The sequence below is a fragment of the Rhinopithecus roxellana genome, chromosome 5, assembly GCF_007565055.1.
Source record: "Rhinopithecus roxellana isolate Shanxi Qingling chromosome 5, ASM756505v1, whole genome shotgun sequence".
NCBI classification, from domain to species: Eukaryota; Metazoa; Chordata; class Mammalia; order Primates; family Cercopithecidae; genus Rhinopithecus; species Rhinopithecus roxellana.
In genome coordinates, this window is record NC_044553.1 from 168706346 (window position 1) to 168848169 (window position 141824).

General features: G+C 49.6%; 2 protein-coding genes and 1 long non-coding RNA gene across 21 annotated transcripts; all 3 read left to right on the plus strand.

The window, feature by feature from the left end:
- Nucleotides 1-5467: 5467 nt before the first annotated feature.
- LOC104662615 lies at nucleotides 5468-6854 on the plus strand. Its single transcript, XR_748017.2, has 3 exons — nucleotides 5468-5705; nucleotides 5793-6025; nucleotides 6356-6854. It is a non-coding gene; the product is annotated as an uncharacterized LOC104662615 (long non-coding RNA).
- Nucleotides 6855-8760: 1906 nt separating this feature from the next.
- On the plus strand, nucleotides 8761-59040 carry TLE3 (TLE family member 3, transcriptional corepressor). Of its 18 annotated transcripts, none has more exons than XM_030929794.1 (21): nucleotides 9399-9901; nucleotides 10417-10517; nucleotides 11037-11100; nucleotides 12110-12154; nucleotides 30491-30553; nucleotides 32023-32127; nucleotides 40676-40880; nucleotides 42407-42423; nucleotides 46238-46357; nucleotides 46615-46731; nucleotides 47415-47465; nucleotides 48063-48215; nucleotides 48588-48729; nucleotides 49227-49426; nucleotides 50527-50603; nucleotides 51597-51846; nucleotides 52209-52456; nucleotides 53482-53629; nucleotides 54337-54487; nucleotides 55391-55467; nucleotides 56662-59040. In XM_030929794.1, exons 1-21 carry the CDS (start codon nucleotides 9878-9880, stop codon nucleotides 56767-56769), a joined length of 2466 nt encoding a protein of 821 aa, XP_030785654.1. In that variant the 5' UTR covers nucleotides 9399-9877; the 3' UTR covers nucleotides 56770-59040. The 18 variants fall into 18 exon arrangements, with proteins under 18 accessions (XP_010361952.1, XP_010361956.1, XP_010361955.1 ...); XM_030929796.1 differs by having other exon boundaries at nucleotides 48588-48720; XM_030929797.1 differs by having other exon boundaries at nucleotides 48588-48720; nucleotides 49227-49411.
- Nucleotides 59041-78435: 19395 nt separating this feature from the next.
- On the plus strand, nucleotides 78436-99998 carry LOC115897404. Of its 2 annotated transcripts, XM_030929768.1 has the most exons (4): nucleotides 78436-78544; nucleotides 80445-81744; nucleotides 82250-82384; nucleotides 99392-99998. In XM_030929768.1, the coding sequence occupies exons 2-4, from the start codon at nucleotides 81562-81564 to the stop codon at nucleotides 99851-99853; spliced, it is 780 nt and encodes a 259-aa protein (XP_030785628.1). In that variant the 5' UTR covers nucleotides 78436-78544; nucleotides 80445-81561; the 3' UTR covers nucleotides 99854-99998. The 2 variants fall into 2 exon arrangements, 1 of the variants encoding a protein (XP_030785628.1); XR_004057191.1 differs by lacking the exon at nucleotides 78436-78544 and adding an exon at nucleotides 98996-99262 and having other exon boundaries at nucleotides 79520-82384.
- The last annotated feature ends 41826 nt before the right edge of the window (nucleotides 99999-141824 follow it).

A 141824-nucleotide genomic window follows, 5' to 3' on the forward strand; every position in this document is an offset into this window, starting at 1 on the left:
GGCCCACCATGCATGAGCCGTATGACTTGGCTAGGTTACTCCACCTCTCCGGGTCTTCCTTTCCTTCCCTGTAAAAGGGTGGGAGGCTGCCCCCAGAATAATCTGTAGCCTGTCCCTTCTGAGCTGCTCAGCCCTTCCACACAGCAAGGCCTGAATTTGAGTCTACTTTCCCTACCAGTGAGGCTCTGGGGGTATGAATGGGGCTTCCCAGAGTCTCCCTTTTCTAGTAGGCCATTTCAAGGAGCAAATGAGATGCAAAATTAGAGCTAAAAGACTCCCAAAGCGCGAGGAGACACAAGGTCCTCTGAATGAGGCATCACCAGGACACCTAAACTATAAAACAGGTAAAAATTGGGGCTGTTCTGATTGAGGTGGGGGAAGTGATCCCTGTGACCACTCTCTTTACTTCCTTATCTTCTTGGTACCCCCATCAACTTCTGAGGATCCCAGGACCTCCTTAGAGCACAATTTGAAAGTTTGACTGGTTTATAGAAAGAATCAATTCCAGTGCCAGAAAGCCTAAGTTTGGTCAGAACTCACCATCGTCAACTGTGTGGTGGTGGACAAACTACCTAACTTTCCCTGGCCCTCAGCTTCTTCATCTGCCATGGGCATCATTTTCCTCGCTCTCCATGTTGCGTCTTAACTAGGAACCCACAGACACGACAATGCTTTAAGCAGAAAACACAAGACAAAAGTAAGATGGCATTGGTTTTGTTTGTACCTTGTCTCATCTTATAGATTTTTTATGGTAGGTTAGTGGTCAAATAATAAGTTGGAACTCCAGGCCCTCAAAATTGAGTCTTTTTTTTTTTTTTCAATTCCACTCCAACATCAAAATCTATAGTCTTCTATGTGCCTTTCTTGCAAGTGAAGCCGCTTTACCCCCTTTTTTGCCCCTATCTCTCTCTATTTCCAGAACTCCAAGGTCCACCTGCAGCTTGGACTTTCAGAGTCCCCATCAGTCTCCTGTGTTTGTGCCCCAACCTTGTTTCAACCCATCCCTCTCTGGTTGCCCCTATCTCCCTCCTGCAGAATCTCAACTTCAGGAAGGGCACTCCCCAAAAAGGCAAAGAATACCCCATCACTAGGCCACACCTCCCTGCCAAACTCCATACAATCTAATTCCATTTAGCCTTCCACCCTGACATCTTTCAGGGATGTGCCAATGGTAACTTTTGTGACTATTTTCCAATGTTACACAGGCACCTAATGACCTAGGACTGTTGTCCCCACTTGGAGGAGATGCCAGAGGATCCCAGGACTTCTCTAGCATTAGCTCTTCATAAAGTGACTTTATCTGAATGACTAGATATTTGCTAACTTGTAGGGCAATCTTTAAAATGGCTCAAATGCGGCACAAGGTAGGAACCTAGAACTGGGGGGATTTGAATTACTTTCTAGTAGAGAGGGCACTGAAAGGAGAGGAGAGAGGGTAGGCTTTGGAGACAGAGGGGACTGGGCTCACCAATCAGCTTCTTCCCTTCCTGCACATGTGACACTTTGCTTCCTGTATCTCAGTTTACTCACCTGCAAAATAGGGACATAGAGAACGGCCCTATTTGTTAAGATTACATGAGATAGTATATGTCAGGGTCTCTCAACTTCAGGACTATTGGCATTTGGGGCTGGATAATTCTTTGTTGAGGAGGGTGTTCTGTGCATTGCAGGATATTTAGAGGCATCTCTGTTTTGTACCCAAAGGCACTGCTACCCTGAGCTGTGAAAACCAAAAATGTCTCCAGATATTGTCCAAATTCCCCTTGGAAGCAAAATCACCCTCAGTTAAGAGCCACTGGTGTATGAGAACACACTTGATACCCAATCAGACTCTCACTATTGCTGGATGTATGTGACAAACTCACAGTTATAAATTCATTTATTAAAAAGATACAAAGCTGGTAACAGATCTGGGAGTGAAAATCAAATCTGTCAGGCAAATACTCTCTCATCTCTCATTCCCTCCTCATTCCCCGCCCCATCTCAGAACCTCCATCAAAGACCAGGTGTGCCTGGCGCGAGTTCTGCCTAAATGATCCAGACTGACCCCAGAACTCCCCTCCACTGGCCTGGATAATTCTTACAGTGTGGGCCTCCACCCTTGTGAAGTTGAATGCATTAATACCAGCAAAATATTTCTTAATCTCCTAAGCCTCAGCTTTGAATCCTTAAAAAGGAAAGAAAGAAATAGCACAAATCTCTTAATTAGAACGCCCAATCACTTCGATAAATATTTACCCGCTTCCGGCATGAGGCATGGAAACCCTGCGCCATTAGTCAATAGAGGTCAGCAAAGTGCACCTTGGGAACAGCGGGATGCAGTTCAGCTTGGCTTTGGAGCGGGTGTGGGGGAGAATGTTTCCAGTCTTATTCTTCTGCTAAAGACAGGTGAACAAACACATTCCATGCCTACCCTGCACACCTGCCCCTCACAAAGTCTCAGGTGGGCATGAGGGCCTCATTGTAAATCATCGCCTGGTAGTCTGGCTTCCAAAGCTTTCTGGAGAGAGGCAGTGTCCTCTTCCGCTAGTTGGGCCATGGAGCAAACCAAACCATTCCCCAGTGAGTGTTCTCTGGAGTGTCCTGGCTGGGCACCTTTGCTCCTATCTGGAACTCTCTTCCTTCCTTCCCACTGAGCCACAGCAAGGTCCACCCTCTACAGGCAGCTTCCCTAATGGTCCTGGTCCCCCCACCCCCACCCCCACCCTTCTACCCAGTACTATTTCCCTGCACAGGTTCTATTTAGCTCTGAGGGCCTAGATACAGCCTGGAATACAACCTAGAATTGGGGACAGTCTCGCCTTGTGTATGTTTTCGAAGGCAAGGGATTTCCTTAGATTTTGGAGGTAAGCTTTCCATAAATTCTTGCCAGGTAAGAAATTAGGTGCCGTTATTCTCATTTTTCAGAGGTAAAAATGGAGACCCCAGGAGTTTGGGGGTCTTGCCCAAGATCTTGCAGATCTTCAGGCCTCCTAAAGCCCAGGTTGGTGCTGCCACACAGTCCAGATGAGTGGATCCCTCTCTCCTGGCTGTAGTAACCTTCAGAGGCATCCTCACTGGAGCCTGAAATGGGAGTGGGGATGGGAGCAGGGTCTTAGAAAAGCAAGCTCTTAGCTCTGTTCCCCAGGGAGCAAAAACAGCTTGTCAGCTGGCAAAACTAAGAAAAGACACAAGGAAGCAGAAACCACTCAGGTGCTGGGGAAGGGGGAAGGGAAGGGTTTTGTTAGAAATATTTATTCATCCTGCCCCCTCTGCCCACCGCAACTTCTGCCCATCCTTTTGAGCTGAGCTCAAGCGCCACCCTTCCAGGAAGCCCTTCCAGAACCACTCTTCTCACAACTGTTCTTCCCTACTTCACACTTTATAGGCTTATTTCTTGTGGCTTTTCTTCTCAGAAATGCTATGAATTCCACTGTGGTGGCAGACAGATCTCTCTCTGCCTCTATCCTCTCCCACCTCACCCAGGGTTAGCTCTGAATTGCTCCTCCCCATTCCTTCCTTCCCGCCTCCTGAACGCTCCAAGGGTCCTTGGGCTGCAGGGATGCCCAAGGTCATCTGAGGACCCTGATAAAGAATGGGATTCCCAGAGAGGGAGAGGAAGGCCCGGTGACCTCAGGAGGGCCTTCTTGAGAGCCCAGAGGAGAGGAGCTGGGTATTCCCACCTGGGCGTGGCTGTGCCTATGCAGAACAAGGTTAGGGCTGCTGCCTGGCTTGCTCCCCCCAGGGCTTCCTAGCCTCTCTAGGCACGCAGAAAATATTGGAGGAGTTGAATCACCCAGATAGTTGTGTGTTATCATCATGGCCACCACAGCTAACTGTTATCGATCACTTAATATGCCAGGTTCTGTACTAAGTACATCACATGCATTATCTCCATTGATTCTCAGGACAATCCTCTCAGGTACTGGATTGTTATCTCCACTTTACAGATGAGGAAATGGAGGCTTAGCAAGATTAAATAAGTCCCCCAAGGTCACATAGCTTGAATCAGTCAGAGAATGGGAAGACAGAGTTGGGAGACCCTGGAAAGTTCTCTCCCTCCACTAGCCTCTGGCGCCTTCCCTGAGATGAGGTGGCTGCAGGATGAGCTCCCTCTGGGACCCTCTGGGGCCCTCCAGGTTCCTGTGGTCCCTCTCGCAGTCCTGGCCTGCATTCTCAGGAAAGCCAAGCTTGTAGATACAGCAGGGCATAGTAGTTAAGGGTAGGGACACTGATGCCCAAATGCCTGGGTCCATCGGTCACTGATGTGATCTTGGGCACATCATTGTACCTCTGTATATCCATTTCGCCATCTCTAAAATGGGGGTGATACTCATGGCACCCACTTCATTTCTTGTGTGAGTATTAAATGTGTTCATATTTGTCAAGTGCTTAGAACAGCACTGCACACAGCTTGAGCACTATGTAAGAGTTTGTTAAATAAATAAACATTTCCCTTCCTTTTGCTCTGTGTCGAGGTCCTTGCTTGTGGAGGAAGGTCTGCAATGCCTGGTGAGTGGAGGGGTGGGGGTAGGGGGGACAGAATTACTCTAGTGATGAAGACAAAGCCCAAGAATCAGAGGAGACTTATAGAATCAACCGAGGGGGCGGGGCATGGTGAGGGAGATTTCTGTCCTCTCCGAGCAGTTCCAACAAGAGGCTTCCAAAAATCAAAGCCAGTGGAAGGGATGACAGGGAAAGGTTTGCAACCCCACACATGGCACTGTGATCAGTTCCTCAAATAGGTGACCACAGCCTGGTGGCTGGCCTGAGCCATACCCTTCAATTCCTAAAAAAAAAAAAGGGGTAAAGCATATATTAACTCAGCTAAAGTGCTTGACGAATATTTTAAAATAATCAGAGAAGTGGCTCCTCGGACTGGCAGACAGTCGCACACCAACCACCTTGCACCCCAAATGAAGGGCTGGGGGCTGGGGAGCCGCTGCTCTGCAAATCCAGGCCAGGCTTTCTGTCTCACCCGGGTGACTTTTTTTTTTTTTTTTTTTTTTTTTTGATGTGCCAGGAATTCCTCTCCCACGTGGGGTGGACTCCGAGGTACTCAATTAAGCAGCCAATGAAAAGTCAGCTCTCCGGTAGCAAATGACCCTGACACTTCTTGTAACATAAACAGTTGAAACGTTTCCAATTAGAACTGGAGACAGAGACGTTTGAACTCTTTCTCTCGACTCCCCTCCTTCTTTAAAATAATTGTCAAGCCTTTGGACGGGGTGTTGTATACATGTTTTTTATTTTCTTTTCTCTTTCTCCAGCATAAAAGACATGCATTTTTCTCCTTGTTTTTCCTAATTTGTGGGGTGGCATGTGGGGGGGGGGGCGGGGAGATATTGGTGGTAAGCTTAAAGGGATGTTGGCCTGGTTCCTTACCTCCCTGCCCCCTTCCTGCTCAGGGTTCAGGCAGCCGGTGAGAGCGGGGAGCGACGCTGGGTGAGGAGTGAGTGGGAGCTACAGGCAGGAGAGGCCTGTTCTACCAAAACCAGGCTCTCAGTAAGGGCTGGGAATGAATGAATGAATGAATGTCTTTTCTTCAGCAAAAACTCGCACGTATCCAGCTTGCGCAAGCAAAGGGGTCGCTGAGGTTGACAATTAAAATGGATTCGAATCCTGACCCTCTGCCCAGCTCCGGGCAAATGACTGAGCTTTCTCAGCCTCTCTTTTTTGCTCTATAAAATGGGGTCCCCAGCCAAACTGCTTCCGTCGAGAGTGAGGTAAGGGAGAGGAGAGCGCTGCCAGGGTAGCAGTGCCCTGCCTTGTACCCAGTGAGTGCTCAAGCGCTGTTCTTCCTGACTGCGTAGAGTGGTTCTACCGCCCGGCTCTGCGGAGGAGGCGGCGCTCTGCAAAACCGCGTCGGGGACACGTAGCCGCGAACTCCTTCGGCGTGCCGGGCTCGGCGCTGGCGCTGGGGCTCACAGGTGAACTCGACGTGGGTCTGCCCTGCGGGAGCGTTCTGGCTTGTGTGGTCACCGGGGACGTGGACGTCGGGGCAGGAGGGACACCCGGGCCAGAGACAGAGCTGCTGTGCTTTTCTGTATGTACACAGTCCTCGTAAGACCCACTTGGGTCCCCGGGGCTTCTCGGCCCCCTGCGGGCGGGTGCCGTCGGAGCCAGTCCAGAGCGAGACTGAGAGGGAGGCCCGGCGAGGCGCCGCGTCCCTGGCATCTTAAAGGCATTGTGTTTAATAAATACAAGCGAGACGCACACCCGCTCTCATCCCCCTCTCCTCTCGGCTCCCAAATCGAGACTTGCTCTAGGACCCCCACTTTACAGGGTCTTAAAAACCCCTCTACTTTGAGTGGCAGCTTCAAAGAGCTCCCTTTAAAGTTCACCCCATCCCCCGCCCCCACGTCCCCTTTTACAGGCCACCCCTCCTCCACCACTCCTTCTAGACTTCTGGAGGACGACGACAACAAAACACTAAATGCAAGTTTAGAGGAGGGGGAAGTCTTCAGGCTTCCTCCAGAACGTGGGCTGTAGAAGTGACCTGTTACAGGCGTGCGCAGGAGTCGCAACAAGGTGGAATTTGGGTTTTCTTTTTCTTTCTTTTTTTCCCCTCTTTTCTTTTCCTTCTTTTTTTCTTTTTTTGTTTGTGTGTGTGTTTTTACCTTTTATTATTTAAATTGATACGTTTCATTACTAGGGAGAAAAATAAAATATTCCTTTGATACACAAAATCAAATTGATATTTAGCCTCTGCTTACTTTTTTATGCATGGCTCCTTTATACCACATGGTAGTGACAGATTGTTTGAGCTGGAAGGAAAAGCCATTCAAAGCTAATTAAGCAGCCATTCCAAGCACTATTTGCAAGCGGGAGGCTCAGAAGCCTCGGCATTTGTCAGCGCTCCCCCACCCCGCGTGGTTTTGACTGACAGCTCTGGCCGCGGACTGACAAGGCCCAGCAATTCCGCCAATCAGCAACGAAGAGCCCCTTCGGCGGTCCGTGATTGGTGATGTGCACCTTGCTCGGAGGCGTGGTCGGCGTCCCCCACGTGGGGCTGGAGCGAGAAAGGGGCGGAGCGGGTAAGAAGCGGGTGCGCCCACCCGTGACGTAAGGGGGAGGGCAGAGAAGGGGGAGGGGGAAAGGAAGCTCCAAAGAGGAGCCATTTTGTGTCTAATGAATGCTGCAGCCAGATGCTCGCATCTGTCGAGCCGTGCTTCTCCCTCCTTCGTCTTCGGTGCGCGCCGAAACACGATTTATGTTTTTATTTAGGAGAATAAATAAATGAAGAAGGGAGCGCAGTTCGGGGCTGGCGGCCGGAGCGGGCGCGGGGAGGTTCAGTTCTGAGGCGGGTGCTCACGTGTAACCCCCCGCGCTCCGGCCTCCGAGCGCCCGCTAGCTCTCAGCTCCTCATTAAGATGCAAAAGCTAACCTCCGGCTCCTAATGAGGGGAGAATATAGATCCAGGGGCGCGCGGTCGGCTCGCGCGCGCCCGCCGCGGGCCCCGGGGTGCGTGCGGGCTCGCGGACTTGCCGGGGAGGGCCCCGGGGGTCCCGCCTTGGCAGCCCACCGGGCGGTGCGCGCTTCGAGGGCCACTCCCTGCTTGCTAGTCTGCCAGGCCGTAACCCCGAGCGCGGGAGGGCGAGGCCATCGGTTTGCGGGCAAGCTGGCCCGGGAGTCGAGTGGCCTGTGCGACCAAGCGGGGAGTCCGGGGAGCGCGGGGCAGGGGTGGGCGAGGCGCGAGTGGGGGAGCGTCCGCGCCCCCCGGGGTGCCCAGGCTGGCGACCGAGACACCTACAGGCTTCTGCCAACGCCGTGACACTGCCGGGAGCAGGCTGAGCAAACCAGGTGGGAACTCGGAGTTCCCGGGCCTCGGCCGAGCAGGGTCCCGACCCCATCTCCAACCCCCTCAGCCTGGGGATGCAGTGAGGAGCCCGAGCGGCGAGGCTGCGGCGAGGGTAAAGTTGTCCCCACGGGGAAGGCGCCCCGAATGGGGCCAGCCGTGGCTGAGCCTGTTGTCCACGGGCAGCCAGGCCCTTCCATCTGCGCTGCCCGCCAAGCCAGAGTCCCTCAGACTTCTCGCAGGCAGCCGCCGCACATCAAAGGAGCTGTTTATTTGGCTTTCTGAAAAGAAGGGCGAGTGAACAAAGGAGAGCTGGGGGCTATGGGGGGGAGGCGGGCAGAAGAAGGGGTGAAGAAAAGGGGACATCCTCAGTTATGAGCAAATTTTTAAAGGTCGGAGGCAACTTTAGGAGCCACCATTTTATCAGTACTAAATCTTTTGAAGTGAAAACATTAAAGTGACAAAGTGATTCTGTTTGTTTTATAGTATCTAATTGGGCTGCTTTGCAGACCTAATGAGATTAGAGGGAGGAATCGTTCGCCGCCGCTGCAGAATAAACTGATACATTACTACCAGCCACAGGTTTTGAAGATTGTACAGCCTGTCTTATTTTCTTTTGTTGTTATTCCTCTGTCTTCCCTCTTTCCTCCTCCCGCCAAATAATTATTTGCTAGTAGATCGTGGGAAAAAAAAGAGGAGGAAAAAAACTCTAGCAGCCCAGGACTATAATATATATCTATTTATTATATGTCTTTCGGTTAATTCCTGATCTGAGGAGCGCTGTTTTTCACTCCCATGCGAAAGTCACCAGCGGGTAGGGCCTGATTGCTACTTTTCATGCATAGTTTTAGACACAAGAGGGCATTGTGACGTCGCGCCCAGCGGCACCCAGTCGTAGGCCGAGTCCCGCAGCCCCACGTGGGGGCCCCGCGCTCCCATTGGCCAGCGCCGGACGAAGCTGCCACATTATTTTGTTACTTTTCAGTCCCTATTTGGAACTGCTCTCGCGGCAGTTCAGACCTCGTGCTCGTCCCCCTCGCCTGTCTGTGTGTGGTATCCGTAGGTCCGGGGCACTTTTTTTTGGTGTGTGTGTGTGCGCGCGCGTGTGTGTGTTGGGTGTGTGTGTTTTGGGGGTTTGCCGGGGCGCGGAGAGGAGAGCCGGGCAGAGGGGAAGGAAGGAAGCCGCAGAGCTCCCCGGTCTCGGGCTGCGTCTCCTTTCCAGCGCTCTCCTGCTTGTGCGCTCCGAGGCGGCAGCGGCGGTGGCGCCGAGCGCTCCTCGCTGGGGACGCGGCGCTCGAGCTGGGAGCAGCGAGAACCCTTTGCGGAGGCTTCCCGTACCCGCTGGAGTTAGGATGCCAGGGCGTTTGATTTGCACCTACTGAGCCCGGAGTTCCTCCCCGGCCCTGGGAAGGGCTTGCAGCAGCGGCGGCGGCGGCGGCGGCGGCAGCGTCAGTAGCAGACGGAACAGCAGGCTCTCCTCTCCGAGGGGGGGCGTCGAAGCGCCCGCGCCGGGCTCCCGCCCTCACCCTCCGGCGCTCCTGCGGCCCCAAGCCACCACCTCGTAGCCCGCCTCCTTCCTCTTCTCGCAGCGAGCCCCAGGCCCGGCCGCCTCTAGGATCTGACCCGCGCGTCTCGGATGCTTGGGGCTGCCCCGGCGCGCCCCCCTACAGGCGCGACGCGCTGAGTGACCCAGAGGGGGCCCGAGCTCGCCCCAGGAGGGGCCCCTGGCCTCGGGACCCCGCGCCGGACCTGCCGGGGTGCCGACGATGTCCGCGCAGTCCCAGGCACTGACGCGCTCGACGCAGCCCAGGGAGGGCGGCCGGCCGCTGCCCGCCGACCCCTAGGCGCACAAAGCCCGCGCCCGCCGCCCGGCCCCGGCGCCCGCCGACGACTTTGCCGCCTGCTCCGCGGCTCTTTGTCTCCACTTGGGGCGGGCGCCCGACTCTGGGATTTCGCTGCGAGAACGAGCTGGGGGGGCCGGGGGCGAGCTCTCGGTTTCCCGGCCGCTCCCCGCTCGGGCTCGGCTCCCCCCTCCCCCGCACCTCCCCGGCCCGGGCTCTCGGCGCTTCCACGCTCTTGGAATCACGACCCCTCCCTGCCATGTATCCGCAGGGCAGACATCCGGTGAGTAATTGCAACTCGGTTTATTTAAGCATCTATCATGGCAGGGTAAACGAGGCAGTTTATCTGGCACCTCCATTTTGCTTGTTGCTACCTTTATGGTGTGTGTTTGTGCGTGTGCTCTCACACAAAGGGGATGCGGCCGGGGGGCGCCGTTGAGAGAGGAGGTTAATTCCGCGCGAGTGGCGCGGGGGGCTGCCTGTGTTCCAGGGGGAGCTGTTCACGCGGTCCCCGGCCCAGCTCTTAAGTCTCCCAACTCACCCGGCTTGTCTCCCGCCCCCGCCTTACTGGGGAGAGGGAGGCCCTTGGTGAAAGGCATGGGAGCCCCGCTGCCGACGGGGAGAGATGGGGCGCCCCCCCTCCTCCCTGTCGGAGAGCTGAGAAACTTGCTGGGAAGGTTCTGGGCTGAGGGTGGCCTCTCTGGTTGGGCGCCGTCGGGGAGGGGCCGGGGCCGCGGCCGCTCTGAGAGCCGTCTCATGCCCCCGCCCCCTCCCCTGTCTTGTCTTCGCGGGCTCCAGGCTCCCCATCAACCCGGGCAGCCGGGATTTAAATTCACGGTGGCTGAGTCTTGTGACAGGATCAAAGACGAATTCCAGTTCCTGCAAGCTCAGTATCACAGGTAAGGCCGGTGGGGGCCGCCCCGGGGCTGGCGGGGAGGGGCGGCCCCTGTGCGGCTCCTGCCATCCCCCGCGGGGACGGAGGGGGCTCCTGACCCAGGGGCGGCGGGGCAGCCCGGGCCTCCGCCTTTTGTTTCCCCTTTCCGAGCGCGCCGCCTTAACCCTTTATTGCAAGCAGCCGCCCGGTTCCCAGCGCCGCCTGTGGGGTCCCCGAATGAGGGTCTAGGTCGCCGCGAGCGGATTCACTCCGGGTTCTGGGTGTGGGAAGCCAGCGTCAGGGTCCTGCTCCCCTGGGGCGGTGATAAGTCCTCTGACTGGGCCGCGGGAAGTTTCGAATTGTTTCACATCCCCCTCCCCACGGCGGGGACCCAAATCCCCTCGCGTCCCCTGGCTGTGGGATAAGAGGGCGCCCCCGGGGGGTGTCAGGGAAGTGGAAAAGTGGCTCCGGAGGCCCTTGGGTCGGGGCCTCAGAGGAGGCTGCCCAGGCGCCAGGCCTGAGCCGGCTTCTTCTGCCCTCGCAGCCTCAAAGTGGAGTACGACAAGCTGGCAAACGAGAAGACGGAGATGCAGCGCCATTACGTGATGGTGAGATGCGGCAGTGGGCCTGGGGGGCAGTGGGGGCGCCGACCCCGGCCGGGGGCGCGGCGTGTATCTGGGGAGATGAGCGCCAGGTCCCCACCACCCCCAGCCGCAGGGCGGCCTTAGTAGAGGGCATAATCTGGTCTTGCCCTCCCCTTCCCCAGCTTCCATTGCCGGGGCCACTTGGAGGAGGGTGAGTGAGGGGAGGGACAGAAAGAGAAACCCCGATTCCAGGCCGGCGACTTCTGTATTATCTTTGTGTGCCTTTAATTTGTGTTTTGAAAGTTGCCCAAGGGCCGATTGCCATTGCCCTATCTTGACTAGTAAGATAGGATTGGATCAGCCCATGTGAAATTAGGGTTGCTAAAAATCTCTCTTAGTGACCTCCTGGAAGTGTTTAGAAACTTTTCTGCTTTGCAGCTGGGATCTAGCCAGAGTGGGACAGAAGCTCTCCTTCCCCAGGATGTTGTGAGGAGTGGAGAGGCCTTATAAAGCCCTCTGCTTTCACTCCCCTCCTCAGGGATCCCCCAGCTGGGTATCTTGTCCGTGCTGGGGCAGTAGGCAGACTGTCTTCCTTTTGCCCAGTGTCCGTTTCAGCAAGTTTTAATCTTCATTTGTGAGAGGGCACGGCTGCCTGCACTGCTTTCCACATAAGAGGCCTTCGACACAGTGCTAAATAACTCTCAGAGGACAAGAGGGTCCCAGTGTACACACGATTCCCTGTTGAACCTGAACCTTGTATAAACAGGATATAGGGCACATGTGGTGCTTGTGGGAGGGAGGACCCAGCTCCCCTTACTACCACGTATATAACGTTCTGTTGAGATGAGAGGAACACTCGCCCTTGTCAGCTCTTAAACCGCTCTGTAAGCTGGCTTTGGGGTTTGATTTAAACTTCTTTAGCAAATGTATCGTAAAAGTATGACTTGGCCAAAACCTTTCCAAGAAAAAACTGATTTTCAAAAATGATCACATTTCTGTGTTGTCTGTTAATAGCCATTCTTTTTACTTTTAGTACTATGAGATGTCCTATGGCTTGAACATTGAAATGCACAAGCAGGTAAGTGCTCTTCTCTTCTGAAAAATATATTTCATTTTTTAAAAACTTACATATGTGGATGTCTTATGTTCTATCTTGTTTGAAAATGAGCCTAGTTCTTTTATTCCTCCCCCTTCTCCTTGAAGAGTAAATGGATCAAGTCCTTGAAATGCAAGGTCTGAGGCTTTGCTGATTTTTTTTTAGACAGGTTGAGCTTTTAGCATTCGAGCTTGTGAAATTAGTCCTGGTCTTGGATCCTGGTGGAGGATAAAGGACCAAAGGGAAAGTTGTACCTCCAGGATCTGCCTTACAAACTCCTGAAAGCCCAGAGGTGGCTGGCTGCTTTTATCTGTTTTAATGTAGAATTCTCAAGAGGAAATACAGGAGGATTTTTTTTTCTTTCTCTCTCTTTTTTTTTCTTTTTGCAAAAATGTGATGTTCTGCGTTGATAAGATTAAACTTCAAGAGCCTTAAAAGCCAGGCTGAGCTGTCGAAATTTAAGGGAATGAAGCTGCTAACTGCTTAAAAATATAAAGCCATAATGAAATATAACTTTAATGCCTTGCATTGACAAGGTGGCTTTTTCATCTCTGTCTTGATTTGAAGGCAGCTGAATTCCCATTTTACAGAGAAGCAAGCTGAAGCTCCTGGATGAAGTAACTTGCCCAGGGGCAGCCTAGCCAGGACTTTTGAGATGGCTGGGGGTTGAGCTCAGCTTTGAAATCCTGAAGTCAAACCAGTTTAGCTAGTGTGGTGTCGTTTGATGGATATGTAAACTACCTGGTATTGTCACTCTTCTAATAACAGTATACCTCAAACCGAGCAAATACAAACACCCTTTATCTCAGCGCATATCAGTAACTAGTCCCGGTGCTAGGCTGGGCTGTGGGAGAGGCCTGTTTGTGTATTTGTGTTCTGAGGAAAGGCTGCCTATAATTTGGCTTGGCCAGCGATTAGAGTTGACTTGGCATGTATAAATGGAGCAGGCAGGCCGGTTGTTCTTTTTAACAATTGGTGTTCATGAAATCTCAGAAGACTGTTGACTCATTCTAGCCTTTGGTGACCGTGACTTGAATGGATTTTCTGCTGTAAATTAACAGTCGTTTACAAGGTTTCAATTTTGTTCTTTAAGGAGGCAGGACCCAGGGCAGGTGAGAAGGGCAGGTGACTCTGGAAAGTGGGCAGATTCCTACCCACTCGAGTGGCTTCCTGTAGAGCCTTTGGGATCTGTAGTTTCCTTTCCCCTCCTGGAGGGAACCCCAGTGTTGAGTGAAGGGAAGCCAGAAAGGGGCCTGAGTTTATTGAGCAATGTGTGGGAAGCCAACTTGTGGCTTCCTGAGGGATTAGTTAGTCCCTTAGGAAGGCACATGAAGGCTACCATGTTTTTACTTCTTGACACACAGAAATAATAAACAGACAGGGCTTTATATGTAAAGATACTTCTCCTCGGGAAAATAGAATCAAGACAGGTTCTGCGACTGGAACGGGCCGGGTCCCGGAAGAATGCTTGAAATGGAACTGGGGTCCCAGGTGTTTCAAGGACCTTGGGGTGTATGCAGGGTGCCACTTCCTCCCTTTGTCTACCCCCCTCTTTTTTTTTTCTCAACGCTTAGTATCTTGGGTGTGTTTAAAGAAGGTAATTGCGCCCAGGTTTAAAATTTATAGCAGCAGTTATTGTAAGAGCTTGGTAATTAAGGTGTAATGTCTCGTTGCATGTTGAGGTCTGCATGGGTGGTGTTCCGCATGTCTGTGAATGGATGGTGCTTTGGCACTAAGAATCCACCTTGGCTCGCAGCAGATCTGTTCTGTGAGTCCTGGGGATGCTGTGAACGCAGGAAGAGTTAAATATCTTAACGCATTTGGTGGTGGGGTTTATATAAAGAGCAGCTGTGTACATCTGGGATTTCTGGCCATTCCCCAAACAAGGTTCTTAAGGGGAGAATGCCTGGGGTTTGGCTACGTTGTCTCATTTAATCCTCTCAACTGCCAGTGGTGGATAGAGGGATTCTTTGCCCTCTTTTTATAGGTGAGGAAACTGAGGCTTCAGGGAGGCCAGGAAGTCAGAGCTGGGACTCAAATCCAGCCGTCTGGCTTTCCCACTGGGCACTTTACCTTGCTTGCCACTCACCTTTGCCCTCTAGCCTGAGTTCCCAGCCCGAACATGTGTGCTCTGAATGCAGTGGCTTCTCAAGCTTATGGCAGTCTCTGAGTTGGGTGAAATCACCCTGTGGCTGTGGAGGAACAAAGAGGCAAGGAGGTGAAGAAACCTGTGCCATGAAATGCAACCCTAACCTAATGGAGTTGGCCACTCCCTAGGTTTGCAAGGGTTCTGGAGAAGAAAGCCCTGCCACTAATTGTAGTGTGGGTCTTGGGTGCATTTGGCGAATGGTGGTTAGGCCTGAGCAAACAAGTTTATCAGCTGACCTGTTTAGCGGTTGACTGGTGTTTTATCTGCACACACAATCAAGTGACTGGAGTGCTTGAATTATTCATGCAGTGTCCTGCCCTCTAGACTTGACTGTTCGTGTGATTACGTCTGCCTGGAACAAACAGGCTGGATTCTTCATCTGTAAGCTGGGGTGGGGGTGGGGACTGTCTGTACTTTTATATAATAGATGATCTACAGAGCTAGCACCTTGGGAAGTGTGGCCGTCCTCAGCCTGCGCACGCATACGCTCACACGCACTCCACCATCACCACCACATATTTTTTTTTTAAAACTCTCCTTTGCTGGCTCTATGGGAAATGCCAATTAGCTGGGAACCTCGAGTCCTGCCAGATGGGCCTGGGTATTGACAGAGGGCAGCTGATGAGGTGCGTCCAGCCCATTTTTATTTTACTGAGAGGTTAAACTCACTGTGGCTGGCTCCTTCTCTGGCTGTTTCTCTGTCTCTCTCTTTTTCCAAGCTGTCAAAATCCCAGAGAAGTAATAAATGGTTTCTCCTCCTACTCTTCTGCCTCCCTCCCTAATTACGGTAAAGCAAAGATTACAGAATCACAGGCCTGGCCCGGGACTTGAAGAGGTCACCCACCTCCACCAAGCCCCCTGCTTCCAGGCCAAATGTCGAGGGTGGTTCAGAGAGGCTGGGGAGGCAGTGATGACTGACTGGCTCATCAGTTGCCATCTTGTTTGTGCAGAGGCTTTCCAGTGTCAGCCACAAATAACAAAGCCAGCTTAGAACCAGGGGCCCCAGAGCGACTGCCATGTGTTGGATTTGAGGCACTGACGCTCTGAGAAGCTGGGTCAGGCAGCCTTTTCACCCACTGTTGGTGAGCACCTGATGTTTTTGAAAGTGGACTTGAGCCATTTTGATTTTGGGGCAGTGTTGTGCCAACACGATACAGTCACCTATTTTTTCTGTAAACTGAACAACCTTTCCTGTAAGTTTCTCTTTGAATCCTGGAACTGGAAGAGCCCTTTGGGTTCTCATGCAAACTTTTCAAGTTACAGATAAGGAAACGGAGGCCCAGAGAAGGGAAGCTGATGTATCCAGTCATACAGTCCCACGTTAGTGGTAAAGCTGCTACTGCTGCTTCCCTTCCAGCCTGAGACTCTTTTCTGTCAGACTCAAGAAATGAAGAGTGCTCCTTTTCTAATGTACTCTGTCTTTAATTACTATTGCTTCTTTCTGCGTTATTATCCAAATAGGCTAAGGCTACAAACCTGGCCCCACCAGAGTCCAAAGTGCCCCATTTCGGGTTGTATAATCATATCGCCGAACCCTTATTGTCCACAGTCCTGTTTTGAATTGCCAGCTATTTGCACAACTAATGATTTGATGTGTGTAATAATAATACATAATGCATAACTAGCAATCCCAGAGGAAAGATTCATTGACGGAGAAGGGAGGTACAACCTGTGAACTTTTTACCCTAGCCATGGGCTGCCATAAACACAGAGCTGAGGTGGGAAATGGAAAATCCCCATTTGTCACTCCCCTCCCCTCCCCTTCCCGCTCTGGATCTTCTCATCTAAAGGATAAGGGGCTCGGCTGGAGGATCTTGAGGCACACAGAAGTTCTGTGACCACGGTGAAGGTGCAAGGTACAGGTGGCCAGAGGGAGCTACCAGGCAATGAGGTTACCAAAGACTCTGCCAAGGAGTTGAGCCTGTCTTGGTAGGAGAATGTGGGACCACTTGCAAAGTAGAAGGCGTCAAAGGTCCTTAGACTAGGGAAATGCCTATTTGTGTGGCATCTGAGTTGAACTGTGAATTTTTTTTTTCTTTTTTGCCAGAGTGCTAGCATCCAAGAACCTCCCTATGCCCTGGTATCCATCTGACTTTTCCTGCCATACTGATCTTCCCTGGAACAGACTGTAATCACGAGTCCTCTCACTGAGGGGGTGCCTGCCTCGCTCAGCTTTGGGGTCTGGGGGCTCCAAGCTCCCTGCACGCTGTCTAGCTAGAGGGAGGCTGCCCAACCCCTCAAGACTGCCTTTGGACCCCTTTTCTCTAGTTGCCAGTGGGAGTGGTAGAGTGGGGGTTTCAGTGCTTTTGGGGTCTTTTCCTTCTTGTGCATCTGTCATTGAAATGACCCTGGGAGATGAGCAAATGGTCCCTTGTCCTTACTTTACAAATCAAGGGGTGGGAACCTGGCTCCTAATTCAGGACTCATTCTCTGAACTCTTTTGGACCAGGAGCCCATGGCAGACGGCAGAGTTCTTCCTTTGCTTGAACTCCTCCTTCCCACCTTGCGGAGGAAGGCTCTAGGCTGTTTGTTTCCATTTTGTGGAAGGAGGAGTCCCTCAAGGAATAAATCTCCCTTTGCTTTCTCAGTGGGAGAAAGTCCTTCTATCTCATTGTACAAAATACTGGGACACCAGGGGCAAAAAGGTGACAAAGACCTAACCTCGGCAGTGTTTTCCCCTGTGATCTGGCACTCATTCCTCATCTCGTTTTTGTAGGTATGGAAGAAGCCCCTCTGCTGAGGTCTCTATAGCACTTAGTATGTAATAGGTGCTCAGTAGACATCTTGGTTTTTCTTCAAAATTTACTCAGGTTATCTGAGAATAGAGTTGCGATTCCCTGAACCCTGAGTAGGAAGTGGGGATTTTAGTTGTGGGCTGGCCGCCCGCTCTGCAGGCTTCCTCCTATGGCCCGGCATCCAGTTTCTTCATCAGTGAAATGAGGGGGTTGGATTCATTCCCAAAGCGGTTATTAGGGGCCTGGGATGTGCTGGGTGTGGGCAGAGGTTGGTTACACAGCCGAATAAGACACCATTCCCTCTGCGGGGGAGTTGGATGTCTAAATAAGTAATTGCAATGCAGTGAGGTAAGTGCTAGTGTGGCCCGAGTGTCACAGGAGGAGCACCTAGCACAGAACAGCTTATTCTTCCTGGGAGGGGAGAGTGGGGTGAGAGCGGACTTCACGGAGGGCTTTACTTGAGGCGAGTCTTAAAGGGAGGGTTTATGAGGCAGAAGTCGGCAGCGGAGGCCCCTCCAGGGTGGCAACAGCTCGTGGCAAGGCAGTGAGATATGTTCTGGAAGCTACACGTCTTTGGAATGATGTGGGGCGGGGACTGCACTTGGGAAGTGAGGTGAGGTGGTGACATTTTGCAGCAGAGTGATCTCCAAGGCCCCTCTGCCCTTGCAGTCGCGGCTCCCAACTCCGTGGCTCCCTCCATCCCTGCATGACTGGCTCTCCAGGGCTGGCCTGAGTCCATCTGCCACGGGGTGGGGGCGGGGGCCCGCTCTGGGCCATCTGTGGCCTGCCCTGCCTGCTTTGCTACCGTAATGCGCTGCTTTGAACTTTATTCCCCAAAGTGGCATTGTCTCCTTTCTCATATTGGTAATTCTGTAATGACTGGTTATGACCCGCCCCCTCCCCCATATTTAATTCTCATCAGCCCAGCTCTCCACTTTGCTATTAATGATAGCAGCCAGCAAAATAGCTTTCAACATGCCATTGACAGTCTGGTTTAAGAGAGCACTTGAAGTAGTGCTAGACAGCTGAAAGCACCCATAATTGTGTACCAGAGTGAGAACTGCGTGCTCAAGGGCCTTGTTTTTATATGCTTAAAGGGACAATATCTTGTTTTCAACAAATGCTCTCTGAGACGCACAGCCAAGATACTTTCTTCCTTTTTTTCCTTTTTTCTTTTGACTTTCTCTTCTCTTTCAAAATACATAGTTTAAAAAAATTCTTCATAAAATAATTGTTCCCTTCAAGTTGGGGTTAAGGAGAAACTTAAGGAAGGGGGAAATGTCCTGCCACCATGTAAGCGGGGAATATTTGGTGGGTTTGTTGTTTTGAAGCATCATCCTTTGCAGGCAGCAAACTATGGGTCAGCCTTGCCCTACTGAGAGTCCTTAGGACCTTGCGTTTCTCGAGGTAATGGGGGAGTCTGAATTCGCATCAGCATTGATTTTGAATTCTTTTGTTTGCTAAGGATGTTGCACAATCAGTGGGCTGTGGAGCTGTCACTGTGAATGTTTAGGCAGAGGCCACCTTCTGGGGGAGGGCTGGAGGAGAGGGGTCACCTTGTTGGAGAGTCAGGGCAGGACTGTTAAGGAATTAGATTCTAGGAGGCTGTTAACTGCAGAGTTGGCGGCCCAAGAGGCCCATCTGGAAATCAACAGGGTGGGTAGGACAAGGACTTGTATTCTTAAGTAGAGGTTTGTACCAGGCTTGGAGGGTTAACCAAGGGGCCTGTCTAGTCCACCCCGAAGATTTTATCTGAGAACAAATACCTTTCTCCCCTTCACACCAGCCAACTTCATTATTGCTTTGAAGATGCAGTCCTTTGGAAGAGGTTTCCTTTGCCTCTCTGTCGCCAAAGCCTCCCATTGCCAATGTGTCCTGTGAAGGGAGAAGAGAGAAGCAAGTTCCCATCTGTGGGGACTGAGAGGCCAGAGAAACCCTGTTGGGGCCTGGAGTCCATGTCGTCCTGTTCTCTCTCAGGCTGGCTGCTGTTGGTAAAGGGTAGGAGCATGGATGGGCTTGGCTGGTGTGTCTTAGGTGGTTCCTTCCATCACCGTGTGAATGATAGGATCCAGTGTTCTGGCTCCTGCCACCACCAAACAATCCCAGGGGAAGTACTTTCCTGAGTACAAACTGTTTGAAAAATTTGATCTTCCAGGTATTATAGATTATAATGATGTGGCCCCTTAGAATTTCTGTAGCACTTGATTGCAAAGCAGATTCGGCATTTTCATCTTAGCAGCTAAAATAATGGGTATTTGGGTCCAGGACAGACAGACATAGAATAAAAGCATCAGAGCATACCCTGAAAGCTTGGAGTGTGAAGATGACCTGTGTACTAGAGGGCTATGTTGTCAAATTGGGGTGGGGGAGGTGAGGCCTGTGCTGTGACAGGACTGTGAGTTCCATGAGGGACAGGACCATTTTGTATTTTTCACTAAGAGCCTTGAACCCTGAGCAGTGCTTGGCCCATACTGGATATACAGTGTGCATTTTGTGGGGACTTGAGGAGGGAAGGTAATATTCCAGCTCAGGGTTCTCTCTTACCCTGAAGAGTGTTATGGACTATTTGGGAAGGACAGAAGCTTTCTTAGTTTTCTGACAGAGGCCTGTGGGCTGCAAACGTTGTGATTATAGAAAGAGTTGTAAAGGTGTTGTGATTCTTTATTTAAACGTGTCTTTAATGTATCTTAGGCATCTTTTTCTTTTCGTCTCACACTATGAACAGTTTAAGTGCAAAAGGGGAAGAAGGCAGGGTGGGGTGGGAAGAGATCACTGGGAGGGAGAGATGACAAAGCAGAGATGGGGAAGAGACAAGTGCTGAGTGGGTGAATTGGTAAACTCGGCTTGCCATGCCTTGGCTGTTTGGGCATGGAGTTCCAAGTGTTGTGTGTGGCCTGATCTCATGAGCCTTTTAAGTCTGACTATTGTTCACAGCTCTTCTACTGCTACTTTTGTTTGTTAATTTTGAATGAAAACTACCGCAGGCCAATAGAAGTTGCTTTTTCGTTTGCACTGAAGGCTGACGCTTTCTTCAAATGGAGACTCAAATGCAGAAGAGCTCTTCCCACTAGTGTTTTAGCACTGAGTACCAAATGCAATTTGGGTACAGGAGAGGGCTCTCTCTTCCTGGTCAGCCATGAAGACTTGAGGTTTAGACTCCTACATCACCCAGCCAGCTATATGAACAAAAGGTTGGAGGAGGCGTCCCTTCACCCACTCCCCAAATCTTTCCCTTGGGCTAGCCTTCGACAGGTCTTTGCTGAGTTTGGATCTGAAACTGATTAATTCTGATAATACTGGCAGGGGCATGCTTTGGAACCAGTGATGCTTTGCGATTTCTGCTGGGGAAAATGAGAAGAGGAAGGCAGTTCAGTGCGGACTACTGGACAAGGGATGGGAGTCTGTTCTAGCTCTCTGGTGGCGGTGGGGTACAAGAACTTCTATTAACCTTCCTGGCCTCTGTCCAGGGAGAAGTAGGACACTCAGAGGGCTCAGAAGCAGCAGGTGATGCCAGATGGTGTGGAATGAGGGTCTTACTGGTTGGGTGGGATAGAGGAAGGAGGAGCAAGGGAGATAGAGGAAGTGAGCCTGTTGGTACTGATTGGTCAATAGGTCTTTAGCTCATCCTTAAACCCTTACCTGCCTATTTTCCTAGAAGGAGGCCCCTTCCTCTGATCTCCGTCTCCAGTGAAGAAAGCTAAAGTCCAGTTCTTATTTTGCTTTGCCTAACAGCAGAAGCCCTGGGGAAAGACGGGAAGAATTTCCCATCTGCCATCCCTCAATCCCTGGGATCTCATACTTTATCCCAGAGAAACGGGGGATCTCCATGAAGCCAGACTTGAAATGGGGGAGAAGCAGCCTGGTTTAGAGCTTGAAAGACCTGCCGCTCCCCCACAGGGCCTTTCCGCTGTTGGCCTGGTTTCAGCCTCCATGTCACCCAGTCCTTGTGTGTGGCACCCACAGGCCCGGCCTGCAGGAACTTGAGAAGTGTCTAGATACCCCTTTCTCTTTGCGTCTTGGGTTTTCTCACTGTTCTGTTACCTAGTTTTTCACCTTACTTCTCAAGAGACCCCTACCCAGCTCTTCCTCACTATCCATTTGCCCAGAGATTTTGGGCAAACTCCCTTCTTAAACTCCCAGGACGCTGAATGCCCATTGGGCATTTTCCAGGCCTACTGGGTGATGGGTGGGGTTTTTCTTGGCCAGTGAATTCCGTTTCTCCCTCAGAAGATCACAGGTTCTTGCTGGGTGATCCTGGAGAGTTACGTGTAGAGCACCAGAAGCTGGGAGATTTGTCTTTACTGGCTAAGAGGTTGACTTTGGAGTCAGACAGATGTGGGTTTGAGTCCCAGATCAATTCCTGTTGGTGTGTGACTTTGAGCAGACTGACCTCTGTGATCTTCAGTTTGCAGTGGAGATAATAATAACACCTGCCTGTTGGGGCAGTGCTGCCCAGTAGAACTTTCTTCAGTGATGGAAATGCTGTGTGTCTGCACTCTTCAGTAAGGCACCCACCAGCCACGTGTGGCTCGTAAGCACTTGAAATATGGCTACTGTGACTGAGGAACTGAGTTTGACATTTAATTTTAATTAAATTTAGCTAGCCAGAGGTGGCTGGTGGCTTCATAAATTGTATAGTTACAGTTCTAGGGAGTGCCATGAAGGATGCATATAGCCTGCTTAGCACAATACCTTGCACATGGAAAAGCCGAAGCAAGGCATTCTCACAAAGGGACAGAGTCCCCAAATTGTCAAGACCTCAGACATAGAGGACAAGATCCTTGGTGTTGCATATGTTGTAAGATTTCTCAGAGCCCTTTCCCATATGTGACTTGTTGGCTCTACAATCCTGCAGCATAGGCACCGTGGGCGCCACGCATCAGATAGCAGCACTGACGGTTAAAGAGGTTGAGTAACTTGCTCATTGTTGCACAGCCGACCAGCGGCCAGCTCAGAACTGGAAACCAGGCCTGCTTCCCTCGTGGACCTCAGTGATCTTTATCCACAGACCATATCAAGATGAGGTCTTCTATGATCTTCCCACGTGTCCACCCCCAGACCACCATACTATAGGCATCAATTCCAGTGCTAGGAAGAAGCCAGATGAACCCTTGAAGAATTCAGTAAAACCTGAGTGTCAGCCACATGTGGATCGGGGATTCCCAGCCTGGGTGCTGGATACTTTTTTGTGGTGAGGTTGTCCTCTGTGTTTAGGATGTTTCACAGCATTTCTAATCTCTTCCCACTAGTTGTCTTTATCAGTGCCCCAGTTGTGACATCCAGAAATGACCGTAGGCATTGCCAGAATCCTTTGGGGAAACAATTACTGTTGGTTGAGAGGCCTTGATATAGAGGGAAGAAGTCTGGCTCTAACCTGGGAGATCTGCTTACCACCTGGTCTTCCCGTGTGGTCTTCCTGTGTGACAGCTTCTTGCCCACTCTGGGCCTCTTTTGCCTCATCTGTAAAGTGAGAGGTCAAATGGTGTGACTTGGGAGGAGGTCAGTTTGAGAAGGGGCTTATCATGTAAAATAAGTTTCTAAATGACTGATCTTGATTTTCATAGCCTAAGAAATGCCATCACTCTTGCCTTCCTTATTTGGAGAAAGAAGACCCTCTCACCCTTTTTATTTTAATTTATGGAAGAGTTATGCTCTTTGGTTGTGAATAAGATGGTAGGTAGATAGAATGGGGCTCTGTCTCTGCCTACAGTCATTCCTCTTCCCCTCACCTTAGTCTTCCCTCATGCCACTTGGGTTTCCCAAAGAGTCCATGCCCTTAAAAAATCCTAGCCAGCATTTCGTTTGTAGTGCTGACCTGATGTGAGGAGACCCCCAAAATTTAATGAGCTGTCTCTGCAAGGGTAATGTGACTTTTACAGCCTGTTGAGGGGCAAGGGGAGATTTGCATAATGTTCCAAGGGGGATTAGGTGGCTGGGGGTTGCCATGGCAACCCCACAGGGATGAATTGAGAATTTTTCTTCCTGGCAGGAGTTGGCCAATGGAGTCTGGGAAGGTGGGGGAGGGGGCAGGGGGTTATCTGAGGGGAGGGAGGAGGAGAAGGAGAGAGGGAAGGGTGGGGGTGGTGTGCCTGGGATGAATGGGCAGTGTTGGGGGAAGGTGTAATCTGAAAAAGCACTCCCTGTTCTGTCTGTACAAGCAAGCTCTTTGAGAGTCATCTCCCCCCACAAGTAGGGGTGGGAGGCAAGCCGAGTTTAGTGTTTGGGAACCAAGAAATTAAAGTGAACAAATATTTAAAGATTATTGGATCTTGTTAACAGGAAGCCTGGTAGATGGAAACTGAGAGTCTGAGGAATGAAACTCTTAGAGTCCCAAAGCCGGGAGGGACTTGAGCTGTCATATGGGCCCTGTGGTGTCTGCCTCCAAGTCTCTGTTGGGTCTCCATGGAATGCTCCCAAGGGCAGGGCACTCACACAGCACCTAATTCATTTTTGAGAGCTCCGATTATTACACTGGACTCAGATCAGCCTTCTTTATTCAGTGGAAACTGAGGCCCAAGTGCAGGGTGGATCTGGGCTAGGAACACAGGACTCTAGACTGTATGCTGCCACGTCTTTCCGGGATTGTGTTGCCTGGATGCATGCTCACTCAGCCTCACTATCCCCAGTTCCCTCACACTGTAGACCCCTGGAAGAAAAGGGGAGGTGGGATTCCTTTCAGGGAAGTGTGCAGAAGGGTGGTCCCAACCCCAGCAACCCCAGAGTCCCTTGCCATTGGTTGGTCCTAGCTGGGGAAGAGTGAGTGTGTTTCCTTCTCCCTGCCCTGGATCCTCACTGTCATCCTTATCCGCCTGTGGAGGGCACAGGGGCTGGTGCCCAGAGTGTCCTCACAGGCTAGCCCAGGCCAGCATCCCCATCCCTCCCCGAGGAGACAGATCCTCAGGGTCACGCTGAGGGGGCTGGGCCTTTCTTGTACCAAGTCCTCCCTGCATAAAGAATTCAGCAGGCTTCCTCGGAGGACATAAATATTTAATGGCATTGTAGTTATATATAATTTGATCAATATGTCAGTGCTAAAAGGGCCTTTAAGAAGGCTCACCTATCATTGAGTGATCTGTGATGTGAACCTTCACCAGCCCCTCCAGTAGCGGGAGGGGCTACATTTCCCAAGGCTACTGCATGGATCATTTGTTGACCCTCCTCCCCTTCTTATATTGTAGCACTGCTTCCTCTCAGAGCCCATGGTGTGCATGGAACAGGGCCTGGGAACCCCATCCCAGCTTTTGTTGGCTGTCCCCCGGCCCCCCATGGATTTCTTCCTTTGTTGATAAAACACCCGCTTGCTTTATTTCAGTGTTCTCTGAGCTCGGCCTAAGGAGAAACTACCTGGCAAGGAATATCCTCTTTTAGTCAAATCATTGAGGGGCTATCCATTTAGTATTGCCTAGGAAATGCAATGGGATATTTTAAGTTAAATGCCCAGACGTGGTGTTCTGAATCTGGGTGATTGGCGCCTGGCTGCTGGGAGGCTGCTGGGAAGGTTGGGGCCAGGGCCACCTCTTTCTGCACAGCCTCCCACCCCAGCCTCTCCCTGCAGCTCTGAGATTTAATTCGAGATGAAGCAGACTGTTTTCAAATCCCAAGAACTCAGTCAGAGAACCAGGTAAAACCTGATTAAAATTTAAGAACCTCAGAGCTGACTGAGACGACACCCCTAAACACACGCATTTTCTAGAGGAGTAACTTGAGGCCCAGAGGCCTGCTGGGATGAAAATCATCACTTCCCCATGGCTTTGCAATGTAATTCACCTTTCAAATGGGCAGGTCCCTTCCTCATCTCATCTTTCACACACATCCACAAACAGTCTCTAGACTCACAGTACCATGCTCTTTGCATGACACTGCCCTGATTTTCCGAAGAAGGAATCCTCATTTCACAAATGTAACTAGACGCCTAGTAGCATGGGATGGCCGGCTTGCCTGTCTAACAGACATGGAATTACTTCCCACTGAATGCAACAACTTGGAGAACCCTGGCCTGGTTGTCTTAGCCTCACCAACCAGTCTTCCCTTGTGAATCACAGAAACTGCACAGTAGGGGCTTGACACTTAGAAATATGATATCGTTGTTCTTGCCTAGAGGCTCTTCCACAGTGAAGTGCAGTTTTGCTGATGGACAAATTTGAATGGCTCGTGCTCTGAAGGCTGGTCCTTGGGACCCAGCCCAGGTCAGCCAGCTGCCCAGCCAGCAGCCAGCATCCATCCACACCTCAAGGTGGCTTGGCTCTTCTCCGCTGGTCCTTTGTAAATTCATGTGAGGCTCTGTTTTATGGATCTTTATGGAGGAAATTATAAGCTGCACAGCAATTCGGGAACATTTAGGGTTCTAAAACTCTGTAAGTTAGCGCTCCTGGATCTTAATACATTATCTAGTTAATCCCTTCATTTTGCAGACGGCAAAATTAATACCCAGAGAGGGGAAGTGATTTGCCCCAAGCCACACAACTAAATGTAGGCAGAATTGGAGGTAGAAGCCAGCTCATTTCTGCGTGGCACTGGAGCATACCACATTCTTTAAAGGGGCAGCTTTCTCTTCTCCTTGCCCTTATTTGGCTGAGTTTAAAAGGAATTGTACATTCAGAGTCCACAGGTACATAGGACAGGGCAGTTTAAAACTAACTAGCAGACAGACCCTCTGGTGGAAGTCGCTCTCGACTGTGTGTTGAACACAGTCACCTAAATTAAAAATAAGGGCAAGGACTGTCTGGGTGCTGCAAGACCAGGAGCAGGAGATTGCTGGGGGGTACAGATCAAGAGCAGGCTCCATCTCCCTTAATTTAGTGTCTTGGGTCAAGGGCCAAGGATAGTCTGAACTAGCAGCAAACGTGAATACTAGACTGTGGTTAGAGAAATAGACTTTTAGAATGCTCAAGTACCCTCGGTTTACAGCAAGATGTTCAGAGGTCCTGCTTTAATGAGGAGATGATCATGCAAATGGGAGCTACTAAGACGCATGGAACAGATTGCTCTTTGGGAAATTACCCTTGCCCCCCACTATCTTGTTTTCTGTCATTTATTTGCCTAACACTCTTGACAGAGATGCAGGGCAGATGTTACTCCCAGCGCCCAGTTGGTAGTGCAGATTCTGGATGTAGCAGGACCTCTGTCCCCATTTCTCTGAACTGCTTCTCTGTCTGTATCTAGTAGATTAGTTCCTTCTGAGGAACAATGTTTTTCCACCAACAAAGCCGCCTGCTTTGAACCATACTTGAAAAGAAACTTTCAAAGGCGGCACCAGCCTCCGTGAACACCTTTTCCAAAGTGCTTTCCAAAGGGAGCCGTCTTCCCACCTCCCACCACCTCTCAGGTTCGCTTCTGAAGACCTGGCTCAAAAGCAGTGGCTTTGTGGGACCGAGATGGAGGGAAGGATGGAGGTCGGCCTCTGGAAACTACAGCCGCCTTATTGATAACAACGGATTGTGCCGAGTTGCCAAAAGGAGTTTTCCAGCGTATGAACGAGTTCCAGTTTGTGATTTGTGACCTGTCCCAATTGTTGAAGTCACACTTCAACAATTTTTTTTTTTTCCTTTTTTGGAACTGATGTTTAGAGCTTGTTTGAGTTGGATCCAATGCTGTTTTAACAGCTGTTCTAATCAGAAGTGCTGTCAATTATTAACCTTAATGGTGGTTTTTCTTTCAGAAATATTTCTCTAAACTCTCTTGAAATGTCAAAATTCGGCTTCTTGGTAGGAAGTCATTTAGTGAAGTCACTTAATGGCTGGGCATCAGTTTCCCCATCTGAAAAGTGGAGATGTTGACAAGCACCTTCTCTGCGGGGTTATTGTGGATGCACACATGGCAAGTTGGGTGGGCGATGTCAGCGGCCATTACTGTTGTTAGGAGGGCTTCTGTTAAGCCAGCTTTTCCTTTCCAGGAACTTCCCCTCCCCCAAGCGCCACCCTCCAAAAAATAAACATGTTTTAAAAATGTTGAGCAAACAGCTTTCCTGTTCATGCTTTGACTCTGCAGAGTACACGCAGCCCATTCTCAGGGTTGGGCAACCTTTGTAGAGATGGGGGAGGACCAATCCCTGTTTCCACGTTGTGGGGAGACCCCAAGAGGGTACTAGGAGATGATGGCACAGTGACAGCTGGGAGGGACAGGATGTGCTTGCTTCACACCCCTTTCCCAAGGGAGGGGCTGGGTTTACGTTGGGACAACTTTTACCATGAACCAGGAGGTTCTCCCAACATAAACCCAGCCCCTCCCCTCTGTCTGCCTCTACCCCACACAGTCCTGTCTTGTGACGTGCCAAAGGCCTTCCTGCCATGCAGAGAGGCCTCTCTTCACGGAACGTGGGCCTCAGGAAAGACAGCCTGAACGCCACTACCCCAGGCTCGTGGAAGGTTCGGTATCTGTGTGGCGTTCTTGTGATAGCCCTCAGTTGACGCTTGTTTGTGGTGCTGGGAGGCAGGAACTACTTTAGAAGGGTGGAGGGGTGAGAATGAGAGAGAACTTGGCCTGAGCCACCCAGCTGTGGTCACCTGGTTGCCCGGATGGCTACATAAATCCTGGGAGATCCCTTGTTCTCATAACCAGAGCGAGCTGGGCTCCAGACCAGCCCTATGGGAAGATCCTGTCTGTGGGAAGCCTTTGGTCATGTGTTTGCTGAAGGGTGTGGGGAAGGGCAAGGTCAGCTACTTTTCTTTTTTGTCAACTCCCAAGACCCTGACCCTTGGCCTGTTTGCCAGTGGAAGGAGGCCACAGTCAGAACCTTTTTATAATCACCCTGCCCCCTGCCCTCCCAGAGACTGTGAGAGTTAATAGTTGCTGAGGAGGCCAGAGTGACTGGGGATGTTCTGAACTTGCCCCCCGCCTTCCTGGCCATGGGGAGGGGCAGTGGCCAGAGACCCATCTAGGTGGCTTGCAATTGGCCTGGCTTGGAGGTGCCGCCCCACACCGTTGGTGAAGGGCTTGGGCCACTGGCTACCCACCAGCCAGTTGTATGTCAACACTCCATCCACCACGGCCCCTTCCATGGATGCCGCCCACACTGGGGCAGGCCCAGATCCACAGCCAGGGGTCACTGCAATATGAAGTCTCAATAAATGCGTAGATGCCAGTGATACTATTCTTTGGGCCAGACATTTATTGAGCACTTACTGTGTGCCAGGCACTGCTCTATCATTGTTTGAGATAACGGGCCTTGGACCTGTGAGCTTCCTGAACAGTCAGGTTGGTTTCTTTTGTTTACTTTTGTTTGCTTTTTATTTTTACATATCTTTCTATTCTTATTTGGCACGTGAACTCAAAGGTGAGTGAACTTATTACTCTGTGCAGGTTTGGAGTGAGGTGCAGCCTATGCTTGTTTCTAGAACTCCTGCCCTATCCAACCCGGACTTTTTTGCTTCATTCCCCATTCCTACTATCAGTTGATTTAGGCGGGGAAAAAATAAGCAGAGTGAGGAAGGACTCTGTTTGGGAGAGTTCTTCCCACTTAACTAGATTAATAATTTATATAATGATTATTTAGTAATCCTCCCGGGTTCCTTAGAGTATGAATGAAGGGTGTCTAGGAGGTGGAGAAGCCAGGGATGCTGTTAAAAGCCCTACAGTGCACAGAACAGCTCTACACAGCAGTGAATTATCTATGCGTTTGAGGAACCCTGATGTATGGTGTTCTGGCTAGAGTGCCCCACACATGTGTCAATGTGGAGTCCCAGTGGGTCTGAGCTGGGCAGTTCGAAAGTGGGGGCCGTTGTTGACACAGTTGGCCTGGGATGTGAGTGACAGTCCTTCATAACAGGAATTGTCTCTCCCCAAATGCCAACAGTGGTGCCGGCTGGAAAACACTGACTCTGTTCCTGAGGAGCTAGAGTGTTCCAGGCAGAAAGCTGACAGCAGTGATTCCTGATCTTCTCCCCACCAGGATCCCCCACTGTAGCGGACAGGCTCTGTAGGTTGGCGAGCCCTGCCACCATGGCTGGCAGCCTAGCACGCAGGCCTGCAAAAGCCCATAAGGCTCTTTAGTTGATGGTCTGCTTTTCCACAAACCAGAGACGTCCTCTTTAGTGGCCACGGGTGGAGGAGGTGGAGGGTGTTAGCCCCAGGAATTCTCCCAAAGTCCAGGGTCTATTTATGCGCCTTCAGATTGTTTTTATTTTAAGTGCACAAGGATTTCTCATCCAGAATCATTTGACATGCAGATACTCACAGATTTTTAAAGGCTGTTGTCATGGTTTTGTCTCTGAAAGATTGCTATGTGCTGATGAGAGCTTTGAAGCCAGCTTTGGGACCTTAGTCCTGGCGGGCTCAGGATTCAGAATGAGATAAGAAAAGCGATTCTGAGAGTCATCTGTCAGTGGTTCTAGGCCTTTCTATCTGGACTCAGTTAACCCTTATAGCACCACTCTTGATCTGAGATCTAAAGTTTACATAGGATGCTGGTGGAAACTGTTGACTTTCTAAATGCAGTCTTTTCTGGGGTGTTGGGAGATGAGGCAGAGAATTGATCTGCCTTTCTAAGATTGACTTCTGTGAGGGATTAGGGATCTAATGAATTACGTCTCTGAGCAGCTTCTTAGACAACGCAATGCTGTATCCTAAAAAATGAAGTGTTGGCGGGGCGTGGTGGCTCATGCCTGTAGTCCCAGCACTTTGGGAGACCAAGGTGGGCAGATCACTTGAGCCCAGGAGTTTGAAACCAGCCTGGACAACATGGCAAAACCCAGTCTCTACAAAAATACAAAAATTAGCTGGGCATGGCGGTGCACCTGTAGTCCCAGATATTTGGGAGGCTGAGGCGGGAGAATCACTTGAGCCCAGGAAGTCGAGGCTGCAGTGAGCCAAAATCGTACCACTGCACACCAGCCTGGGTGACAGTGAGACCGTGTCTCAGTGGGGAGGAAAAAAAAAAAAAGGTTTAATGATAGGATTTTAGGCTGGTAGCATATATATGGGGTATGGATTGATCTTGGTGAGGGAGGGGCTAGTCCCAGGGAACCCTTTGCCACATAGGACCACTCATCAGCTCTGTCCCATTTGTCTCAGAGCTTGTGTCCTATTGGCACTGGGCACCAGCGGGCAGAGCAGTTCCTCTCTCACTAAACTGTGTTTCGCTCTTATAATGGATTTTGCTGGGTTGTTGGGGGTGATTTTTATTTCATTTTGCTTTAATTAGGGATTCCATCCAGAGGATGCAAACTATATTCTGATCCAGACATATATACCACCTCTGATGGAAATTGGAGCTCCCCAAAATGTAGGCATCCTGGCTGTGAGGGAGTTGAAAGAGATTTCTTCATGCTGTGGATTTAGCTAGAGCCTCCTGGCAGGAGGCAGACTGAGGGCAGAAAGGATGGAGCCCCATGGAGAGGGGCTGTGGTTTGGGGGGGAGTTTGCATTTCCACTTGTCTGTGACATTTCAGTGACTTAATTTATTTGCCTGAGCTTCATGTGGTCTCCTTGCCTTTGCAGACAGAGATTGCAAAGAGACTGAATACAATTTTAGCACAGATCATGCCTTTCCTGTCACAAGAGGTAAGACCTTCTTTTATTATTTCTTCCTTTTCTTTCCAAATCAGCCCAGTGACTAGTGGGGTCTCACTGGAGCCTGAGCCCCAGCCCTAGCCCCAGCCTCAGCCCCTGTCCATTCATACTGACTGAGCTGACAACCTGGAGATTTCCAGAGCCTTCTCCGGCCAGTATGAAGGCAGGGGGCCCTATCAGAGGGACCATTTGCTCCTTCTTCTGATAGAATTGTTTCTCTGCCATTGCCTGAGTCCAGAGATGGGGGTTCTGGCGTGCGACCTAACCATCAGTGGTCAGTGGGTGCCTCTTTCCCATCCAAACTATCATCCCCAGCCCAAAGGGGACCTCAGTTCCTGGTACAGAGTGTCCTTGCTGGGAGCATGACCACCTTCTAAGCCTGCCTTCCAGGGGACCTCCATTTGGGACAGCGGCTGGACCAGTGCGTGATTTGAGATAAATCTTCCAAAGAAGTCCCCTGGTGCCGACCAGACAGATGGGCCGACTTTAGCAGGCTCTGTTTCTGTCCCGATTTCACTCCAGCCAGGGCAGGCCCTGCCCTCTACTCCCACTCGGTGGCTGGGACCATGTCGGCTCCCTCATGGACTCCTGGGTCTCGGACACAGAGTGGTGACCAATAAATGATTGAATTAGTATGTAAGAATCAGATACGGCAATGCCCTCGGAGCTTGCAGCCCAGTAGGGGAGAAAGCTGTGTGTGTGGCTGGTACTACCTCAAGGCCAAAGGGAATTAATGCAACCACTTTTTAAAATAGACTTTATTTTTTTAAGAGCAGTTTTAGGTTCACAGAGATTTCCCATATCCTCCCCAACTATCAGCATCCTCACCAGAGTGGTACATTTGTTGAAACGGATGAATCTACATTGACACATCATCACTCAAAGTCCGTGGTTTATGTTAGGGTTTATTTTACTACTTTTTCTTTCTTTATCTGTTTATCTGGAAACATACTTTGTTTTCTCTCTATTTATGGATAAGGTATATGTATATACACTTTTTCCCCAAATCCTTTGAGTGTAAATTGCAGATATCCTGACAATTCACCACTAAAACTATAACTGCATCTCCTAAAAACAGGGATACCATCCTTCATGATTACAGTATTGTTACCGTGTTTAGAAAATTAATAATCATTCTGTAATACCATCTGATATCCAGTTCATATGCAAATTGCATGAAAAAATTTGTGTGTGTGGTTGACTAATAGCCTTCTTTTGGCATGCGTCTTTATTTTAGAACTTAAAAAGAAGTTTCAATTACAACATGCTCATTGACAAAGGTCTAAAAGAGAAAGGAAAATTGCCTGTCACCCTCCCCGCTGCTTGTGTCCTATGCCTGTTCAGTGGGGCTCCTCTGTCTGCTCTGGGCCTCTCCGAGAGTCCCTGCCAGTGCTGCACAGCCCGTCACCTCCTCTGTCCAGGACAGTGGCTGCATCTAACGCACACCCTCTTCCCTCCAGCACCAGCAGCAGGTGGCGCAGGCAGTGGAACGCGCCAAGCAGGTCACCATGACGGAGCTGAACGCCATCATCGGGGTACGTGGACTCCCCAATCTGCCTCTTACCGTGTGTATAGCCCTTTTATTCCTCTCATTTATCATAACCAGAGATTGACCCTGACCTTAGCTGGCCTCAAAGAATGGCAGTCCCAGGGCTCCGGCTTCCACAAACACCCCAAGGGCTTGGATCCCCGTGGGGCTGTTTCCCCATTGACTCCCAGTTGCCTCCTAGGCCTCAAACTAAAGGGAAGCCAGGCATGCCTCAAAACCACCTCTTCAGCCATCTGCCTCATCTTCCACTAGGTTTTGGTGTCCTTGCTATTGAGGAGGGTGGGGGCCTAGGGTCACCTTCAAGGCCAGGCCAACTGGCCAGTACCTGGCCACCTCCTCACACTTACCCCAGCACCTGTCTGCCTCCTCCCTGGCAGAAGTCTGCCCTTCTTTGGCCACTGGGATCAGAACAGTCTCTGCTGTACTGTTGATGTGCATCGTGCTGTGGAATTTGGGTTTACGTCTTGCTGTCCCATGTGCGAAGCTTCCTGACTGAGCATTCATCACGTACGCTTGTGAACTCCAGCTGGGGAGCCTAGACGAGTTTTCCTGACTTTCTACAAGTCCCATCTCCCCTTTACACAGGAAGACATACCCAAGAGTGCTCTGTGAGGCCCACTTCCAGACTGGCCCCTTAGTGGAAAGGGGAAGCTGGGTCTACCTGGCTTGTATCTTGAATGCATTTCTTAGGTTCAAGTGGCATCTTTCTCCTACTTGCTGCTTTGGTGTGAGGCTAGCGACATTTAAGATAAGCACCTGCGGAACAAGAGTCTTTTAAGTGTGACTTTGGGCAAGGCTCTTACCCTTGGGGTATACCTGTCCACCTTTCATCTCTAAAATGAAGGGGGTGAATGGGATCACTGCTTCCCAGTCCACGGAGGAGCTTCTGGACAGTACAGATTCAGGGGCGCTTGCACCAGAGGTCTTTTCCATAGGTCTGGTGATGGGACTGGAAATCTGTGTTCCTAGTGATTTCTAAATCATTCTAAAGTGTAGTTAGGCTTGGGAAGCAGTAGACTGATTCAACTCTAACATTCTGGGAACCTGGTTGGTCTTCTTTCCTCTTTCTGTTCTTACGGGAAGTCACTATTTCAAGGTGGAACTAAGGCCCCAGAATTTTCCTCTGCTTGATGGGATACATGATAACTCTTGACTTTTCCGCCTGGGGCAGAAACCTGGAGGTCTGTGTTTTAGTCATGGTTGTTCCCCCATGTGACCTTTGGCAAGTCCCTTCTCTTCCTTGGGCCTCAGTTCCTGTATCTGTAAAGGGAGAACGTACACCGGCTCATCTCTTTGGGCACTCCGGACTCCTACCAGGAATGCTGGGAGGCTGGAATCACAGAATGACACTTACGGGCACTGACCCCTCCATCACGCTGTCAGGACCCGTGATGGTTGCAGAGTCCTTTGGTGAAGGCAGCCCAGTGGGTTTACCCTTCTGGGCTGAGCCCATAGGGACACTTCTCATTGCTGCTTGGGCGGGTGGGGGTTGCAAGCATTGGCCTGGTTTGAATCCTGGCCTACTGTGTGGAATGGGCAGAGAGGAGTTTTAAAACTGGAACGTGAAGAAGTGTTCAGTGCTGGAAGGCAGCACCCCAAGAGGAGAAATCATGATATTTTAATGTTTGAAGTATCATTAGAGATCATCTAGCCCAGGGATCGTCAGCCTTGACACTGTTGAAATTTGGGGCCAGATCATTCATTCTTTGCCATCCTGTGCATTGTGGGATGGTCAGCAGCATCCTTGGCCTGTAGCCACTAGATATCAATAACACCCCTGACACTTGTGACACCCCAAAACATCTCTAGACGTTGCCAAATATTCGTAGGAGGCAAAATGGCCCCTGGTTAAGAACCTCCGATCTAGCTCAATGCCCTGGTTTTACCGAGAGGGGAGGTGATTATGATGTTTAGGAGCAAAGCCAGGCCAGAGGCCCGGGTGGCTGACTCGCAGCCCAGGACTCTTCCCCTGACTCTGGTGCAGCCCTGGAGGGTGGCCTGTGTCATCTGTCTCAGTGACCAGCTCTCAGCTTGGTGGTTCTTCTCTTAGTGGTAGCAGGGGGCTGCAGGAGTAGGACATACCTTGTGAATTCTGTTTTCTGACACTTCTCTTCCAGCTCCTCACCCCATCCCGTGTCCAACCATCTTCTTGAGGTTTCCAGGCCAACTCCTCCTACCCCTGCAGTGGCCACAGCAGGGTCCCCTCTCCCTCTCTGCCTCCCTTCCTCTTTGGGATTAAAATCCTCTTTTTTTTTTGAGACGGAGTCTTGCTGTGTCGCCCAGGCTGGAGTGCAGTGGCCGGATCTCAGCTCACTGCAAGCTCCGCCTCCCGGGTTTACGCCATTCTCCTGCCTCAGCCTCCAAAGTAGCTGGGACTACAGGTGCTCGCCACCTCGCCCAGCTAGGTTTTTGTATTTTTTAGTAGAGATGGGGTTTCACCGTGTTAGCCAGGATGGTCTCGATCTTCTGACCTCATGATCCTCCCGTCTCGGCCTCCCAAAGTGCTGGGATTAAAATCCTCTTATGAAAATAATTTTTTGTTAAGTTTTAAGAAAGGAGTAAAATTGGGAGAGAAGCACTGCTTGGATTAGCTGTACTTCCTTTAAGTAGTATTTAGGAAGCTACAAGTTAGGTCGAGGCAGCTCGAGGCAGACATTGGAATTCAATTAAAGCCAACGAGTTGGGCCTGTGACCCCCATTTTCAAGGTAATTGCTTCTCCAGCTCCGAGTGAATGCAGCCATCGCCCTGTCATTAAGCAGGCAGCCGTCTAATCGCTGCGCCTGACAGAGCCTCACAAGGCAGGAATTACGGACAGCCGAGGCGTGCTCGCACTGGGGAGCCGTGCTTGACTGCACTCCAGCGAAGGAGGCCGCTAATCTAGTCAGGGCGTTCTTTATCTCCTCCTCGAGGAGAGCAGAGAGCGAGCCTGCAGCTGAGCTGCCTCTGGGAAGCGAGGTGAAGAAGGATAACAGGGGATGCAGAGCCACCGGCTGAGCAAAAGGGCAGGCATCCTGGCCCCAGCAGGAAAGGGCAGGAGAAAGAGGGTCCCAGGAGGCTCTTGGCAGCTTCCAGTGGCTACCCCCACTGCACTGTTGGATTTGCTGCTCCGGAAGGAGACACAGCCTGGCACCCTGGTCTTGGACTTAGAGGAGGGCTTTGGGCAAGTCGCTTTGTTCCTCCAAGCCTCAGTTCTTCCATCTGCCCTACTTGTTTAGTGGCTTTCTTGCTCATAGACTTGAAAGATTCTGAGGTCGTGGCTCAGCTCAACTCAAAGAGAAATCAGATGCCTCTGGCATGGGCAGGGAGGTATCCAGTGGCGTATTTATCATGAGGATTAGAGTATTCCTGGGGTCTTCCTTCCTGGTGAGAAAGGGCAGGATCCAAGGTCAGGGTGGTGTGTGTGAAAAGGGGAAGGAAAAGCAGATACAGGGAACTGGGCTCTCGAGCCAAGCCTACCTACTCCCTGCTGGACCACAGGGAACTCAGGTGTCCACCGAGGGAAAAAAGGAAGAAGACTGTCTCTCTTCTAGCTGGGGCCTGGCAAGACTTGGTTACAGTAGCCCTGTTTCTTTTACATGCTTCTTGGATAAAATTAACAGGAGGGGCTTTAGAACGACAAGATTCCTGAGCGCAAGGAGGGAAATTTGACCCTTGGTCAGCAACTTGCAGAAGGCAGCATCTGTCTTTCCCAAGCAGATTTAAGACCCTGTAAGCTGATGTATCACCCATTTCTGGAACCCTCTTTTTAAAATTGCTGTATCATGGCCCAAGGTCTTTGGACTGGAAAGTGGAGGAGGTCTCATCTGCTTACCCACTGACAATTTGGTCTTCATTCCCTTGGAAATTAACAGTAGGGGAGATGTCACAGAGCACTGACTTGATTTTTTTTTTAAGTGGGAGGGAGGGGAGGAAGAGGGAGGTTGTAGCTAGTCACAGAATACACAGGGTATTTTGAAGCCATACCTAAGGTTCTTGCATTCACTCCAAGATGTGGATGAGCTGCATTCAATTGACTGAATTTTGTATGAGGGAAAGGATGGCCAAGAGAATGTGCCTTAGGATCCGTCTTTCAGCCAGGCAGCTGTGGTGGAGGGAGGTAATGCCGAATTTGAGTCTGGGCTCTGGTTGCTGCTGGCTTCATGGAGCTGTTCAGCCTCCCGAGCCTGTTCGCTATCTCTGAAGTGGGGATCACAAGGGTTGTTGTGAACACTAAAAGCTATTACTAACCCCAGAAGCTCAATGCGCACGGAGCTATGGTGCCCACTGAGTGATGTGAAAGAGAAGGAGCAGTCGGAGGCCGGAGCTGTTCTCGCTGTCATTGGAGAGCAGGAAGTGTTCATTTTATGCAGTTGGGACTCGGTCTTTGCCTCCTCTGGTGGGAGCCCTTGGCATGTCTTGGCTCTGGAAATGCTTAGACAACTTCACTAAGTTCAACCCAAATTGTGAACCTGAGAAACGCAGCATTAAGTTACCTAGCGAAGGCCTAAGGCGTGATGTGCATAATCCAGTTACACATACTCTGCAAGCAAGATCTTCCCTTCAACCTCTCCTGGAAGTGACCGCACCTTCTGAGCCAGGCCACAGGCGCTTATCACTTGTGTGGAGTACATGTTCGTTGTCCTGTTTATGCTCTGGCAGGAAATGTTCAAGGAGAGAAAAGTGAACGCCCATGCATGGGCTTGGTTCCAGGCTCCTAGCCCCTTTGGGGTTAGGGGTGCAAGAGGGAATTATTGACTTCCTTTGATATTGTGGATGGAGAAGTTCCCATATTGGAAGGAATGGTATAAGCTGGAGACAGGCGTTCTCTGATGGTGGAATTGATTCCATTTCTCTGCCATGGGGAAAGCTACCCAGTTGCAAACAGTATCAGCCTCCCACTCAGACATCACTGTGTTTGAGCACATTGTGCTCTGAAGCCAACAGACGTGTTGCAGGGGATAGGAATACAGCCTGAGGATAGCTGTGCCCGCCCGCCTGCAGAGGTGCTGAGCTGTGATAAGGACGGGGGTCAGGTGGGGCGTTGCCTGCTGGCCCCTAGACCTGTCAGGGAAAAATCCTCGTTTCACTTTCTGTTGTACCCAAGATTGTTGTTAGCAGACCCTCCGTCTGACAAGCCCTGGCATCTGCTCTCGCACTGAGGAAGGAGCCTTGGAGTTTGGCTCTCCTGTCCCTGCTTCCCAGAGTCTGCTGGGCCAGTCCTCGCTGTGCCTTCAAACCACCCCAAGGAGACCTCGAGGGAGTTTCTGGCTCTTTGCAGCAGGTTGCTCTTGCACTCGGAAATGAGGAACACTTCAGTTTTGCATGGGAGATTCCTTTTCTCTTTTGCAAAGAGGACGCTCTTACCTGACAACACTAAGGCAGAAAACCAGCCTCTCAGCCTGGGAAGCTTAACAGCTTTGAAAGCCACTGCCTGCCAAACAGCCGCTGCTGCCTTTGTTCCAAGTTTCTGACGTTGGTTCTCTGGTTCATGTTTTGGGCAAGCAGGACACCTCATGACCCCATTGATTCTTCCTGTCCCAACTAACTGTTCTGGCTGCATCTAATTGGCCTTGGAGGGAAGGCGTGGAGCTGAGAGGCGGTTGGCACCTGTGGACACCATTTCTCAGCCTCTTCATATACCTTTTCCAAAATTTTCACTAATTTACCTAGAAGACATGTACTAAGCAAACATGCTAGGCACTGTTGGAGGTGCTGGGATGGAGAAGACACAGTTTCTGTTTCTGGAACTCACAGGTTGCCAAGCAGTGCAGAAAGGCAAAAGAAACAGTTTTCACCTGGGATCTGTCCATTTGCTAAGACTGAGCACCTACTCCATTTTTACCTGTAATTACACATGTGATCCTTGCACAACACAGAGAGGTCGGCTGACTTGTCCAAGGACTCATAGCTGATAAAGGGTAGAGCTGGAAGTCCACCTTATTCTGCCTGGCTCCATTGTCTGAGCTGTTAGAGCTTGTACAACAGAGAAATCCATTCTGACCTGAGGTGGGAGAGCATCCAGAGGAGACAGCCTTTGAACTGGGCAATGCTGAGCCTAGAGGGTTGGGTAGGAGAAGAGACCTTTCCTGGTAAGATAAGAGTCAGGGTGCGTGGAGCTGTTCAACTCCATCTTTCCTTGGGTACAAATGTTCAATGCACATTTTCTCTAGAAACAGACTTGTTCGTGAAAGGAGTTAGCTGTGTCTACAGGCGGCAAAGCTACTTCTTTGAAGCCTTCCTTCCCCTCCTCTTCCTTGTCTCTTCCTCGAGGGATCTTATTGGCTCTGCACTATAAAATGCGGATTAAATACCTCAGCCCTTGCTTTCTGGGATTTTACTAAATAGTTACCACCAGCAGAATTAACAGGCCTACTAACAATCGGTCTAAACAAAGGGGCCCTACTGGAGACTCACTTTAAAACCAGGTATCCAAATAAAGTTGTATTGTCCAACCACACCAGGGAATACTAGGTAGCCATTAAAAAGATCAAGAAAATTTCTTCAGAACATTCCTAAATTAAAATCAAGCTGTATAGCAGTATGGTTCACAAGAGTCCATTTCTGTATAAATACATTTGAAATGTGTAGATTTTCATAAATAAAAACCTAGGCAGATTTAATAGTAGAATCTTCCGAGGGTAGGATTGAAGGGTAATGAAAAAAACTTTTTAATGTCTACTTATTTTTAGTACTTTCTTAAAATGAGCATGTATTAGTTTTGTAATAAGATACAAAAAATTACATTTTCTTAAAAAAGAAACAGTGGAGGAGCTCAGAGTAAGCTCCCATCCTAGAGGAGCTGGAGTTTCTTAGCTGGGAGGGGTTGGATCTCTGCATTGGACTCTGTGATGCTGGCTCCAGAGGCCCCATAGCTTAGTGTCAGCCATAGTGTCTCAGTGCAGATGTGGGGTCAGACCACCCTGGGACTGTTCACATGAACTGCCTAGCAACAGACATCACAGAAGTGCTCTGACAGCTTTGAGCGACGGCTGCAGTGCCAGCCTTTCACCCAGAACTGACAAAGGGAACCCTGGCAAAAGCCATGGCTACTGTGGCTGCCATGAACTTTGGGATGAGGCCAGGTGGGCAGTTTGCAGCTTAGCTGGGGGAGAGTGGGGCCCTTTATCCATAACCTGAAATACTTACTGCCTCCTCCTGCCGGAGCCGTGGGCCTTCGCTGTGTTCTGTTATCTGTTCGCAGTTACCAGAAAACCATCTCATATTGACAGGCGAGCTCCCTTAGTAAGTTGTGAGATCTGGAAGCTTCTCAGATCTATTCTTTATGGCACTCTCCACCAACCCCTCTTGCTTTGGGGATCTTGTTAGGAACGAACATTCTTAGGATGAGGGGTGGCGGTTGACAGATTTACTAGTGGTAGATTTGGCCAATTACTAGCTACCTACTCCAGCCTCCTAAGCATCTATTAAATGGGCACAACCCCTCCCTTGCCAGGTGGTTAGAAGGTGCCCAGGCATTCATTCAGGCATCCAGTAAGTGTTAGTTTTCTTCTCTTGCACAAGTTGAGAAGAAAGATGTGTGCATAGGTGAATACCAGTAGTGGAGAAGAAGTTGGGTGTGGTGAAGGGAGAGGAAAGAGAAGCCCCTGAGGCTAGTGTTGAGTAGGGAAGCTGGGCCTCTGGAGCCAGGGCAGCCGAGTCCTTGACTGGGGAGGAGACAGAGAGAATTGCGTTGTTGTTGTTGATAATACTGACTTGCTGCATGGCAAGTTTTTAGAAGGGTTCAGGAATCCATTTAAAACTCTTTGTAAATGTTAGCTGCTGCCATGAGGCTTAGTAGCTGTGTGCCGTGAGCTGCTGCAAACATTATCTTACAATAATCCTCTGGGGTCTGCTGCTTTCCCCCTTTACAGATGAGGAAATTTGAGGTCCAAGGCTTGAGGTAACCTGTCCCAGGCCACAGCTAGGAAGTGCCAGAGCTGGGATTCCGATCCTGGTCTGTCTAGTTCCAAAGCCTCCACTCTTCCAGTTACCCCATTCTCCACTGATGTCCGGTGACGTTAGCTCTCATTCCACTGGCCTCCAGCTCATCTGGCTCTGGGGCCTTTGCTGTGATGACCTGTCCTGCCCCTGCTCTGTAAGGCAGGCTTGGAGTTCCTAAGAAATAAGGAGACTTCCCCAGAGTCCAGCCTCAGGGTAGGAGATGCCGGCAGCTAATGCTGAAGGCATGTATGCATGAGCAAACACTGCCAGGGCTGTGAGCTTAAAAATGGATCCGTCTCTACTCAGAGGGAACCCCATGCCCTGTGGTTTTTTGATGCATGCATTATTTATCTCAGGCTTGGAAACAAATGTTGAGAAATTATTCCTGAAACTGGGGTACAACGGGTTGGGGGGTGCTTGAAGACATAAATCTTTACATTGCAGTCTATTAACAGACTTCCTTCAGCGAGACATTCATGTGGACTGAGCTGGGGGCAAAGGTTTTGGGGGTGCTACCTCCTACCACCCACCCAATGAAGGAGCAAGAAGAATGGGAAGAGCCACTCCCTCCCTCCCTCCTGAGGTGGCCACGCCTCCCCTGCCCTCCCCAGCTCAGCTGTACTCACCACCAACTTCATTGCAGCAGCAGCAGCTCCAGGCGCAGCACCTCTCCCATGCCACACACGGCCCCCCGGTCCAGTTGCCACCCCACCCGTCAGGTCTCCAGCCTCCAGGAATACCCCCAGTGACAGGGAGCAGCTCCGGGCTGCTGGCATTGGGTGCCCTGGGCAGCCAGGCCCATCTGACGGTGAAGGATGAGAAGAACCACCATGAACTCGATCACAGAGGTGCGGCTGGGCTGGGGCAGAGGGTGGGGTGGGGTGGGGCAAGGCTGGGCATGGGCACTCATAGGCCTCACAGTGAGTGGACCCAGCAAGTGCTGTCGCCCTAGGACCAGGAGTTACCAAGGATTTGGAGCCATCTGTTGAATACTTGGTGCATGGAAGCCAGCGCCATCTGCATCCCATGCACCTTTTCCTAATCCTTGGTGTAGACCTGGTATTTCCTGTCCTGAAAACCCTGTCTGTTCATCTGGAGCTCCCTCCCATCTTCCTACAACACCTATGCCTGGCCTTCAGGGGCCAGCCCCAGTCCACCCCTTCAGGATGCCTTCCTGGTCAGATTAGGGGCCTTTTTCAAGTTCTCATAAGAGTTTAAGAGTTGGGATGCAAAGCTAAGTCCTTGTTACTGTTCTCTTATATTCTACCCCTGGAAAATGTCTTGTGCTTACCATGATCATTAGTTCCCTAGGACAGGGGCCAAGTTCTTGGGTGTTTTCCTTAAATCTACATCTCACCAATGCAGAAACTTGGGAAAGGTGCACAGTCAGTGCTCAGGTAAAGGTTTGTTAGCTGGCTGCCTGTAAGTGGGAGTAGTGTACACCCCAGCAAGAGATCACATTGACTTGGAGTCAGAACTTGTTCCCTGACCCTCTGTGAGCCCTTACCATGAGGACCCAGGAAGCTGCACCGAACGTGGCCTCAAGAGTGGTTCATTGGATCAGAAAAGAGAAACGCCTGGCTCCCTGGGAGGCTCTTTTCAAAAACTGGTGCCAAATGCACTCTGCCCTTAGATACGGTATTTACCAGGGCAGGTAGCCAACACCTTCTGAGCACTGGGGACCTGGAATGTCACCATCCTGCCTTGGCCCAGGCCACAGGGTGGTAGCCGGTCCCGAGAACTGGAGGCTACATTTTTTTGTCTCACAGTGGGATGGTCCTTTTGGCAGAGGAAGAGGGACCTCTCCACGGCAGATAGGAGAACTGGGGAGCTAGTGCTTAGCTGGGAAAATTATCAGAGGCTTCAGCTTTTAGGGGTATCCTGAAAAAGAATCAGAGAATGGTGTTAATTTCAAAAACAAAATTAAAGAAACCACTCCTAAATTCCTTTTTTTTTTTTTTTTTTTTTACAATAAAGTTCTTAACTCCCAGGTCCTGCTGGTATTTTGTATGGCATGATCCTTCCCAAGCTTGTGGTCTTAAGACCTCTAGTCTGCTAAAGAGTAAACTTGGTGCCCTTTGGCATGACAGGAAGAACTGGCTCAAAGGCCTCCCTTCCCCACCCTGGGGACTGGAGGGGTGGGGGCAGCACTGGAATTTGGGTGGCGAATTTCCAAACCAAGAAATGCCACCTAATGGCCCTACCTTGGCTGATCCACAGAGACAGCGATCCAGGCCTTCTGCCCATTTAAAAACCAGTGCACTAGCAAATCACAAAAGCCAGCTGAACTTAGACTGACCTTTTTCCTTTCTTTTTTGTGTTTTTGTCTTGGGGTGCCTGACCTTCCTCCTGTCCTGGCCTTCCTTCCCCAAAGAGAGAGAATCCAGTGCGGTAAGTGTTGGCACTCTGGAACCCAGAGGGGTGTTTGGGTGCTGGGAGGAGGTAGGACTTGGGGCTCCCAGAATCATGGGCCTGAGACCAGTCAGTTGGTGTCCAAAGCTGGCTTCCGGGTTCCCGGTTCTGCTCTGTGTGTTGAAACTGGGGGTTTTGTTGTTTGTTTACTCTTGCCGAGCTAGGAGACCTGGCTTCAGTGCTGATGTCTTAGTCCAGAGCCAGTGGCGGTAGTGGCAGGGTGAGGGGTAGTTACTGTAAGAAAATGGGAGCTGCTGTCGTCACCTGTTGAGAGTGACCTTCAGTTGTGGAAGCCCTTCATCTCTCCAGGCTTTAGGTCTGCCATTTGTCAAATGAAGAGCTTGGGCAAAATGAGCTCTAACTCCCTTTCTTATGAGAGGTGATACTCTGAGAGGTCAGCTGACCAGCCCTGGGTCTTCCATTGCAAGGGGCTTTGTAGAGTCTCTGGGCTAAACCCAGGTCTAAGGACCGAAGTGTCCCATGTTGAGGGCCAAGGTTCTTACCCACCCCCCAGCTAGGGTGCCTCTGTATCATCTTGCATCCACCTCATTCCCTTCAAACGCCTACAGTTTCTCCCTGCTCTGGGCTTTCACTCGATTTAAGAAAGTGCTAGCAAGCGAGCATTAAGGCCAGGCCGCCTGCGTGTCTGCCAGCTCTGAAATTTGTTGTAAATCTTTCTGATCACACTGAGGCTCCGAGGTTCTGTTTCAAGTGAATAAGCCTTCTGAATAAGCGCAGTGGAGTCTGGATAAAAAAAATCCTCCAGCGATTAGCAAAGCTATTTTATTCCTCATCGCCGTCCTTGTATCTGGGGCCATCTAATCTGTTAGGATGGCTTTGGTTATTACCTCGTGTTAAGTAGGACTTGGAAGGTCAGGCAGTTAACTAACCATCTAGACAGCAGCTTCCTTGGGCAGCTCTCTCCAGTCCAACCCTCCTTCCCTTCCTGGCCCTCCCCCAACCCAGGCTGACTTTTAAACCTCCCATTGACAGTGAGGCTGGCGTCGCCTCTTACCCTGCCTATATGCTTAGAAATCCAGGACCACATTTGGACTGAGGAATGGCTAGGTACCTAAAAGAGGAGTCATTGAAGCTGAAAATCCATGTTCACTGCCTCCGTACTGATCCTCTAACAGTGGCATTTTTGGAGAGGCAGTTTGCTTAGATAGAAGGAGGACTGGATTGGACATTTTAAGGCTGAGGTCTGGTCCCAGCTTTATGAGACCCTGCGTAGTTCTCTTGGCCTCTCAGAGCCTCAGTTTCCTTATCTATACCATGGGAATAATTCCTGCTTGGCCACCCTCTCAGCTTTGTTTAGGAAGACCCATGATAACTTGACTGAGGATCCAGATTACCTGGCTAGCAGGGACCCACGGCAGTGGAACTGGAGGGGGAGTGGGAAGGCCAGCACTCTCTAAAGAGCATGAGTCTTTACCTCATCCTCATCCCTATTGGCTTCTGGCTTTGTGCCTCATCTGTGAAAGTTTTCTGCTAAAAGACCCTCTCTGGGAACCCCCAAGAACTGGGCTCTTTACCATGCTTACTGAGGTTCAGGCATGGCACACATGGGCCACAGGAAACTCCAGTGGGAATGAATCAAGATGCTGGGCAGAGGCAGCAGTGGGCAGCTGAGGGCTGAGGCTGTGCGCATGGCATGTGGTGTGGTGATGGTGTCAGGGGCGGTGTAGACTGAAATAATCAGGCTTTGGAAACCAGGTTGTCAACAGATGAGGCCTACGGCAGGAAGGGCAAGGCTGTGTCAGAGTGGGAGGGGGGATGGGGGACGGGCTGGAAGCTGTCCCAGAGGGGTTAGTCTGGAGTCCAATTAGAGGTAGCTTCATTCATATTTCCTTGCCTAGCCGAAGCAATAAAAAATACTTAGTTTTTTGGCCGCCTGCCAGCCAGAGGCGGGCTGGATCGATGCCGCTAAATGCCTGACATGACTCTCCGGTAGCGGCGAGGGTTTTCAGCCTGACTGCATGAGAAGAAAGAGCTCGCTGTTCTCCCGAGCCGAGCACCGGGTCGCAAGGAGAAACACGAGCAGCCGCTCGCCCCCTCCCCTGCCCGCCCGCCCGCAAGGGGCAGCCAGTGCGAGGGGCTGGAAGCATTTCTGCTTAGCACAGGGTGGCCGCCACCGTCAGAGGAAATGAAATGAAATGACGGTGATTTTTCTGCCGGCGATTGCAGCAGCTAATTGAATTGCGGCTGTGCGCGCATCGCTGCCGCTCCTGCACGGCTGTGGGGAAGGTTGAGCTGCAGTTCCATTATAACCTCCATTTTTTCTTCAAGGCTTGATAACTCTGCCATTTTAATTTGCTTCAGGCAGAAACTTGGCAGGGAAGGGCTGCCCAGAAACCGGCTTAGGAAAGGAAATTAAGTTCTGAGGCTGGTTGCCGCACTGTTCCCACCGAATACTGCCCAGCTCTGTTCCCTCCAAGTGGCCCTTGCCCCTGAGCCACCCTTGGCCTCTGAGAAAGTGGAGAAGAGAAGTGAAGCCTCATTCCACTTGGCTTCTGATGCTCTTCTCTTCTGAACAGATGTCCCTCTGTGTCTCCATGTGACCTCCTGTGTTGCATGGGGACTGGAACCCGGGATGGCCTGTCCTTTTCTTCCAGCTCCATCATAACTGGACCATAGCTGCCTTGGAGGGCAGGGATTGTGTCTCGTTCTTTCTGCCACTCCTGGCCTGCAGCACCAGACCTGACCCAGGGCAGCTGCTTGGAAATTGGTGGGTGGGTGAAGGTAAAGGTTGGGCTCTTAGGAAGGAGTAAACCTCAGCAATATTGTAGAGGGGCATTGGTCCTGATGTTATTCTTTGGACACAGAGGTTTGCTGGCAGGTGCCTTGCCAGTAGCACTTCCCTCCCTGCTCCCCAGCTCGGTGGTAACAGCCACATGGTGATTTCTGACCACTATCAACCCCCAGGACTGCTCCGTCATCTTCCCTCTTCCCAGGCCTCCCATCCCAAAGGCTTCTCATCCTCATTTGCTTTGTAGTTGAGGGAGAACTCATGAAAATTTGAGGTTCCCTTTGTGCCACCTTCTGCTAGGGGAGCTTGGACACATTCACCAACCTCTCGGGGTCTCCCCTTGGTAATGGCTACAGAGGCGGTGACTGTCCCTGCCCTTGTGCCTTTTCCTGTCTCTGTCAGAGGGGAAGGCTTCATGACGTGGCATTTTTGTTTTTTCACAACCCTGGTGTTTCTCCAGAGTTGCTGACGGCCTTGCTGTGGAGGCGGGGTGTTCACACCGAATGCTCGGCTGCTCATCTCCACTGGGAAGTTGGTGGCTGCCTGACACCCTCCTTCCCTATCAATCTTCCCATTCCTGTCGGGCTCAGCAAATGAAGTATTGCTCATGGCCCCCGCCTGTCAGCTCAGATCCGTCTTACAAGACTCAGTGCAAATTCCACTTACCCCTCCTTTGAGCAAATGAGTGCGGCAGGCTCGAGATGGGTGGTGAACGAGACCCAGGTGACCCTCGCCCTCACGGAGTGTAGTCTCACAGGCCAGAAGGCAGACAGCTCACTGCAAGGTTAATTATTTAATAGCAGTGCAGAGCTGCAAAAGAGAATTGGGGGTGCTCCCAGGGCATCTGCCCAGGAACTCAGTCTGGGGAGTGGGGAAGGCTTCCCTGGCAAGGCTCTGATGGAGCCACAATCTGCAGGGCAGAGAGGAGTTTAGCTTCTCTTCCCTCCTCTGACCTCCCTGTCACCTGCACTTAGCAGTGTGTGGATGTGGGAGTTGTTACATACAGCAGAAAGTTTTAACCCCAAACCCTCTTCTTCCTTCCAGAATAACTCTGTGTCACCCTCGGAAAGCCTCCGGGCCAGTGAAAAGCACCGGGGCTCTGCGGACTACAGCATGGAAGCCAAGAAGCGGAAGGCGGAGGAGAAGGACAGCTTGAGCCGATATGTATGTCTGAGGGGCCATGGCACCACTGGGGTTTCTGTTGGGTAGGGCAGGGGGTGTCTGCAGGGCCCAAGCTGTGGCCAGGGTCCTCTTATGGCTGGCAGTGAGTCAGAGAAGCACAGGTGGCAATAGGTGGCCCCATTGAGGGCAGGGTGGGGAGGGGGCTAGGGTGAAGTTCACACACTGTGAGCGTGTGAGCCACTCTAGGGCGAAGGTGGACAGGGAGGTCATCCTGGCCTTCATGGGGTCTCTTCCCACAGATGGGCCAACAACCCCATGCTGCTGTCACGGTGCTGCCAGAATCCCACTTGGCTCTAAGGAGCTGCTCCCGACGCCCCGCAAAATGTGGACCCTACAGTCCTCTCAGTCGGCCCCAGGCATGCACTCACTTGGCCACCCAGTCATGTCTTTTATTAGCCTTTTAATGGGATGCCCCCGGCACATGAGACACTAGTGGAAGCATGGCTGTTGTGTTTCCCCTGTGCCAGGCTGTGCAGGGCTGAGAGCTGGGACAGAGGGAAGGGGAGGATATGATGCAGGGCCTCCACAGTCTTGCACCCAGCCCTCTTCAGCTACATGGCTGCTGTGTGGCTTTGGGCACATTGCACACCCAAAGGGCACTCAGCTGTGTTTCTGGGAGAGAAGGCAAGTCACTATCCCACGCAGAGCGGGGGGATTGACCAGGTGAGAGCAGCACACTGACTGTGAAGGGTGGTGAATGTAAAACCAGCTGGGAAGAAGCTTCTGGCTTCAGAGAGAAGCAGAAAGGCAGGCTGTGGGGGCAGGGGCTTAGAACTGTTATGATGGGGTGGGTGTCAGTGTGGCTGCCCAGTGGGCACAGGAGTGGAGTAACCTAGGGGCTGGGCTAGGGGACAGCCTCACAGGGAGACCGTGTTGAGCTGGAGTGGAGCCTGCGGAAGGGCAGGGCTGGAGTAGAAAGCATGGACTTTGGAGTTTGGCCTGGCGTCAGGTCCTGGCCAGTAGAAGGATAGGGTGGTTTGGGCCCAGTCGGGTGGGGAAAGTGTGGCCTCTTACCATTTGGCTTCTCCCTTGGCTGCAGGACAGTGATGGGGACAAAAGTGATGATCTGGTGGTGGATGTTTCCAATGAGGTATGGGCAGGCCTGGTCACAAGGGGGCTCTTGGTTTGAGATGGTTTGGGATTATTCCTCCCCAGGGTGGGATCTCTTCTGTCTGTTCTAATATTGCTGGCAGACTGAGCAGGGAGACAAGGCCTCCAGTCTTGGGGTCTCCGGGTCAAGAGGAGCAGGGCAGGGCTTTGCTGCATGGTGTCCAGGCATTTATGGGCCCGGAGGGCCTCCTGCAATGCGTCTCCAGAGAGACACCCCCAAAGATCCCAGATAGGGGCCATCTTCTATTCCCCGTGAGTGATCCTCCATCCCCCCAGGGGCTCAGCCTCAGGGGCCTGAGGAGGAGGAGCTGGAGAGCATCTACACTTGGCCAAACCCAGGCAGGCTGATTGAAGTCCTGAACTTGTGTTTGACATTGGGCAGATCACACTTCCACCCTCCCCAGGCCTCAGTTGGACCAGATGGTTAAGAGTTAGTTTCCCCTCACTGTGGGACCCCCAGCTTTGAGCCAAGCTCTTCTTCCCACACCCATGCCCTCTCCCTTCCCACTCCCAGAGCAGGGAAGCCTCAAGGCTGGCTGTTGCTTTCAGTGCGTCTCTGCATCACTTGTGTTTTCAGGACCCCGCAACGCCCCGGGTCAGCCCGGCACACTCCCCTCCTGAAAATGGGCTGGACAAGGCCCGTAGCCTGAAAAAGGATGCCCCCACCAGCCCCGCCTCGGTGGCCTCCTCCAGTAGCACACCTTCCTCCAAGACCAAAGACCTTGGTCATGTATGTGGGGTCTGGGTGGAAGGGAATGGAAAGGGAGCGGCAGGGACCAGAGCTGGGGTGGCGCCAATTGGCGGGCAGAGGGGTGGAGTAGAAGAAGCTGGATGGGTGATTGGCCCAGGTTTACCTCCTGTGCCTGCTGGGCCTGGGCTAATGAGTTAACATTTTCTGAGCCTTGGTTGCTACATCTGTAAAATAGGAGTGATCACCCCAGTCCCTGCCAAACAAGGTTGGGTAAGGATTGAGAGGCTGTTCGGCAGAAGCTTCCTACAGGGCTGGCTCTGGGCTTCATGTTGGGACTGGCACCAGTTGTGCCTGGCTCCTAGGAGAATGGAAGCCTCATGGCCTCCCTTGTTGTGCATCTCCCCTCTTCAGAACGACAAATCCTCTACCCCTGGGCTCAAGTCCAACACACCAACCCCAAGGAACGACGCCCCAACTCCAGGCACCAGCACGACCCCAGGGCTCAGGTCGATGCCGGGTAAACCTCCAGGCATGGACCCGATAGGTATAATGGGTAGGCACCATGGGCTGGGTTGATCTGATTGGGGGGAGGGGGTCTGCCCCTGGCCAGGGCAGGAGTCACACACACCCATGGGATAGAGCACAGGCAGTGTCTCCCAGGGCCTGCCCTTGGGGACTTCACGGTCAGATTTGAGGAGGAGGTGACACCAGGGTTTCTGGGGCCCCTGCTGGGCCAGACATATGAAAACAGCATCAGACAGGTCAGGGCTCCCAAGATCTGTTCCCACCCCTATCATTAGTCCAATGAGGCTCTATGCAAGCCCATTTGGACCTCCATATCCTGCTCTGTAAAAACAGGTGGGTGCATCTGCCAAGCTCTAAGTTTCTTTGGCTCTGAAGGCAGGGATCCCAGTTGGGTGGGTTCAGTCTGAGAGGACTGCCTGGAGCAGGCAGCTTAAGAATGCAGGGAGGGTTGTTGCTGGGTGAGGTGGCCGTGGCCATGTCCCAATCACCCTTAGGCCCACCTCCCTGATGCTCACCCCCTCGCAGCCTCGGCTCTGCGCACGCCCATCTCCATCACCAGCTCCTATGCAGCGCCCTTCGCCATGATGAGCCACCATGAGATGAACGGCTCCCTCACCAGTCCTGGCGCCTACGCCAGCCTGCACAACATCCCACCCCAGATGAGTGCCGCCGCCGCTGCTGCAGCCGCTGCTTACGGCCGATCGCCAATGGTGAGCTTTGGAGCTGTACGTAGACCTTTTGGCTCCTTTCTTGGGGACTGGGCGCGGTGTGGGGAGCTGGGGGGGGTTGGAAGGGTGCTCTCCACATGCCAAAGGGGGCCTGGGGGCCCCTCAGGGTCTCGAGGCCAGGCAGCTGACCCTGTAGGGAGAACGTATATCGGAAACAATTGAGACTTAGCTGGAAGGGCACACGCTTTGGGGCCAGCAGACCTGGGTTCCATCCCCCACTGGCCTATGAACTGCCCTGTGACCTCACGCAAGGCAGCCTCCCTTTCAGTCTGCGAAACGAGGCTGACACCTGCCTTTCCCAGCTCTGGGGGGTGGGAATCCCAGGGCGAGTCAGGTGATGTTCATGGAGTAGGGGTCTCATAGATGGGACTGGTTGTTACAAGACTTTCTGTTGTGGTGAATGAATAATAAGAGTTAGGGGCCTGGCACGGTGGCTCAGTAATCCTAGTACTTTGGGAGGCCAAGGCGGGTGGATCACCTGAGGTCAGGAGATCGAGACTAGCCTGGCCAGCCAACATGGTGAAAGCCTATCTCTACTAAAAATACAAAAATTGGCTGGGTGTGGTGGCAGGCGCTACTCGGGAGGTAGAGGCAGAAGAATCCCTTGAACCCGGGAGGTGGAGGTTGCAGTGAGCCAAGATTGCGCCACTGTATTCCAGCTTGGGCGACAGAGCAAGACTGCATCTCAAAAAATAAAAAGAAAAAGAAGAGTAGTTAGGGTTGGCGGAGAGATGGGCCCTTTTTTAGGAGACAGTTTTCCTTTTTACCTCCTGGACCTTGGGTGGCCTCCTCTCCACTGGCAGGCCCACTAGGACCACAGGAGAGGAAAGAAGTAGGGCAGGGCCAGCTCTGCCTTGCAGAACAGGGAGGATGCTGGTTCAGAGTGGGGTCTACACACTGTCACCCGCTCCCTGCCACGGGCCTTCCTGGGCCTGTGTCTCCTCTGAATCAATGGGCTCTGCTCTGCTCAGCTTGTCTCTTGGGTTATAAAGTGGCAGAGCCATGCAGGTAGGACCCCGGGGTGGGTGGTGGAGGAGGCAGGGGTGGGGGTGTGTGGCAACACGGCTGATGGAGGGCTGTCTTGCCTTGCTTTACAGGTTGGTTTTGACCCTCACCCCCCGATGCGGGCCACAGGCCTGCCCTCAAGCCTGGCCTCCATTCCTGGAGGAAAACCGTAAGCTTTGGCTATACTTACTGCATGCTTTGTAGGGTGGGCAGGAGAGAGCACTCTACCCCCCACTTCTAACAACACACGTCATCCCCAGAGTTTGCCCTGGTGCATGTCCCTTTGGAAAGGTATCTGTCCCTCTGGAGGCACCGAGGCCTGGTTGCAACCCCAGAAAACTATAGGCAAGCCATGCTTCTCAGCACCCACAGAAGCTCCCTCCAACAGAGGAGCCATGGGGTTAGCTAAGTACATGGCCACTGGGCTGGGAGAGAAGGAACACTCCTCACCGAGTCACCTGGAGCTGTGGTGGGCCTTGCCAACTCCTTTGGGCTCTACCTGCTGGGAAGGCCCCAGTGCCGCTGGTAGCAGGCCCTTCCCTGTCAGCAGTGCTTTCCTCCCCTGGAGGGCACACTCTCCCCGGCCCTTCACTTCCTCGGGTTGCTAGGAAACTGAAAGATTGAGCCTACAGATAATGCGGAGACACTGCCTGACACAGTCCTCTAATTGTCCACGAGAATCCAGATGCTGACTGAGAGGGTGCCCACCAGAGCCTGAAACAGCAGGCAGGCCAGGCTGGCTCCCACCGACTCTGACACGGACTTTCCCATTTGCTATTGGAGGGGCAAGCAGATCCCTTCCCTAATACCGCCGGCTCCTAAAGCAAGAGGTGGCATTTCAGCCATGCCCTTTCCAGGGTTGGCATGTTGGGGGAATGTATGGATCGTGGGAAAGGGCATTCCAGGACATCTGTGGGTTTCTGGTCTGATTTGGAGCAAGGATATATAACCGGCTGTAAAAATCAAAGCTGGTCTGTTAAGCACTCTCCACCCTGGTGGAGCCCTCCCAGTACATGGGGTTACTGGATTCGAAAGGTTTCAGAGCAGAGGGGCCTGGAGGCAGGGCAGCCAGTCGGGGGCGGTGCAGGTGACCTGGGCCAGGCCTGTGGGAACTCTGAGGGGCTGGGGTGGATGGCAGCAGTGACGGTTCTCACCTTTTCAGAGCGTACTCATTCCATGTGAGCGCTGATGGGCAGATGCAGCCCGTGCCCTTCCCCCACGACGCCCTGGCAGGCCCCGGCATCCCGAGGCACGCCCGGCAGATTAACACGCTCAGCCACGGGGAGGTGGTGTGTGCCGTGACCATCAGCAACCCCACGAGGCACGTCTACACAGGTGGCAAGGGCTGCGTGAAGATCTGGGACATCAGCCAGCCAGGCAGCAAGAGCCCCATCTCCCAGCTGGACTGCCTGGTGAGGATCCCAGGGCCGCTGCGCCTCCTCCAGCTGGTGTAGGAGGATGGGGCAGCCTGGGCCACAGGGGAGAGCCTCAGGGCCCGGCTCAGCATCGTATGGGCTGAGCAACTTTAGGCAAGCTGACTAACCTCTCTGAGCCCCAGTTGTACCTTCTGTGTGTGGGGCTGATACTGACCTCCTGGTATTCATGAAAGATCAAAGGCTTGTGAATTTGAGGAATGGGGACAGCCAGGCAGCTGCTGGGTATAGGGGAGGCTGTAAGCAGGGCTGGTGAGGGTGCTCCGTATTGCTGGACAGGACTCTCCTGGTGCCCACGAGGGGAAGTAGGCAGCACTCAGCCCTGCCCCTTCTCCCTCCAGAACAGGGACAATTACATCCGCTCCTGCAAGCTGCTTCCTGACGGGCGCACGCTCATCGTGGGCGGCGAGGCCAGCACGCTCACCATCTGGGACCTGGCCTCGCCCACGCCCCGCATCAAGGCCGAGCTGACATCCTCGGCTCCCGCCTGTTATGCCCTGGCCATCAGCCCTGATGCCAAAGTCTGCTTCTCCTGCTGCAGCGACGGGAACATAGCTGTCTGGGACCTGCACAACCAGACCCTGGTCAGGTGAGCCGGCAGGAGGGAGCATTAGTGCCCTGTCCTGGGGAAGTTTTTACCCATCCTGCCTGGTCTTGTTTGCTGTGACTTTGGTCTTGTCTGAGGTGCTGTGGGGTGGGCATAATCGTTGGGATGAGGGATACACAGGTGAAAAGACAGCTCCGCCTGCCTTATGCGAGGGACAGAGGAGGGAGGGCCATTGGGCCCAGGAGTTTGGAGAGGGCTCTGGGAAGAAAGTGGAGCTAGAGCTTGTCTGGGAAAGTGGAGGTCAGATTAGTGGAGCAAGCAGAGAGGCTGGGAGCAGAGGCCCAGAGACCAGATTGGGGAGACCTGAGTGGGAAGCCACATCATGTGGTGGCTAGACAAGCCTCAGGACAAAACTGCTGGGTTTGAATCCTGCCTCCACTATGACCTAGTGCAAGTCGCTGAACCCCTGCGGCTCAGTTTCTTCCTGTGTAAAACAGTGACAATGGAGCGTCTGCCTCTGACTGTGCTACAGTGCAAAGGCAGACGGGGTGCCTGGCCCAGCTGACTCTTTTATACATGGGCTGTGTGTGTTATTCAGCGTGTTCATGGATGGCCTCAGCCCCATAGTTCATGCAGGGTGAACAGATAGATTAAGATGGTAAATTGAGGGCGCATGGAGTGCGGGCTAAGGAGCTGTGTCCTAAAGGCAGTGAGGCTCTGCATTCTCTTTATCAGTCATCTCACACGTAGCTTCCCCAGGGCCTTCCTGAGCCTGCAGCTCCACCTTCTCCAGAGGCCCACCCTGGAGGGATTCAGTCTCAGAGGCCTGGTGTGAGGTCCCCTTTTCACCCCCCGTTTCCCAGGGGAGATGTCCCGGGGCAAACCCTTCTGTGGAACTGGAAAAGAGGCCAGGGCTAGCTTTGCTGCAAGCTCGCTAAGGGACCATGTACATAGTGCACTCTTCTGGGCCTCAGTTTCCTCTTCTACTCAGACTGCCCCTGGGATGGCTGCCACCTGGCAGTCTGTGGTTCCCGGGGCTCACCCTCTTCCCTGCTTGGCTTTCATAGGCAGTTCCAGGGCCACACGGATGGGGCCAGCTGCATAGACATCTCCCACGATGGCACCAAACTGTGGACAGGGGGCCTGGACAACACGGTGCGCTCCTGGGACCTGCGGGAGGGCCGGCAGCTACAGCAGCATGACTTCACTTCACAGGTGTGCGGCCCAAGACTCCTCCCTTCCCAAAGAGCAGTGTGTTCCCTCCCTCCAGGGCCCCAGTGGCTGGGTCAGGGACAAAGGGATCCTCACAGAGTAGCCATTGCCAAGAGACTTGGGACCAACCTGAGCCATCTGGGAAGGCTTCTGGGAGGAAGCAGCAATGAAACAGACAGAGATGACCTTGGGGTTGGACACTTTTGGCCCAGCTGTAGGAATTCGATTTCCTTCTCCGCTGCTATTGAGCACTTTGTCCTCGGCATCCTCATTCACAAGATGGCAATAATAGTAGCACCCTCCTAGGTCTGATGTGGGCACCTGAAATGATCCCTCTAAAAACCGTAGCCATAAACCTGACTCACAGAAAGCATTCAGTAGATGCCAGGGATTATTATTTCTTATTTGCATTCCCCACTTTAATATTTTAATCTTAAATGTTTAATATTTTAGTAGGCTTTTTTTTAAACTCAGTTTTTTCTTAAGGGAAGACGAAAGTCACAGAGACAGAGTAACTTTGAATGCAAAATGTGTGTGCTTTCTCACCTATAAAATGGGGATGGAAAATGACCTCCCATACTCCTGGGTTATTGGGTGGGTAGGGAGGGACCCTGAGCCTCAGAGGACCTGAGCAGCACCTTTGGGAGCCGCCCTCCTCTTGAGGGCAAAGAATGCTGAGCTCAGTCTGTCTCCCCTCCCACTGCCTGCAGATCTTCTCGCTGGGCTACTGCCCCACTGGGGAGTGGCTGGCTGTGGGCATGGAGAGCAGCAACGTGGAGGTGCTGCACCACACCAAGCCTGACAAGTACCAGCTGCACCTGCACGAGAGCTGCGTGCTCTCCCTCAAGTTCGCCTACTGCGGTGAGCCTGGGATGGGCCCAGGCCTGATGGAGTGGGGTGGGGAGCCCAGGGCAGCCTGAGCCAACAGGACAGAAGAGGGGCCCAAAGCTTATAGAATGAACCAGGCCCCGGAGCCAGGCCTCCTGACCCCTGGGCTGGTGCCCCTTCAGCACCCTTTAGTAATCTTGTTCCCCATCCTTGTTTCTCGGATGCAGATGTCACCATGAGTTATTGAACTCTCAGGACACTAGGCCAGAGCCAGTTCTTGCAGGCTTGGGGCAAAGGAACAGGACAGTAGCAGTGCAGGCAGTTCCTCTCGGTGGTTGCAACCACTGGCTTTGACATCTGATAGCCTTGGATGGGAATGTCTGCTCCTCCACTGACAAGCTGTGCAGTCTTGGACATCTCACCCTCTCTGAACTCTAGTGGATTTTCCTCTCTGGTCGGGAATAGCATGGTGTTCATGGCTTTCAGGGAGCAACAGAGCTTTAACACATGTAGAGCCCTGGCCGAGTGCCTGCTTGGAGGAAGGGTGCCCACTGACTGCTGTCTTCAGCCAGGTCTCCAGACTCCCAGGGCTTGGATATTTTCAGTATTTCCCGCTGCCTTCTAGTAGTAGAATTTAGAAAGGCCAGTCAATCTTAGTGGCTTTAACAAGAGTCTTTCGGGGCAGTGTTATGACTGCAATTAACTTCAAATCCTACCTTTTCCCATCCTAGCCCTGCCCAGCCCTCCCCCTGGATTTCAAAAAAGGCCTTCTCCAGGTATCCACGAGTCGTTTGCAAAATGCCTCTCGAAATTGAAGAGTCATACTAGTTAGCAGTTCTCACTGCTTTTCTGTGGCGGCCGGTCATGTCTGGGGCTGGTCTTGCTTTGGAGGGCAGTGAGCTACAACCTGATTATGCCTTTGCATCCCACCTGCAGGCAAGTGGTTCGTGAGCACTGGGAAAGATAACCTTCTCAACGCCTGGAGGACGCCTTATGGAGCCAGCATATTCCAGGTACTGCCCACCATCTGAGTCCTCCTCTGGGTTCCACCCAGAGTTGAAACTTGGCGGTGGTGATGGGAGTGAGGATAGCAGGAGGAAGAACAGGAGGAGCCTGGAGCCAGGATCAGACCTGCCCTGGTCCCCTCCCCACCCCTACCTGATGGGGAAGCAAGATGGGTTCTCCCAAGGACCTGGGGACTCCAGCAAGACATACAATCTGCTACTAATGGCTTCTGACCCCCGAGGGCAAGGGCTTTTAAGCAGGGGCCTTGTCGGATTTGTTTGTCGGATTTGGAGAGCGAGGAGTAGCATAAATGTTTTTGCTCTGGGCTGGATGCTGAGCACCTGCAGGAGGTGCGCTGGGCAGCTTCCCTCCTCGAGTGAGTGAGTGTTTCCACCTCCATTCAGCACCAGCAGGGACATGGACAGGAAAGAGAGAAGGAAAGGAAGAGGCTTTTTATAATCTACCAGGATCTGGGGCCTGCCATACTGCACTTTGATGGGCACACACGTGTATGCACACACACACAGGCACTCTTTCCCACACACGATCAAACTCACACTCATTTACCCATGCACACTCGGTCTCCCACACACACTTTCTTCCTCTCTCTTTCTCTTGCACGCGCGCGCGCGCGCGCGCGCACACACACACACACACACACACTTGCGTTCTCTCTCACTCCCGCAGCCAACATGCCACTGTCTGGACCCAGACTGAAATGACTGGTGTCCAGCATGTCAAACCTCATTGTTAGGGTCTCTAGTTACAGCACATGCTTCAAACTTCAGGTGCCAATCCTTTTCCTAACTCATCAGGCTGTGGGCCTGAGCTGCTGACGCCAGCTCCTAGCTCGGAAATGCTTCTTCCTATTTGTAAACTCAAAGAAGCTCGTGCTAAAACGTCCTGTTGTGATCATTATGACTTACTGTAAAGATCACGTGGGAGACTGTTGCTGAGCTTTTCCTTGTGGAAAAGCAGGTGGGAGGGGAGCTCTACCTGAAAATGCTTCATGGGTGGTTTAAAGCCTCCCCACCTCCTCTTCACTGCACTGTGCTCCAGGTTGGAGCATCAGAGAGGGGCAGAGGAGGGCGATTGTTTCCAAGAGAACTGAGATGGTGTTGAGCACTGGAAAATGAATTCCTGTCTTTTTTCTCCCCGCACCCCACGCCTTCCTGCTGCTTCTCCTCGTCTTCCTCCTCCAGTCTAAAGAATCCTCGTCTGTCTTGAGTTGTGACATTTCGGCGGATGACAAATACATTGTAACAGGCTCTGGTGACAAGAAGGCCACAGTTTATGAGGTCATCTACTAAACAAGAACTCCAGCAGGGCTGTCAAACTCTGGGAGAAACCGACTCGGCTCTGACAGGGAGACCCCCAGGCGAGGGGCCCGAGGATGGTGGAGGATGGGCCGCAGGCAGCCGAGCGTTCGGGGCTGCGCTCCGGCCGGCTGAGAGGGCGCGTGCCCCATCATGGTCTGGACTTCTGGGCCTAGATTGATGTGTCTCACAGACTCAGATGGGTTCTGCTCCTCCTCCTCCCCCTGAACAATGCTGGCAGTTGCTACAAATAGATTTATTGGAGGCTTATGGCTCCGGTTCCCCACAGACCCGCTCATGAGTCTCTTTGTTCTTCCCCTTTCTTTTGCCCTGTGCCCCACCTTGGGTCGGGGATGCTGGAGTGGACCACATTGTTGTGCTGGGGGAGGGGGTCTCTTTTTGCCGATTGTGCAGTGCACAAAATTTGTGAAAAATGTAAATAACAGACTCCTATTGCGGACTGACCAGTGGGAGAGGCCCCTTCCCACCGGAAACTCTGACCGTGTGTTTCGCCTGCTGTATTTGTAATCCACTCATGGTGGTGGCTTTTTTTTTTTTTTTTTTTTTGTTAAATAAACAGATGTTCTCACCTGGAAAGAGGAGACAGGGAGAGGAACCAATTGAAGAATGAGGAGAAAAGTCTTAGATTGTGGAAAAGGCAGCCAGGTTGGCCACAAGGTGCCTGCAGGAATGCCTGTGCCTCCACACGGGTCTGGGCATCTGGACTGAGCACGAGCCGGCCAGACTGAGGGATGGAAGGCACTGAGATGGGGGCCCGTTCGGGCAGATGCCTGCAGAAACAGAGCTTTCTGTGGTCTCTTGCACTCTGGCTGCCCCTTGCCCTCTCTGTGTCTCTCTTTCTTGGTCTTTCCCTCTCTCCTCCTCAGCCTGGTCTTTCTCTTTGGTGCACACTTAGTTATTGTTATGAGCAATGGAAGTTCAAAGGAACTCCCTCTCCAGCTCTTCTGAATCTTGGGACACAGCCTAAAAAGGACAAAAAGTTAGAAGACAGCATAGCAACTCAGCTCAGGGAGCTACCAGAGAAAAATAGCAACTGATGTGGGTGCTTTTTTTTTTTTTTTTTAATTTGAATAAAAAGAATTAGAAGTGATGTCCTTTTATAAAATGCCTTCTCCCCCTTCCTGCCTACAGCCTCTTCCTCTCCCCTTAGAGGGGGGAAAGTGTATAAACCTACAGGGTTGTGAGTCTGAAAGGAGGATCTCCCTCACCCCCACCCTGGGCAGAGCAGTGGGGGTTGGGGGGTGGGAGAGGGGGACGCAGATCCTGGCACACTGTGGATATTTCTTGAAGATTGCAGTCTCTCGTGGGCCAAACAGGTTAGGTAGACTATTGCCTCTGGCGGGTGTCACCTTTCGGTGCCATGTTCTGAGGTGTTAGGATTTGGGGTTTTTTTTGTTTCTTTTCCTTTTGGTCTTTTTTTCTTATTCTTCTTTTAAAGAAAAGCTAAAGGCCGCTGTGAGTCCTGGTGGCGGGCTCTCCATGGATGTAGCATATCGAAGATAATTTTTATACCGCATTTTTATGGATTATTTTGTAACGCGTGATTCCGTCTGCTGAGGAGGAGGGAGGGGCTCCAGGGAACGCCACCCACCTTCAGTGAGGTTGCTCCCCAGCTGAGCGCACCGGGCATGGGATGTGGAGGCTGGTGCCACACCCTGCGCCTCTCCAAGGCTGGGCGCGTGGGGCATCCAGAATCTCCCTGGGTCTCAGATGTCCATCTGCCACCTCTTGCTAAGGCTCTAGCCAGAAGGGAGGGTGAGGGTAGAAGAAAGTTATTCCTGAAGAAAAAAAGAATGAAAAGTCATTGTACTGAACTGTTTTTATATTTTTAAAAGTTACTATTTAAAGGTTGGTTTGATTGTTGCGTCTTAATTGCCTCTCCCCCCAGTTTGTCAGTGCCCCCCGCAGGAAAACAGCCAGGCCAGTGTCGCTCTCACATTCTGGAGCCTGGGCCATTTCCCGTCCATGCGAGCTCTTCTTATCTCACAGCATTCCCACGCGCTGCTCCCCCCGCCCCCCAGACACCCAGCAGCGCAGCGGGGGTTTCACAATCCCACACTGCGTCACCTCCCATCCAAGCGCCAGGGAGGGTGTGGGGTAGGAGCTAAGACTTCCTCTGGACAGATGGGCAGGGCAGAGTTCACTGAGGGGAAGGGAGACCACAGGTTAACACCAAAGTATTGTACAGCTGTCAATGCAAAACTTTTTTGGAAAAAAATTAAATGTAATGAACTTGAAGCGAAACTACAAAGTGTCTGTGAGCATCTGGACCCTGGAAACCTGCACCATTTTATTTTAAACTTAACATGTTTAGGTGGGACAAGGAGATCTTCGATCTCTAGGTCACAAAGGCGTGTTTTTGGATGATTCAGAAGGAAGCATTTGCAGAAGGGGCAGACCCAGAAATGCAGGTCATTGTCCCCAGGGAGGGAGTTGGGGGCTGGGAGGGAAGAGGAGAATGCTGGTGCCCATTCCCAGGGGCGGTACCCAGGCGCTTGGATTTCATGCACCCATTAGCAAAAGCGCTCGGGGCACTGGAGATTAACATGATTTCCAACTCCTTATTTTGTCAAAGTCATTCTCAGTCAGCACAATTGCCTGCTGTCATTTCATACAAGAAAGGGAATCTAACGTTAAAGAAAAAAAAGGAATGACAATCTCAGCATAAAGCCCAGTCTTTATGACTAGAAAGGACAGCTGGCCTCTCTCCACACAGAGGGGTCATTTAGCTGGGGAGGGAGATCCTCTCAGGCTTATGGAGGAGACAATGCCAGCAGGTAGAAGGGACTGGACTGAGGCTGCAGTGGGTCACAGCTCTGCCTCAACTGGGGGGTGTGAGGAAAACAGTGCACCTCGGACCATACCTTTCTCGTGTATCCATCTCTGGGCAATGCAAGAGGGCTGGGGGGCTGGGAGCAGGCTCTGGCCAGAATAAGACTCTACCAAGATCAGGGTGGAATTGGGGCTTGCAGGCCCTGGTTTGGGAGAAGAGGAAAATGTCCCTCCAGGAATACTCGCCCTCCAGGCTTGTCCTACTAGAAAACAAGACCAGTGTTACTCTTTGAGGAGAGACTGAACCTCTGCAAGGCTGTTCACTGAGATTTCCTGGGCACAGTCAAGGATGGAGAGATGACCAAGATTCAGTCCCTGCCATAGAAGCTCACAGTTGAAGATGGGGGAGATGATACAGCCCCTTCCTTCATTTGACCTGTGTGCCCACTGCTGCTGTCCTTAATGCCAGCACACTGTGCCTCCCCTGTACTGAACCTCTCACTGCACATGCTTCCTCCTACTGCCTCTCCCCACCCACCACCCCTCCATTGCTTTCCACCCAACCCTGGCTGGCAGCACAAACCACATCTGGGAGCTAGTTAGAAATCTAGAATGAGCTCCCTCAGTCCTACCGAAGCAGAATCTGCATTTTAACACGCTGCCGCGATTCCTGTGCACATCAGTATTTGGGAAGCATTCCATTCTAAGAGAAGGGGCCCACTCCATGGTAAAGCTATTCCCATCCTTAATCCCCCCACGTTACCCCCTTTTTACTTAACAGGGTGACAGGAGGCCTTGATGCCATTTTTCTAGCCTTTCTTTGTCACCCTCTAAGGGTTCCTTTCCTCTTATGCAGAAATCCAGGCTTGTAGCAACCATAACATTGACAACATGGTCCCTGCACCTATTTGCTTGTCTCTTCCCACCTTAGACTAGCTTCCTTGGAGGGCAGTGCACAAGACCTCATCAGCCCACGGCAGTGCTAGTGAATGATGAGCTTTCACCAGTTTGAGATTATCCTAATTCACAGTGTCTGGCGTGATACCCAGGGCATCGGATGCTCAGTAACCGGAGCCCAGAGAAGTGAAATGATGTCTGGAGTGTTTTCAATTCTATTGTGCTGTTTTTGCTCAAAGCAAGATTTTTTTTTTTAAAAAATAGAGGACCATAGTTGTCAGAGGCCAGGTTTAATGGTTTTAGTTCCCATCAAATTATAAACAAATGGGCTGGGCGCGGTGGCTTGTTCCTGTAATCCCAGCACTTTGGGAGGCTGAGGCGGGCAGATCACCTGAGGTCAGGGGTTTGAGACCAGCCTGGCCAACATGGTGAAACCCCATCTCTACTAAAAATATGAAAATTAGCTGGGCCTGGTGGCAGGCGCCTATAATCCCAGCTACTCAGGAGGCTGATGGAGGAGAATTGCTTGAACTCGGGAGACAGAGGTTGCAGTGAGCCCAGATCATGCCATTGTACTTCAGTCTAGGGGACAGAGCGCGACCGTCTCAAAAAAAATGTTTGGGTCATCTCTGGCAAGAGCTGAAAAAGCCACCCTTTCTAGCTTCCCTCTGAGTCACAGCACTGTTCCCTGCCCCCAGGTGGCCCCAACCCCAGCGTGGGCAGTAATTATGTAACTTGTAGGGTCTCTGAGAAGGTATGGAGACACAGAGATCTGGATGCTGGAGTGAGAAGAGTCCTTAGCAAACCTGCTGAATGTTAGGTACTGGCCGTCAAATAGCCCATGATGATACAAGTGTAATTTTTTCCCCGATAACTTATTCATTGTTTACAAATGAGCATCATTTTTAATATAAAGCAAACAAATCTGGATTTTTAAAAAAAATGTGTGATTAATGGAGCGTTTTTAAACATTATACCAAAATTGGACCTTTTATATTTGAAGAGACATCTATATTAAGCCCAATTTTATAGATGGGGCAATTAAGTCCCAGAGAGGGCAAGTGACTTACCGTGAGCAAGTGACTTACCATGACTCACAGAGTCCAAGCCAACATGATGATGAAACACATCCCCCTCCCCTAAACCCTTAGCACACTCAGTTGGAGGATGGAAAGCTAGGAGGGAGCTGCCCAGCTTATAGGACTCGATGTTGCTTGGAGGATAAATATCCAGGGAATGAGTCTTCCTGCTGCTCTACCAACAGGACTGGTAAGGAAGTGACTCATGGAAAGGAGATGGCCCAGAACAGTCATGGAAACCAGCCTCCTGCCTCAAGAACCTCCTAGAACTCACCCACTCACCCATCTTGCCCATCCTTCTATCCATCTATTTATCCACCCATCTATTACCCACCCACACATTTATCCATATACCCCTTCATTCACTCTTCCATCCATCTATCTAGCCATCCTATTCGCCCATCCATCCTACCAGTTTATATCGTGAGAATCTAACATGTGCCTGGCATGGTTCTCGATGCTAAGATGCAAAGATAGTAAGATGCAGTGCCTGCCCTCAGAGCTCTCAGCCAACTGGGAGAAAACATAGAAACTGGCAATTCCCACTCCGTGAGATACATGAACGTGCAAACCAGATGCCACCACACATAGCTGAGGCATTGACTTGAGTATGGAAGGGCAGAGCAAGAGGGTCCTGGAAGGACCAAGAGCTAAACAGAAGTGAAGAATACCGTGGGCATGGCAATGAAAAGTTCAAAGAAAAGTGTTCCAGGTGGAAGGAACAGCATGTGCTAAGGCCTGGGGTAAAAGAGAGCACGGTCCCAACAATGCATCCCTACCTAACCCATCTAGTTCTTGCTCCTCCCTCCAGCTCCATCCAGCCTTCTTACATCCCAGTTCTTGCTGCAACTTCCCCACCCCTCACCCCCACCAGTATCCTCCAGGCCAGAAACTGGGCTCGGATTCTTGCTGAGCAGGCAGGTGAAACCAGAGGAGGGAGCTGGGCAGAGACCAGAGACCACAGTTCCAGCCTGAACCAGAAGAGGCAGAGGAATGGGGAGAAGATGGAGGGAGGCTGAAATTCCATGTCTGAGAATGCCCATGATAATGCCCCAGGGCTCTGAGTCCCCAACACAATTGGCATTAGAAGACCCGGGGATCTGTGACTGGATCATGGTGTATGATCAGATCCTTACCTGGGTAATATACCTACTAAGCTCTCACCACACTCACACAGTTACCTTTATAAACTGCACATCTGGCCCCATCATTGCCTGGCTTGGAGCCCCTCACTGGCCCTCTGCACAGCACAACTCACCCTTAACTCATCCAGGTGTGGGCGCTGTATCTTTAAAGTCATCCCTCCCCACTTATCTTGTTTCCCTTCACACACCAGCAGCACAGTACTTCCAATGCCCTGAAAAGCAATGCTCTCCCATTTTAGGTTTTGCATGTGCTTCTCTTTCAGCTTGGAATGCGGTGCATCCTTCTTTGAATTTCTGCTCATTCTTCAGGAGTAGGCCTTAATGTCACTTCTTCCTGGAAGCCTTCCCTGACTGCCCACTTCCCTACTCCTTGGTGCTCTCAGAGTGTTCTCTCCCAACTTTAGGTAGCACATACCAAGCACAATGTTAGTATGACTACAGATGGTTCTACTTAGGACTTTTGATTTTATGATGGGTTTATTGGGTATTAAATGCCTTTTTTTTTTTTTTTTTAATTTGATATGGAGTCTTGCTCTGTCGCCCAGGCTAGAGTGCAGTGGCACAATCTTGGCTCACTGCAAATTCCACCTCCCGAGTTCAAGAGATTCTCCTGCCTTAGCCTCCCGAGTAGCTGAGATTACAGTGCCCGCCACCGTACACGGCTAATTTTTGTATTTTTTTAGTAGAGATGGGGTTTCACCATCTTGGCCAGGCTTGTCTCGAACTCCTGACCTCATGATCCACCCGCCTCAGCCTCCCAAATTGCTGGGATTACAGGCGTTAAATGCATTTTTGACTTAGAATTTTTTCAACTTACAATGGGTTTATTGGGACATAACCCCACTGTAAGTGAAAGACCATCTGTATTACTTTAATGATATGTTGTCTCCTGATGCCCAACTGACCCTCCTACCACACAGTGGGCTCTCAGAACAGTGACTTTGTCTTGTATTTCCAGTGCTTAGTGCATTGTAGGTACTCAGGAAAATGTTAGTTGGGTGAATCAGTGAGTGTGTGATGAAGATAATACACTAATATTTCTAGAGTGCTAGTGCATGTCAATCAGTGCTTCATAAATATTGTTTAATTTAATTCTCATAACTGACTTATGAGGTCATTGCTATTATTATACTCATTTTACGGATGAGAGAACCAAAGTTCAAGTTCCCCAAGGTCACACAACTTGTAAGGTTTGTATGACACTGCTGCTGGATGGATGGATGGATGGATGGATGGATGGATGGATGGATGGATGGATGGATGAGTGGATGGATGGATGGATGGATGGATGGATGGATGGATGGATGGATGGATAAATGAGTGGATGGATGAATGGGTAGATGGATGGATGGATGGATAAATGAGTGGATGGATGGATGGGTAGATGGATGGATGGATAGATGAATGCTGGGATGGATGGACAGATGAATGGGTGGTGGAAATGATCGATGAATGGATAGGTGGATGGATGAGTGGATGAGAGGATTGGTGGGTGAGTGGAGGATGACTGGTGGACTGCCTGCCTCATGAGGACTGGAGTAGAAGCTTGGACAGAACTGATCCCACGGGCAGAGGAGATCAGTGATCTTAGATGGAAGAGTATGGGAAGAAAAGCCAAGAGACAGAAGCTCCCCTGCCTAGATCAGACCTTCCTTACATCCATTCGAGTATCTCAGTGAATGCCCAGAAAACCCTACGTGTGCTCAACCTGACCCAGACTCAGTGCCCCTCTCAGACAGGTCAGAAGTGGGCCCTTGGGAGCTCCTGACTGCTGAGGCAAGAGAGGGAATGAGAATGGGGCTGTGGCCTTGTCTCTCCAGGGTATCACAGATGGAAGCTGCCCTGTGCAAGTGTTTGGTGGCAACAGGTTGGAAGATGAAAAGATTGGGCCTAGAATTTCCAATTCAGAAAAATGAAACAGCAAGCTAATAAGGATTCCCTTTGACCATGTGAACACAGACATATTGTATAAAATTAAAACACTTTTGCTAGCCTACATGAAAGAAAAGGGAATCCTTTAATGTGATAAATAAAAGACTTTAAAGGCAGAGTGGGGATCCCTAGCTCAGAACAATACCAAAAAACTACATAAAGCAAAAATGGACAGAATTACAAGGAGGAATGGAAAGTTTTATCATACCACTAAGAGGAACTGGTAGATCAAGCGGAGAGAAATTTATAAAGTTATAAAAGGTATGAACAACATAATTAACAAGCTTGAGACATAGAACCCTACAAGCAACTATTGGAGGCCACAAATTATTTTCTAGAAGCACCTGGAAGTCTTGGAAAGTTTTACCAGTAAAAAATAGATAGAGTATTTTACAAAATTCAACACCCATTCATGACTCCCTTAAAGTTACAAACCAGGAATCAAAGAAAACTTTAGTCTGACAATGGAGAGCTGTATCAGACCTGCAGCCAAATAATAGATAACAGTGAAGTTTCAGAAGCATCATATTAAGGTCATAAAAAACAATAAGCCAGGACAGCAGTGTGTACCTGTTGTTCTAGCTACTTGGAAGTCTGAGGCAGGATCACCTGAGCCCAGGAGTTCGAGACTAGCCTGGGCAATGTAGCAAGACTCCATCTCTTAAAACAATTTTTTTTAACACGAGATTATTCATTATTACTGTTTCTGTTCAACATTGTGCTGAAGGATCTAGCCAATGCAATAGGATAACATAAAAAAAAAAGAATAAATAAAAGTATCATGATTGAAGTGAAAGAAAAAAGTTGTAATTAATTGCAGATAATATGACTAGATATAAACAGAATATAAAACTGTTTAATAAGAGAGTTTAGTCAAGTTGCTGGATCCAAGATCAAATTTCATTAATCAATAGCATTCCTATTCATAAGCAGCAACCAATTAGAAAATGTAAAGAAAAATGCATTTATAATAGCAATAAAAGCTACCTATGAGTCAATCCAAGTAAAGCTATGTAAGATCTTTAAGGATAAAAATACAAAATTGTATTGAAGATTTAAATGTAAAAAGACCTCTGTAGATCACAAATTATGCCATAGTCATTTATAAGAAAGTCATTTATGAGTTTTTTCATTTAAGAAGCTGTCTTGTACAACTATTTATAAATACAATGTTAAATCCAAATGGAATGTTTTCTGTGTAATTTGGTAATCTGATACCAAAATTTATATGAAGAGTAAGGGACCAAGAATAGCAAATATAATTTTGAAAAGAAATAAGGGAGGAGGACTTGGCCTGCCAGATATCAAGACTTACTGTAAAGCTACAGTAAGCAGGAAAGTGTGCTCTTGCTGTGTGTATAGACAAATAGACCAATGGAGCTGAATAGAGAGTCCATAAGTAGACTGCTGTATAGGTGAGAATGTGACTATCACATAGATGGCATTATGCATCAGTGGAGAAAAGCACTCTTCAGCAAAAAGTTCTGGAGCAACAGGCCATCTTCATGGTGGGAAAATGGATCCCTACCTCACACAGTACACAAAAATAAATTCTCAAAGGATTAAGGTTTTTAAGCTTATAGTACAGAATATTGGAGAACAACCTCAGGACTCAGAGGATGGGAAAAATTATTGAACAAGACAGTAAGCAAAAGCTATAATAAAATAAAGAGAGATCAATTTGATGATATTAAATTTTAAAATACCTGTACAACAAGAGATACTATAAAGTAACAAAAAATGAAAAAACATAAACACAATACCTATAACTGACGGAAGAAAGTGGTGTCTGGAATAGATAATGAATTATTCCAAATCAGTACACTGAAAGCCAACAACTCGAGAGGAAAATGGGTAGGGCACAGAAACAGGTGATTCACAGGAGAGGAAGCAGAAATGCTCAATAAACACGTAAAAATGCCACATCTCACCAGCTAGCAGGGAAATGCAAATTTACAAAACAAAATGAAATGGAACGACCCATTCCCATTAGACTGGCAAGTTTTCGAGTTTGATCATACGAAGCTTCCACGAGGGTGGTGAATGACTAGTATTGTCAAACACTGTGGGAGCATAAATTGGTTCAACCACTTTGTGGTTGCCAAACAACTATTACTATTACTAATATCTTACCCTTGCCAAGCAATTTGGCAATCATGAAGGAGGAACAGCACAACCCTGTGACCCACTAAATCTACTTCCAGGTATGCACCCTGGAGAAACTCTTCAACAACTCCATGAAGAGATATGTACAGAATCTTCATTGCCTCCTTGTTTGAGCAAAAATAATTAGAAACAACCTGTCCATTAATGGATAAATGGATTTTAAAAGATCTATGCATTTTCCTATAATAAAATTGTAAATAGGCATTAAAATGCATAAGCTAGATCTTTCTGTATCAGTTTGGATAAATCTCAAAAACACAATGTTGTGTGAAAAGAGCAAGTTGTGGAAGGAAATACATGATGTGATACTATTTATATAAAATAGAAATCCACAAAACAATTCTATATTTGAGCATATATATATGAGTAATATGTGTGTGTGTGTGTGTGTATATATATATATGTAGAAAGAACACCCCACACCACCAGGATAATGGTTATCTGTGGGGAGGGAAGAAAGGAAGGGTCAGTGGGAGTTCAGCTATACCTATCACATTTTATTACTTTTTAGAAACTCTGTAGAGAATGTTAAAATGTTCACATTTTTAAAATCTGCGTGGTGGCTTTAGAAGTGTGTTATTTTCTGTACTTTGCCATGCTTGAAATATTTCATAATTAAAGATTTTTTTAAAAAGCCAGAAAGAACTCGCCCCCGTTATAGTTTCTGGTGACTCAAAGGGGGCCTTGGGTGGGGGTGCCCATGCCCAGTGGCAGAGAGCAAAGCCCCGGGCTCACCACATCACCTTAGTCATGACACGGGATCTCTCCGGTCCTTGATCTTCTCATCCTTTATGTGTTGCTTGAAGGCAGGTGAATAATCAATCCCTGGGTCCTCCCCAGCTTGACTGTTTTGTGGTTCTAATGATTTTGTGAGTGTGCAGGGGCAGTGCTCTCATGCAGAGACAGCATGGATTAGACTTGTTTAGCTTTTCATTATGAAAAATGCCAAACAGATAGAGAAGTAGAGAGAACAGAATAATGAATCTCCATGTGCCCATCAACCAGCTTCAATAGTTATCAACTCAGGGCTAATCTTCTTTTATCTATACCCCACCCATCTCCACCAGTCACCACCGCTAGAGTATTATGCATCTAATTCCAGACATTTCATCATTAAATTAGCACATATTTTACTATTTCCAAAAGGTAAGACCTGTTTTGAAAATGTAACCAAATACCACTAAACCTAAAAAATAACTTCTCATATCATCAAATATCCAATCTGTATTCAAAGATCCCCAATTGTCTCATAAGTCTTTTTACAAAGTATATTTATTTGAATTAGAATCCAAATAAGATCCACACAGAGCAAGCACAATTGATACGTCTTTTAGATTCCTCCTTCATACCACATTCTCTCTCTCATACACAACCATACACACATTTATTTACTGGAAAAAAAATTTGTCCTTAGAGCTTCACATAATCTGAATTTTGCTGATTGCTAAATTGTAGTTAGATCTTGGAGCTTGATTAGATCCAGGCTTGATTTTGGAGGGAGGCAGAGTACTTCATAGATTCATTAGGAAACACATAGTAGCTAGATGTTTCTCCTTTTGTATGTTAGCAGTCACTGATGACCATTGTGTAGATTCATTAACTCATTAGGCGCTGCATAAGGATGATTCCAATTGCAATATTTCCTTGAATATTGCTATAAAGAGAAACTGCCCCTCACCGACCATTTGGTTACCTTGAAGTACAGTTCGTATAGGAAAGGCAAGATGAATGCTTGATTCATTTGCTTTATTTGCCAAGTTTCAAAATAATAAGTTAATTCTTTAGTATCCTCAACAATTGACCAGTGAGGTATTCTTTTTTAAAACATTATGAATGTGTGCATTTAAACACATTTGATATGTTTGAGTCAAGTGGAGTTATACTTATTGCTTCTGAAATCATCCTATTTGGGGATCCTCTTGAAGATGCCTCCTGAGTCTTTATAATATGACCATACTAGTCTTTGAGAGCTTCTGTGCTTTCTGGTAAAAGACAATGTCCCTGGCTTATCTTGTACATTTTCCATCCTGGATGTGGAATTGGCCATTTTTCCAATGAACCTTGGTTCCTCTTAGTGGAAAGTGGTATTCAGAGACCATAATCTGGGTGCTTGATGCTAATGAAATGATCATCATTTCTAGGCCTTTTCAGTAGCAGAGCTAAGAAATGCATTATGTGCGTATTTATATATTTGTTAGCACCATGAGGTCTACTGAGGCTTCTAATTCAAATTCAGGGTTACAGGGTTTTTTACTTAACCTCATTGATCTTCTATCTATATCTCCTTGCTAAGTAGATTAAATTCTGAGTGGTTTACATCTAAGTGAAGATGAATTTCAAATCCTTCCCTTGTTGCTATTCATTTGCTGCTTGCCTCATTTTTCCAACCAACCGTGAATTTCTTGAGGGCAGAGATCAAGTTTGGTTCACTTCTCTATTCCCAGTTCCTAATGGAGTACCTGTCATGTGATAGGTGTTTGGTAAATAGTCACTAAATGCCCAAAAGAATGCTTTCAATGAAAAGTTTCCTTTCCTTAAAAGGAGAAGTAGAGTGAATAGAATCTAAAAATTAGTTCAGGATTGTAAGCCAAGCATATCGGCCCATACACCCATGCATTAATTCAATAAATATAGACAGAGCAGATCCAGTGTTGGAGGCTAGGGGCATGAAATATAGAGATAAGTGATCTATACCCTCGCAGGATGCACTTGTTAGTGAAAAAAGCAAACTCTACTAATTAATAATTAGTGGCCTGGACAGCATATTGTGGGGGTCCTCATCAGGGGGAAAGAGGCAACTCTCAGAACGGTAATAAAGGGCAAGTATTCATGAAGGCTTTCCAGAGGAGGTCACATTTGACTCGGTGTTTAAGGGTGCATTGGAGTTGTAGGTTTAGAGAGGGAATGGCATTTTAAACATGCCAGTCCCTGAACTGCTTACCTCTCTGCAGTTCTGAGCTAGTTTGTCCTTGGATGAGCCTGAAGAGTTTGTAGATTCCTTGTGCTAGAGCTGCAGCTACTCCTTAGAGAACCTCTGGTGCCTCCCAGGATGGTCAGCAGGTGGAGGGAGGGAGGAAGAGAGGAGGGAGGAAGCCCACAGTACTGAACCACTTTGCTGAACACCGCACAGAGAAGCCATCCCTCTGTGCAGCGCACTATTTGGAAACTGCTGCCAACTGCTGTGCATGCACTATGTAGATCAGCTTGTTTGTCGACGAAAGTAATTTGCATTCAAGCTTGTTTGGGGACACACTCCCTAGTCTCCAGGAAGCCCTGAGGACAGATGTTACCCAAGACTGCTACTTGACTCACCATCACCTTTCTATCAGTGTGAGGCACCCTCCTCTGGCCCTGCTGGCTCAGTTCCAGGAGGCGCAGGTGTTCAGGATGCTAAGTCCTGCCCACCAACATGGGCAGAGCTACCTAGATCTACTCAATCAAAGAATCTCAGTCATCTAATGATATTTGCCTAGATTTACCTGATAGGTTTTAAAAAATAAATTTACTTTTTAAAGCCTAAATGTAAGTATTTTAAAAGGAAATTTTATATATTATCATAAATAAAATACCAATATTCCTTACCTTAAATTTAAAAGTCTGCATACTTGTAAATGCAATGAAAGTCATTCTAAATAGCTGTGCCTCAAGTTCTTCTCACTCCTTCCTTTTTAAAAAAGGGAGATGACCCAGTGTTTGAGAGCTGCATTGGACCCATTCGCACCCAAGTGAAACGTGCTCCTTGTCCAAGTCAGAAATGATTGAATGAGAATTGGGAAGAGAATAATTTCCTGCTCTGCAGCCCATGGTTTTCAATGCCTTGTCATCTTTCTTACAAAACTCTCCTCCGTGCCACAGCTTGGGAAAGCCAGATCTAGTCCAATATCTTTGTTACAGATGGGGACACTGAGGTCCAGAGAGCACAGAGACTTGGAATAGAAAGTTTCATGGAAGCAGGACCTCTGTCAGGCTCAGTCCCTCTGGTATCCCCAGTGCACATGACTTGTACCATGTGCAGAACGAAGGAATGGGTAACTTCACACAACCTCGAGTCAAGACTGAAACGAAAACCCAGGCTTCTTGACTCTTGAGTGTTTCTGTGTTGCAGAGCTTCTCACCCCATCCCCAGCCTCCACCACCCCTCCTCAGCTTCCTCTTTCAGTTCTTCTTGGGGAATTCAGGGGATTGTGTATCTTGAGCAGGGCTGTGTGGCCCTGCCTGGATCTCATTCTTTCTACGCTGTCCCCAGCTGGTTATGTCCTAGTCTCTAGGTGGCCAGACCTGTGATGTGCAGCGGGAGAGAGAGGGCAACTGCCTCCCTCTTCCCTCTTTCTTCCGGCCTCCACAGTCAGCAGCTCTGAGGGTCCATTCTGAGCCAACAGCCCTGCCCTGGTGAGCACAGAGTGGGGTTGTATGGGCAGGAACTGAGGGGCTTCAAATGGATGTGGGGAGAGGCCCGAGCCGGCAGGAGGGTGGCTCCTGTCCCTTGAGCTTCCTGCCCTTGCTTTTCACTCTGAGGACACTGATCTCTGCTCCCATCTGTGGGCTCTGTTCTGCACTGTCCTGAGCCAGGCCTCGTGAGATAGTCCTGTGTCAGGTCCTGTCTAGCTACCCTGGCACATACTCATTCAGCCTCTATCCAGTCAACAGACATTTCCAGAGACCCACTCAGCTTGGGCCCCAGACTTCAGAGATGAACAAGACGCAGCTCTTGCCCACAAGGTGCTGCCAGGGTTGGGGATGGGGAATGGCTCCACCCCCAGATGACCCCAATGTTCCATGATCAGCGCTCCCAGGGCACAAACTGGCACAGGGGCATGGAAGTCCAAAGGATAGGCACCCACGGGCCCCCAGGGCCAGGATGGCTTTCTGGAAGAGGTAAGGTCTGAGCTGGGCTCTGAAGGATGAGGGGGATGAGGAAGGCCATGGAGGAGGGGCAGTGTGGCATGTGCAGAGGCTCCTGAGGGACAGTGAGGGTGACAGGACAGGAGAACGCTGAGGACTGAGATGGACTCTGGGGGAACAAAGGAGCCTCCGACAGTATAACAAGGAGACTCTGGGTGGAATTCTGCCATTGGGAAACAAGGTCTACTTGTGGAGTCAGACAGGGCGAGGCAGAGAGGAGAGCGCCAGGCAGCTGGCAGCATGGACACTAGCATGGTGATGGTAGCCTCAGAGCATGCCACAGCCAGAAAAATGTACCCAGTGCATAACCGGGGGAAGAGGGACCTGAACCCATCCTTCACCTCCCATGTCCCACTGCTACTCAACAGGGCTCAGAAGGGAGACTCTCCCAGATGGGAGACCAGCTACATCTGCTGGTCCATTGAACAGGTGCCCTGTTTCCTGCGGCTGACAAAGCTGGAAGCCTAGTGTTCTGGGATGGTCTGCGTCATTGCTACCCCTTGAAAGGCAGCTTACCCTCCTCAACCTTCTACCTTGTGGTAGCACAGATGTCAGCTGTGGGCTTCTGCCTCCAACCCTTCCCCCTGAGTTTCTCTTGGTCACTGTGGCCAGAGCCCACCTGACACAGGCCAACCGTCTCTCCCCAACCCGGGACATTCCCTCAGCAGCCCTGCCCTGTGCCTAGTGCTCCTTGCATTGCCCCATGGGCCCTCCTGCCACCACCCTTGATGCCTTCTGGGCCCCCAGGGTCTCAGGCCTCACCCTGGCCAACTTCCCTTTCCCTGTAGTCCAGAGTGTCCTCAGCTCCCTGCCTCCCTCTCTGCACCATTCCCAGAGCAGGCCTGAATTTTGGCTGTGCCCCAGGATTACAGGGTGTGATTCTTTGCGCATCTGTGCCTCAGTTTCCTCATCTGAAACGGGGATGGAAATCAGACGTCAGAATCCCAATCTCTGCCATGGTGGGCCCAACCCAGAACAGTAGCACCTTGGCCTTCTCACACCCCCATTCCAGATGCCGAGTTTCCGGGGGCGGCCAAGTCTGCAGGGAGGGGTCGCGGCTGGCTTCCCTAGCCAGCGCTGCTGCTATCCTAGTCCCAGCCCGAGGCAGCCCATCTCCGCAGCTCTCTGCTCCACGGTCCACCATTAGCGCGCAGCGGCCCTCGGGCCTCGGGCGGCCCCCGCACTGAGCAGATGGCAGGGGAGGCGATCGGCCCCGTCAGCTGCTGTTATCTCTCGCTGATGACACGGAGTGTAAATTTTGTTGGCAACACTCCCTCCTGCCTCTGCATGCCACCAGCTTTAATCACTGTAATTGAGTTATAATGAATGATTGTGTGTTCGCATTGTCTGAGCCAGGCGCAGCCGCAGCGAGCGAGCCGCGCTGGGCCCGCCCGCCCCCTGGGGTAGGGGGTCCTCCCTGCCCCGGGGAAGGGGGCGTCGCCTTCCTCCACGCCTGGGGCGCTGGTCCTGGGCTTTGCCACTGCCCTGGGCTCCCTTCCCCCAGCATGGAGGCAGCCACACATCACAGCAGAACTTAGTGCTTGTTTTTCCCTTATTATCATTTTCAAATGACACAATGCATTCAGGAACATTGTGGAATATTTGGGAAATTCAGATAAACCAAAAGAAAAGGAAAAGAAGAAAAAGAATGAGCATCACCGAAATCCTGCCGCTCGGCGATAACCTCCCTGCCCCCCTGCTTTACATTTTGGTGAATATTGTTTCCGACGTTTCACCAAGCCAATGGAATGACAGCGGCTGCTTCCCGCACCTGCCCCTGTGCGTCTGTGCCCAGTGCCTTGCTACAAGTCTAGCCTCAGTTGACTTCTAGAGGCTAATCTGGGAAGTGACTCCCAATTACTCCCATTTTACAGAGGAGGCAACTGAGGCCCAGGCAGCTCAATGGACCTTCCAAACACAAGCAGCCAGCAAGTGGGCTGCCCTGCTTCAAACCCGGTGGGGGGACTGAGTCTGTTGGCACCCTGAGAAGTATGCAAATAAAATAAATTTTGAACACCCTTCTCTATGCCTTCCCCAGTCCCCTGGTGCCCAGGATAAAAGCAAAATTGTCTTTCAAACTGTAGTGTTCTTCTTCATTACAACGTGCTAGTGTCCATCCAGGGAGAGGGAGTGGTGGGACTAGGTTTGCCTATTTCAGGAGAGTAGCCACCAAGTCCCCTGTGGCATCTCTGGATAGGACTGTCCCTGGTTCCCATGGCCCTTTGGGCTGCTGCCCCTTATGAGTTGGGGGGCCTAGGCAAGACACTGCGCATCTGTAAGTGAAGGGTAAGGGGAGCCTTCTGGGGTGGTCTGCCAGCTCTGGTGGTGTGGGGATCCCAGGAGGATGGGCCAGCAACTGGTGTGGCTGCAGGGCTGAGCTGACACAGATTAACCTCCAGAGAGGCTCCCCAAGCAAGGGCAGAGGGAGGTGCTAGTGAGACCAACAGCAGTCGCCCTGGCTCAGAGACACCATCGGTGGGGGTTGGGGGTGCTGATCCCTTTGCAGACTGTGGTCCTGGGGCAGGGCTGGAGTATGGTGGACAGCAGACAGGGCTTCTCCCAGCTCCAGCCTGACTGTCTGCACCACCTTGGCCAGTCTCATCCTGTCAAATTTCTCCTCTGAGCACTGATTCTCTGGTCTAAAATAATAAATTTCAAGGTCGCCTGATTGTTTCTCCCACTCTTCCAGATAGCAGCGTTTATTTTTTATTGAGTGACAATAGTATTGTTATTATCAATACACATATTATGTACACTTATATATAAATATTTATGTCTATAAATAATAGTAATATTTTATAATGCACAAATAATTGTGATTATACATGGCATTTATTGAGCACTTAGTATGTGTTAGGCTTAATGCTTCTGTGCTGTTTATTTTCTTTGGTGACAGAGTACAGTCCTTTTTGACACCAACAAAGTAAAAGCCATTTATAAATAGATGTTTCAGTGCCTTCAGTCCTGCGTTTTTAAAGCCAAGCTCTCCAGCAGAAGTCAACTTAGTCCTCTGCCTCAGACCCACCTTCACCTCTCCGCATCCAGATGGAAGGTGATTTGTGAGTCTCCTTGTTTGAGGCAGCTCTCCAAGGAAGTTGCAATGATTGTTCTTCTTGGAGTATTTCTTGGTTAGGTATTTCAAGGGCCCTTTAGAGAACTGCTTCTCAGAGAAAACAATGATGACTTTTGTGAAGTGTTCTCAGTAAACAGCATTCTCCAGGTTTCAGGTTTCCAGTGCCTTTGGCCTTCTCTTTTGACGATGGTTCTGGTTTCTAGGATCAAAAGTCCCTTCTCCCCCAGCAGGACCCCAGGTGCCAGGCTCCATGTTTCCTGATGCTCTGTGGGCACAAGGGACATTGGTAAGGAAAGCATACTGGGCCCTCTCACTGTCTCATCAAATCCTCCCCACAACCCCAGCACCAGCTGCATTTTACAGAAGAGGAATCTGAAGCAAGAGAGGGTAAGTAACTTGCCCAGGGTCACACAGCTAGGTGATGGTGCAGCCTAATGCTTCCTATGCATTGTGGTTGGCACTGGGGGATGAATGAGACACACACAGCCCCATTCTTTGACACACTTAGGGGCTTCCCCGGACAGTTGACCTATCCCCATGCATCACCCCTGCAGACATACCCTACACATGTGTGGCCATACCCACGACATCACTAATCCCTGCAGCATAGTGGTTGCCCTCTCCACTGTGCACTGCCCGGTACTGGACTTGTCCATCTGGACTTCGCTGGCAAGGCAAGGCCTTTAACCTGAAGGGGAGGGATTCTTCTCTCTTGCCTTAGGAAGATCACAAAGCTGTGCAACTCCTAGAGACTAAGACCCTCCTCTTACAGATGGATGCCACAGATAGACCCACAATGCAGGGATCTCATATAAGCCACTGCTCGCCCAGAAGATGTCAGGTCATAGTGCTTGGCTAGTCACCTCCTTCCATCCCCAGCATCAGGCCTGCCCTCCGTAGCTGCTGCTGCTTTCTCCAGGGCTGGGGAGCAGGTCTACTCTGCGGAGGTCTTACCTTTCCTTCAGTCCCCATACCCTAGACACAGCATGCTAGCCCCCAGCCTCTGGGGCTTCTGCTGTAGGGTGTCAGGAATACATAGGGTGTGGGGTATAGGTTCTGCTGTAGGGTGTTCAGCATAAGCCAGCAATACAGAAAGGAGGGAGGAAGAAAAAGGTGGCCATTCCCATGAGCCAAGGAGGACCCCTGATTGGGGTGAGGCTGGCAGTCTCCTATGTCCCTGTATCTTTTCTAGTGACTTGGTTGACTTCATTATGGGCTCTTCCTCTATCCCTGCTGTCAGTGTTATCCTGACAGCCTGGCGTAATCCACTGTCTTAGAAGGTGTTCATTCGTTACTCTTCTCTTGGAAACTATCTGAGGCCTCCCAAAGGGAAAGACAGAGGGAAAAGGAGGTGGCTGGAGCTTGACCACTCACTGCAGTTTTTATTTCTCTCATTGGCACCCAGAATTTTGGATGTAGGCCTCTAACTGGACCTGAAGAATCCTAAGTAGTTGTGCTGTAGACATGTGATTGCTGGCCTACTACCTTTGGACTCCTTCAAGTTTTCCCCATAGGGGATGCAGTGGCACTGGGATTGGGCAGCTGGACACAGCTTCTTCTTGGTAGATCCAGGCAGTGAGCAGTGTAGGGGGCAGAGTATTGGGCTTGGAGTCAGAGCTGTGTCCAAGACCTGGATCTGCCCCTAATACACTGTTGACAACAGGGGAGTCAGTTTGTCTGGTTCTGAGTGTCCTCATCTGTGAAGTGGGCCTAAATAAAGCTATCTCCTAGGGTTACAAAGTTTGAGGAGTGCATAAGTCAAAAGGGGCTTTGTGAACAGTCAAGTACTGCCCATAGGAAGGACAAGGAACTTAGGTGTGTGACCACCCCAAGCTGGCCCTCAGCCACCATGGGAGTTGGTGAGGTTTGTCTTCCAAGTTGAGCTCAGCCCCCCTTTGTGCTGTATCCTGACTTTCAGTCCTCTGCCTCCCTCCCACATAGGTGCCCCCATTGCTGTGTTGCTACCTCTCCTAAGACAGGATACATTTCTTTTCAAATGAGATGCCTAGACAGGACAATGCTTAACTCCAGGGCAGGCTCTGCAGTGGCACCCCGACTCCTGCACAGAGGTATTTTTGGATGAAGTTAGAGCTTCCTCTTGAAGAGTGTCACAAATGGCAATGGTAAGTGACCTCTTATCTTTTGGTTTTTCAGGAAATGTGATGCCTACATTATGCAGCCTGACCACAGACTCCCTCCCTGGTTTTCACAGAATGCTTAGCTGGTGGAGCTGAAAGAGACCTCAAGAGTCCTTTCACCTTCTGCCAAGCAGTCAGGGCTTCATCTTCACAGCTGCCCTGGAGGTGTTTATCATGTCCCCCATTTTTCAGAAGACGAAACTGGTACATAGATTAGGTCATGCCCAAGATCATGGAGCAGGATCTGAGGCCTGGAGAGTGCCATCTGTCTGGCCCCTCCTTTGTGCTGCCTCTAGAGGATGCTGGGGAAGCCTCCTTTTGTCTGACTCTGCCAGGATACCCTTGGCCGTCAAGTGCTCAGCTAAGCCACAGTACCACTCTGGGTCAGGCTGACCTGGGCCCAGCTGCGCAGGATGAGGTACAGGAGGCAGCTGCCACAGCTGCTTCCATTCGACGTGGCCTCTTTCCCAGTGGGCTTGATGCCACCCACAGCTTCACTCAGGAGGGTGAGGAGTGACCAGAGCACCATGGTTCAGCCTGATTATGTGACCATAGGAGAAACTGGTGGGTGAAGTAAAGCAGGGGTAGGGCAAGGGAAAAAGTGGCCCAGAAGCTTCAGAAGAGAGGCAAAGCCAGACCCTTGTCAGTAGAAAAGGGCTCCTGATTTTAGGAGCCAGACCAAGAAAAGAGAGCTCGGATTCTGTCTATGGGCACAAACCTGGGAAAGGGTCCAGAACTCCCCAAATGAACTATGGATGGCTCCACAGTCAGAGATTCACAACCCAGGGATCTAGCAGGAACTCATATCTGACCGGAAGGCTAGGAGGACAGGTAAGCTTCAGGACAGGTAAGCAAGGCAGGTGGGAGAAACCCTGAAAGGCTTCTAGCCTGTTTGGAGGAAGAGAAGCCCAGGAAGAATGGACTTGCTGCCTTGGCAGGTAGAGAACTAGAGGCTTGGGGTTCTGCTTGGAATCCCTAACCTGGAAAAGTGTCACAGATAGGGCAGAGCAGGTATCACGGCATAATGGCTAAGCTCAGGCACAGATCGTCTACAGACCTGGCTTTGAGCTGTGACTCTTCTCTTCACTAACTTTCCACATTTATAGGCAGTGGAGTGGAGTGGCTGTGAACACAGATTCTAGAGCCAGACTGCCTGGGTTCAAATGGTAGCTTTGCCAGTGATCACCTGGGGCATCACCCAGTTGCTGTGATGGTTGATTTTATGTGTCAGCTTGACTGGGCTACGGAATGCCCAGATAGCTGGTAAAACTATGTCCGCGTGTATCTGTGAGGGTGTTTCCAGAAGAGATCAGCATTTGAATCAATCAAGTGAGAAGACCACCCTTACCAGTGCAGGTAGGTACCATCCAGTCCACCGAGGGCCTGGATAGAATGAAAAGGCAGGGGAGAGGGAGAATTTATTTTCTGTTTGAGCTGGGACATTCATCTTCTCCTGCCTGTGGACATTGGCACTCCTGGTTCTCAGGCCTTGGGCCTCGGAAGAGAACTTAGGCCCCCATCCCCACCCCACCCACCCGCTCTTAGGCCTTTGGACTTGGACTCAGACTGAATTACGTCGCCAGTCTTCCTGGTTCTCTAGCTTGTGGATGACAGACAGTGGGACTTCTTAGCTTCCGTAATTGCGTGAGTCAGTTCCTATAATCAATCTATCTATTTATCAAACAATCAATCTATCCTATTGGTTCTGTGTTTCTCTGGAAAACTCTTGACTGATAAAGATGCCTAACCCCTCTGTGCCTCAGTTTCTTCCTCTGTAAAATAGAGGTAATAATAGTGTCCACCCCATGGAGTTGGTGTGAGGATCAAGTTAGTTAAAGTATATAAAGTATTTTGAGCAGTTCTTGGCACCTACAAATGAATCAATGAATATTAAGGATTATTATACTAGTGGCTTAACTTCTCAAGTATAAAATAGAGCAAAAGGCATGTTAGGAAGATTCCCAACACTGACACTTTGTGGTCACCTGTGCTATTCATGTCATCGCTGTTAGAGAAGCCATTACCACAGTCGGTGAGAGTGCAGCCCTGGACCTGGCTGCTGTGTCTAGTATAGTTCCAGCATCTAATAGCTGTGTGACCTTGAGCCAGTTACTTCACCTCTCTGTGCTCCATCTTCCTCACCTGTCCAATAGAGATGGATACACAATAACACCTATCCCATGGAATTATTGGGGGAATTAGATGAATTCATATGTGTAAAGCACTTGGCACACTGTCTGGCACATAACTGCTTAGTAAATAATGAAGAGGAGAAAACATGGAGGCAGGTGCTTTGTCTGAGGCTCATCCACAGGGCCCTGAAGGACCTCCTGGTCATGAGAAAAGAACCTCAAATCCTTCAGGGATTGGGAAGGCCAGCCTCCCTCTGTCATCCCTCCCTCCCTCATGATGCAGTCCTCTTCTCTCTCCAGCCACTGGGGTCCAGACACTTGGTTTTCAGAGAGGGACACTGACCTTCTTGAATTCAGGCAGAGATGGGGTCTTGTTCATCTTGTACCTCCAGTGCCCAGTGCAGGGTCTGGGGACAGCAGCTGGGCAGGGAAGGGAAGGTGAGGACTCCTGATCTCTTGCTGGGGATTTGGCTTCTCAGTGTATTGTCTTTGCTCAGCAGGGGCTTATGCCAAGTCAGGCATGGGGCCCAGGCAGATTCACGGTTTTGTGTTGCCTTGCCTTCCCTGAACCTTGCTGCTCCTCTGAGCGGCCAGCGCTTCCAGGAAAGGCTGGTGGAGTTGTGAGTGGAGAAGCACCAGGTGGAGCTCAGGTGGTTCAGAATGAAGGCAGGAGACTGAAAGGTATCAGGTTGGACGCCCAGAGCCTGGTGGGCCCCTGTCCCACTCCCCAGCACTCTTTAGAAGCAGATTCCTGCTCATGTGCCCAGCCACAAGTCCCCAGGTGTGACTGTCCCTACACTCTCGCTCACTCTCCAGCCAAGTCTTGTCTTTTTGAGGGGTAATGAATTTTAGGTCTGCAGAATTCCTTGATTATCTGTATTAGTTATTCCCTCAGCATCCCCTCATGTTTTCTTATATTTTACCCACTTACCCATTGATACACATCCTTAGGATCTAAAATGAAGTGATTTAGCAGCATCAATTTTAAGACTCATCGACTTTTTAAAAACTAATTAAGGAATGGAGAGAGGAAGCCTGCCCCAAAGCTGCAATCAGGCTATCGGCTACTGGGGGACATGGGAAGAACCCTGGTGGCCTTATCTTCCTGTTTCTGAATCCTGGCCATAGGCTGGACCTGGGCTCCTTAGGGCTCTTCCAGCTGCCAGTCAAGGAGCACAGCTGGTTTGCTCTTTGGGCTGTGGCTCTGGGTCTGGAAGGAACAAGAAACCCACGCCTGGGCAGAAATCTCGGGTGAGAAACTGGATATCAGAAGGGCTGTGCAGGATCTCTAAGTTGGCCTCAGCCTTTAGTTGAAACCACTTAGTTGTAGAGCAGGGAACATGGGGGCTGGGGCAGGGGAGGGAGGCACAGGTCCCTCATCAGAGAAACCTTCTGCTTTCCCTACACAGCAGCCAGCATCCCGTCCTGAGCCTGCAGGGGAGAAACCATTTAAAGTAAATGTGAGGGATTCTCACATTTTACAATGACTTCTGCTGCTCATTTGACCCTTGTGGCTCTGTAGTGGAGTATCTCTATTTGACAACGATGGAACCTGAGACTCAGAGAGGGCAAGTGAGTTACTCAAGGCCACACAGTTGGGCAAGGGAAGCCGTACACAGGACTCCATCCACAGCTTGCTCTTGCCCCTCTGCTCAGCTGGGTTCTGAGGCCAGGTCCTTGCCACAGTCCTCAACCCTGGCTGGCACACAGCAGGGAAGGAAGAGTTTTCCAGCAGCTTCTGCATGTCCCTTCCCTAACAGGGACTAAGAAGGAGGGCTTAGTCTCTAAGCCAGGGAACTGAAAGTCCTGGCCACGGAAACCTCTAGATTGAAGAGCACCAGCAGCTGAAGAGTGGGTCACAGTTTTGTAAGCTGCCACCAGGCTGCCTGTTTTCTGGTGCTTAGAGATGAAGGCTGACCTCGAAAGCCCTCACCATGTCCATGAAGCCTTACAAGACCCGGCCTCTGGCTACTTCTCCAGGCTCATTGCCCCCACTCCGCTCTCCTCTTCACTCTCTCAGCACTGCCACATCGACTTCCCAAAGCCTACCCAGCCTGCCCAGCCTTGGAACTTCATCAGCTCTAATCGGCTGGCTTGGAATTGCCCTTCCCAGACACCCGCTCGGCTCCCACTCACATCCTTCCTTTCCCCAATCCCTCTGGTGCCTCCAGACCTCCTGCATGATGGGCCTGTTTCTTCACCACTTGCCGTCACCCCGTGGGGTGGGCGGTGTGTTTCTTCTTTATCACCTTGGTCAGTGCTGCATGTTGCTCTGTAGCCCTTGGTTGCTTCTCTCCCCTACCAGTGCCCACAGGGCATGTCTTTTGTACTCTGTTATATCTCCAGTTCCTGGCCCAGGGTAGGCACCTGATAAAAATTTAGGGAATGCTTATATGGTCTAGAGACCAATTTCCCCTTTAGATGTTTAGATGTTGACTGTCCCTTTTCTCCAAGTAAGGAGAGTTGTGATGGGGTGTGGAGAGGCACAGGGGAGAGAAGGAGCGGTGTTACCAGCGAGTCTGTCTGTCAATGATATCTCCCCCAACCCCTTTTTGTCCCAGAGGTGTAGACGCAGGTCAGACAACTTTCCAACTCTATGTCGCTTTTGCCTGTCCCTCCATCCCTGCTGTGGTGAGCCTCTCATCTGAGCCTCCCCAACAGTTTGTGCAACGACTCCACTTAACGTTGGTCTGCCGACTGTCATGGACATCTGTGAGTTTCCTGTGCCTTCTTGTTTAACAACGATCTCAGCTTGTGTCAAGGGAGTGGTGGCGGCATGCGGTAGAGCTGTCAGAGGGGTCAGCTTGGCCTGGGTTTGGGCTCAGGAGTGCCAGCTTCCTCGAGGAGTGGGAGGTCGGTCATGCAAGGGAGCATTGAGCCCAGGCCCCAGGATAACTGAGACTGTTTGGAGGTGGTGCCCCAACCCTTGCTTACGTGGGCGGGTCTCAGAGGGGTGAGGCTGGGCTTGCCTGCTGAGCCCTGCAAATGCAGGTGAGGTGGCTCAAGCGTTTCTACCTGGACTGGTGTGGAGCTCAGGCCTCTGCGTCTCTCTCTTCCTGTGTGTGCAGAGTCAGCTGCTCTGCCCTGGTGGGTCTGTGTGTTTGTGAACGTGTGTGTATTCGTGCCATGAGTGTGACACCTGTGGGTGTGTGCTTGTGTGAGCTGTGTCTGTGTACATCCTCACATGTATCTTTTTCTTTGTGGGGATTTCCTTCAGGCCTGTGATTCTAAAATCAACACAACCAAATTCACACTCATCGCCGGCTTTCCCTGTCCTACTGTGGAGCACATGAACCCGGGGACGCATTCGACTTTCCTCTGGAAAGCGAAGGGAGGTCTTTCATCTTTAAAGGTAAATTCCAGGGGGATGAACACTATAGAGGAATTGTCCCGGAGATAGCTGGCTGGTGGCCAATTCCTCTTGTAAAAAAGATCCCCGGTGTCTGTGGAGCCAAGATGAAACAATTCTTTGGAATTAACCAAGCTAATTTTGACGAGCAAACATTTTGCTACAATGAAAGTTTTTATTGTAACACATAAAAGTCAAAACAACACCCTGTCCCCTTGGGGGAGACAGGCGGGTGGTAAGAAGAAAAACAGCGCACACACAAGCTCTAACTAATCATTGTGAAATCAAAAGTGCTCCTAGCTGCCAAATTAAATGCGACTAAAAATAACCATGGATAGGAGCTGCTGAGGGGCAGCCCCCGGAAGCTGTTGATTCTTTGGCTTACTTGAGGAATCACAAACCCTGAGCCCTTCAAGAACAAGCCATTGTGTTCCAGGGAAGGGTAAGGCCCAGACAAAGGGCATTGCCAGCTTCTGGAACATTCCGCAGGCCTGGGCCAAGGCAGCGGTGCCTGGCGGAAGCAAGGAAGGAAGCTGTGAAGCTGCCATTTCTACGGTGCCTGGTGCTCTCTGAAGCCAGCCCTAGCTGTCCCGTAGGTCCACACATTTGGTTCCTACTGGGCTCCTCTCAGGGAATCGCCACCCCCCACCAGTACCCCCCACCCCACCCCTCACTGCTCCCTCCGCCTCTCACTCTTGCCTGGACCTCAGCCAAGACCAAGCTTCTCGGCTGTCTTTTGTGATGACTGTTTGATGTCTTGGGTTCCCCGAGGTTTACGTGACCACTGTGCTTCTAGGCGTGTCCCGTAATAAACACCCCACATTTTGATGGAAGAAGCTCCCTTTGGTGGACAAGGATTTGTATTGAGCCCTGGGGTTGTGTGTGTGTCACAATAGGGGATGAACCCAACCTGAGGGAGCTGCCTTTACAGAGTGTGTGGTTAGCACTGAATGTTGTCACGTTAAACCAGAAAGCATTTCCTGCACTGCTGAGGTAGGAGGTGGGACTTGTCTCCAGAGGCAGGGCTCAGACACTGGACCAAATTGAGGACTAGCTAAGAGAGAGATCAGGCGGAAGCAGCTTTCATAAGCTTTCCAACCAGTGTGTCATGTCAGTTTACCATTGCCATGGCAACACCCAGGAGTTACCACCCCTTCCCATAGCAATGACCTGATGACTCAGAAATACCCTTTGAAATTTCTGCATTGACCACCCTTTAATCTACATACAATTAAAAGTAGGTATATATATGACTGCAGAACTGCCCTGAGCTGCTACTCTCTGCCTATGTGAGCGTAACACTGCTGCTTCAAGAAAGCTGTTTTCTTCTATCCCACCACCCACTTGCCCTTGAATTCTTTCCTGGGTGAAGACAAGAACCCTCATGAGCTAAGCCCCAGTGATGCCCTGCATCAGTCCTACTTGATACTCAGAACTGTGCTGGCCCTAAGACACAGTCTGACCTCCCAGGAGCTCACACTCAGTTATGAGAAGGGGTACATAGGCACATAAATAACTTTAAAAATCTGCCCATTATAAGAAGTGTGCAAATATATGCCCTGGGAGCCCAGTTCTGTTTGGCACAGTCAGGGCAGACTTCTTGGGAGAAAGGTCACTTGAACTAACCTTGAAAGATCCAGACAGGAGAGAGTGGAAAATGTGTTCTTCTTGGTGTTTTTCACTGCTTCTTCCCGGATGAGTGTCCTGGATCCCTAAAGCTAGCACAAGGCTTTGACGGCAGGACTCATTTCATCCTACACAGACCCCATCCATTCATCTCTATTTTTTCTCAACTCTGAAACACATCATCTGTCTGACAGGACGTTTTCCAACAGGGATGTTCACTGGACACTTGGAAATAGGGTAATTTAGAGACAGATCTAGGAGAGGAGGAGAAATCAGCTTTTTATCTGATATCCTTACAGCAGGAGCCAGCCCTCTCTGTGTGGTGGTTTGGCACACAGACCTGAGAGTCAGATGGAATGAGGTCTAAATCCCTTTGTGTCTACTAGCTAGGGAGGGGTGTATAAAGTGGGAAAGTTGAGTTGAGGCAGAGCAGGCGAGCCCCAAAATTGGGGCTTAGCCCAGGAGGGCTCTTGGCTTTGCCCAGGAAAGAATTCAGAGGTGAGCTGGGGTGTTAGACAGCATTTTAAAATCCATGTGGCAGTGGACAGCAGCAGCAGAGGTGCTGCTTCTTGCAGAGGAGGGCTACCCCGTAGGCAGTGTGCCCAGAATATCCCTGCTCTGCGAGGCTCACCTGCCCTGCATCACAGTGTCCTCTCCAATACTTAGCTTTTCTAAATGTAAAACAGATATCAGAGTGTTGACTTCATAAAGTAGATCCCTTTATTATTATTATTATTATTATTATTATTATTATTATTATTGAGACAGAGTCTCGCTCTGTCATCCAGGCTGGAGTGTAGTGGTGTAATTTTGGTTTACTGCAACCTCCACCTCCTGGATTTAAGTGATTCTCCTGCCTCAGCCTCCCAAGTAGCTGAGATTATAGGTGCCCACCACCACACCCAGCTAATTTTTGTATTTTTAGTAGAGACAGGTTTCGGTATGTTTTCCAGGCTGGTCTTGAACTCCTGACTTCAGATGATACACCCCCTGTTGGCCTCCCAAAGTGCTGGGATTACAGGTGTGAGCCACCATGCCCAGTTCCTTTATTATCCCTTTTATGGGTTAGGACATGCTGGCTGCAAGTAAAAATGCCAAACAGATAATGGCATAACCTGTACATATATATGTGATCTTAGTTGACAAGACAGGTGGTTCCAAGGCTGGTGCAGCAACTCAACAATGACAGCGAGGGCCCAGGTTCTCTCTGTCCTCCTGCTGTGACATCCTCAGCAGGTGTTGCCCCATGGTCACAAGGCAGTCACCTTGGTTCCAGGCATTATATCCTTTCCAAAAGCATCACCAGCAGGAAGGAAGGGGGAGTGGGAGAGAGAGGGCCCAGGGTTCTTTTCTCACATGTGTCTTCATTCGGGAGGAAAATCTTTCCTGGAGGTTCCTTTCCATTTACTTCCTTCCCATCTTGTTAACTGGAACTGTGTCATTCAGCAACTCACAAGCCCATCACTGGCAAAGAGGAAACGGATTATCATGATGGATTTAGACCCATCACATTTCATCACTTGAGGCTGGGCATGCTGATATCACATTGATACAAAAATCTGAATGACTATTGAGTAGACAACCAGCAGTGTGAGCCACTCCATGGGCCACCCAGGCTGTAGCTGACACTGGGATGGGCACAGCAGGAATGCAGCCGTACTGGATACAAAGCTCCACATTGGGCTGGGTCTCAGGGAGAAGAGGAGAAATGATTGCCCACGTCTCATCAGAATCTAGATCACAAGGCATCAAGGGTCATACCTAGATGCTTTTAAGGACACACAGAGATCTCAGAAACACTACCCTCTCTCCAGCATCAAATGCCCCCAGCCCCACCAAGTACATGTAATACAAGGCTTTGCAGCAAAAAAGCCTGCAGGAGGAGGCTGGACTCCCAGCTCAGCCTCAGACTTGCTGTGTGGTCCTGGGCAGATTACGTGACTTCTTTGGGTGTCAATGCCCTCCTCTGAATGGAACCATACTCGCTCTATGGATGCCATGTGGCTGGTGAAGGCCTTCAGATGCAGAGAATCATCTGGGAAGTTACGATGCAGGTCAGGGTGAAAAGGAGATTTGATTTGTGACGCAATTTGGGAGCAGGGCTCTCAGGCTCCTCAGCAGTCAACAGCAGGTTTGACCTGGTGTGCTTTTAAGGTATCTTCCAACTTGGATGTGCTGGGATCCTGTGCCTCGTAAAGTAGTGAAGTAGTCACCATTTGGATTCAGACTCATGCTCTGCCACATACAAGCTGTGTGACCTTTGGCCACATTGCTTAACCTCTCTGAGCCTTAGTTTTCTCATCTATAGAAGTAGGGACATCTACAGAAGTAGGGATAATTAAAAGGTTGTAGTGGTTGAAATTATGCATGTGAAGCCCTTAACGGTGCCTGGCACACTGGTAAGCGTGGGGCAAACATGGGCTATTATTGTTGATATATTATTTTATATAATTCTCACAGCAACCTCATGGTGTAGTGATTATCATCCCATCTATTGTCCTTATATGTGAGGCTCTGAGTGACAATGAGGACTTGTCTACAGTTCTTCATCCAGTACAAAGGCAGAATTTGAATCCAGGTCTTCTGACTCCTGACTCTTCTCCTTTCTACTGCACTCCATTCAGTCCGGAGAGAGATAATACAGCAAAGATGGGGTGAACACTCAGATGGGGGGCAGAACACACACACACACACACACACACACACACACACACACACAGACACACTCTGCCTGTGCTAAGGTCTCAGTGAAACTGTAAGTAATAATAATAGCTAGTCTGCTTCTATGTATATAAAAGGCTCCCAAAAGGAATTGTTCTTATCTCCATTTTATAAATGACAAAATGATGTTTAGAGAGGTTCAGAAATATGCCACACAGATGTGCAGAGCTCGATCTGCCAGGTTCCAGGCCCCAAGTCCTTGACGCTGGGCCAGGCTGTGGTAAATCAAGCTGGTATGGTCTTCCTGGGTCCCGTCTGGCTTCCCAAGCCTCTTTTCCCCACCAGTCACTCCCAGGTCCCTAGGGCACTTAAGCCAGCAGCTCACCCTCTCTGCCCAGGAAGCCTCAGAGCAACCAGCGGCCCTCTCCCTTGGCCTTTCCAGGAAAGGCCCTCTGGGTCTATCCCTGCAGGAGCCTCCTCCCTCCTAGCTTGTGCCACCTCCTGAAGCTGACCTGCTTACAAGTCACACTAGCATCATGAATGGTGCGAAGTGTACCATCACCCCTGCCTCTGCTTCTGTCAGAATCCTTGGTTGTAAATCAGCAGAATCTTCTGAATATCCTTAACCCAGAGGCTAGATCTAAGGATAAAAATGGCAGGGATCAGCAGGCAGTTGAGGAGGACATCTGGGCTGGAGAGTTGCTGGGGCAGTCCTCAGGTCATGCCTGGAAATAACCTCTTGCACAAGTGGATCCTGCCTAATTTACTGAGTGCCTTCACCTGCATTCCCCTGCTTGTGCCTCCAGCTCCCCTGTTCAGGAGGCTGGGCAGGTGTTGCATGCCTATCTGCCAGATGCAGAAAGCAGGGCTTGCCAGTGCCTAAGATCACAGAGCTGGTAAGAGGAAGGTTCTTCAGCCCCAGTCCTGAGCACTTTCAGTTCCCCAGGGGCTTTCTCTAGTTAGCATTGGGGCAAGCACTCTGTCCAAAAGCCTTCAACCCCAAGATGTTGGAGTGTCATTTGGAATGTTTGCTCCCTGGTGAGGGGCCTGGACTTGGCTCTGTCTCACACTGGCATAGCCTGTATGCATGAAATATTTGTGGGGGAGAAAGCAGGGTTTACTGGTTGGGGAGCAGCTTCAGGGAGCTGGTGGTTCTCAGAGAGGTTGGCCCAGCCCTCTCATGGCAGCACATCTGGCTGAACTGGCCTGAGCCCAGCATTTTGCAACAGGTAAAGAAGCAAAGCAAATGTTCGTGTCAGCCAAACACGGTGGCTCATGCCTATAATCCCAACACTTGGGGAGGTCAAGGCAGGTGGATCACTGGAGGTCAGGAGTTTGAGACCAGCCTGGCCAACTGTCTCTGGTGAAACCCCGTCTCTACTAAAAATACAAAAAATAGCAGGGCATGGTGGCTCTACTCAGGAGGCTGAGGCAGGAGAATTGCTTGAACGTGGGAGGCGGAGGTTGCAGTGAGCCAGTATCACACCACTGCACTCCAGCCTGGGCAACAGAGTGAGACTCCTTCTCAAAAACATAAAAAAAAAAACATTCATGTCAGCCAGCAAAACCTGGAGCCATACACCAGCTCTGATTTTCCTTTCTGCCTCTTATCTTAGACCTTGGGTTGTGGATATGGTACTGTGGAGGCCTAGGGTCCAGGCTTGGTCATTTACCCTCTCTGAGCTCTATCTGTAAAAAGAGGGTGCTCGTGTCTCCAGAGAGCCCTTCTTCACCTCTATAGCCCCTCCTATCCCCTCTGCCCTGCCCTCCAGGTCTCTCTGTCACACACACAGACTCACATGCACAAGTGCATTCACAGAAACACACACAGACAACACATGCAGACACACACAAACATACACACAGGCACATTCACAGACACTAGCAGGGACACACTTATACCCACAGACACACAGACATATGAAGACAACATTTCTTGTGCCACATCTGCTCTCAGTCACAGGCTGGAATTTTGTAGAACTGACCTCAGTGTCCTGGTTCAGTGATCCTCAAACATGACTCCACTTAGAATCTTCTGGGAGCTTCTGAAAATCCCACATGCTCAGACCACACCCCAGACCCATTGCATCACAGTCTCTACAGGCTGCTTCCAGACACCAATATTTTTTAAAGCCCCTAGGTGACTTTGATGTGCAGCCGAGGTTGAGAACCAGTGACCCCCAATTTTTTTCCTCACCCAGGAAGGAGCCCCATAGAGTGAATTACAGAGAGGCACTCCAGCACCAGATACAGAACTCACATTTCCAGGCCCAGCCAGTCTCCCTCCAGCTTGTCTAATCAACTCTTGACCCTAATTGCCCACAGCAAGGGGCAGAGTTGCATCACCACCAGCCAAAACTCTGCTGCCGCTTTAGGGAGAGAGCTGATCAAGAATCATTTTCTTTCCTCCACATGTTGGGGTGGGATGTTTCTCAGATTGGAGGAGACCACCCACATGAGAATTCTTGAGAGCTTACTAAAATGCAGATTCACAGGCCCCAGCACACACCAGCTGAGTTGCAGTCTCTAAAGGCTGTCTTGAAGCCTCCTGGTGACACATGTTGGGCTAGTCTGAGAGTCAGAAGACCAGGGCTTGAGTCCTAGCTCTGTCCCTGATTTGCTAGGTCACTGTTGGGGGGTCTGGCTTCTTATCTGTAACCTCTTGAGGAGTCTCCTGAAAAGCAACAAAGTCTGTCTGGAGGAAGACTTCGCAGACACAAAGGCGCTGTATAAGTTGGTTACTTTATTGTTATTGTTGGTTTTGTGCTTGTCATTTACACTCTGTGGGTCCTGCTATGACCTGATGCCTCAGTGAATGAATGCGGGTGGAGAGCTGGAGGGCTGATAAGCCCTGGAGATGCTGTAAAAATAGCCACATGCTGGTCATGCACAAGATGCGGGGTGAGAGTGGTGTATCTATCAATGTCTTTGTGCCCTACTAAGCAGGAATGATGAGCAAGGCCTTGTAATTATTATGGGGATGTTCTGTTGCTCCAGTGAAGCCTGGACTTGAATTAAGTCTTAGAGAGAGGAACAAGAAAGGTAGAGGAAATGGAACATTTTGGAGCACTGACTACATACTAAGTAATCCATGGGGCACTTTCACGTATCAGTGCATCAAGTTCTCATGCTCAGTTTTACCCCCATGAGATGAGAAAATGGAAACTCCAGAAGAGAAAACAGAAACTCAGACTTATGACCTGTCCCGAGTCACTCAGGCAGCAATGGCAGGGCTGGGGTTAGAACCCAGGAAGGTCTGTCTCCTGACGCCCCGGGTGTTCCCATGTACCACATGGCTCTCCACTGTACGAGAGCTTGCAGGCTTCATGAACAGCCTCTTGCTTAGCCTGCTGGAGGTGTCCAGCCTGAAGCCCAGAGCCCTTGAAGGATCTTTGCCCATGGGATGTTAGGGGATCACCCAGCCAGACCCCTGCACTGTGTTCCCTCAGGTTTCTGGGGAGGATGAGAACATCTGAAGTCAATCGCATTCTAACAACACAGGTTTTCAAAGATAAAGATCAAAGGAAGAGGAGGTCAAAGAAGCCAACATCAGATTCTGCCCAGATTAAAGCAAAAGGAGCCGTACTCCCTGCAGGCTGAAGTCTCCACGAGGTCTACCTGGAACCCAAAAAACTTCTCCAGCCTGGAATCTCAGCGACTGTCAGCTAGTGCTGTAGTACAGAGGGAGGGTCGCAGATGGGCAGAGTCACACAGAGCAAGTCAGGAGGTCCTGAGAGAGAGGGAGAGAGAGAGGGACAGAGATGGAGAGAGACACACAGGGAAAGCAAGGCACAGCGAACCAGACATAGGTGTTCAGAGTGAGGTGGAGAAGAGAGATGAAAGAGAGAGAGAGAGGGAGGGAGGGGGGAGAGAGAGAGAGAGGTGGAGAGAGAGAGAGAGAGAGAGCAAAACAGGGAGCCACAGATGCAAAGTGAGGTATCGAGGCATAAAAATAGAGTGTCGGAGTGAAGCAGAAGCCGAGCCAGGCTGGGAGAAAGCCTGAGCGCAGCAGGACAAGGCTGGCCCTGGAGGTATCACTGTGCTGTTGTGCAGGCAGAACTTTCCACTGAGGCCACCCGCCGGCCATCAGCCCATCCTTGATCTACCGTCCTTTGCCTCCATGTGGAGGCTGGCCTGATGTCTAGATGGAAGGCCAAGGCTCCCGGGCAGAGACTGGCAAACAACCCACCAAACAGGCTGGAGGGGCTCCCTGGGGGTCAGGAGGGCTACGGAGACCTGGGTCCTCAGGCCCCTTAGAGACTGGAAGCCCCCCAACCCCTACTCTGCTCATGGCCTGGCCAGGCCTGCAGGGCCCCCATGGTCTCAAGCCCTCCCGCTGCGGCCTGTGCCTTCCTTTCTCTCCTCTACGTGTGTGCACCAAACCTGCGAAGCCCAAACCAGCCTTCCCCTCCTCCAAGAAGCCCCCTGGGACCGTGGCTCCCAGGGATTTCTCCAGGCTTCTTTTGTCTGCATTGCAGCCTCATGGTTCAGTAATGCAGTGTTTGTGTTCTAAATGCCATGCACAAAAGTTCTCTGTTCCCTCTTTCTATCTAGATGTCAAATTCTCTTGCCTTTCCTCTTCCCTCCCCTCCCCACCCAGGCCTCAGGGCATGTGCACTAAAAAGCTTCCATGAGGTTCTGAAATGTGCTATTTTCGTTCAGAGAGTGCTCATTCCTTGACCGCCTTCAGCTGATCCTCAGTTTGGAGGGTAGGAAGCGGAGGACAGCATTGTGCCTACCCGACGGGAGAAGGAGACCCAGGCAGGCAGCTTGTGGAGGTAGCAGCGTGTGTCTGAGGCAGGCTCAGCTCTCAGCCTTTTGTCACATGCTGCCGCCTGCCTCCAGCCTCTCTTCCTAAATCTCACTCAGGACAAGAGTTGAGCACCTGCGTTAGGGACAGGCGGGGTTATTCCACCTTGAGGGCCTGGCTCAGACCTGAGAGCCTCATCCCCACTGGCCTGAACCTGCTCTCTCACTTCCCTTTCTCAGTGATCAGCACCTGCTGAGCTCCCCACGCCCTTGTTCCCACCCCTGCCAGGCACACCCTCTTCCTTTCCCCAGAGGCCTCCTTCTGGGCTGGTCCTGCTTGGCCAAAGCCAGATGCAGGACCACTCAAAGTCCAGTGGGGGGAGAAATGTGAACCCACCACCCAGCCAGAAGGAGTGAGAGCCAAGCCATCAGGGACTCCCACATTCCCAGCAGTAGTTTCCCCACCAGAATGGAGTGTCTCTAAGGCTGCGGCCATGCCTGCTGGTCTCTGTATCTCCCAAGCCTAGCCTGGGACTTGGCACTTAGTGAATGCTTGGACCATTGCTGAGCAGGTGTAGAGGGTCCAGGCAAAAGGCTGAAGCCCTGACAGCTTTGCGCTGCACTGCCTTCCTTCCTGCCATCATGATGCCAATGACAAGGTGATGTAAAATAAAAACATCACTGAGCAAAGCACCAACAGTATCACAGCTGACACCCACAACAACTCTGGTGCCCGAGGCACAGGAGGCTTGGTGACTTTCTCAAGGTCCCCCAAGCTAGTGAGTGGGGAGGGCACGGTTGGACCCTGAGTGTAAGCTCTCGGGCACACTGCTGGACCCCAGGAGAGGCGGGTTCTGGCAGCTCCCCTGTTAACTGGGGTGAGCTCCATTTCCCCTCTGAGCTTCAGGCTCCTCGCCTGTGAAATGAGGACAGAACTCCTTGGGTTCTTCATTCCCTTTTCTCAGTTAACATTTCCTAATTTAAAGGAATGAGATCACTTCACCCTCCTTGATTAAGATTCATGCAATAGTTCGAGGCATGACGCCTGCCTTCAAAGATCTTACAGTATAGTGGGGGTGAGACATAGTCTATTTAATATTCAGACAATGGGGCTGCGGAAGCCTTGGGGACGGGAGCTGGAGGCCTTCCTGGAGGAGGACAGGAGATGGGGTGGGCCTGCACGGAGGAAGCATTTTCCCTGTGGATTGGTCAGGAGGGGAGGGTGGATGTGAATGGGAGTGTAGTTGAGACGAAGAGTACAGGAGGAGGACACCAGCCAGCTGGAATGGAGAAAGCCGTGACTTTCTAGCAATTTCTTTTTCCAAGCCCCTCTTGCAAGTGAGCATCTTTAATTTATTAAGGGACTGATTTTAAATCATCCTCCCTCTCTCCCTGCCCACCCTCCATCCTCCACTGCCTATATTTCCCCTGACCATAAATTTCTTTTTAATGACAGTTTAGAAAATGAACAAATCTTTAGTGACACTTTTATCACCCCCAGAATACTTTTAATAAAAGGTTTCGGTAGATTGCATTCCGGGAGTGGGGAGAGGGGGAAGGCAAGATGTTAGCTTCACCAACCTGCGCAAAGCTGTTCTCCCTGGTCCCAGCCCTGCAGCCCCCAAACCAACCCTCTCCACCCCACCCCTACCTGGAGGTAGGGGGTATCCCCTGACCTAGGACCCCAAATCCCTGGGTTCTAGCCCCCATGCTGACAATCCACTTACCTTGTAGCCTTGGGCACATCCCTTTCCTCCTCCTCTCCCTCCCTCTCTCATCTGTAAAATCTTGCCTATGTGCAAGAGATAATTAGTGCAGACCTATTAATAATGGTTAAAAGTAATTAGCTGCCAACACTTGGTGCCACACCTAGTTACTCAGACTGGCAAATCAGGCCCCAGAATATTTCTCAAACTAAAAACAGGGCCAGCTCAACTGGATTTGAAAGCATGGCTCCAACCACTCCATTGGTCACCGGGAAGTGTGTGTTGCAGGCCTCTTTTTGTGCTCACCCTATGTTAGATGTGAATGTACTGGAAAATCCATGGAGTACCTACAATGTGATGTCTCCTTCAAGAGTTTTCAACTGAGCTGGGCAAGCAAGAAAAGCTGCCCAGAATAAGGTTGTGCTGGGAAGACAGCCTGACAGGGCCAGAAACAGGGTGGGGCAGCAGAGGGGTCGCCCATGATGGATCCCTAGAAAGGGGAGATTTATGACATGGGGTTGGCTGGGAAGGGGAGGATCTAGAGGGAACTGTCACAGTTCAGGAGTAAAAAAATGCTGAACAGGAACCATGAGCAAGGCCTGGGAAAGAGAGCCACTTCAAGGAAAATCAACAGGATTTGGGGGCTGGCTGGATATGGGGCATGTGAGCATTGAGGTTTGGAATAATGGCAAGGGGAGGTACCACAAAGAAAGGCAACCCTGGAAGATGGCAGTCCATCATTGAGTGACCTGTAAAATGATTCTGTCCATTTTAATACACACAGGAAAAAAATTTGTTTTCTTTAAGAAGCACACTGTTGAGGGCAATTTGAATTACAATTAGTCTGAGAAAGGTTAGTCAAGCCTATAATCACAGCATTTTGGGAGGCTGAGGCAGGAGAGGGTCCTTGAGCATAGGAATTCAAGATCAGCCTGGGCAACATATTAGACATGTATTAGAGACCCTGTCTATATATAAGCATATATATATGCTTAAAAGACAAAGAGGGATTAAAAGTTAACTGAGTAAAAAAGTAATTTGGGTGATTTGGGTGCTTAGGGATCTTGACATTTACTGAGCACCTACTATGTGCCGATCACTGTGCTTTGCACTTTTAGGAGCTGGTGCATTGAAAGAGTTTATTGCTGTGTACAGCTTTCTAAATGAAAGCTATCCTGCTTCTTATCTTTATTATTGAGCAGAAATCATTATGGCCATGGATGAGAAATGAACATTTAGGGCATAGAAAATAACAGTAGTAGCTAATAGCTCTTGAGTAGTTACTAAGTGCTAGACAGTGCTCTAAGTGTTTTGTGTGTGTTAATTTGTTTAATCTCACAAAAATCCTAGAAGGTAGGTGATACTATCATCAACCTCATTTTATAAATGAGAGGTTGAGTGCCTCTCCCAAGGCCACACAGTAACTGCCAAGTCAGGGTTTGAAAGTGGTAGCCTGACTCCAGTGCTCACTAATTCAACTACACTCCAGACTGCAGCATCTTGTCTGTTTCTTTTTTTTTTCTGGAGGCAGGCGGCAGCATGTGACGGAGTCTTGCTCTGTCGCCCAGGCTGGAGTGCAGTGGCGCGATCTCGGCTCACTGCCAGCTCCACCTCCCGGGTTTACGCCATTCTCCTGCCTCAGCCTCCCGAGTAGCTGGGACTACAGGCGCCCGCCACATCGCCCGGCTAATTTTTTGTATATTTAGTAGAGACGGGGTTTCACCGTGTTGGCCAGGATGGTCTCGATATCCTGACCTCGTGATCCACCCGTCTCGGCCTCCCAAAGTGCTGGGATTACAGGCTTGAGCCACCGCGCCCGGCCGCATCTTGTCTGTTTCTAACCCTGAAGAGGAGTCAGTAGCAGTGGGGGTCACTTTAGAGAAGGCTCCAAAGGGTTCCCTGAGAGCAGACTGGCTCTGAGGACAGGGAAGTCTTGAGGGGAACAGATGTGAAGCCTGGGTTATCAGTTTCTTACCATGCAAAGATGCAGGAGAAAAACGTGGGGGGCTTTAATTGCCTTTGTCAAAGGGCTGCAGACAGGTGCCTGAGAGTATGCCTGGCTCATAAGGTGTTCCTGGCCTGGAAGCAGAGCTGGCACCAGGAAACAGAAATCTGGAGAGGGAAGATTAAATTCCATTTAACCTCGAATCGGAGGCAGATACACTGAAAGAGAGGTGGCTCTTGTTCTGATTTTTTCTTTACATTTGCTCTAAGTGTATTTAAAAAGGCCTGAACACAAGAGAGAGGATGACACAGGAGTGAGAAGCTGTAGCTTTGCCACCCAGTGTCTGTGGGGTGCTGGGCAGACCACTGGCCTTGCTGAACCCCGGTCTCCTGGCCTGCAAAATGCAGCAAAGCATCTTTATCTCAGAAATTGGGGAGCTTGCAACGTGTTTAGCTCCTGGCCCAGATTTGGCCTTCCGTATTCTGTAATTGGTAGCTATTAGTATTATTATGGCTGTAAATATAGATCATTAATTTACAGTTTAAAAATGCTTCACCTATTTCACTTTGCACTATTATCTTACAGAAGAATTAAATTTTTATGGGAAATTCTCCTAATTGACTGGATTCAATGTCATCCTGCTTCTTGCAGCACGGATAGGCATTACCAGCCATGACTTCTCTCTGCCGGTGCCCAATGGGCCCCTCTTCTTCATCTCCTACCATCTATGGAGGGTCAATTCTGTGCCAGCACCATCCTAGGTGCTTTGCAGACATTCTCTTCAATTCTGAAGACAGCTCTGCAGACAGGACTTTTTCCCTACCTTGCAGATAAGGAAGTGGAGCCTCTGAGAGTTTGGATGGCTTGCCTGAGGTCACACAATTACAAAACACTGAGCTGGGATTCAGGACCAAGTATGTCTGTCACTAAAGCCCAGGCCTCCCAGATGGCAGATCCAGGGCTTAGGGGATTCTCTGGAATGGCGCTGGCCTTGCACAATGGAGACAGTGACCCGCGAACAGTCCTCTCGAGGACAATATAAGCTCTCCAGAGATGGTTCCCTTTGGGCTGAGCAGCTCCAAGAAACCCCAAAGAAGCATCAACCAGGGGGATGCCACCTCTACTCACCAAGTGTCCCCCAAATGGTAAGGGGAGCCAATTCCTCCTCTGGAATCCCCATGTCCTTGTCTTCCTGGCTCCCATCCTAGGCTCAGTTGCCCATGTTCAAGGGACCAGATGTGATGCAGGGAACCGAGCCATAATAATCCCTTATACTTGCCTGGCCCTTATAATTTGCAAGAAGCCATTTCACATACCCCATGGCCTCTGAGCTAACAGGGAGGCAGTGACCCTGTGAATAAGAACACGGGTCCTTGGAGCACACTAACTCAGGTTCAAGTCTCTCTTCCACCCCTTCCTTGCTGTGGAGCCACGGGCGAATCCCTTCACCTTCCTAAGCCTTGCTCTCCTTACCTGAGGAATGGGGAAAATACCTGCTACATAGAATCTTTATGAGGGTCCACTGAGGCTATGCATCTATACATATGCATTATGTTTATTTACATAAAATCTCTCTATTTACATGTCTCTTAATAGCCCACAAATAAATAATACATACTGATACATATTAATGCTTTAACACATTCATGTTAATTAAGCATAGCCACACTCAAAGGAGGATGATAAGAACTATTGTTTAAGCCAAGACCTTATATTTTGTTTTATTTTCCACATTGATCATCAACTCACCTACCAGACTGTAAGGCCTGTGAGGCCAGGGCCATGTCTGTCTGCTCCAGACTCCCCTGAAAGCACTTAGCTGAGCCATGGGCTCAGCTAATCCTTGTGTGAATTAGCTACCTTGTTTAATGCTCACAACAGCCCTTTGAAGTAACAGATATTATCATCCTCATTTTACTGATGAAGAAATGAAGGTTCAGAGAGATAAACAGGGTCGCAAAACTAGAAATGGTGGGATTAAAGTTCAGATTCAGGTTCCTGACTCATGAATCTGTGCCATGAGTCACATCATCCTGCCGGGGAGTGATCTTTCTCTTGACAGATGGAAGACTAGAACCCCACTTCCCAGGGTTTCACGCCCTGAGTGCCCCCCATCCCATGAGAGAATGTGGGTGGAGAGGCCCCAAGGCCCAGCCGCTCAGCTTTCGGGGGAGCACCAGTTGGTCAGTTGCCTGAGAGGTCCTGCGAAAAAAGCTTGCGGATGAGGAAAATGACAGTGGCCACCACATCCATGTCTCCACATGGCAAGAATTAAAGCAGTCTGGGGACACCGCACACTTCTGTTTTCCCAGGAAGCCCTTCCTCATGGAGCTATTTCTTCCATAGAAGGGAGCCCTGCCATGCGGGGGTGCTCATCTCTTCAGCAGGGAGGGCAGTGGGCTGCCATGAACTAGGGGAGCCACAGGAGCTGTGGCCCTGGTCTAGGCCAGCCAGTCTCACTCCACCTGAAGTCTGGAGGGAAGCTGTCCTTGGGCACCCATCAGGTCTCGTGTTAACTACCAAGTACCTGTTACTTTGCTGGCCTCAGGGAGCTGGAATCACTTGTTGAAGACCATTTGCCCCATGAGAAAAGAAGCAGAAATTGAAATCCAGACCTATCTGACTCCAAGTCTAGTGTTCTGGGGCCTTCCCTAGCCTCAATCTGTGTATTTATAATTGAGTGCAACCCAAGAGGGCTCTACTGCCCAGGGACATCCCCATGAAGCTACTGCCCCCTCGCTCAGAAGGAGGGTGCTGAGGGCCTCAGGAGAGGAGGGGGTGTCACTCAGGGGGAAGAAGAGGCAGAAGGAGGCTGAGTAATGTGAATGTCAGGCTCTCCTTCCCAGCACCTCAGTCTGGCCAAGCATGTTTTTCTGGCTTCTGGTAGTGCTGGGGATGTGGAGGCTGAGAGGTTGTGTGTGTGTGTGTGTGTGTGTACGTGTGTGATAGCACATTAGATTGGGAGCCTAGGAACATGGCTGTATTCCCAGGCTCTGGTGCAAAGAAGGCAGGGGACTTGGAGAGTCACACTTCCTCGTCGCACTCTGTTGCATCAGGAAGGCTAGCTAGGTGCTCTCTGAGGTCCTGCCAGCAGCCCCACCATCATCCGGAATTTCTAACCTGAACAAAGACACAGGTGCTGAAGCCTGACTGCCTGGGTCCAATCTCAGCTCTGCTACTGAGCAACTGTGTGATTACAGGCAAGTGAATTAACCTCTGTAGGCCCTCAGCCTCTGCTACAAAACAGGGATAATGACAGTCTCTGCTCTCATGGAGTTGCTGTGAGGATTCAATGAGCAAATGCATGTAAATCAGTAAATGCTCAGCAAATAGTCACTACTATTATCATTACTATCCAGAGCCTTTATCCACAATCCTGAAATCCCAAACACTCTGAACACAGAGAGCTTTTTGAAAATTCATTTGGCAACTATTTTAAGTCTTTATTTATCCCATGGACTGTGAATATTCATTAGTTTCCCTGCAGAAGTGTTAGTGAGTTTGATTACAGGGCACTGTCCCAGATCATGCTGGGGTGACAAAATTGTGGCATATCCACCATATTCCATTTCTGAAATCCAAAAAGTATTCTAAATCCTGAAACACTTCTGGTCTCGAGGAATTTCAATAAGTTATTATTGTCCTGAGCTCTCTCTTTCAATTCTTCCAATAATCCTGAAAAGTAAATGCCCTTTATTCCCATTCTATAGATAGAGGAACCTAGGCTTGGAGGAGTTAAAGAACATGTCCCGGATGCCATGGCAGGTACACAGCAGGGCCCAGACTCAAGTCCTGACCTCTGACTGCAGCCCTGACAGTGGCCCCCTCTACAGGCCTCCTTGGTGGTCAGATCCCCAAGGCTCCCGAGAGCCTGTGTCTGGTTCAGTGTTGTCCCTCAGAGACCTAAACACACCCCCCCTTGCCCAGTGAAGGTCCACTGAATGAACGACGGCAGCCATGAGCAAAAGACATGGAATCCTCTTGGATGGGCAAGCAGCTCCGCAAGAAGACTTGGAGAAAAAACGGTGAACTCGATGAGAACTGTTCCCCTAGGAGCCTCCCAAGGTGCCCTGCCATCTGCGCCCAAGATGGAGTCAAGCTCGTTTCTGACTCTGCCCAAGCCCACTTAAAATCGGACCCTAAGCCAGTCCCTGACCTGCTTGAGCCTGAGTTTCATCATCCTTGTGAATGAGGGTAATAACAATTCTACCTCATATAGCCACTGTACTTGGCAGGGTCTTGGGGGCAGATTTGGTGAGGGGACCCAGGGCCTGTAGCACTCAAGGACAGCTGGAGCTGAACTAACCAACTTCTTTTTCCCAGGGACTACCTGCCACCTTCCCCCGAGCGTGGGAAAATGGGCTCCTCCAGTCACCTATGAGGAATTCCCCAGTGCCCAGAACAGGATCTTGCAAGCTACTGCTGAGCCTCCTCTCTGCAAAGCCTTGGAGTTATAGCTTCCTCCTAGGCTCCAGGGAGAGCGAGACTAGAGAGACCATGGCCACAGCACCCGTGCCCCTTGTCCACCCAGCTCACTGCAGCCCACAGCTGCCCTTCCTTCTGCTATACACCTCCAGCAGGTGCTCCCTTCTGCAGAGTAAAGAGCCCCATATTCCCTGGGGACACAGAAAGTGTGTGCTGGCCCCAATCCGCTTTAGGTCTTGCCTTCTGGGGACATGGTCTCAGTGGGCACAAGGTAATTTTGGACAGGTTTCCAGTTTAATAGAAGAAAGCTGTTCCTGTGGTCGGTTAAGCCTGCAATTCCTGCTTCAAACAACTCCCTAAACCTGTTTTTCTTACATGTTGGGGTCCCCCAGTGGCCGTCCCCACTTGCCCACATGCCAGAACCTGGCTCCTCCTGACCAGGCTTACCCAGCATTCGCTGCAAGACCCTGCCTGCCTCCCCTCCCAATTCCACTGTTGAAATAAAACATCCATCATGTTTCATTTGCCTAATAAGCCTCAGTCTCCATTCTGCTGGGTGATTAACCAGTCAGAATACCATGAGATCCCATCCGGCGCTTGGCAGTCGCCATGGGAGGGGCAACCTTCCTCCTTTTGCTACCACCACCCTTCCCCCATCTTTCTTTTCAAATGACTGCGTGATTCCATTAAGTTCCCTGTGCTATAGCAATCATTCTGGAAAAATTGATTGTGACTCTCTTAATGACTGCTTGGTCGGATGTTAATGTAACAGGGGGACAATTTACACTGTCCTGCTTGCTGCAGCCAGAGCTGAAAAGGATTCCAGGCCAGTGCAGGTGGGGCATGGATGCAGGGAGGGTGGGGCATAAATGCAAGAAGGGCGGGGAATAAATGCGAGGAGGGTGGGGCATGGACCTAAGGTTAATTGGCAGAATTTTATTAACAAAGTAATGTCTGTGTTTCTTAGAAAGGATTTTTCCACCTGTCAGGGGTGTCTGGGAGGAGCATGGTCATTCCCCACCTTGCTTTGGGAGCCCTACCCCTGGGTGGCCGGGCTGGGGTCTTGCTTCCTGCCCTGGCTGTGTGCCCTAGGACATATAACCAGAAGGACATATTAGGATAGAGCAGGAGATACAGTCAGAGGTCAAGAGCTGACTCTGCTCTGCTGTATCTGTGTGACCTTGGGCCAGACACCCACCCTCTTGGCAACTTCCCACCGAAAATTAGTACAAGCCTGTGCCCTGCCTCCCAAGGCACTATGAGGCCAGAGGCAGACATTGCCTATCCAAGTACCCATCCCCTCTGCTCCTTCCTTGCTAGCAGAACCCAGGCTGGGGTGTCAGGTCCTGCAGGACAGTGCAGCCTAGAGAGTAAAAGGCGCTCAGTCCAAGCTAGCCAGTGGTGGGTCAGGAGAGGCCACATGATGTCATTCTGGCCAGAAGGCAGAAAGCCTACTGGGGCCTCTGGAAAAGTTCCTCTCGCTCCTAAAAAGTTACACCAAGAAGGGACATCTTTCTTCCTACTTCTGGACACTGCTATGTGAGAGTGTGATGCTGGGAGCTGCAGCAGCATCTCACAAGCTTCTCACAAGCATGAAGGGATGTACCTGAAGACCAATGCCAACCTGCAGGGGATGGCAGGGAGAAAGAACCGAGAGTGACTGGGTCCTCGATGGCATTGTGGAGATGCTGAATTAATCATAGCTGGAGCTGCTCACCTCATCCCCAACCTCTTCTGAAGGCAGAGAATACGTTTGCATTACTGTTCAGCCAATCTGAGTCAGGTTTTCTGTTATATGCGGCCAACAGTATCTCTGTAGAACCTGTGCAGGTAGGAGTCTTCTTTAAATGGTAAAGTTCTGAGCAAATGTAAGTGCTGGTGTTATTCTTTTAAGGACCCTAATTAGAACCTAAATTGTGTCAACTATGAGGGTCAGGATGTGGCAATGATGAGCAGGCGAAGCAGACATGAAATGCATGTGCAGGGCGGGCAGAAGTGCCTTCTGGGAGAACCTTACGCTAGGGTCCTCACCCAGTAAATGCCCAAGTCTTAGCTTTTGGAAGGAAATGAGCATTCCCAATGTTCTAGAACCTGTCACTTGGTTTCTCTCTTAGCTCAGTTCCCAGGGACTCATGGCTGACCCCTTTGGGATGAATGGCAAGGCCCACCGTAAGTCAATCCAGATCAACCCTGGTGCCTAGCGGTTCTGCTTCAGAGCTCTCTGGAAGTGCAACCCTCATTCCCCTCCACATGAATAGCTCAACAGAGCTGCTCCAGGGCCCAGGGCCAGGACAGGGAGAAAGAGGAGTCCTTACCAAAACCTGGACCAGGGGGTTTGCTGTGGGTCCCAACAGGGCTTGTTCATGAGCACCTGTGAGATTCCTTCTGGAGATGCTCAGAAACACTTGGGGACCTCTTCGAGGGCTGGGGTCGTGCCTTAGTGGGTGGGAGTGAGAATGGTGAGTTGTGCTGGTACTGTGTTATCATTCATGGGACCAGAGGAGGTGGGCCTAGAGGCTGGCCCAGAAGGGAGCTTGCACCCTCTCAGGCCCCAGCTCCTTTCTCCTAGCCTTGGTGGTCTCTGACTACAATGGCTATAGGGGGAGACAGGGCAGTTCTGAAGCCCAGGGAGGGACCTGACCACTCAGGAGCTTTCAGTTGGAGTGATTTTTATGGCAGGGATTAGAAACTATTATAATATTTTTCTTAATTGATTCTTCTAATTGCAAATCAATAGAACCAATTTGCACCCTGGTTGGGTTTGTTTTGTTGTGAGATGATGGGGGTCCCAAATGACTCACTGTGTGAAGGGAAATTTAGGTGAGGTGAAATCAAACATACTTCAAACCGTCACTCATGGATGGCTGGAGGAGCAGGGACCGGGCACAGAGGGGCAACTGGTTGCTCTCCTTTTCTACACCCCTGAGCTCACCCGAGCCAGGCTACTACTGGGTGTGTAGGGGGGGAAAAAAACCCAAAACATAAAATAGCAGGTGGGAAGGGCTGGCTGCCAAGCTGCCCCCTCCAGTCCAGAGGGTTGTCTCCTGACCCAGAGTAGAAGTAGCCTTTTTCTCCAGATTTCTCTCTGCAGCAGTAAAGTAGTCTGGGAATTCATTCACCTAGGTAATATGTCTCAAATGTTTCTTGGGCATTTACTATGTGCCAGGCTCTAGTGACTGGGGTTTCAATGGTGGACAAGAGAGCTGTGGCCTCTGCCCTCATGGAGACACTGGCATTAAATGACTGAGTCAGGCAGGATGCAGCTACCAAGAACTGAATCCACTTTGGTTATTTATGCAGAAAGGGGTTCATCATAGAGTATTCAATGGCCTTCAGAATCCCAGGGAAGTCTGGAGAAAAGAGCATTAGGCTGAGTGTCTGGGAGTGACTCTTAACAGCCAAGCCACTGAGAATATTCCTGTCTTAGTCTGTTTTTGTTTGTTTGCTTGTTTGTTTCTGAGACAGTCTTACTCTGTTGCCCAGGCTGGAGTGCAGAGGCACAATCTTGGCTCACTGCAACCTCCACCTCCTGGGTTCAAGTGATTCTCCTGCCTCAACCTCCCGAGTAGCTGGGATTGCAGGCACCTGCCAGCATGCCCAGCTAATTTTTGTACTTTTAGCAGAGACATGGTTTGGCTATCTTGGCCAGGCTGCTCTCGAACTCCTGACCTCAAGTGATCTGCCTGCCTCGGTCTCCCAAAGTGTCTTAGTTTGTTTTGTGCTGCTATTACAGAATACTTGAGACTATGTGAATTATAAAGAACAGAAATTTGTTTCTTACAGTTCTGGAGGCTGGGAGGTCCAAGGTCGAGGGGCCTGCATTTGGCAGGGGCCTTCTTGCATCATCCTATTCCAGAAGGCAGAAGGGCAAGAGAGCACAAGAGGGAGCAATAAGGAGCCCAATTTGCTTTTATAACAAGACCACTCTGGTAATGACTAGCTCACTCCCACCATAACAACATCAATCCACTCATATGAAAGTTGCATTCAGACCTAATCACCTCTTTTTAGGCCCCAATGCTGTTACTTCCACAGCTACATGTTCTAGAATCTTATTCCTCTGCATCAAGGTGGAAGCTTCATGCCGCCTCTCTTCCCTCTTGGCTCAGTTCTGAATTTCAGTTTCACGTGAGTCCATCCATTAGCAGAACCCAAATCAATGTGGAACCCTAGCTGCAAGGGAGTCAGTGTGCACAGGTTGTAGCTCTCCAGGAAGAGCCACTCAGAGGAAGAGGTGGGAATATGTCGTGGGTGAGCAAATTGACACTTTCCCACACAACAACTGATCATTTAATTCAATTGAATGCCCTTGTGATGGTGCCTCCTAGAGAAATTGATAAAAGGAATTGTCAAAAGGAACTTTACTAAACCCTGGCAAGAACCAAGAGGGAACTCAGACTAAAAGTGGATGGTGGGGCCACCCCGTGTGGACCCTCTAAAAACAACAGCCTTAGGCCCAAAGGCATGACCACCATGTCCGCTGAAACTTGGCTCTGCTCCCTCCCCTTCCCAGTCCTGAGGCCCATATCCCTGTGCTCCTGATGCATCTGTGTGACATCTTGATGGTCTCAGTCTCTCCTGACACCACAAGCCCCTATCTCCTGTTCAAATGATGTCCTGGGGCCTGCCCTTTGCCCTGAGCTCCCTGGATAGGCAGTGGTCTGGGCACAGTGAATGGCCAGCCCTGCCTGCTCCACACTGACCCTTTCTGTGTGAATTCACCTCTCACCATCAGAGGAGTGACCTGACCCATTGTAGAGGACATATTATCCTCACACCTTATCCCAGTGGTTCTTGAAGTTTGATCCATGGGCCAACCAACATTAGATTTTTAATTGATAAAAATAAGTTTCCCAGGCCCTCCCTTAGACACACTGAATTGGGATCTCCAGGGGGCAGGAAGCAGGGAGTATGCATTTCTGCAGACTCCCCAGGTGGCTATGATATGCCTACCACCAAGGGCCACTTCTCTGAGTGCACAGGTTAGAGGGAGGCAGTGTGGGACATGGGAGGCAGTGGGACTTTGCATCATAGCCCAGGTTTACCTCTTATTCTTGTTTAACCATCTGATTCTAGTTGTCTTGCTCTGAAGCTCAGTTTCCTGACCTGAAAAATGGGAGTAAAGATGCCCTCTGCTTCACTGTTTGCTGTGGCTGTGAAGTGATTATGCGAAGTCTTTGGTCAATAGGAAGGCGCTGTTTAAATACCCAGATAGCTGTTATGAGCCTCAGTGAGCATGACATGTAGGAGGCAGAGTTACACAATCCCAAGTAATTTTTTTTTAAATTTACTTTTTACTTAAAATTTTCAAAGGATGTTAAAAGGGATTCAAATACACAGTCCACAACTACATGTATTAACCCCCTTCCCTCAAATCCCCTAAACCTCCCTCTTCCCCCAGGCCAGGGGGCCTTCTTTCCTCCTCTTCCTCTTCCCTCTCTCTCAGCCTTATATTATGTATAGAGTTAGTTCTCTCCCTCCCCCAACAACGCCAGGAGGGGGAAAAAGGGGGTAACTGAATGGAGAATGAGGACATTTTCCCTGGGGGATTGGGTGGGGCTGAGGGAAGTTGGTGAGCATGACCACCTTCATATATTTTTGGTCTGTTGAATTAATTTGTATGAACATGGCAGTACCAGCAGAAGTAATCATTTTCAGTGTTTATATGTGATCAGTGTTAAGGGTGGGAAGTATCCATTCTCTTGTGGGAAAATGAAAGACATCTTCCCTCTCTTTCTCCCTCCCTTCTTCCCTCATTCCCTTCTTGCCTTCCTCCCTTCTTCTTCCTCCCTCCCTCTCTCTCTTTCCTCCCTCCCTTCCTTCTTTCCTCTCTCTCTTGCTCTCTTCCTGTCTGTCTGTCTCCCTTTCTTCTGCTTGTAAAGCTGGGTTATTCTTTTTTTTCTTTCTTGAGACAGGGTCTCACTCTGTCACCCAGGCTGGAGGGCAGTGGTGTGATCTCCGCTCACTGCAACCTCTGCCTCCTGGGCTCAAGCCATCCTCCCACCTCAGCCTCCTGAATAACTTGGACTACAGGAACCCGCTGCTACCCCTGGCTAATTTTTTGTATTTTTTGTAGAGACAGGGTTTTTTTATATTGCCCAGGCTGGTCCCAAACTCCTAACCTCAAACGATCAGCCCACCTCAGCCTCCCAAAGTGCTGGGATTACAGGTGTGAGCCACTGTGCCCGGCCAAAAAACTGGGTTATTCTTTTATCCAACAATCATTTATTTAATATTTAACTAGTTTTCTTTCTGATTTCAAAAGTAAATCAATACTTGTGTGGCAATGTTCAGATAGGGCAAATGAGCACAGGGTCCAGAAGCCAGAGTCCCTCTGAGTGTCAGTTGCTCTGCCCATCAAGTGGGGGAGACTCACACCCAGGAAGGGCTGAGACTGTGAGGCTCCCGTTGTCTTGCCTGGGCCTGGGCGACTGGCACCCTGAGCACTTCTCATGCTACTAAAAGAGTAGGAGCCCCTGGAGAGGGAGGCAAGAGCCAGTGCTGGCTGGGGTGTGTTATGGGCATGTTTGCACCTGTGAAAATGTGTCTGGAGATGTTAGGGTGCAAGCCCTTGCCTTGGCCTTGTGGTGATGTGTCCTCTGTTCCCAGCCTTTGATCTGCAGCATTGCCCCAACCCTCTAGCCTGGCTCTTCTTGCTTCTTCCCTCTTCCCAGTACCAGGTGGCTCAGGGCACCCAGACGGAGCCCCACTGAGGCCTGCTGTCTCAGGGCAGGCAGAGCTGAATAGGCATCAGGGCTCTCAGCAGGAGAGAGAGGGGAGGATGGAAGGGGAGGGGAAATGAGAGAGAGAAACTGATTCTGGGAGGCCTGGCTGGGACTGGGGCAAAATTCTTCAGGCTGGAAGGGATCCTCCAAGCCACCTGAACACCATGCACAGTGAGGCTTGAAGAACTCAAACTAGTTCCACCTCCTACAGGTGTCCCTGTCCTGCATAGGATTTATTTATTCATTCAATCAATCATTTCTATTCAATACATTTTTATTGATCCCCTTCCATTTAACTAACACTGTTCTAGGTACTGGGACACAGTAGTGGATGGAAGAAAGAAAATCCCTGTCCATGTGGAGTTCCATTCTAGTGCAGGAGACAGATCATAGGTAAGAGAAAGTAGAATGGATTATATGCTATGGTGGATGAGTGCTATGGAGAGAATAAAGCAGATAAAAGAAATATGACGGTCCAGGGTTGACATTTTCAAAAGAGCTGCTAGGGCAGGTGAAATGAGGATGGACGTATGCATCATCTAAAATTCACATGTTGAAGCCCTAACCCCCAGTGTGATCATATCTGGAGGTGGGAGCTTTGGGACGCAGGTAATTAGATTTAGATGAGGCCATGTGTGTGCCCCCGCCCCCAACCATGATGGAATTAGTGTCCCTGTAAGGAGACGAGGAGACACCAGAGCTCTCTCTCTCTTCACCCTGTGAGGACACAGTAAGAAGGTGGCCATCTGCAAGCCAGGTGCCTTGACCTTGGCCTTCTCAGCTTCCAGAACTGGGGAAAAGACATGTCTGTGGTTTAAGCCACCCAGTCTGTGGTGTGTCATTACAGCAGCCTCAGCTAGGACAGAGCCTTTTTGAAATGATGACTTTGAGGAGAGACCTGGAGAAAGTGAAGAGGGGAGCATGTGAACGTGTGGAGGAAGAACATTCTAGACAAAGGGGCAAAGACCAAGGCCCTGAGGTGGGTGGGTGTGTGGCGTGTTGGAGGAGTGAGGGGCAGTGTGGCCGGGTCAGAGTGAGGGAGGTGGAAGCCATAGGAGGTGGGGTGAGCAGCAACAGGCCTGGTCAGGCAGAGCCTCATCAGTTGTACACAGTGGAGATTTGGGCTTTACCTCTGAGAAAATGGCAACCATTCTCAGAGTTGCAGAAATGTAGCACAATCACACTGAAGCTTTAGCAGAATCCGGTAGCCACTGGGTGGAGCCTAGGCTGTAGGGTTAAATATAGAATGGGGAGGCGAGGTGGGAGACTGTTGGGAGCATGTAGGTGAGAGGTGCTGGTGGCTGGTGCCAGGCTGGGAGTAGTGGGAGGTGGTCAGATTCTGGATCTGGATGGAAAGTGGATCTGGCTGTGTTTGCCAGCAGATGGGCCGAGGGTTCTCAGGCAGTGATGCTGCCTGTAGCCAGGTGGCCTGCAGGCCTGTGGTTCCAGTGGTCAGTCCACTGAGGAGGCCCCGATTGCCTATAGAGAGAGCTGGCAGGAGCTGGCAAGTGTGAGGCCCAGGCTGTCAGAGCTGGACTCACTCCTGGCCTTGCTGTGTGAGCTGGTGAGGCAGCCCCGTGGAAAGGTGGCTGAAGTTTGGGAAGCACACAGTGGGGGTGGGGAGTGGCAGGAAGTCAGGGATGACGAGAACAGAGTCCAGAGTTGGACCCGCCTCAGCAGGGCCCCTTCCCCTGTGGGCTGGTGGGACTGAGACACGCTCCCCTGGCCCTGACCTGCCCATGAGTGCTGTGCTGAGTAGGGCTGGCAAAACACAGGGGCTGTGTTTTTAAACTGTACCTCCTGCCTCTCACTTTCAAAGCCCCTTCTCCCCCGGCTGGTCCGCACTTGAGGAGAGCCCATCATGGGGCCCAAGGGGAGCCACTGCAAGAGGCTTGGGAAGCAGCTTCTCTGGGGCCCTTGCTTTAGAGCAGCGGTCAGCAAACAGATACAATGTTCCCATTCCATGGAGGCATTAGGTGATGTCTGGAGACATTTTTGTGTGTCTCAACTGGGGCAGTGCTACTGACAGCTAGTAGAGGCCAGGGGTGCTGCTAAACCTGCATTACACAGAATAGCCCCCAAACCAGGAATCACCTGAATAATCCGTCCCAACATGTCAGCAGTGCCAAGACTGAGAAAATCTGGTTTAGAGACACCTTAATTCACCAACCTTCCCAAGTGTGGCAGGTTGCAAAAAAATGGGCACAAATTCCCCCCGACCCCAGTCTGTATACCCTTTACCCCAGTAAGAGGTGAAGTGGATTCCTCTGCCTCTTGGGACTTGCACTGACCAATTGAATGCAGAGGAAGTGATGTCATGGAGCTTCTGAGCCCAGGCCTCAAGAGGCCCTGCAGCTTCCACTGTTGTTCCCTTGGAACCCCTGGCAGCAATGAGGAACAGTCATGGGCGAGCTGCCAGGTGAGTGCAGCTGCATGAGTGACTCCAGACAAGACCAGCAGAAGACCCGCCCAGAAGAGCCCAGCCCAAACTGCTGACCCACAGAAGAATGAGGAAATAGAATGGTGGTTGTTTGAAGCTACTAAATGTTAGGGCTGTTTGTTTTGCACTGACTACACTGAGAGCAGGTGCATTTTAAAGGAGACGTCTGAGGACCTGTGGAGGCTGAAGTGACTCCATCTTGGATGCTAATATGTCATGCTGACTTCTGATTAACCCCAGCTCAGGAAAGCCTCTAAGATCTCTACTTTCATGTACTTGCTGTAAATCCTGCCCTTAGATCAAAACAACCTTGATGTGGCCGGGCGCGGTGGCTCAAGCCTGTAATCCCAGCACTTTGGGAGGCCGAGACGGGCGGATCACGAGGTCAGGAGATCGAGACCATCCTGGCTAATATGGTGAAACCCCGTCTCTACTAAAAACTACAAAAAAAAAACTAGCCGGGCGACGAAGCGGGCGCCTGTAGTCCCAGCTACTCGGGAGGCTGAGACAGGAGAATGGCGTGAACCCGGGAGGCGGAGCTTGCAGTGAGCTGAGAGCCGGCCACTGCACTCCAGCCTGGGCGGCAGAGCAAGACTCCGTCTCAAAAAAAAACAACCTTGATGTTACGATAAACACATGCTTACTATAAATCCTGCCCTTAGGCAAATTCCCTACGGTATATGAGCCCTGGGTCTGCGGGTAGCAGTGTGGGTGTCCACCATCGTGCCTTGCAGCCGCCCAAGACATAGGTTGTTTGTGAGTCCCTATTAAATATTTCTTTCTGAGAACCTGGGTTTCTTGGCCTCTTTCTTTGGCCTCTCAGCTTCCTCAGGCTTTGGGGCTAGGTTTGCACAGACCTACTCACTATAGAACAGGACCATATGTTTTAACCCAAAGGATTAGTGGGCTCGCCTTAGTCAAAGGAAGGCCGTTGAAGTGGATTTTGCAGCAGCAGCAGCAGCAGCCAAATCCTTCCTGTTGATCAAATCATTCTAGGTGAATAACTGCCAGTGCAGTCTGGATCCAGTGTGCAGACAGAACAGGCAATGATCCAGGCCTATTGGCCACAGGTCGGGTGAGAGGAGCAGCTGGGATAAGAGAGAGCAGATCGGTGGCCAGCCGCTGGGCAGAGGGCGGGGCTCCAAAGTGAGATAGTGTGGGCAGGGCTGCCAGCTCCACCGCCGGCAGCCACCTAACCTTGAGCAGGTCACTCTTCCTCTCTGGACTTCTGCTTCTCCTCTGGAAAGGGATGATAATACCTCTCTCAGGTTTATTGGGAGGATTAGATCAGATTAGATGAGACTATGTATATGAAGGACTTAGCACTGGTCCTGGCACTGAGAAGGTACAATAATGGCTTGTTGACTGATTAAACAGACACACTGTTTGGACTAGGGTTTGGCTGACGGTAAAGGGTATAAAAGGATCTTTCAGGCTGTGTGTCCTCTTAAATGCAAAGGGTCTTTCAAAAGAGAAAAAAAAAAAAAAAAAGAAGAGAAAAGAAAAAAAAAATGATTGGGAGCTGTAGGTACTAGGTTATTGCTAGATACTTCCAGAATGAATGTCCCTAGATGGAAAGGAAACGTGGGTTTAAATCAGTTTGGCATTGATAGCAAGAGACAGGAAAACAGTTGGTCTTAATATTATTCCTGTGTGAGCCGCATGTGGTGTGGGTTTTAATTTAAAGCAGGCATTTAGTGAGTTGATAAACAGGAGTGTGCACCTCCTGCCCTCCCACGCCCTGAGCCCCAGAAGAACAATTATCCTGGAGAGAAGATGAAAGGAACATATGGAAATGAATTCTAATAATATGGAGCAGGCAGGCAGCACCTGCTTTCTCACGCGGGCTTTGAGGGGGCTTGAGTTGATATTGTGTACACACCAGCAGGTAGCAGAGGTCAGCCGAGGCCTCCCCGGCTGGCTCACTCCGCTGGTGCAGTTCTGTGCCGTGGGATGGAGACAGGGCTGAGAACTTTTGGGTCCTCTGTTGATGGCATGGTCTGAGGCATGCCTCCACTGGCGCCGTCTCCACGGTGTTGCGCATGTTCAGATAAGCCAGGCTGATTGTTTTGTTTCATTGTTTGTTTGTTTGTTTTTGTCTTCCCCCAAATGCTGACACAGAATGGGCACATAGGAGGCCAGCCTCTGTCTAAGGTCACCAGACTCAATTTGGAGATAGTAGTTTGGATTCTCAGTTACAGTTCTGGCATCCACTTCAAACCAACTGAGCTGTGGGATTCACCTACAGAAGGAGCAGGGGCAATGGGCTCCATCAGCTGCTGTCACCAGCGTGGCTCTCAGGGGCTTTCACCCATGTCAGTGTCACTCTCTAAGACTGAGCACCGGACTGCTCATAATTCCCAACCATAGATTTCTGGTTTTGCCAACAAGGGGAAAAGACCCTCTTTCCTTAGTTCCCAATTGAAAAATCCCTGGGGAGGGCTCTGCGGGCCCAGCTTGAGTCACATCTCCCACCCCAGTGCCGTGGCCGGCCATGGGTGCACTGGTTCACTGTCTCCTCTGTAACCTCACTGGTGGGTGGATGAAGGGAAGGGACAGCTCCCAAAAGAAGTGAGAGTGCTGTCGCCACAAAGGTGAAAAGTAGTGGGCAGATAACACTGCTGTTACCCTGTGGGGCCATGGAAGTCATAATGGGGATTTCTTGAGTTATTTCTACTCTTCCTTAAAGCCCAACATGAACTCAAACTCCATCCACGAGTCGGTTATCCATGCCAACTGAAATGTAGCTCACTACGCCGGCCCAGTCATATCCTCACCTCCTCCTGCTGCCCTGAAGTCCATCTCTGTAGTTTTACGTCTTTAATGATTCAACTTGGGGGAAAAATTACTTTTTACAGAATGAATGAGGATGATTTTTTTATTTCAGAGTTGTTAAAGACAAATATTCTATTTCTGAAGACAAATTTGGGGCAGACTATTCTCCTCTAAGGGCCTCTTTACACAGAGAACACATGCTTACCTGACACGAGGAACAAAGGACAAGCTGTATTATTGTATCACTTAGCACCAGGTTCAGCTGCATATAACACTGAATAATAATGTCTTAAATGCACTGGGGTTGTGTCTTACTCAGAAGTTTGGAAGCATATGCTGGGGGACGATGCTCCATAAGTCTCCCACATTTTCTCTTGTCTTATAAGCAGAACCATGGGTGGCTTTTGTTCCAGGTCCTCTTTGCAAAGATATTTTATAGGCTCAGAACGTACAGATAGTGTCATTCTCTGTGTCAAAGGGTGGATTTGCTTGCTGTCCAGTATGATAAAGATAATGTCTTGCTCAGGGCAAGGGTGGGGAAGGTTCATTACCAGCCCTGTTATAAAGGATTGGGACTTCCCAAGCTTGGGTTCCTCAGCTGTGACCTAAACCTCTTGCATTTGCAGCATCTACCTGGACTGCTTTGCATTGCCCCAAGGGACCTGGGGACAAGAGGAACTCATGCAAACTGACATGAACATGAACTTCATGCCGCTTGCTGTATCGTGAGTGATAAAGTCCATTGCCTCTGACCAGGAGTCTTATGTCTTCTGCTAGTATGCATGACACTCTGGCAGGTTAACTTGTTAACTTGCAAGTAGGGTAGAATTTCAGACCTTTCACAGTTCTTGACACTATACAGTAAAGGGCTGAAATGCTGACTCCACAAAGTAATCTAGGCCAGGCTTCTTTTGCTTTACCATTCGCAAGATTAGTTCATGGTCCAAGATGGCTGCTGGAGCTCCAGTCAGCACATCTGTATTCCCAGCAGCAGAAAAGAGGAAAGAGGAAGGACAAAGGCAACATCTCCCAGACCTCCTGGATTTCCACACAATACTCCATATGCATCTCACTGGCCATCACTTTATTATTTGGCCTTGCCTAGCTTGGAAATGTAGTCTTTTTATTTTTATTTTATTTTTTTGAAGTCTCACTCTGTCGCCCAGGCTGGAGTGCAGTGGAGTTATCTTGGCTCACTGCAACCTCCATTTCCCAGTTCAAGCTATTCTCCTGCCTCAGTCTCTGGAATAGCTGGGATTACAGGTATGTGCCACCACACCCAGCTCATTTTTTTGTATTTTTGGTAGAGACAGGGTTTCACCACGTTGCCCAGGCTGGTCTCGAAGGCTTGACCTGAAGTAATCCACCCACCTTGGCCTCCCAAACTGCTAGGATTACAGATGTGAGCCATCACGCCCAGCCAGGACAATGTAGTCTTTAGGCACAGTGCAATGCTGTCCCAGGCAGGGCTTTGTTACTACTGAAGAAGGGAGAAGGAACCTGATGGGTGGCAATTAGCAATCTCTGTCCCAGTCCCCACCTGCTGCTGTTGTTCCTAGTCTGGTGGTAGAGACAGGAAAGAGTTCCTCATCTGAGCACAGCGCCTGCTGAGGATGAAGAAGGGGAGAGGAGGCCCCATGGTAAACAAGTTTAGGGAAGGGTGCACTAGTTGCCTTACCCACTCTCAGCCAAATAAAACACCCTCTGTTCCACCCCAGGGGCTCAAAAGCTCCATGGATGGATGGGCATGTGGGTCATGAATCACAAAGTATGGGGAAAAGCAGTGATCAGTGCTAGGTTGAGGTTAGCCAGCCTAGGGAGTTGAAGGAGCACTGACAAGGGATGGCTACATTAACTGGGGATTAGGGAAGGTTTCCTGGAGGAGACGATGCTTGACTTGAGTCTGGAAGGATGAGTACAAGTTCACTGACTCATGGGTTTGGAGTAGGGCTGCCAGATAAAATACAGAATGCTCAGTTAAATTTCTTTTTCTTTTCTTTTCTTTTTGTTTTTTGAGATGTAACCTACTCTGTTGCCCAGGCTGGAGTGCAGTGGTGTGATCTCAGCTCACTGCAGCCTCTGCCTCTTGGGTTCAAGCAATGCTCCTGGCCCAGTCTCCCGAATAGCTGGTACTACAGGCGCATGCCACCATGCCTGGCTAATATTTGTATTTTTGGTAGAGACGGGGTTTCACCATGTGGCCCAGGCTAGTCTTGAACTCCTGACCTCAAGTGATCCACCTGCCTTGGCCTCCCAAACTGTTGGGATTATGGGCGTGAGCCACCGCATCCAGGTCTAAATTTCAATTTTAGGTAAACTAGGTATAATTCTAGTGTAAGTATAGCTCATGTAGTATTTGGAGCATACTTACACTAAGAAACTATTTGTGGCTTATCTGAAATTCAAATTCACCTAGCCTCCTGTATTTTTATTTGCTAAATCTGGTAACTTTATATGGGGGTGAGGGCATTCCAGGCACGAGGAACTCACTAGAGAAGTCCAGGGGAGGGGGAGCTGAATGTAGGTTGGCAAGCTGGAGTGATTGAGGAGGGTTGTTCGGAAGGGGTGTGGGGGTGAGGCTGGGAAAGGAGGAAGGGCAAGGCATTGTTCGCTTAATACTGATTAGGAGTATCTATTATCCAACAGTTATTGGAGCAATTACCATGTGCCGGGAACTCTGTCAAGCACTTCGGTATTGACTCACTTAATTCTCACTCCATCACTAGGAGGGAGGTGCTTGTATTATTCCCATTTCACTGATGAGGAAATCTAAAAGTTAAGAAACAGCCAGGCAGTGGTGGAGTCGGATGCAAACCCTGGTGTAGGCCAGGCTGTACCTTATTCGAATTTTTCATGGGCCTTCCTGGGCCTTATCTCATTCTCTCCATCTTCCTATGATGATGGTGACAGTGGGCAGGGTCAACAATCACGGAGTTACCCTAAACAGAGAGTGGGCGGAGGCCCAGGCAGGTTCCTTAAAAGCAGGGACCCCCCACTCTCAGAGGACAGCTAGTCCAGAGGTGTCCACACCCTGCACCCAGATGTCCTTATGGGAGCTGAGGTGTCCCTCTTTGAGGGAGCCTTGCAAGCAGAGACTGAAAATGCACAGGACTCCGGCTGGAGTACCTCTGCTTTTATGCACGGTTTGTACTGGGCATCTGTGAAATGCTGCATTTGAATAAACCGCTTGGTACCTTTCAAAATAAGCATCTTGCTGGTGACCCAACTCCCTCCTTTTCCAGAAGAGAAAGCTGAGCTCTAGGAGGGGTTGAGTAGGGGTGATATGCTTGCTAGGGCAGTGGGGTCTCCAGCTCTTAGTTTTGTGAAGCCTGAGGACCACTTCCCACTCCCACATTCTCTGCTCGCCGGGACTCCATGGCACCTGCGTCTAAGGAAGCAGTGGGCTGGCCTGGCATGTCCATCAGACAAAGGCACTGGGCTCAACTGCTGAGAAGCATCAAGGGCTCCCCAAGGGCCTGCCCAGCACACCCGGCAGGGAGAGCAGGCCTTGAGCCTCAGCCTGCCTGCAAGGCAGGTGCTCAGAGCTCCACACTGGGGACCTGTTCTGCTGGGCTGCCTGGACCCTCCCGGGCAATGGTGTTCGGGGTCTGGATTTTGGGCTGGGCTATGACTGGTGGGTCCCAAGGGTTTACAGAGCAGTTTACATCGCATGGCTGGGGTGGTCATGCCAGGGGCCTGGGGGCCAAGAGAGTCCCCATGGATACCTGCCCCATGCCATCCCCCCCAATCCACACCTTCCCCCCCATCCCCCACCGCTGCTGCCTGGGGTGGTGGCTTGGCTGGGCAGCCTATTATTGCCCACGAAATGTTTAGGAATCAGCCATTTAATGAGAACAAAAGGAATTAATTGGTGGTTTAGGCCTAATGAGACCGCTGTGCAAATTAACAGTCCTCATCAGCAGAAACAAACAGAGCCCTTAAATGAATTGCCCAACAGCATTAAACTGAATAAGCTTTTGCCGGGATGATAAATAGCAGGTCAGGGGAGACCATCTGGCCCCTTCCCTGCAGCTTCCTTCCAGAGAGGAGGGAGAGAGGGAGAGAGGGAGGGAGAGAGGGAGGGAGGGAGAGAGGAAGGGAGAGAGGGAGGGAGGGAGAGAGGGAGGGAGGGAGAGAGGGAGGGAGGGGCCCAGCTGGGGCCAGTCGAGCGCACACTCACACTCACTCTGTCACACTCACACTCGCACACTCACACACTTTCACACGGTCCGTCTGCACATGCACAGTCCATGTATCCATTCACACACTCACCGACATATTCACACACATTTATTCACACAGCCACCCACAAACACACATTCCCACTCACACGTTTCTATTTGCACGAATATTCACACACATACACCCACACGCACACACAAACTAGCTGATAGCCCATGGAGGCAGAAGGCGCAGTAGCCAAGTGCTACATTGGTTTCTAAGGCCAGGTGTTGTGCCAGGGGTTTTCTGCCCGATCCCTTCCTCCTCACAGCCTCCTACCCTGGCCTCCTGTGCTTCCGCCACCCCTGCCCTGTGTGAGCAGGGTGCAGTAGCAAATCAGAGGAGGTCACAAGGCTGTCCAGGTGACTCTCAACCTAATTGACATCTCCTCCTGCAGGAGCAGCTCCTTGAATAAGGCACATTGGGTGGCCGCAGTCTCCTGCACTGGCCATCCCAGCTCCTCATGCACAGGTAGTAGGAGGCACCTGGCTAACACACGGTGTGGATTCGGAGACAGAACCTCCAACGGCCCCTCAGTGCCTATGCAGTACAGAGTGAGCACGTGATATCTTTTAAATAAGATATCTAATTTATTCATTCACTCATGTATTCATTTAACAAGTATTTTGGAGTGTCTGGACCTGTGCTAGCTGTTATGTAACATAGTAATGATTTAAATTGGCCAAGGTTCTCAAGGGACTTACATGGGTTGAGAGATGAGACAAGAAAACTTACGTTAAGTGCTATGAAGAAATTGGTCAGTTTCTGTGATAAAAGAGACAGTGGAAGGACCTACTGTAGGAAGGTGGTCAGGGAAGGCCTCCCTGTGCAGGTGATGTCTAAATGACTCCTGAAGGATGAGGAATCTGCCATGCAAACACAGGGTGGAAGGACATTCCTGGAGCAGAGCACAGCATGTACCAGGGCCCAGAGGTTCATGTGTGGTCTTAGCAAGGAGAAGGAGGGAGAGTGGGGCAAGGTGAGCTTGGCAAGTTTAGCAGGACCCCAGCATGCAGGCATGGGGAGTTTGAATGAACGAATGAACATCAGTTGTTAGAGTTTAAAGCACAGGCAAACACAGAAAACCACAAGGAATCTCAACTCCAAATTTAGAGATTTTCAACCAACTAATGGTCACTGAGTAGCTCCTGGGTGTAGCTCTGAGCCAAATGCTATGGGAAACAGAATGATGTGCGTGTGGCCCCTGGCCTCATACTGGTGACAGCCTGCTTTGGCATGGATGGCTTCTCCACACCCAGCACCTAGTGGGTGTGACCTGGATCTAGCCTAGCAGGGAACTGCAGAGATAAGCTGAGGCTCCTGGGGTCTCCTTACCACTGACAATCTCAGACATTCAGGAGGAGGTAACAGGAGGCTTGGCATGGTCAGGAAACTTCCCAGGGAGGAGGGAACATTGACTGAACTGGGCAAATGGGTAATCATTTTGGGTACTACTGCTTTTCTGCCAGGCACTGTGCATACCTACAGCCTTCTCTACCTGCCTGTGAGGGTCAGAGCACTAGCCCATTTCATAGCAGAGGAAACTGAGGTGCAGACAGGGAATTAGAACCAGTGCATAATGGAAGCGGGATTTGGCCCTAGCTCTGCCTGGCTTTTTCTCTCCTCACTGAGAGACCTTGATACCGAGTGCCTGGGTCATGGGCTCTGGGCCTTTTGCCTTCACGGGCCCCTTCCTCCATATATGTATATCTGCACTGGTATAAAGATAAACCTAATCCAAGCTAGATTATATTCATTATCTTCTGATTTTAGAGCAATTAAAACATGTTCACAGACCCCTGAATGCGTGGTGGCCCTGGGCACTGTGCTGACTGTGCCTAAAGAATAAATCAGCCCTCCTGGGGAGCATTCCCTGCTGCCCCTCCAGAAGTACCTTGTCACTCCTCCAGATCCTGCAATGACCTCCCAAAATTCCAGGAGCTCCTCCTCCCTCACCAAACTCCCAGACGGAGCCCGGCACCGAGAAACATGCCACTGGGGAGGCTTTAGCTCACCCAGCTCTAAAGTTGAGCCACTGAGGGCAGCTGGACAAATAAATTGGCTGCCTGGGAATGTGTGTCGGTGCTGACACAGGGACAAGAGATTGCTTGTCTTTTTTCCTGGAACCAGAGCTTAAATTCATCAGCGTGATCAATGGTTTGGCCTCCACTATTAAGGCTACCTCCATAACTCAGAGCACCAAAGAGGCCTCAGAAACATCAGTCTCGTTTTCGTTGTTTGTCTTGAGGCAGGCGAGGGCCACACTTAAAGGGTGGAGAAAAAACTGGTCCAGCCCTCCTGCTTGGCCCTGGGGGGGCGGGGGGTGAGGCTGGGAATGCTGGAATTCCATGTTAATGTGCCCCAGTGGCCAACCCCCGACCATTATCAGCATAAGGCCCCACTTCCCACTGCTTCCAAAGAGCTCTGGAGACCACATCTCTGTTGGGGTGCCTCCCTATCTCAAAGACCTTTGGTGCCACCCCTTCGCCTGCAGAAGGAAAGCCACATGCCCCAGCTTCATTATCCAGGACTTTCCAGGATCAGGGCTCAGTTTACTTCTTTATAACATTTTCCCATGAGCCTTTTTTCCCACCCTTAAAAACCTGTTCAGTATCTCCAGGTCCTTGTTGGTCCTGGCTGTCTTCCCCTCCTGGAATGTACTTTCTCCTCTAGGGAGCCCTCTGAGAAGTTCCATTTGTTAGAATTAGTTTTCCCTTCTTTTTATGGTCACAGACTGTGTTTGGATCACTCATCGGTGCCTCTGTCTCCTCCTACTGGGAGGACCCTTCAAAGATGGGACCTGATTTGATTCATCCTTGTTGCTCATACAGGCTTAACATGGTGCTCTGCACACATAGGAATGCCTCCTAAGTGTGAATGAAGTGATTTGAATTTTCAATGGGGAATTACCTTGGTCCAATTAGATAGTCTGGGGGGTACACAGCTCTACTTTAATCAGAGACCTTTGCTTAGAGGCAGATCTGGTTTCCCTATTTTGTAGCTAGAAGAAGCCTTGACCTTGACTCATATGCCCCTTTGGCCTGGAAGAAATTCAGGACACCAGGTTTGGCAAATGCATTGGTCCAGGAATCCATAAATATTGATTCATTGTTTGCAGAGTAATTTAAATGTCAGTTATAAGCCCAGGGCAGTTAAAGATCTGTATCAACAATAAACTGGATAGAAGCCACCAAGCCCTGGGGAAACAGCTTTGGGTTAAGATGGAAATGGAATATGCAGGCCTTGGGGAGAGAGGGCATTAGAGGGGGAGACAGATCAATGGCTCTGGGAGACTTGGCTGCCAGAGGTACTTGGGCTGGGAGATGCTTGCTCATTACCATGTCTGTCGTTTGTGGATGGAGGCTGTCCCCCATTCATCCATCATCCATCCATCCATCCTTCCACCCACTGTGGAATTTCATTCCTCAGCTATTCAGAGAGCAACAGACAGATACACATTCACACTCAGAGACATGCACACCAGAGTAAAGAGAAGCACTTCCGTAGACACAGAGAAACAGCGATAAAGAGACATAGGGAGAGATGGAGATGGAGATGCTGACACCCTCAGAGTGGAAATATATAGAGAAAGAGAGGCAGGTGAAGGGAAAACAGATAAACCCCACAGCAGGAGGGCACCGGCAGGGGTTGGGCACAATTGTGCATCGAAAGGCAGCGGGCCAGACTCTGGTCTGGAACAGAGACCCTACCTAGTTCTATCTCCAAGGGGTAGTGTTGCTCAGTGGTTAAGATTCAGAGCTTAGAAATTAGATGGAGTTCAAGTCACAGCCTCTCACATTTTAAAGGTTTGCGGTATTGGACTACTAACTCCGTTTCTTCACCTTTAAAATGCATATCTCGTGTAATAGATGAGGATCCTTACCTCATAGTTTTGGAAAGGTTATGTGAAGTGATGAATATTAAATGCTTAGTGCACTATCAGCCCTCTATAAATGCAAGGTCTTGTCACTGTAGGTTGCAGACTTTCCCTAAACCACTGTGTGAACTTGAGGAGATGGACTCCTCTCTCTGTGCCTTGGTTTCCCCATCTGTGAAATGAGGAGGGATAGCTTTGAGAATTCCTGAGTCCCAATCCTCCTTCACTGCCCTCCCACCTCCATGCCACCTTTTGTCTGTGGTTCTTTGCGGCTGCCCTGAGTAAAAGGCTTCCTTCTCTGGCAGAAGGTGCCCTCTCTGTCTTTGATTTCATTTAGCCGCAGTCAGACCCAACAAATGAATTGCTTCCCTCCTCTCAGCTGACACCAGGAAACAGCCAGCCTGACAGCTCTCCAGGAGGGATCGATTGGAGGAGGTCTGATTTCGAAATGAACCAGAGGACAGCTTTGGGATGTTGAACCAGACCTGCCATTGTTCCGGGTCAGGGCTGCTGGGCAGGAGCTGCTGTCTCACCCTGTGATCCTGCTGGGGATGTCAGGGATGGCAGAGCGCAGGCTGACCTGTGTGCTGCGTGGGCTCCCCGCCGTCCATGGGAGGCCCCTGGGGTCCATGAGTCCAGTCTCTCATCCAGGAAGTACCCACCACCCTCCTTTTCCTAGGCTTCGTGATAAATATCTGCTGACCTCAGAGGCTCAGCCTGAACACCCCAGTACCTGGGAGCTCACTAGCTCTCCACTTTTGAATGCTTCTTAGTGTTAGAGAGCTATTTAGCCTGTTGACGCGGAGACACTGTGACAATGATGAGAATGAGAATCATCCCTTACTTCTGTACAAGATGTGTTAAGAAGGCGATGCCGCTGGAAAGAAGATCTTAAGTTCTCTGTTGTTAAGAGGCAGGTAAGTAGAAGGAAAAAAAAAAAAAAAACAACAACTCAGGAGTACCATCACTGTCTCTGTGGAGCTTTCTCTGCTCAGTGCCATTGCCACACACCGTCCCTGCCCTGTCAGAGCACTCATGTGTGCTACAGGGACATGGTCACTTAGTAGGCCCGTTTTCCTAACCAGGCGGTGAGCTGTGGAGGTGGGAAAGGTGTCCCGCTCCACTGTTTCTGCAGGTGGCTAATAAATATTCGCCTAATGAATGTATACTACGTTCTGTAATTTTAGCACATGTGAACCTCCATTGATTTTTACAATTTAAGATTTTATCACAGTTACATATACATACATAAAATAAAATATACTGTGTGTTTATCTATATATGTGCACATTGTCTACAAAGCTCACTGATATTACCATACTTCCAGGGGAAGAAAGCAGTTCCCTGCCATCCTCTTCCCCAGCCTCCAGTCCTGCTTCCTCTAGGCAATCATTTTCACTACTTTTTTTCTGTAATTTTCAGTTCTATATATATATTTTTTATTTTACTTTAAGTTCTGAGATACATGGGCGGAACATGCACATCCATATTTTGATTAATACAATTTTGCCTCTGTTTTCTGACTTTTTTTCAATTTTATATATCATCTATTGGCTTCACATATTAGAATTTAGCTTACACACACACATACACACACACACACACTCTTCTCCCCTACCCTCCCAATATAGTTCTACCACAAGCTTTGGTAACATCAATATTTGGTGTTTATGCCATTATGACAATTTGAATATGGTTTGCAGCTGAGTCACGCAATGTATTATAATTATATTTCCTTTCTTTTACAATTTCAATTTTTCCTGCAACTAATAATTGCCTTTTATGAGGAATTTCTCTCTGCATTCTTCAGAGGAATTGTCAAGTTCTTCTAAACATGACTAAAGGCTGGGCGCGGTGGCTCACTCCTGTAATCCCAGCTCTTTGGGAGGCCGAGGCGGGTGGATCACAAGGTCGGGAGATCGAGACCATCTTGCCTAACAAGGTGAAAACCTGCCTCTACTAAAAATACAAAAAATTAGTGAGCTGAGATTGCGCCACTGCACTCCAGCCTGGGCGACAGAGTGAGACTATTTTATATATATATATATATATTTTTTCGTCTATTCAGAGACATTATATACATATATAATGTCTTTATATATATATAAAGACATTAGATAGTGGGTCAGTCTTGTTTTTTCTACGAAGACATCCCTTCTAGAGATCTTGATCTTCTGCTCCAATCTCGACTGGTGCTCTTCGAGTCCACTGTATGCACGGCTGTCATCGTAGGTCTCCCTCCAGCATCGTCCTGGCGGTTTTTGTTTGTTTATTTTGAGGGCCTCTCTCCTGCGTTTGAGTTCCCATTTCTTGGACACCATCTTTCCTCTCTCTTGGTTTACTCTATTACCATGGTTGAACACAACTTCCCACCAAATCTACATTTTCAGCTTCTCCCAGCACCGTTGCCTTCAGGAGTGTCCGGTGTTTCCAACTCCGGAGACTTTGTAGAATTTTGATGCATACATTGGCTTGCTTCTTCTAGTTTAGCTCTTACCAGTACTTGTAGAGAGACAAAGCTGAAATGGAAGTCGTTCATCAGTTGTCCCTCTGTTTCTTATTTTCCAAACTTTTCTTAAAACCTCATTTGCCATCTTCTCTTTCATTCTCCCAATCTCTTTTTTGGAGTTTATCTTTCTTTAAACTTCCTGACTATAATTTAAGTAAAGGTTTTGAGAGAGAGCAGAGATGAGCTGGAAGTCCAATTGATTTATTTTAAGAATGTTTAATGAGTGTAATAATTGATTCTTTAGGTCATGTATTTTCTCTGAATGGGGAAAATGTATCTTAGCCTTAATTTAAAATTCAGAAGCCAACAAATAGCTTTTTCTCTCCAAGTACTTTTTGGCTACATTTTCTTAGAAATCCGTACTTGGGATGGAAGAGAGTCAGGGACACAACTACTCATGGTCAACTATCAGATGAAAATAAGTGGACTAACCGTATGTTACCTATTGCCACCATGATGCTGCATTCCAAACAACCACACGACCTCAAAGGCACATAATAACTGCCTATGGCTTGCATGAGCGGGCTCAGCTGCAGGTAGGCCAGCAGCTTTCCTCCTCTAGGCTGGGTTCTTGAACACACCTGGGGTTGACTGGCTGTCAGCTGAGCTAATGTGGCCCCACCTGGGCAGTGGGGCAAGTGGATTCTGCTCCTCATCCTCAGCAGCCTACCTTGGGCAGCTTCTCATGCCGGTTACAAAGGCACAAGTCCCTGAAGCTTGGACTGGAAAATGACTCACTGTCATGTCACTTCTGCAACATTATATTGGCCTAATCCAGACTTAAGGGTGGGAAAGTAGTCTCCCCCCTTTTAGTGAGAGGAACTGCAAAGTCCTGGGGCAATGGCTGCGGATATGGGGTGGATGTGTGCAAACTGTCAGGGCCATTCAAGCAGTCAGTCTACTATACTAAGATCAAGACTTCTTCAAATGCAGCCTGCCATAGCAGAGGAAAAGGTTGCCCTTAAAATCTGGCTTCTTTATTAACTTTTGCCTGTATTGTGGTACTGCTGAAATAGTACAATACACAGTAAAAGCTTGTGGAGACCGTGTAAACTGACAGCTCTAACCTTCACTCTGTCTGCTGATCCTAAGCTCATAAAGGGCATTCCTTGGTATGTTAAAAAAGCCAGACGGTTGACTGGCTTACCAAAAAACCCACCCAGGTCCTCCCTGTTGGGAATCCTCTCTAGGTTTTTCTTGAAGTCTCTACTCTGTTGAGCCAGACCCTGCCTTTTGTTCCCGGACCTAAACTGGGGGTCCCAGAGCTCTGCTGGGGAAGGGCAGGCAGCTTATCTGGTCATCACTTTCCTGGTAAGCAACTAGAAGAGCTTGCTTTCCCTCTCCCATTTACCTCCTTGAATTATCCTTGGGTCACATTAACCCAAAGGAGTGACTCTAGGGGTAAGCATTTCAGGCTGGACTTGTGCAGACATTCCTGGTCCCCAAACCCCATCTCCTGTCCCACTCTCAACCAAACACTGGGCAGCTTTTCGTTTTTTCAGACTTAGTATTTGTCTTTCCCAAGTGGAGCTGAGTGGTATTTGAAATGGAACCAGTGTCTTGCCTTGACTGCAATAGTGGAGTGGGGATGATATGACAGTCTCCCTCCTAGGGGTGCTCCAAGGGTTAGAGGAGCTGGTGCTCACTGCGAGCTCGTGAAAAATCCGACCATCTACTGTCTTCCTATAGCTGTCAACTGACCTGTCCCCCTGCTTCCTCGCTTTCAGAGGAGGCTGGCTCACATCAGTTCCTCTTTTGTCCCTGGTGTCTGGCTCAGGGTGTCCCACCCTGCCTCTGCTCCTCAGGGCTGACTCCAGCCTGACACACTTGTCCAGTGTCTTGGCTGCCTCCAACCCTCTCCCTCCCATCTGTGAGGTCACCCCAACACCTAGGAGGGGAAGTGCCCTGCTCATTCCCAGAGGAGCTCCTATGAACATAGTTCTGAGCAGGGCTCAGGGAAAGGAAGGAAGCTGACTGCTTCCTGGAAAGGAAGGGGCTGACTGCCTGCTGAGAATTCTAGTTCAGGGTCGCCCCTGGGGCTGGTCCTTGGAAAGTTTGCTCTCCCTGAATCTCCTCCCAATTCAGGGAAGGAAGACTTGGAAGTTATGCTTCTCTCAGACAAGTACATTTGTTAAGAAAGATATGGATGAGGAAAGGGTCATTGTTGTTTGAAAACAGAGAAGTAAGTGAGGCACCCTCTCAGCAGCTATATCTGTGCCAGACCTAGAAGGGGAAATGCCACTCTGGAAAATGCAGAACCCTGCTGGTCTGTGCTGTGGCTCTGGGGTAGCGAGGACTCCTCCCTAGGGAGCACCTCCTCCCTAGCAAGCACCTCCTTCCTGGTGAGCACCCCCTCCCTGGGGACCACCTCCTCCCTGGGGACCACCTTCTCCCTGGTAAGCACCCCCTCCGTAGGGACCACCCCCTCCCTGGGGACCACCCCCTCACTGGTGAGCACCCCCTGCCTGGGGACCACCCCCTCCCCGGTGAGCACCCCCTCCCTATGGACCACCTCCTCCCTGGTGAGCACTCCCTTCCTGGTGAGCACCTCCTCCCTGTGGAGCACCTCCTCCTTGGCAAACACCCCCTCCCTGGTCAGCAACCCCTCCCTGGGGAGCATCTCCTCCCTGGAGAGCACCCCCTCCCTGGTGAGCACCTCCTCCCTGGTGAGCACCCTCTCCCTGGTGAGCACCTCCTCCCTGGTGAGCACCCCCTCCCTGGTGAGCACCCCCTCCCTGGTGAGCACCTCCTCCATTGTAAACACCTCCTTCCCTCCAGGTCAGGTTCCTTCCCCATAAAATGAGAGCTAGCACCAGATCATTGCTTCTTAACCCAAAGAAGACTGCAGACCCCTAAAATGCCTGTGATCTTTACTGGGGACACAGGGTAAAGGAAAAGGAGAGGGTTTCTGGCAGGTCTGGTTGCAGGGAGCAGCCAGGAGGAACCACTTTGGGGCCAGAATGTGAGGGAGGCACAGCAGGGCAAAGGGGCCTGTGGGCAGGTGGGCAGAATGGGCCAGTGGCCCAGACACCTGCAGAGGCCGTCCAGTTCTAGATTTTATGGCTTTATCTTTCAGTCCATTTAATGTTTGCTTTTATTATTATCCATAACACTAATAAGAGCTATGATATATTAAACACTTAATAGGTGCCAGGCAGAATGTTAAGCATATAGTACACGCTGCCTCATTTTACTATCATGCCTTCCCTATGAAGGCGTGATTCATATTTCTATTTTATAGCTGAGTAAATAGGTTAGGTAATTTACCCAGCATCATCCCTGACTAGTAGTCCCAACAGAGCTGGGAATCAAACTCAGGACTTACCTAGGGCCAAAGTCTTTTACCTGGTGGGATTTCCATGAGTCAGGTCCTGGGCCGGGCAGCCTGGAACACAGAGATAAGGGAACACTGTCCCACAGCCGTGGGGGCTGAAACTCAAGGCCTGTTCTAAAGGTCACAAGGTAGCAATAGAGGGCTATGGCAGTTTCAAGGGCTTGGGGACAATTCAGAGGCTTCATGGAGGAGAGGGCATTTAAGAAGGGCTCTAAGGGAGAAAAATTGCAAAGGTAGAGGGGAATTCTAGGCAAAGGCACAACTTTTGTGGAAAGCTAGGTGTGAAGGTTGCAGAGCGTGGGCGTGGTTTGACCACATGTGGTTTACTCTTTTTTTATTTTTATTTTTTAATAGAGACTGGGTCTTGTCCTGTTGCCCAGGCTGGTCTTGAACTTAACATGTGGTTCATGGCATATTTTGGTTGGAACGTGGTGTGCAGAGGGTACCAATGGGAAACAGCCTGGAAAGTTAGACTGAGGCCATAACCATGGCAGCCTCAAATGCCAGGATAAGGAGCTACGCACAAGACAATGGGAAGGGGACAGGAGACTAGAGAATTTACCACTTGATTCTGTGCTGTAGGAGAAGTGAAAAAACAGACACTGACAGCCCTAAACCACAGGGAGTACAAACACAGCTGAGAAAACTTTAGGGAAAACCTAAACGTATCGTGAAGTTGGGGGTGTGTGTGTGTGTGAATGACTCCATCTGAGAGATTGGAGCAAAGTCCATGAGATGGCTGGGAAGATAAATGACCAATTCCTTTCTAACTTCAGATTTCCTATTTGCAAAACCTCACCAATGCCTAGAAAAGCCTAAAAAACATTCGACTTCTCAGCCTACACAGAGCAGCTTACAATGTTTGTTCATGAATGAAGAGTTGGGTGTCCCGTAGTTCCTGGGTGGAGGGGAGACAGTTCATCTCCAAATGGCTCAGCCTTGGGCTCCACTGACCACACATTCCCTTTGTTTGTAGTAACAGCCATGCACACTGTGGATGTGTATGGTGTCACCTGCAGATGTCCCAGTTCCTGACGTCACCGTGGCTGCAGATCCAACCTCAGGCTGAGCGATGCAACCAGGGCAGAGGGAGGAAGGGGCACTGTGGACCTGGATGGGGCTGAGTTCCAGTCTGTTTCTGTCACCACAATCCCACTGTTGGCCTTGGACAAGCCCCCATCTCTCTGCAGCAGCCCCTTCATTCCTACCTCCTTGAGGAGCCTAAACTGGATCATCACTTCTGGAAATAGTCATTCTTGTCCCACCTTTGAAGGTGTCATTTCTCAGAACTCCAGACTATTAGTCAGTGAATATTTTCTTTAAATTGACTCACTTTTAAAACATACCATTTATGTCAACTTACCATTTCTGTACATGATGCACCATTTACTATAAATGGGCATTAAAGTTAAAACCCATGAAAATAGTAAATGTTCACTCTTGTACCACCTAAAGTCAGGGTACATGCCCACTGTTGCACGAGTGCACACCCCCAGGGGAAACCTGCATCCTGGAGCCAGGCGGCTTCTCAAGCATGACTGTGTACCGGAAACACCTGGAGACCTTGCAAAAATGCAAATTCGAATTCAGTAGGTCCGGGTGGGGCCTGAGAGTCTCTGTTTCTGACAAGGTCCCAGGAGATGGCTATTCTGCTGGTCCACAGACCCCAGTTGGTGTAACAAGGGCACATGGGGTGTCCAGCTCCCTATTGTCGGGGTAGGGCAAGAATGTCTACAGAAACACAGCAGCAAGTCCTCCTGAGAACATGCGACATGAAACACAAAGACCATGTCTAAAAATTCAAGCAAAGGCTTCACATCAGAGGAAAACTCAGAGAGCTATTTCACCTTTTCTCCCAAATATACATTTACTTTATATTTACTTTATACACTTAGAACTTTTGGCATCTCTGTTCACTGCTTCACATACCTCCCCACCTCTTCCTTAATGCAAATACCTGAACCTGGAAAGCCACTGCTGTTGGGAGCTTCGTCAGAAATCATGCTGGTCATGCTTGCAGGCTGGGTCCGGCTCTTGCTGGGAGGTAGAGGCCAGGGCTCTGTATTCTGGCATCTTCGGGGCTTTCCCTTCTCTGACCTCCTGCCATGCTCAGACAGAACGACACGCCATCTGCTGACTCACCATGGCTTCATGTGTTCATGTCCTGTTTTCCCAGGTGGTCACAGCTCTAGGAGGAGACAGTGCGGGGTGACTGGAAGGGGAGAGGAGTGAGATTGCCCCTCAGGGACCCACACACACTGAGGACATGGTGGGCTCTTGACAAAATGTCACGTGAGCCCAGGACAGTTAGAGAGGTTGGCTTTGTAAGTGGTACGTTATTTTTGGTGGCTTGAATGGGTCACCCTTATGCCCATTTTCTGGAGGGAAAAACTGGCTCCAGGTAATGCAAAGTCATGCCCCTGTGGCATCAGTTGCAGAGCCCAGAAGTCCTCTCTTCCAATCCAGCTTCTGACAGGTCATGAGGACAGGCCTCCCAGCCATTCCTGGCCTCCCTGGTAGAATTTAAGGCTGCCTGTATTGTGCGTCTGCTGTGTCCCAGGCACTCAAGGAGGAGAGTAAAGGCAGGGGCTGAGGGCAGTGAAGGGGACTTGCTGGGGAGCATGATGGTCATCTGCTGAGCAGAGGCCTGACCTGAGACCTCAGGGTGGCATTCCTTTGGGTATTACAAGGGCTGGGAAAGGCCTCACCCCTGCTTCAAGCCCAGGCCAGCAGGAAAGTGGCCGAGCCAGGCCCACATGCTGGTCTCTGCTCTCTGATGGGGGCAGTTTCCTTTGTGTTATATCATCAATTCCTCAACCTTCTGTGGCTTCTGTGATTTCCGAAGAGCTTGCCCTGATGCTGAAGGCGGCCTGGACTGGGCATCAAGAGGGTTTCAGCCTGAGAGCCAATGACTGGCTGCATGACAGCGAGAAATTGGCTTCTCTCTCTGGGCCGTGGTGATCTTCAAAGTTTCTTCCAGCACTAGAATTCTGCTCTTTCTTTGCATTGCAAATGGAATACATACTTGTGAACATTTTCAACAATATAGAAAGTAAATATAAACAATCAAAAAATGAAGTCATCATCTTCTTATTACTGATAGAGAAAGCCATTGTGAATAGTTTGGTGTGTTTCCTTAGAAATGATTTTTTTCTCTATGTATAAACATAAATAAGCATATGTACATTTATTGATCATCTTAAAATTTATTTTTTTTCACTTAAGATACGTTCCTGTGCCATCGTATAGAAATTTACTTTATTATTTTAAAGTAATATATCTTGGACATTTTCGCATCAGTAGATCCTTTTCAATGATAAATAGCATTTTGTATCATGGATATACATAATTTGTTTGGGCCTTTATATGATTTCCATTTTTTTGCTATTATAAACAATGCTGAAATAAACATCTTTTTACATGCATTCTTACTCACATGTGAATATGTTGCTTCAACATGAATTCCTAGAAGTAGAACCACCAGATGAAAGAACATATACATTAAAATTTTGAAAGATGCTGTCAAAATCACCCTCCCAAAATACCATTTGTCTGTCCTCTCTATAGCTCAGGGAGAAGCATGTTTGCATTCACCTTCATTGAGCCTGGATTAGGTGCAGGTAATGTTCCTATTGCATATGAGACAATAGAAGCTTAGAGAGAACAAGTGAGTGTCTCGAGGTGCTACAGAAATGGGGGCAGAGCTAGGATCAAAACCCTGTGCCCCACACCCAAGTCTAAATCTCTGCAGCTCTGACATGATGAGGTGTAGTGGAAAGAGCTCTGACTTTGAGGTCCAAATGCTTGAGTTTGAATTCTTGCCATGCAACTTGCCATCTCTGTGACTTTGACCAAGATACTTAATCTCCCCAGCCTCAGCTTCTTTCTCCATAAAACAAAGACAACAATACTCTCAAGGAGTGTTGTGAGTATTAATGGAAAATTTATGTAAGGGTCTGGACCCTAGGAGATGCTCTCTAAAATCTTCTCCCTTCAGAGAAGTTGGGGACTCAGGAATTCTACTGTACTCTGGAGCTCTTCTGCCTTCACTCAGGAAGGTAACTAGAAGTTTATTGCCCAGTCATGCACAACTCAAAAAATTATTGCTGAAGATTGTCAAAAAGGCTTACAATTCAGGAGGGATTTTGTTCATTTAGAAGCAAAACAATTAGTTTTGTGGTTCAGCAAGATCTCGAAGTATGCCTCTGAATGTTGTGAAGGAGGGTTCGAAAAGACTTTCAACTGCTCCTGATACAATTATGAAAGTGATTTTGGCAGAGGCCAAGTGGACTCTGAGTTTAAAACAGCTCTGTGGGTAAAGTTATTTCTCTGCAGGTTCACCAGAGGGTCATCCCATTATTTGCAGCATTATAGTGCTTTGGGGATGCAGGAGATTTGGAGAAGTGGTAAACTGTTATAAAAATGTCTACAATCATTCTCCTACCTGTGCCCAGTGCCTCCAACACTGACTCTAGGCTTATCCATGCAGTTTGCTTTGGACAACAGAAGGGTAGAAAATGTGATGCAGACTTATCAAAGGAACTTGAGTATTGGAGCTTGCCTTCTATTGCAAGCTCCAATGGTGGACCCTGTGTCCACTATTCAAATTAGCTTGAGCTAATGTGATGGAAAGACTGTATGAAGGATGATTGAGGTGCCCCAGCCAACAGATTATCAATTACCAGACATATGTGTGAGGCCATCCTAGATCACCCAGCCCCAGCCAAACCACCAGCTGACTACAGATCAGCAGGATTTGTCCAGACCAAAATGGTCCAGGTGACCCATATAATTATAAGAATTGATAATTAAAAAAAACTTTAAGCCACTATATTTTGGGGTGGTTTGTTATATAGGCAAAGCTAAATTGTAAAGATATTTGTTGAATGAATACCTCCATGAACCAACGAGTATCTCACATTAGGAGAATTAGCCTTACCCCAGTGCATAAAGAACGGTTCAGAACCATGGACAGAGGCACAGGATGAGGCCCTATTTGAGTCGAGCTATGGATGTGACAGGCCCTGGGATAACAATGAGAACAGTAGCTTGGGGGTACAGTATAAGACAGATGTGTAGAGGAAGATGCCCTTGACATGGTGCTAGTGAGTCTCGCCAGGCACCTATTAGCTCAGGAAGCCCTCACTCCCAGACAAACAGGACGGCTGGCCACCCTATGAGGAAAACGAAATGCCACATTCCCTCCTGTTCCAGAGCCGGATCCCCAGCTGTTTCTCCCACATACTATGTGATGACAGGCATTGTGAAGGAGCATGCAGAGGGGTGGTTCCATGCCCACCGGACAAACCAGGATGGTCGGGTGGTCACCTGATTTCCCAAGTTTATGCAACTAGAGGGCAGTAGGTAGAGGGCATGGGGAGGCAGGGGGCTCAGTTGCTGACTGCCTGGCCAAGATTCACTGGGAAATGATTTTGGCTCAGTTTTCTAACTACCTCTCCTCCAATTCCTGCACACACCCTGGCTTTCCATTATTTCCCTGGAGAAAGTCAGGCTTTGTGTCAAGGGAGTCTGGAGCTCATAATTTCATAATAACAATAATGTCTTGATTTTGGACAGTATTTAGAGTTTGACAGGTCCTTTTATGCCTACATAGTATATAACCGGGCTTGATCTTCATAACCCTTTTTGAGAACAGCAGAGAATCCAGGTGCATTCCCATTGTCCAGGGCACCCACTAGCATCTTCTTCCTTTTTGTCTTCTAAGATAGGGAAAGGCAGCCCAAACAGCCCCCAGACCAAGAGCCTGGACCAGGGTTTCTACTGCCTGAGACTTTCTAACTAGGTAAGTTCTCTTATGGTTCAACATTCGGGAACATGAAATGGACTCTCTCACCCTTATGTTCAAGTGAGACGGGGTTTCACCATGTTGCCCAGGCTGGTCTCGAACTCCTGACCTCAAGTGATTCACCCGCCTGGACTCCAGTCGTTAAACCCCTATAAGCTCTGAATTTCCAGGAGTCTCGGAAAGCTGGGGAGACCTGGGTCTTTGTTTGTCATATGGAGCCTATTTAAGGGGTCTCCTGGACCACTGCCTGCTTTCCTGCCATTTGTGCTGGTGGGGCCCCTCAAAGTGAGTGGCAGGGGTGATCATTCCTATTTGCTACACATTAAGGACAGCCTGGGTACTCAGGAAGGCACTCAGAAGGGGCTACCCAGATGATTCACAGGCTCATGTTACCTACCCATGGACAGGGCAGGGGCATCAGGGCCCCAGGGCTGATTGCATCCTAAGCCTTGGATGCCTCCAGGACTCTCTCCTCATCTCTCTTCTGCTTTTCTCTGCACACCAGCTTTGATATCTCAGGCCACCTTTCTCCATGAGGCTGGAGTCACAGCTCCTCAGCTTCACCCCTAGAAAGGAAGGGGCTCTCTATTTCATTTTGAGAGAAATCTCAGGGAAGGCCTCTGACTGGCCTGGCTGGGGCCACATGCCTGCTCCTGTAGCCAGGCAGGTAGGGATGCTGTGGTGGGAAGCTTCATTCAGAGTCACCTGGTTGGAGTTGGAGGAGGAACAGTTCCCAGAAGGTGGGGAGTCATTGTCAGAAGGTAAGATGGAGAGCAGATAAAGCAAGTGACACTCACTACAAAATTATCATTCCTACCTTTCGGGGTGAGGAGCAACTTCAGGGACCTCAGGCCTTCACCACATGGTCAGGTTTGATGACCAAGAAGATGGGATTTGAACCTGGACAATTCAACTGTGAAGACTATGGTCTTTCCACTACCACTTCCTGACAATGTTCCATTCTCATACAGCAGTAAGAGAGTGAACAAGTGATTTCTCTGGGACCAGATATAGCCCTGGGTGGCTGTGGGATAGGTGTCTGGGTCTCAGGGCTATCTTTGTAAGGCAGTAGTATTCTTATGGGAGGGTCCTGGGCTGGGGATCAGGAGACCTGGTGCATTTATCTTAATTCTCCACCGCCTTCCTGTGTGACCTTGAGAAAGTCACTTTCCTTCTCTGGGTTTTAGCATTTATCTGCCAAATGGTGATGATCATCCCTGAGTCCCTCCCATAGGCATTGAGTGGAACTAATGAGATAATTCTGTGAATGAGCTTTTGAAAGCTGAAAAGCCCACACAGATGTGAGGATTATTCTTATGATCCTGGGCCCCACAGGATTAGCTTAAATTTATGGCAACAGGAGGGATGGGGGCTAACAGAAACGTCCAGATGTCTAGCAGCCTTGCTCAAATAATGCAATACAACCTGCTTTGCAGGGTGGCCTCCTGATTTATTTATTTATGTCAGGCGGCTCATGCTGGGCTTCCTGAATCTTCTTTAGACAGTCTTTCACCTCTGTCCCTGCTGCCCTGGGTCGGGGGGTCACGGGTTCCTTTTCTGACTGTGTGTAAAGCTGGCCACATGGTTCTGGTTTTCTCTTCTCTTCTTTCTCCTGCAGGCCAAGAAATGAGGACACTGAACTACTTCTTCTTGGGATGACGGAATCTTACAAGTTTATTTATTGTTTCCTGGGGGAGGAGACACAGTCTGTTGGAACTGGAAGTGATGAGAGATTGCCATCCAATTCCAAAGGAGGCCAATGAGAGGTTACAGGAAGGGAGGACTCTACTGGTAGACACTCCTAGAAACCCCAGGCTAACGTGAAACTCAGTAATTTTGTTTTTAAACTGCAGGGCCTCTCAGAGCCTTCAATATGTTGCTTGTTATCAGTTAGGGGGATATAGCAGCCACATTTCCCCAATGTTTTGGGCCATTTTTTTCCTCTGACAGTGTTTTTGGGACCAGTGTCCCCCTGAACACACGGAGGGACACAGCAATTGAATGTCATGCCCTGATTTCACAGATGGGGGCAGGGAGGCCCAGTACGGAAAGTCAGGTGGAGCAGAGACCCGTTCCTTGCCCCTGCCCTGGGTCTCTTTCCAAAGCACTGCCCTGCTCACATCTGCCGCAAGACACTCTGCTTCCATGAAAGCGCGGGTTGTTTTACAATTTGGAGGTGCCATTGGGCCCCTTGGAAATAAGAGAATGTGCACTTTCTTGGCAAAATATCCAAAGTAAGGGAGAGTACGAATGCGATCAAGAATGCTGAGTGTGGGAAGACATTTGGTTTTTGTTTACATCTAGGACTAGACCAGAGGGAGTGAGGTCTATCTATCCCACGATAGAAACTGAGATGCAGCTTATGAAACAGAGGTTGCCAATGGCTCACTCACCTCCTTTGTGAGAGCCGGCTGTGTGCTCCAGGAGCACGGTCCATACACATGTCAGGTTGAAGGACAACGCAGGAGCTGTCCAAGGTATGTGTTCTGAGGCCCAGATGAGTCATACCCGGTGGCGAGGGTGCTGTGGTTTGCAGGACGAAGGGTGAATATAATTCGACTTACCATTATGAAATACCTGCTGGTCTTCAGGGACTGTTCTAGCAGCTTTGCACATATTCACTCATCTAGTTCTCACATCAGCTCTGTCATATAGGTGCTGTCACTCTCACTGCAACGTTACAGATGAGGACAACAAAGCAAAGAAAGGTTAAAGGGCTTGTCCAAGGCCGTAGGACCCGTAAGCAGTACAGCCAGGATGGATCTCACTCCAGCAGGCTGACTGTGGAACCCGCATTTTAAGCCACAATTCTGTACCACTGCTAGGTAGTATTAGAGAGGTGTGGAAAATGCTGTTTTGATTGGCTCTGACATCCATAGAGATGATCATAAAAGCAGAATATTAGAGCTGGAAAAAGCTTCATCAGTCATTCAGTCTACTCCATTATAACTGATGTAGGAGAGGCCAGGTAGGGCAACAGACTGGCCAAGGTCAACAACGTTCAGCCATACTAGACTCAATGAAATTGAACTTCCTGACAATGATGGGAATAGCAAGCGTCTCCCTGCCCTGAGTCAAACTCCAGCCATGTTGTCTCTCCCCCTCCTTCACCTCCAGGCTCAACTTGGCCCCACTTGGCCCACCTGGCAGCCTGGACCGAGCATTGTTCATTGAGTCTCACACCCACATGGCTCCAGAGTCAAACTGCCTTTCATGCTGAAGAATGGAACTGACACCCCCAGCCACATCTCCCCCACCCATGCTTATCTGTTAATCCAACTTAAAAAGAAAAAGAAAAAAAAGACAATGAAAACGGAAATACTTTAAGCCATTGTGTGTGCTGTGTGTGTGTGTGTGATCAAATCTCTTTCCCTGAAATATCATAAAGCATTGCCATCCCTACTCCAATACGCTCTATCCATTAATGGTCTTTCTGATTCAATAAACAGGATTTCAGGCTCTGCCCCCTCCCTCTTTCCTACCCCTACTCCAGGAGAACACGGGCTGCTTCCAGTGTAGCTCATATTAAGCTGTGCAGTTGATGGATCTTAATCTTGCCGAACACATGTTGAGGAGAATAAAACCAATTTTGTTTAGGAAACCAAGTGCCACACTCAGCTGGAAATTAGCTCTTTGGGTAATCTTACCCCTTATTTTGACCAAGCAGACCAGGCAGGATTCCTCAGGTAGCCCTGGAAAGCCTCAGACTCCTTGAGTCCAAGGAAGGAGAGAGAGAGAGTGAGTCTTCACTTCATTGAGGATCCCTGCCCCAAATCCTTTTGATTCTCTCCTTTCAGCACAGAAAGCAGCTCCAATCCAGGCTGCTTATGGATCAAGGCTAATCTGGATGTAATTCCCTGTCCAGCTCGCTGCATCCTTAGCAACACATAAATACAGATTAAAGGGTTATATAAATGCAATTTTCTAATTAATCAGTGCAAATCCAGCTACTGTGGGGGACATAGGTTTCAGTTTTTATGTGAGAGGTTTTCTTCTTTGAGTTCAGTTCACAAATGCAAGTTCTGTTCCTGTGATTCCTAATGTTAATGGTCATTGGGTGATCGAGAGGTTTAACAGTTTCCAATAATGTGCCTGTCATGGCCCCAAGTCCCTGAGTTCTCAGCAGGAGATTTTGAGCCATGGACAATGGAAAGAATCTGAGCCCAGGGCCAGTCAGGTCAGCTTTGATCCTGGATGTGTGGCCTAGAATATGTTACCTAACCTCTCTGGGCCCCAATTTCCTCATTCTTAATAAGATGATGAGACCTGCCTCCTGGGGTTACTGTGGAGATTAAATGTCATGTTTGAAAGTGCATAGCATGGCATCTGGTGCATTGGTGACTATTATTGTTGTTTGCAATTGAGGACAAAGGTTTTCGAAGGTTCAGTGCAGGAAGAGATAGTCAATAATCTCAGGCCTGAGTCTCCTGCTTTCTTCTGACTTGTGTATTAGTATTTGCCTTCTATAGAGAACAGGGTTCATGCATCCAGGAGGGGTGTGGTCTCCCCGGATTTTTCAGACCTCCTTTCCTCATTGTCCCACCAACCTACACACACACACACACACACACACACACACACTCACTCTCTTACGTTGGATATATTATCACAAAGGGGCACATTCTGTGATTTCCAAGGGCCCCAATGGCACCTCCAAACTGTAAAACATGGAGTTTGGAGTCATGGAGGCGGAGGGAGTTTCTTGGTGCAGATGTGAGCAGGGTGGTGCCTTGAAAAGAACCCTGGGGCAGGAACAAGGGAACTGGTCTGAAGGAGGATAACTCAAGTGTTGGCCATACAAAGGGTCAGGGGGAAAACACATTTTATAACAATATCCATAAGGATGACAACAACAACAACAACAACAATAATAATAATAATAATAATAATAATAATAATAATAAATTGTGGTGATAGGAATAGGGATGAGGATGGGCCAGGCATGCTGTGGACTTTGTCTCACTGTATCCTTAATGACAAACCTACGACGTGGATATACCAATTCTATCCCCATTTGTAAAATGAGGAAACTAAGAATTGAAAGATTGAATGGCCTGCCTTACACTGCAGAGCTTCCCTTAGATTGACTGCCTTTTTCCTCCCTCTCTTCATTCCTCTAATGTCTTCCCTCTGGTGTGTGTGTATGTGTGTGTGTGTGTGTGTGTGTGTACCTCCTACTCAAGTCCCCATGTATGCTAACACACACATCCCCCCAAGCACTCATGCTGCCATATGCATACCGGCAGGAATGTCACACGTCTGCTTTGGTCCATCAATGCCCAGCATGCCCTGCTAGTGCCCGCTCACAGTGGAAAACCTTCGTGAGGATGAGCCACAGAAAGGAGATGGCCAACAGAAAAGAGAGAAAAAAGGCTAAGTTTGAGAATGTTTTCCAAGCTGGATGATTTTTGCTATTTCAGGCTTAGGTCATGTTACCACCAATGAGGTCAAGCAGGACCACAGGTTGGTGGGCCCTGAAGACCCACTTTATGGAGTGACTCGGCAAGCCCAGCATTTCTTGCAGACACAGGGACCCCTACACGAATCAGAAAGTTGCTTTTCTCTGAATCATTCTCCAACTTTCCCAAGGCCTAGGTTGTGACTGCTGACCTCATCTATGACCTCTTCATCTGTGCCCTTGGGCAACCCCTGGGCATCTCTGGTCCTCCTCAATTTTCTTATCTGAAAAATAGGAAAAGAACTAAACCTTGCTTATCCATCTCGAAGGCTTGTCATGAGGTTCCAAGGAGAACATACAGGAGAAATTGCTTTCAAACTGGTGAGATGGGTAGGGGTGGTGTGGAGAGGAAAGAGGAAAGCGCTTACAGAGAACGAGTGCTTTTGAAAATGAAAGTTAGACGAATTCAAGTTGTTTCGTTCGTGACTCTCTGTCACATTAGAAATGCTAGGGCTGGGACTGCCCAAGCAGCCTGGGAAGCTCTGAGTGCTGTCACTTTAAAAGTAAAGTGAAGTGTTCATTAGCTGGGCTATTTTTTCAGGTGTGTTCTAATTGTACTAATTAACTCTAAGGTAGATTTTAGCACTCCAGCCTCCATCGCTGCCTTCAAATGCCAAAACAAATCTTGCCATAATTACCAGCAATCCTTTTCATTACCGGCTGCCTAATTATCCTATTAATAGCACATCCTAAGAGACAGTATTTGCTTGGCAGGCAAATATTTGTTTTTAAATGAGCAAACACAAAGACAAACTGCTCTGTTTGCAGAAGGATTCCAAAATGCAAAATGGTTTATATTCGTAGAAAAAATAATAATCCAAGTAAAGCCAAATGCTTAATCTATTTGAAGCATTTGAACATTAAAATATATGTTTTTTTTTTTTTTTTTTTTTTTTTTTTTTTTTTTTTTGCCCTGGTTTCAGTCCTTCCTTGCTGGGAGGATTGGGTGCTAGAAGGATTTTTAAGAATTTTCTGTCATATGGACTTGGATATCTTATTCGGTTGGAGATAAAGTTGGTTAAAGAGGGAAAGATGAAGACAACTGACATGGAATAATGTTAGAGCCAGAGGATTATGGAACCTTGAGGCCAGAGATTTGATTCCCATACCTGGCTGATCATCAGAGTTACCTGGGAAGAGACGGATCAAACGCATCTTCCCAGGCCTGCTGGTTTCTTTCTTCCTTTCTTCCATATAGAAGGGTATTGTTTAAATGAAAATAAATTTACCTCCTCAGCTCACCCCCATTCCATCCCCACTCCAGTCTTTTCCTGCTATTATCGCATAGATGCCTATGAATATGCACAATTGCCTTTTCCTTTTTTGAAAACAAGAATGAGCCTGTAATCCCAGCTACTTGCGAGACTGAGGCAGGAGGACTGCTTGAGGCCAGGATTTCAAGACTAGCCTGAGCAACATAGCAAGATCCTGTCTCTAAAATATAAAAATTAGAAAATAAAACAAGAAAGAAATCATACTATCTGTTAGATTGAACAATTTGCAAATGCTGACATGTGAGTGCTTTATAAACTACCAAATGGCGATTTCACATGGTTCAATTTAAGACACTGCTCTGTATTTGTTGCCACATTAAAAAAAAAAATCTATAGAGTGTTGTATTAGGTTGGTGCTAAAGTATTTGCCATGACTTTTAATGGCAAAAACCACAATTACATTTGCCCCAACCTATATATGAAGGCAGCACCACTCTCTACAGATGGCCCGTCCACTTCCTTCTACTTTTCAGGTTTATGAACTGCAGAGAACTGCTGCGATGCTGGCCTCTCTACCTCCCCACCTGGGTCTCCCTTCCAGTCTTGAGTTCCTGTCCCACTTGTTCTGGGTGCCCTCCCCTGACTGTACCAACCTTTACTGATATACTTGCCCCTCCGAGCCTGTCATTCTCACCCCCGACAACGTTTTACCATTTAACTAGAGATTTTAAAATATTGTTAATGTTGTCCACTGTTTAACTACTCTGACCACCACTCCCACCTCAGAAACCCCTGTTGGCTCCCAAAAGCCTCCTGGGTACACAGTCTTCCCTGGGTGCTGAACACTCTCCATGCATGGCGCCTCTGGTGCCTCCTGGGTACACAGTCCTCCCTGGGTGCTGAACACTCTCCATGGATGGCCCCTCTGGCACTCCAGCTTGGCTCCTATTGTCTTGGTTGCTGCTGCTGTCTTCCCGGAATGCCTGTGACTGGCACACAGTAGGAGGTCAATTAGAGGTCCTTTTAGGAGCTGAGTACACCCTCCACTCATATCAGGCTCTTTACAAAGATCTGTGATTGTTGTCCCATGATCCTTATCGGTCTCAGTTTCCTCATCTGTCAAATGCATTGGCTTCGCTGCACTGCTGTAGGGTTAAATAAAATCTCTATAGTACCTATTGAACACCTGCCACTTAGCAGGGATTAATCAAATGGCTGTTGTTATTACTATTAGAGCTGATTTTAATGGTGTAATTTGGCTGTTGGTTTGAGAGAGATATTCTTTTTTTTTTTTTTTTTTTTTTTTTTTTGAGACGGAGTCTCACTCTATCACCTGGCTGGAGTGCAGTGGCGCGACAGGTCACTGCAACCTCTGCCTCCCGGGTTCAAGTGATTCTCCTGCCTCAGCCTCCCGAGCAGCTGGGACTACAGGCACGTGCCGCCACACCAGGCTAAGTTTTGTATTTTTAGTAGAGACGGAGTTTCACCATGTTGGCAAAGAGGGTCTCAATCTCTTGACTTTGTGATCTACCTGCCTCGGCCTCCCAAAATGCTGGGATAACAGGTGTGAGCCACCGTGCCTGGCTGAGAGAGATATTCTTTGCCATGTTAGAAATATATTTTTATACATTTTTTTTTAATTTTCTGAGATTTGAATTCAGAATATGTTTAAATTCATTGAATAAGTGTTATCATACATAAGTTAATTAAAATATTTTAGGCCAAGGCGGGCAGATCACTTGAGCCCAGAAGTTTCAGACCAGCCTGGGCAATATAGTGAGACTTTATCTCTACAAAACATAAAAATAAAAATTGACATTGAAATGCCATATTACATCATTGGACTGTCTCATAGTAAATGATTCTTATGTTCCTGAGGTCAATCCTAATAAACCAGTGGATTGTTCTCTTGCTAGATTGCTGAATGCAGTAGTTTATATCATACCATGAAGTTTTACATTTATATTTACTTTTAAAATCTGTTAATCTTATCAGAATTCAACAATCCAGTTTTCTCTGATATTTAAAAAACATATATACCTTCTCTTTGAAGCATTTTTTTCTTCCTTTTGCATTAATTTGATAATAGTATTTCAATATTTAATTGATTTTAATGTTTGTCCTTAGTACTTTTGTATTGTTACATCTCCTTTCTTGAATCCTCATTTTTGATTCATCTCTCTGATGACTGAAGCATGTCTTAAGATACTTTTTTTCTAGGAGAGCTATGTGGCTTACATATTTTCTGAGACTTGTATCATCTGAAACTGTCTTTATGTTGACCTATCAGGGGAAAAACAAATTTGTTGGGTATGGAATTTGTGGTTTTAACCTTTTCCCCATCAAGACTGTTTTAAAACACAGATCCATTTTCTTCTGGGTTATGCTGCTGTTGAGAAATTTAAGGTGAACCTTTGTTTTTTCTCAGCCTTAGTGCTCACAAGACATATTTTAGATTTTGTAATTTCAAAAACTGTCCCTAGGGTAAGTCATTGTTTAGTAGGTATTGCTGTAGCACAATGACAAACAAAAGATGTCTTCTATTTTGAGTTTAATTAGTGACTTTAAATCATTTGCTCCGTTTTCTTCTTCAGGGCATCCTTGGAAATACATTTTGCAAGAAACAGACAGATAAAAACCTAGATCTGGAGGGATAAATTGACATGTATAGCCTCTGGCTCAGGCTTAAAAAATTTTTATTAAAGCATTAAAAATTTACGTATTTGCTTTTTAATTTACACACAGTAAAGTGAACTCTTTGGTATAGAGTTCTATGAATTTTGATAATACTTGGTTATGTAATCAGCCCCACAATCAAAATACAGAACATTTCTCTCACCCCTTTCCCCCAAAATTCCCTCATGCTGACCCTTTGCAATCAACTCCATCACCAACCCCTGGCAAACATTAATCTGTTTTCTATTATCCAGGTTACTTTTAAAGAAATATTGTTCATTTTATTTAAAAAATAATCGTATACTAAACTTGCCCCTTTTTTCTTTTAGTGCATATTTCTATGAATTTTAGCACACATATAGGTTCTTGTAACTGTGACCACAGTCAGTTCCATCACCCTTCAAAAACCCCTTATGTAGTTACTCCTCATCTCTCAGCCCCACCCCTAACTCCTGGCAACCACTGATCTCTTCTCCATCTTGTAGTTTTGCTGTTTCCAGAATGTCATATAAGTGGAATCATACAGTATATAGCCATTAGAGACTAGCTTTTCTCACTTCATGTAACGTCTTGATATTTGTCCAAGTTGTTCCATGTATCAATAATTTGGTCCTGGCCGGGCATTGTGGCTCACGTCTGTAATCCCAGCACTTTGGGAGGCCGAGGCAGGCAGATCACCTGAGGTCAGGAAATCGAGACCAGCCTGGCCAACATGGTGAAACCTCGTTTCTACTAAAAATACAGAAATTAGCTGGGCATGGTGGTGGGCGCCTGTAATCCCACATACTTGGAAGACTGACGCAGGAGAATCGCTTGAACCTGGGAGGCAGAGGTTGCAGTGAGTGGAGGTACCACTGTATTCCAGCCTAGGTGACAGAGTGAGACTCCTTCTCTAATAATAATAATAATAATAATAATAATAATAATCTGGTTGTTTTTAATGCTGAGTAGCATTGCATTGTTTGGATGTACCATAGTTGGTTTACTAATTTACCCTGGCTCAGAATTTAGGGTCTCATGGGCATTTGTCAAGGGCTTCTCACAATATCACTTCATCTCTGATCCGCCCCTTCCCAATTTCCCCCTTCCCACTCAGGGCTAGTGGGATGAGTCCTACTTTGCCTCCCCCAACTGTCCTCACATCCTCTTCCTATCAGTCCTCTCCTGAAGCAATACCACGTCCTTCCACTCCAAGTGCAACTCTGTCTTGGGAGATGCATTCTAGTTGTGAGAACAGGGATAAGGGGGGATAGGGAGAGTAGGGGGTGCCTGGTACTCTTGTCTGTGTGGCCCCAG

Bases quoted from the DNA above. Each gene is read 5' to 3' on its own strand.
- TLE3 (XM_010363651.2), top strand. From the start codon at position 9,997: ATGGTGTGTGTTTGTGCGTGTGCTCTCACACAAAGGGGATGCGGCCGG. The intron at 12,155-30,490 runs GTAAGTGCTCTT...TTGCCTTTGCAG, and splicing joins ACATTGAAATGCACAAGCAG to ACAGAGATTGCAAAGAGACT. The intron at 48,216-48,587 runs GTATGTGGGGTC...TCCCCTCTTCAG, and splicing joins AGACCAAAGACCTTGGTCAT to AACGACAAATCCTCTACCCC.
- LOC115897404 (XM_030929768.1), top strand. From the start codon at position 81,562: ATGATATCTCCCCCAACCCCTTTTTGTCCCAGAGGTGTAGACGCAGGT. The intron at 81,745-82,249 runs GTGAGTTTCCTG...GATTTCCTTCAG, and splicing joins GCCGACTGTCATGGACATCT to GCCTGTGATTCTAAAATCAA. The intron at 82,385-99,391 runs GTAAATTCCAGG...TCTTTTTCCCAG, and splicing joins GAGGTCTTTCATCTTTAAAG to GGACTACCTGCCACCTTCCC.